This window comes from Oreochromis niloticus, linkage group LG7, assembly GCF_001858045.2.
Source record: "Oreochromis niloticus isolate F11D_XX linkage group LG7, O_niloticus_UMD_NMBU, whole genome shotgun sequence".
In the NCBI taxonomy this organism is placed as follows: domain Eukaryota; kingdom Metazoa; phylum Chordata; class Actinopteri; order Cichliformes; family Cichlidae; genus Oreochromis; species Oreochromis niloticus.
In genome coordinates, this window is record NC_031972.2 from 41,386,045 (window position 1) to 41,530,223 (window position 144,179).

The 144,179-nt window shown below is 39.1% G+C and overlaps 5 protein-coding genes and 2 long non-coding RNA genes across 12 annotated transcripts; 5 read left to right on the top strand and 2 right to left on the bottom strand.

Moving 5' to 3' along the window:
• The first annotated feature begins 18,160 nt into the window (after positions 1-18,160).
• LOC112847480 (uncharacterized) lies at positions 18,161-34,606 on the top strand. Its single transcript, XR_003221037.1, has 2 exons — positions 18,161-18,293; positions 33,570-34,606. It is a non-coding gene; the product is annotated as an uncharacterized LOC112847480 (long non-coding RNA).
• On the bottom strand, positions 34,329-48,217 carry tes (testis derived transcript (3 LIM domains)). Its single transcript, XM_005454184.4, has 7 exons — positions 47,991-48,217; positions 43,463-43,548; positions 40,460-41,063; positions 37,969-38,745; positions 36,570-36,785; positions 36,265-36,423; positions 34,329-35,133 (listed from the first exon to the last, which is right to left on the bottom strand). Exons 1-7 carry the CDS (start codon positions 48,015-48,017, stop codon positions 34,942-34,944), a joined length of 2,061 nt encoding a protein of 686 aa, XP_005454241.2. The 5' UTR covers positions 48,018-48,217; the 3' UTR covers positions 34,329-34,941.
• Positions 48,218-53,571: 5,354 nt separating this feature from the next.
• On the top strand, positions 53,572-58,133 carry cpa5 (carboxypeptidase A5). The gene is made up of 11 exons (XM_003449162.5): positions 53,572-53,730; positions 54,821-54,902; positions 55,074-55,208; positions 55,303-55,404; positions 55,788-55,889; positions 56,054-56,155; positions 56,282-56,392; positions 56,647-56,737; positions 56,948-57,147; positions 57,277-57,361; positions 57,792-58,133. Exons 1-11 carry the CDS (start codon positions 53,663-53,665, stop codon positions 57,977-57,979), a joined length of 1,266 nt encoding a protein of 421 aa, XP_003449210.1. The 5' UTR covers positions 53,572-53,662; the 3' UTR covers positions 57,980-58,133.
• Positions 58,134-59,256: 1,123 nt separating this feature from the next.
• Positions 59,257-66,062, top strand: LOC100708903 (carboxypeptidase A1). The gene is made up of 11 exons (XM_003449163.5): positions 59,257-59,411; positions 59,994-60,075; positions 60,259-60,393; positions 60,500-60,607; positions 62,009-62,110; positions 62,413-62,514; positions 62,634-62,744; positions 63,614-63,704; positions 65,056-65,252; positions 65,411-65,495; positions 65,750-66,062. The coding sequence occupies exons 1-11, from the start codon at positions 59,335-59,337 to the stop codon at positions 65,935-65,937; spliced, it is 1,278 nt and encodes a 425-aa protein (XP_003449211.2). The 5' UTR covers positions 59,257-59,334; the 3' UTR covers positions 65,938-66,062.
• A 3,604-nt stretch (positions 66,063-69,666) lies between these two features.
• On the bottom strand, positions 69,667-77,142 carry cep41 (centrosomal protein 41). Of its 2 annotated transcripts, XM_005454182.4 has the most exons (11): positions 76,946-77,138; positions 76,566-76,629; positions 76,418-76,465; positions 75,097-75,158; positions 74,777-74,846; positions 74,540-74,684; positions 72,765-72,931; positions 72,615-72,682; positions 72,390-72,504; positions 71,167-71,382; positions 69,667-70,807 (listed from the first exon to the last, which is right to left on the bottom strand). In XM_005454182.4, exons 1-11 carry the CDS (start codon positions 76,976-76,978, stop codon positions 70,689-70,691), a joined length of 1,107 nt encoding a protein of 368 aa, XP_005454239.1. In that variant the 5' UTR covers positions 76,979-77,138; the 3' UTR covers positions 69,667-70,688. The 2 variants fall into 2 exon arrangements, with proteins under 2 accessions (XP_005454239.1, XP_005454240.1); XM_005454183.4 differs by lacking the exons at positions 72,390-72,504; positions 72,615-72,682 and having other exon boundaries at positions 76,946-77,142.
• Positions 77,143-77,509: 367 nt separating this feature from the next.
• Positions 77,510-112,002, top strand: poc1b (POC1 centriolar protein B). Of its 5 annotated transcripts, none has more exons than XM_025909150.1 (12): positions 77,510-77,836; positions 78,273-78,441; positions 78,844-79,015; positions 79,169-79,348; positions 80,612-80,719; positions 80,829-80,944; positions 81,113-81,246; positions 81,329-81,397; positions 81,507-81,659; positions 81,826-81,903; positions 109,729-110,037; positions 110,833-112,002. In XM_025909150.1, the coding sequence occupies exons 3-12, from the start codon at positions 78,870-78,872 to the stop codon at positions 110,989-110,991; spliced, it is 1,452 nt and encodes a 483-aa protein (XP_025764935.1). In that variant the 5' UTR covers positions 77,510-77,836; positions 78,273-78,441; positions 78,844-78,869; the 3' UTR covers positions 110,992-112,002. The 5 variants fall into 5 exon arrangements, with proteins under 5 accessions (XP_025764935.1, XP_005454333.2, XP_025764936.1 ...); XM_005454276.4 differs by having other exon boundaries at positions 78,357-78,441; XM_025909151.1 differs by having other exon boundaries at positions 77,510-77,769; positions 78,357-78,441.
• Positions 112,003-139,090: 27,088 nt separating this feature from the next.
• On the top strand, positions 139,091-141,233 carry LOC109201934 (uncharacterized). Its single transcript, XR_003220938.1, has 2 exons — positions 139,091-140,319; positions 141,149-141,233. It is a non-coding gene; the product is annotated as an uncharacterized LOC109201934 (long non-coding RNA).
• Positions 141,234-144,179: the final 2,946 nt, after the last annotated feature.

Consider the following 144,179-nt stretch of genomic DNA (forward strand, 5'->3'; position numbering starts at 1 on the left):
CTGCTCTCTGTGGATTTAGCTAAGTGAATTCAATGAGCTATAAGCAGATGTTACTACAGCTGTCATGGCTAATTTCCAGCACTGGCAGTATAAAGCTGGAATAAAGGTGGAATTTTATCAGACTTACTCATTTACTGAAGAAACCGGAACACCAGCGCTTGTGTCCCAAATTAAAGCCTACTTTAAGATAGAGCATAAAGTTTTTGTCTTTTGATAATGAAAACATGCTGCTCTGCTCCTAGTGGACCTGTCCATGTATTGCTGATGTAAGGTTTATTAAAGCCAGATAAAGACATCCTGGTTATCCTGAACTTGCTCCACAGTCCAGGCTCCCGATCTTGTTTTTGAGAATTAAAGTTAGAGCTGATGAATTGCATTGAAACACTTTCAAAGCTGCACTGTCAAGATTTGTAAGAAATGTGTATCACAGAACATGTGGGTACATTGCACAGACACAAATCCCTGCTAATTGAGGAAAACTTCAGTATAAAGACTAGAATTTCCCACTCTAAGACTGGAGCGTAAACCTCTTGGAGTGATTGCATGCCATTTGTGAAATAATAAAGAAAAATAAATTCTAAGTAGTGCTGTCAGCGTTAATCTTGTTAAAATGACGTTAACGTCATAACCACATTAATGCGGCAAATCTCCCTTAGCTCATTAACGCGGCGTCAGCGCTTTTAGCTCATTAACGCTATAGCGCCGTGCAGCCCACACGCACACGGCGATCCGTGTTAACTCGGAATTCAGAGAAACAAATGCATTACCTAAAAAAATTGGGGGTTTTTTTCAGTGGCCTTCTCTCTCTTCTGTATTAGCTTATCTGTACTAGCTCCCTCCTCTGTACTAGCTTGGCAACTTTGACATCTGCTCCATGAAAGCACATGGAGCAACTTTAATTTTGCTTATTTCCAGTTTGTTGTTTTAAATAGTTAAATTTTTCTCTAAACCGTATGTAGTATAGAGTACGCCTAAGACTTAAACTTGCTCAGCTTACACAAAAATGGCAAATAAATTTTTCACACTTATAGCTTTTTCCACTAGTCCCTACTCGGGTTGGCTCCGCCCCTCGCGTTTTCAGGGTTTTTCCATAAGGTGGTAGTATCTGGTACCAGATACTTTTTTAGCGTCTACTCGGCCGGGATTCCAAGCGACCTGAGGCGATTCGAGGTCAACAGACTGCATAGCACTGAGTGACTCGTCAGTGGGGTCACTCGATGACTCTTGAGAGCATCGCCTTCACAAAAATCAAAACCACCATTTTTGAAACCCGGCAACGAGGGAAATGACGGCACTAAAAACAACAGAAAGCCCCCCAAGTCTGACAAAAAGCCATCAGGTATCTGCTTTTTGAGACAGCCTCAGGTGGACACTCGAAGAGCTGCAGTCTTACTTGTTGAGTTTACGTGCTGACTCAATTTTTCTGCATAGGAATAACACCATGACATTCAGTAGCAATTTACAAATGATCAGTAAAACAGATGGTTTGAATGAAATTGGCAATGTTTCTGAAAACCAACATATATCCAGAATTTGAATATACAGTACAAAAGTACTATCCATGTTATAGTTTGTTTGATATCATGTCATCTACATCTAGGTTTTGTATATTTAAATAGCCTGGGAAGCTGAGCTCACTGCCAGGGTGATGCGAATGATAAGGACAAGTATCTGGTTCCCATTTAATCCCAATGGTACGCTCTGCTGAGGAATCTCCCTGCGGTGAACTGGTTTGAGTGGTTACTATGCTGCAAACAGACGGTTGCTATGTTGGGAAGCAACCACAGGGCCAGTCAAACAAACATCCCTTCTCTGAGTCACAGGCCACCTCCCCCCCATCCTCTCACTAGTGCACGGAGTTCCCTTCCTAAACCTGACTCGTATGTAATTACGCCTGATTTCTCACTCGCTTACATTCAGTTCCCCTGTAATCTCACATTATCCAAGCCCAGACACTGCCCCCTCTGTTACCTTCTCTCTTCCTTACCCTAGCTGCTCTCTCTTCACCACCAGATAGGTTTGACAAAATAGCTTCTGGATGATATTTTTAGGGGGTCACCCCCTCCCATTTTCTTTCCACCTTGCTCCACAAATAAGCAGTCCACTCCCCTTCTGGAGGAGGAAAACTCAATTGACTCACTCATTACGGCCTCATCTGGCATGCATAGTTCAGCCTACTGACCAAGTGCAGCTGTTTGCTTTGCTTTCTTCATCAACAGACGACGAGATGAAGACCAGATCAGAGCAGCGCAGAGCCGTTAGAAATCTGCAACCATTTGGACTGAATTTCAGCCTTATTTCAGAATGCCAGTTGGAGTGCCTGCTGGATAATGTGAGGAAACTAATGCCAGAGACACGTGGAAGCAAAAAGTGATTGTCCATCATAAATTCTACATATTTATTTATCGCAAATTACCACCAAATATATGTCAAACTATATTAAATGCTATTGAAACTTCAAGAATCAGATTTTTGTTTTCTTTTAGGAAAACCTCTTCCATCTTTATATCCTATCCTAGTGGCCATCCTATTCACTTTAATCCTCATCTTATTTTCCTCTGAAGTAACTGAAGGAATGGGATTTTATCTAAAACTGTAAGTAAATGCTAAATCTGCCACAGAAACCTTAACAAGGTACTTTGTGAAAGCTCAGGACCTTTCAGGGTAGGGCTGGAACTGCTCAGTGACATCATTTACATCCATTAAATGTCAGTCACTATGCACAGGTCAGCCAGGCTTTGTATTTGAGGGCTGGACTGTGTCCTTTTGGGTCTCATTGTCACATGTGTGCAGCCAAAGAACATTCTCAGAAAAAAGGAGTGTAAGAAAGAGAGACCACACACCACAACCTGCAGAGTGCAAATGAATGTGTTTGACTCATTTTTAAAGATTACATGTGGTGAGAATAACTCAGAGGAAGAGAAGAGGGAGCCATCAAGCAGCAGCCTTTCAGGGGTGTGAAAGGTGACTAGAGACAGAAGGTGGAGATAAAAAAAGAGGAAGAATGTAAAATGAAAGACTATAAATATCGTGCTTTAAAACTAGGGAAGACAATTTTTGTCAGCAAATATGTACACATTTTATAAAAGCTGTAACAATAAATTTTGTTCATCTGAATTGCTGGGTAGATACTGATGAAAAGAGTGCCTTTAGGAAATATTACATCTTTTTTTTGCTGCAGATGTTGACACACCAGTTTGTTGTCTCTGCATGTTTCATCGGTGTTGAATAAAGGAATGATATAATAGTTGAAGCTTATGTGGGAACGAATAAGAAGGACATGGGAAATTCTGTCATACTTCAAAAGAGAACTCAAGACTTGGTTCAATCTTACAAAGAATCAGTGGATCAGATCAGACTGAAAGGTGAATGATGAGGCAGGAATTAAGATGATGAGCATCATAAAATAAGCAAATAGCCATTAAAAGAAATATTGCACATTATCGGGCAGAAATAACCCACAACACACAAGCAATGTGTGTTTCTTCTGCCTTGAATGTGCTTGTGCATTTACTGAACCATGCAAAGCGAGCTTTTCCCCATGTGAAGGAGTTGGCTTATCCCTTTCTTACCATCCTTCATAGCGGCCCATCCATCGTAGGGTACACGATATGACAACCAGCAACCTCGAGATCTGAAAAATGAAAGTGCCAAAAACTGCAGTTCCCGCAGTGGTCGTTGGTGACAGAAGAATGATGAAGCTGAGTATTTTAGAATAGACTAAAATAGCCCTTTATTGTCGCTGTACATGTACAATGAAATTGTGTGTTAGGGTTAGAGCTTTACCGCTTAGTTTTAAAATAATAGGTCAGCCTTTATAGCTAATTTCCTTCTTGATAACAGCGATGCTGATGGAGGGATGGAGGGGAATGTTTTTATACTGCATATGTTTCAATAGTTTTAAGGCTTAAAGTTAGAGACTAGGTTGCTTCAACTGAAAGGTGTACCCACATGGGGATTTGAAGTTGATCACTGTCTCCTTGGCTGCTTCTCCACTAAAGAACCAAACTAAGTCACTGAACCGGAGCTCTCACATCATCTATGTGGTCTTGGTGTCTTTTGAACAGTGTTGGGACTAACGCGTTATTAAGTAACGCGTTACAGTAACTACGTTATTATTGTGGTAACGAGCACGGTAACTAGTTATTATGCCAAAACCAGGAACGCGTTACTCGTTACTGGGATTTAGATAGGCTCGTTACTCGTTACTTCGTGTGGTGGATATCGCGGAGCTTCCACAGATTCAGTAACATTAGCAAGTGGTGGAGGCCAGCAGGTGGATGAAGGAAAAGGGAGGCAAGAGGAGAGACCCGAAGCGGCCGCCGGTCCGCGTGTCAGGTGAACTAAACTTCAGGTAAGAAGTTATGACCTGCAGTCTATCCGGGTCAGATATAAACCAAGTTTAGGTGGAGTTTATTTTCGGTATGCTGACATTTTCGTACTGCGTGCTAGCTAGCATGACGGAGTTTCTATACAGCTGTGTGGGTGCTATGTTACTGATGCTGAACTTTATTTTGTTCATACAGTTAATTATTAGAGTTGCCAACCGTCCCGTAAAAAACAGAATCGTCTCGTATTCAGAGAAAATATTACGCGTTTCGTACTGAGGTGAAAAGGAACACAGTTTGTCCCGGACTTCAGCTACAATGAAAAAGACACAAAGCTGAAGCTGCACAGCTGCCTCTTCTTCTCTCATTCTCTCCCCTCCCTCTCCTGTTTCTACTTCAATCATGAAACTGATCAATGATCAGCTGATCGGCTTTTCTCTCTTGTTTATTTATCGCCCACTTTGCGCCAGAAAGAGGAAACCAGCGGATGTCGCGTTAAACAACAGCAGCACGTTTAAGCTTGATCAGCTGTTGTTAGAATTTATTTAATATTAATTTCTAGTATCAGCTGATGTTTGCTGGAGCCACAGCTGTAAAGCTGCTGGTCATGATATCGGTTTGGTTATCTGGTGAGAGGGAAACATGCAGATGAAACCAGGAGATGTCCTTACTGAATCATCAGAGCTGAACAGGTGATGGAGAAACAGGTTTACCTTTTAGGTGACATGAATGAGTTGAAGGGAAGTTATGAACTGTTTCTGAGAGACAAATAACACCAGGATCCTTTTCTAAGTAGCTGACAGCTGGTAACTGTGCAGGGGCGGGTCTAGCAAAGTGTTGCCAGGGGGCCAGGTAGGGCATTAATAGGGAAAGGGGGGCACAAGGAAATACTTTTCTTTCTTATTCTCATTTAAAATGTCTCACTTTAAAAAAAATAATTATCTGAGTCTTACAACAAACGATTGATAGATTGATACATATATACCATCAGAACAGTGTACATCACTGTCACAACAGCGTTTATTTTCATTCAAAGGCTTTATGATTTTTCCTATAATGGCGGGCCGGTCTCTAGTCAAAATGCCCGGGACGATTGTTTTGTCCCAGTCCAGCTCTGTATGCAGCTCATCTGCAGTCTGGTGTTACCTACATCTTCCTATTCAGAAGGCAGAATTTCCAAGTTCTGAGTACAATCAAAAGCACCACGACTGCAGTTTTTGTGTTGGATGTAAAAAGCAGGCTAGAATCATGGCGGCGGTCAACGACGGTCCAGGCGTGGGATTTCTCTCGTGGAAATGTGCACATTATTTTTTCCTTTCTATTGGTAGGTGGTAGAGCTGGGCGATAAAACGATAACGATATGTATTGCGAAATAACTTTTTCTCGATAGAAAAATTAAACTATTGCGATAGGCCTCATCTCTCTTGTCCTCTAAAAAAAAAAAAAAAAGAACAGCCAATCCAAATTAAGTAGCGCAGAGCCGAACCAATCACAGCCGCAGCGTCACGTCACGTGACTTGTTACGTACAGCACAAGCACCAAGGCGCACATGTGTATTTGTTTTTGCAGCCGTGCAGCCCAGGGGCCCGTTCTTCGTACCTCGCTAAGTAAGTTAGCCGGATTTGATTGTTGACGATTTCGCGTGATCTTGGATCGTTCAGTTCTCCGAAGCCCATCCGGGACTTGCTGTCATAGCAACAGATCCGTAAGCGTAAACCTGCTCGGGAGCAGGCTTACTTTATGTAAACAGGATTAGATCGCGGCCACTCAGGTATGTCCACTTCATTTATACGAAAGCAACAGCGATATTTCGCCACTGTTTTTCCATAAATAAATATTATCAATGTAACTAAAGATAATGCAGTATTTGATTCTTTTATTGATTGCATACAGATACATACAAGTCATTTCCTAAAAAAAGGGAAATGTACTAGTACTCATTCTATTACATGTAGTAGATCATGTCAGATGTAATTCATATTTTAGAGTAGTAATAGTAAATTACTTCGTGCAATCAAGATGACAGACCACGGCTATAAAAGCGAAGGTGGATTTGGGAAGTCTGTCGCAGCCATGTCCTGTCTGTTTGTACGCGAGCAAGGAAGGTGCAAGATTGATAAGGAGAGTTTACAGAATTCAGCGTATATTGCGGGATAGACAGGATCCTTCCTCCTCATATATATATATATATATATGTATATATATGTATATATATATATATATATGTATGTATATATATATATGTATATATATGTGTGTATATATATATATATATATATATATATATATATATATATATATGTATATATATGTACACACATACACACACACACACACACGAGGGGGTGCAGGACCACCACCTGTCTTATTGCAGGGTCTCTTTTCAGGAGACTAAAAGCAATATAAGTGATAAATATTACCATTCTGTAGAATATTCTCATATTTCACTTTTACTTGTTCCCATGTTCTAGTGGGTCCTGTTGTGGCTCTAATGTGAAAGAGGATATAATGTAATATAATATAATAAATTATTTACGAGTGTAATTTGTCAGCAACTTTCTGCCAGCCCTCTCTCCTTGCTTTTGCAGCCTTTGCAGTGTTCCCCTGCGTTTTAATTAAACTCTGAAACTCCTGATATCCCTCAATCAAGAGTTCTTGCTCTGCTGCCGTAAAATACTGAGCGCGCTCCTTCGACATCTTCGCCGACCAATCACAGGGTTGCCGATCAATGTTTCTACTATCGATGCGTAGCCCCTTTTAAGCCACCCAGTGATCTCAGATTACTTCATCCAGCTATACTAATCGTCAACAACAGGTGTGTTCGGAGAACCGGATTAGCGAGCTCAAAGTTAGCGCGATGATTTGATCTTGGATGTAGTAAGCGAGGTACGAAGAACGGACCCCTGGTAATGAAGGAAAGGAGTTTGCCGACTAGAGAAAAATCAACCGAGAGCGTGAGCGAAGGTTACCGAAGAAAAAACAGATGATGGTTCCAATACCGGAGAGCTTATCGAACGGAAGGGCCACAGAAGTTCCGTAGTGTGAAGGTATTTCGGCTATTTCAAGTCTGACAAAAAACAGAGTAGCGCGCACTGTAAATTGTGCCGAAAGCAAGTCTGGAAATACAATAAAGCGGTGCATGCTCAATCTCTGACTGAAAGCGCTGATTCGTCATTCGGCTTTTGTCAGACTAAAGTCACTGTTAAAACTGTTTGAAAAGCTAAGCTATACAACAAGGAGAGATTGAGAATTTCCTTTTAGTTCTCAGTTTATTTGATATTGACAAAAGTTAGTCAATTTTGTCTGTTCTTCTGTAAAACGACCTAAGATTTATTTTTAGAATTAATATTTTGTTTCTAAGTGGAATTGACAATTTAGTCTGTTTGTTTTTTCTGTTTTGAAACTTAAACGCTTTAGCGGCTGCCTTTTGTGTAGTTTGCAATATTTGCCTTTATTTATCTGAAACTGAAGTCTCATGTTCCTTAAGTACATCTACCCTGTTGAACTTATTATGGGAAATAAATATTTTAATTAAAACAAGCTGCTAATTATTTCACATTTTACTTGTGAGCAACGGCACATTTAAATCTTACAAATATAGTTATTTGGCTTATATCGTGATATATATCGTTATCGCCTGAAATGAAAGAAACATATCGTGATATGAAAAAATCTTACATCGCCCAGCTCTAGTAGGTGGCACAGTGCACTTGTGGCAAGTAAGCAAGCTAGAAGACTGGTAGTCTGGCTGGGTATCCAGTTACGGAAGCAACACATTAACAAGAGAATTCTGAGTAAAACCAAAGTTACTTTCCCTAGTAACTAGTTACTTTGAAAGTAACGAGTAACTTGAAGTAACTGAGTTACTTTTTTAGATAAGTAACTAGTAATGTAACTAAGTTACTAATTTAAAGTAACTTACCCAACACTGCTTTTGAACCTTTATAATTTTAATAAACTAACATATAATAAAGTTTTCCCACTCTGCATCATTGCAATAATACCTAATTTTACAACCATTATTTATCTCCCAGTATGATTTCTGATAGTGTTAGTGCTTTTTTAAAAAATGCAACAGCACTGAAGAAGAATTCATGATTGGTAATTGCTAATCAAAATTTTACTGATAATAATAATCCAAATTAACCTTAATTAGCTCTAGTGAGTAGATCTCATTGCCGAGACCTTATCACATATGAACTTCTTCAATTCTTGTCTGTCTGCTGGAGCAGAAACAGTGACACTGAGTTTTTGTTAATTCATCTAAACCCTCGTGTTATCCTGGGGGACATTTCTGACCCCAGGGTATTTTATTTTCACTCAAAAACAGGGTTTACTTTTATGTAAACAAGGTCTGGTGGCCATAAATTGCAAAATGAAGGGGAACATTTTGTGGTAATGTGTTGGTCTTAAGTAAAACTAAGGTGTAACACAGAATTGACTGACAATTTATACTATGTACTTTAAAAAAAAAAACACTCAAATGAGGTGGGGTCGTTTTTGACCCCAGAGAACAAAAGGAGTATGGCAACACAACTGCTCTGGCAAAAAAGTAAAGTTTCCCAAAAAAATCAAAGAACATATTTTTAGTGTGTTGTGTTATTTAAAATTTGTTGCACATCTACATCATCCCCAAACACCAATCATAGAATTAACATCTGGCTTCTAATTCGCTCCAGTGAATGTTTAGTTTAACTGGTTAGTGAGTCATTGTTCAAAGGGATTATTGCACTTGCAAGCAGATGTAAAATGGCAGCAAACTGGAACATTCAGCTCCTTTTATAGAAGACATTCTTTATGACTTTGTCATAAGAAAATTACTCCAGCAGACGCTCTGCACATGGACTCTGACATTGTGCATCAAATTGTGCCTGATCGCATGTTTATTTTCAGTTTCTGTTATTTTTAGAGCAAATGTCTGAGCTTTGCATCTCAAATCACTCAATTCACTTTTGGCCAGAAAGGTCAGAAATCTGCTGCTCACGGGATCAGAACGAGCCATTTTCCCAACAGGCAAAACAGACTGATTCACATCCAGAGACTTAATTAAATTTACAAATCTGTCTGTCCTGAATTTTAATGTAAACAGATGATTTTACTGCACAATTCATGAATTTCAGCTCAGTTAATTTGTTTACTATATTTTGACCTTCTTGTGTATTACTGGGTAATGAGCATTCAGTAATGTTCTAACAATGTCAAACATTTCCAAGCTTATACTATTGCATGTGATAACTTCTGAAATCACAGCCAAAATTCTTTGTGATCAAAAAAGAAGCGTAACTTTCGACTCCCCAGTGGACCTCTTGAGCTGAATCATTCGTCATGGACCATGTGCGATGTGGATGTTTCTGTTGATTTTATTACTTTTTATCAGCACACCTTGTGGTGTGTTATTTCTGCAAGACTGCTAAATCAAGTCAGACAGTGCTGAATTAAATTTATAATTTATTTAACTCATTTAAAGTCCATTTTGGTAAGGGCTCCTCTGGAGGAACACAGAGGACTGATATTTATTGAAGATTTGTCATGCAAAAACTTTTCTTTTCCAATTTTAGTCTATTCTGCAGGTGCAGAGCAGTTTATGAAACCCTATTATATACAGACACTCAGTGTAAGTCAGACCACTGATTTATTGTTCCCACCCTCATTCCCGGTGATCTAACTCCCAGGTCTGCAGGGAAAAGAGAAGGAAATTTATGATTAGAACTACATAGAACAGTACCAGATGGGGAAAAGAGTACAGTAGCTTCAGTGACTGAAAGCATTTTGCATCCTTGCTGTGTTCACAGGCCATGTTTTTTTAAGTACACTTTGCTAACACTGGGTTGGATCCCCGTTTGCCTTCAGAACTTGCATTGAGATCTGGGATTAAATGTACTGTCATGCTAAAGAAACTAGTTTGACATGATCCTAAACCTGTGACATGGTGTGCTATCCTGGTGAAAGCAGGAAATGGGTACCCTGTGGTGCAGGGTGCAAGTGAAGTTAAATTTACAGCGGGTTACACACCGACCACTGACAGATGAAGTGAATAACAATGATTTTCTCTTCTTAATGTCACCTGTTAGTGAGTGAGTGGGATATATTAGCAAACAAGTGAACATTCTTTCTTCGAAGTTGACATTTTAGAAGCAGAAAAAAAAAGCATAAGGATTCTGGACCTTGGGTCTATCTATGTGGATGTTACTTTGACCATGTTCACCCTGATGGCTGTGGCCTCTTTCAGCAGCGCCCTGCCACAAAGCAAAAAAGGTTCAGGAGTACTTTGAGAAGCACAACAATGATTCTGAGGTGCTGACTTGGTCTGCAAATTTTCCAGATTTCAATTCAATCCAACATCTGTGGTATGAGCTGATCAAACAAGTCTGATCCATGGAGGCCCCACCTCGCAACTTACAAGACTTAAAGGATCTGTTGCTAACATCTTGGTGCCAGATAACACAGCACCTTCAGAGGTCTAGTGGAGTCCATGCCTCAATGGGTCAGGGTTGTTTTGGCAGCAAACAGGGGACCAACACAATATCAGGCAGGCAGCCATGCCTGAATGGTGTATGAATGTGTGTGACACACAAACAGATTATAACACTTTAAGTTACTTTAAAACTATTCTTAATACTACATTTAAAATGCACTTCCAACTATCAAGGACCTTACATATACCAATAGTTCCAGTAGCTCCCTCATAGTGCTCTGATATATCCTCCGAACTGTCATATAGTCGATCTGTGTCTCAGAAAAATCAGTATTTGCTACATATTAGGCACTTCCATTTAAAAAGCTCTGACAACCTCACTCCTCAGGAATCTCAAGTCTTCTTCTTTAGCCTGTCCTGCTCTCAAACAGAAAGTTACCACTCAAACACAGTATCTTGTTCTGCCAGAGATGTCAACACTGTGCCGGACTGAGACAAGCTCTCGTCAACATTCCACTCAGGAAGTGGTGTAGGGCAGATAAGGAGGGAACGGGAAGAGGGAGCATCGTGCAGATCAAATGTTCACGTATTTGTATCTGTACACAAATTAGCCATGAACTTAATACAAGCGGTTTAGCTCAGGCTAATTAATAACAACCAGGAAGTGCAAGATTTGTTTTCTTTGTGCGGCTGAACATGAAGTTACAGGCGTTATCTTGGCCTCTCAGCTCCCCGGTCTCCATGTCTGCCAAGATTTGATGGGATTTTCTAATTGAGCTGTATAAAAAAGGTCAGAGGTCAGGCAACTGTAGAGCTGTAAAGGTCTTCTGAAGGTCACGTCACTAATACTGGCTTGCAATAACGAAAGGAAGAGAAAACAGTATTATAATGATGTCCTAATTTTGTCAAGGAATTAAAACATCCTCATTTCAGCTGTATGCAGCTTTGGTAAAAGAGAAGGAGCATTATCACCCTTCTTAGCTAAGTAACAACACTGCCACAATTAACCAGCTATACAAAGGCAACTTAAAATGATTTTAATTAATATAATTAATTTGACCTTGCATATCTCTGATAATTTGTGTGTCTAGAAACAATATAAAAGCCTTTTTTTTTTTGCTTACACAGCAGGAGAAAAAACATTAGCTCTTCAGTGATGGAGGTGGTTAAATCAAGCGCTCCTCATCAGTAATGGTTAGAGTGTTAGTTGTGGGGTCAGGCGGTCTCGTTCAGCCACGGTAGCTGATGGACACTAATAGCTCTCCGTGTTTTTCTTTGGGTAGCCTGTCACCTTTTGCTTCATTAGTTGCCAATCTGTCTCTGCTGATGTTTTGTTCTTTTGCAATTTTTAACACCCGTTGCTCTATTCATCAACCTTTCACTTCTTTATTTCCTCACTCTTTTAGAGCACTTCTAGCCCACTTGCTTCTCATCATGCGCCGTCTTACTTACTGTTTATTTCTCTATCATCCTTTGCCTTTCTCCCCTTTTCCCTCTTTCTCCAGGGCTTAGCCATTAACATCAGCAAAGAAGTGTCTATATAAAGCCTCCCTCGCCCATCCTTTGCCCTTCCCACAATCCTCTGTGCCTCTCAACCCAACTGACCGACGCAGAGTTTCCTGGCTTTGGTTCAGGAAATTGCCGCTCCAAAGAAGGAGGAGGAGAAGGAGGAGGAGGAAGAGGAGGATGGAAACTTAGAGACGGCTTCTTTGCCTTGGATACAATAATAAAACACACGCAAACACACAGTCACACAACCACACGCATACATTCAGAGATTGAAGGAGAGGAAATACACACACGCCTTTGTAAGCTGCCTCGACGTCTCTGTTATCAGGACATAATGTGAGAACACGGAGATACTTGAATGATCAAGAGAAGGAAAGGCAACATTCTGGAGGTGTTCCTCACTTCTCTCTTCTTCACTCTGTCTTGCACTACACTTGCTCTCTACTCCAGTCCTAGTGTTTCTCAATTCCATCACTTTTCTTTCCCAACTTTTCAGATTTGTATTCTCTAACTGAATATTTGATGGGAGTTGGGAGTTCTCACACAGAGATCAAGTTCATACTCAACCCAAGCAACTAATACAAATTTTGATCAGCAGGGATGCTTTCCCTTCTCTCGCTTCATCAATCTCCCTATTACTTAACTGCAACAGTTTTCTGTTGCCACTTAACCTAAAGTCTCACCATTCTTGAACTAAAAGCATTAAGATTTGGTGATCGTCATTTAACTTTTTGATAATATGTTGTTGACCTGACAGTTAATATGAGGAAAAGTAAAACTGCCTTTACACTAACAAATTTACTTTGATATAACAATATACATGTCTTAAATTGTTAATAACAGAAACAGAGCGAGATAGTGTCAGTATTCCCCCTTCATTTTCCTCTAAACACATCTTGGTGTTGCCATTTTTGGCGGTAAAAGAAAAATGCTCATTCTTGCCTTTGAGTAACAAAGTTCCCTTCTTTCTCTCCGTATGACTGACCAGTGTTTTGTGTGCTTGTCGTAACATAAAAAAAACCCTGTTTATCTTAACAACATGTATGTAATTTGGTGAAATAACTATCCATAGAATCATTACAATCTAAATAAAAAGCTTGGAGGTGACAGTGCTAGTTAATGGACGGACCATTCAACAAGGCATGCAGCAGCAGTGGCCATGTTTAGCTCCTCCCCCTCAACCCTCACCAATTTGTGCCAACTGGGAATCCTCATCCCCACACCATGGAGTCTTGGGTGGTAAGTACGTGTGTACAAGCATGCCTACACACATTCTCTACAACGAAAACCAGGAAAAAATGTGCGCTAACACACGTTGCCAATCCCTTTAGAAATAAACAGAATTACTCGATGAGTAACCCAGATACACATGTATGCACTCACTAGCTCATGTACACACATGCTCACAGTCAGTGAAACCACAATGCAGCCAGTCAGAATACTCTGCAGCTGACGTACGTCCTGCCCTGCTATGCCTCCTGCCTTTCTCCTTTTTCTGTCATCATCGGTGGTTCCTATGACAACAGGTTGCTTTGGTAAGGACATTACATTTTGGATGGGGGGGCAGGACAAGTTTGGATACCGTACTGGGCTCTAGGACAACATGGGCAACAAATAAGAAAGCATGAATGAAAAGCTTTTTTTTTTTCTTTTTTAATAGGTGACCGTGATTCAAATCGGCTCAAATGGTATTTTAACCAGAGCAGGATTCAAAATATGCTTTTAGGAAAAATACTGCAACAGTTTTACTGTAGCAGCAGTTTACAAACGTTGGTGGGTTTTTAGTCGATTTTGAAGAGTTTCTTTACTTTGATCATTTCAATTTCAAATGAATAGAAATATTGCCATGCAGGGAAAGCCCAAATCTTAGTTCTGACATGCTGAAAATGAGCTACAAAACTAAACAAAGATGGATTGTCATAAAGGAAGATTTTTGTCAGATGTCAAATTAATTAATGCTGCAATGGCTACAATAATAACTTGAAAAGTGCGACTTTATAAATGAGCCATCAAAAAAACCCACAGAATAAATTGGCAGCCTCTGACAGTTTATGCATTTTTTTAAAAATTGCGAGTGTATCTTTAAAATTTGGCAATAAAAATTATTTTTTTTATGATGCAAACTGTAGGATATCACAGGGTAGTGTGGATGCTGGAACTACAAGTATTAGCTCCATAAATAGCGAAGTCTAATTCAGTATGAGAATGATCGCAGTGTCTTTATAGCTCAGAGCCATGGTGATGGGCTGCGGTATCATAGCGTTGTCACAACTAACTCACAATCAGAAAAAAAACCCAAGTGCACAGAAAGACTACAAATGTTGTCTGCCACATCTAAAGGAACTCCGTGGGATGTAGTACATTTGGTCAAAAGCCTGAGAGGGAAACCCTCTCATCTCACGAAATTCCTTCCACAGCCTCTTACCACACCCTCACTCAGTCAGACACACACACACAGACAAACACAATGTTCTAACATATGCATTCCTCTGACCTCACATGCGTTCTCACACTGGAATCCAACACAGCCTCATGCTCAATCGTGGACCTAAAGGGGAAAGCCCAGGAAAGAAAACAAACAAAAAAACCCAAACAGAGCCTAGATTGGGAACTTCACAGTCCCTGCATTTCTGAGGACAACCCTTCAACCAGATGGCTGCACAAACTACGTGATGGAATACAATTTGTGTGCATGACCACGTTTTGGCCAGGAGCAGGGATTTCCTCAGTCTGTTAGTGGAACACTTCTTTGCTAATGGGGCTTTTACTTGATGTGTGTAAATCTGTCCATAAGCCCGGCCGTGCAGGCATACACCCTTATCCTCTGGCTCACTTTGTCCCATGTCAGAGTATTGTCTGCTGCCTCGTAGCAATGAGGATATGACGGAATGTTTTGGAGCGCTGGATGTGAAAATGATACCCCAGAGAATGTTCTTGTGTTACCTAAGTAGGCCTCGGCTGACTGCTTCCATGTATTGTCACCACGGGGGGGAGAACGAGGGGAGGTGGCTGCAGTGGAGGGACTTGGCAGAGACTCCTCTAATGGATTCTTTCTAACAACTTAATCAGGAGGGAAAATATGAAAACACAATAGAGGAAATGATCCCAGAGGGTGTAAACTGTACTGTATACTTTTTCCTTTGAGCTGACATGGGAAGCCATGTCACAGATTACCAAGAAAAGCTTTGATGTGATAGGACAAGCTTTTCTTGTGCCTGAAAACAGGGAATCCTCTGAAGGGCTCTGTAGAAGTACAACCAACCAGAAAACAGACCAGCCTGTTTACTTGCTCCCCACACCTGTGCCTCTGTTTTAGTGCAGTCATTCAGTAAGCAATGCTGCATTTAGCTAAAAGCATGTTTTTTAGCTAAACAAGCATACTTGTGTGGAAGAAACTTTTTTAAAAGTTATTTGCAACATTAGCATAGCTACTTTTAACAATCAAAAAATGTTTAAGGATAAATAGCAGACATAAGAAGCTTTACACCAGTGTGTTTTACACCAAGCTACCGATTATACCGCACACAGTCACATATTAACAAATACTTGAGTTTGTGTCAGTAGGGCGTCTCTGTAAATTACTTGTACAGTGAGCAGTTGCAGTTGTAAATGAGGAAGTTTGTGATACTGGCAGCGGTGGACCAGGGTATGCCCACATCTGCTCTGGGTCTTCTCTCTTGTAACTGGGGGAGCTGGCCTCAGGCCCAGATCAGCCTAGGTTTCTAATTAATTTAAGGGGTTAATCTTGTTCTGCTCATGATCAAAGTTCAGCCTGCTGTCCCTAGCTGACCTTCCTTTTTGCCAAATACTGTTTAATAGCTAGCGATGAAGCATCTGGAGTTAATTTGGAGGTTTCCACTGCTGGGTAACGTCTGCTTTTTCTTTTGTGTAAGTTCAGGCTAAAGGAAAAGACAGCGAGAGGAAGAGACAGAGGGATAAAGAAAGAGAGAGAGAGAAAGAGAGAGAACCGTAAACTTCTGTAGCCAGATGTTAAACCATAAACGGCATTATCTAGTCCAGGGCAGCATCTGTGGACCAACAGGAAATCATACACGTCAAACTTTCCTTTTGTGTAGAAAAGGACATGTTGTCATTTTAAATAGCTCGATACTATATTATTATCACTTTGACCTTGAGATTAATTTGCTGACCTTGAAGTTTCTAAGGCTTTTTTTCTTTTGACAATCTTTGACCAATAAATCATTAAGTGGACCTTGAAGACCTTGGTGGATATCAGGCAAATTGTAATGGATTGTTAACATGACCCCACTCTACCACTCTACAAAATTTGATCAGAATTCATTCAAAACTTTTTGAGCTTACAGACAGAATGACACACACACACACACACACACACACACACACACACACACACACACATGCACGGAAAGGCTACCAAAAACATTGGCGGCAGTAATAACTACTTTTCTCTTTTCTTCATGCCACTATGATATGTTATGACACTATTATAAACATACAAGTAGACCCCTGTAGGCTAATAGGTGGAACTAGTGGAGGAGCTGTCTCACAGCATAAACTTTCCATGTTGAAAACATTCTTTGACATGTACCCTGTGCGACGGTTTTGGAGAGTAATTTCAACAGACAAAAATAAACAGCTGGAGCAATAGTGCAGATAATATCATGGAATACACATTTGTATTCAGTCTGCTGGGTTCATCTGGAAATGGTGGACAGCTAGCTAGGTTAAAAAAAACACAATCTGTGTGAAGGTTGTACACACACATAGCCTAAGGTTGTTCAAACATTAATGTGCACTTTATATGAGCAGAAACGCAACACTATTTACCACTATTGTGAACAGGTCCACACACAGTAACACATTGTTCACACTCTCCTTGGACTGAGTGCCAAATACAGAGACATGTGTGGCCGCAGTGACCACAGGAAGAGCTAAAGCACTAATTCCTTCCATGGCTCCATGGTACTTCACATTGTTAGTAGATAGGATTTATTACAGTGAGCGGAGCCAAGTGTATTCTCCAACAGCCGCACAGAGAAATATTGAGGCTCCACTCACTGCCTGAAGAGAAATGGTAAGGGCTTTGCAGTTGGGATAATAACTGTCCTGTCTCCCTTTGCAAACCCTCTTCTTGTTCCTCTCACCCTCAGTCTGTCACAGCAGATTGCTTCCCCTCCCTGAGCTCGGTTCTGCAGGAGGTTTCTTCTTGTTAAAGTCGCTAACTAAGAGATCATCCTTCTTATCTAAAGAAGGCTTCAAACTGGGACCTAATCGGTAATGCTATGGTGGCTATGCTCATCTTTTAGATATAGCTCATGGCCTAAATCTCTGCATTGCCAGTGAAAACATTATGGCAAATGGTAAAAGCTGACAGTATGTCGCACAGAAAGAGAAGAGAAAACGAAGGTTATCTATCTTTTGCTCTAATTTATTTTACGGAATCTCCAAGCGACACACAGACTGTAAATAAAAGATGAATACAGCCATTGTGACATCACCCACTGGTTATATACAAACCGTTGTGAAGCTAGAGATGAGACTTTTTGGTGTTACAGTCTTGATGTTGTGAACCGGTAGGAGATGAACCAGACAAAATAATCCACAGATGATTTGAAACTTGCAACTGAAGTTTTACCAGTGACCAAAATAAGCACAAATCTTTTTACAGTCAGAGAAGTTGCCTCCTGCTGGCCATTAGAAAGAAAGCTTTTATTCATCTGGACTTAACGGTTGCATTTTGTCATACAGTTGTTTACTTGCTGATAAAGATATGTTAGTGTCTTACTCATCTGCTCACACAATCCCAGGGCAAAGAATACACAGTACCACCAGGAGACAGAAGAAAGAAGGAGGAACCCAAAGGGAGAGGTATTCTGCATGTGTTTGGATTAGGGTGTGCTGGGTTTTGAAAGGACGAGTAGGGCTGGGGAATACCTTTCTTAAAAAGTTAGCGAGATTGCACAGGATTTTCCAATGACTTATGCATTATACTACACACTTCTTATCCTTTAATCACCAGCTGCAAGACCAATGTGTGTAATGGACAATCACAGAAAGAGGTAAACACGTTTTCCTAGCATTTTTTCTTGGGAACGGTGCCAAAGTACAGCAGTAACTCATCAGGCATACAGCAAAAGCTGGAAATTCAACAATGACTGCCTTGTCTGTGTTTGTGCATTTGTGTAATGCACTACAGATTATGCTACATGTGTGATTCCCATTCTCCTGTGGCTGTGCTTTCATACCTCAGTGACTTTAATTGAGTCCAATCATGGAGACAGAGTCTCGCTTCGACTTGAATTAGTTGTGGAAAATGAGTCGGCTGGCTCAATAGATGCTTGTTTTCAGGGACACCACAGGGCTATAAAGGGCCTCATACTGGTGTCTATCTCGACAACCCATTGGGAAACACATAGCTCAGTCAGCACAGCAGTCTGCCAGGGCTGCCTTGATGCTGATCTGAGCTCCAGATCAACATGTGAAGCAATCTGTCGTGTTGAGTGAGATCTATTTAGAAAGGGGAAATCACTTAAGCAATCAAGGATATAAATACAGCCGAGTGCAAACAAATTATGGTTTTGTTTTTATATCTAACTGGTGTAGTTCTAACTTTTATTTATATTCCATATCTAACTCTAATCATAACACTTCTTCCACTGTCATGACTTGGAGTGTAGCTGAGGTAAGGACCCAAGTGCAGAGAAGCAGAGTGCAGGAATGAAAAACAAGCTGTCTATTTAAGGCTGTTACAAAGTCTCTAAGATGAAGATTTAATAGGGAAATAAAGAAAGTCCACAATTTTACAAAAGCACAAAATTCAGAAAGGTAGACAATAAAAGCTAGAAGTAAAACAAACAAACTAAAACAAATCTTGCTTTTATTAGAAAGTCCAGGTCATCATTTTATAGATTATGTTTTTTAATCTCCAAAAGACTGACAGTGTTTTTAACTTTTACTTTAAAGCCTGACTGCTTGATATGTTTTCCTTGAAGTCATACAGTAAACCCAAGGCCAATAAGCCCAAGTAGTAAAAGACGATGGATTTTCCTACATATAAATTGTGACATGTTCGCAACATCAAATGTACCTAGAAAGTTGGACCATAAAACGTACTGTACTGGAAGTTCTTGTGAGTTTCAGAGAGTTGCACCACACCAAAACTCTGAATTTTCTTAAGGTATGATGTATTTTCCTTCCCTGCAACAGCTTTGTTGCTAAATGAGTACTTAAAGCTGATGTCTGTCTACTCCCAATGCCAAAGACATGCTCAGGTCTGCCCATCAAGCCTGAATGTGTCCTAACCATTACCTAACTTCCAAAGAACGAGAGGAAAAATGACAAATGCTGCCAAAGGAACTCTTTTGATATGTCTCAGTTTTATCAGAAACATAACAATTAATTGTTCGAGAGATCAAGGAACAGCAGAGATTAAGAATTTCACTGTCTTTGCTTGAAGTTCCTCACTCTGACATCTGTGTTTTTTGTAAATATACTTTCCCCGTATGCCTCTCCTCTCTGGAAGGCAACAGGTCCAAGTATGAAACGTGCATTTACGTCAAGGACCTCTAGAGTGCTTTCTTTACCTGCTGAGTGTGAATGTTATGCAAAAAGAAGCACTGACAGATGATGCAGAGCAGGTTGGCCCAGATGCAGACAGCCAGTGTTAAACACATGGATTTATAAAGCACCGGATAAACATGACGAGAATTATAAGAATGTGAGACAACAACTGCAGCCCAGTGAGGTTTACCAGTTTAAAGTTTTATGTTTAGTTCTTTGTCATGCTTGTGTGTGTGTGTTTGTGTGCGTTTATGTTGCACCTATACACAATCTTGTCAGATTTTCAATTACAAAACTTTCTGGCTATGGAGCCTAGCTGATAATTATTTGAATGGAAACAAGAAGTTGTAGAATTGACAGGAGCAGAACAGTTAAGGTAAAAGTTGAAGTGATTAAATTAAAACATAGAATACACTATTATTTGGCTATCTTGTTCAATTTCAGGTGCACATGGTAACTTTAATAAAATAGTTTTGGAGAATAATTGTGCGTTTTACTTGTGTTTCTTTTTAATCATAACTCTGATAATTCAGTTGTTATTCAAAATTAACATCTGCATCTAATAATTTTCTGGGTGAGAGTTGATTTAGTTCAGGAGCTGTCATAAAGCAGGATTGGTATCTGGGAGACTCATGCCGTAAAGCATTCAGCTTCTGTTGTATTTGACAAAACAGCCTAATCTGTGCCAAAACAGATAATACCACAATCTGACAGCAGTTTATAAAACTGAAGAAACATTTAAAAGATGTGAAGTGAAAAAAAAGCACCTCAGGCCCCTCTATTTGTAATACAGACTTGATATCAATTTGTACAGTATAATGGAACACATTCCATAGAGGCTTTTATGCAGGCAACATTAGAATAGCTTTTTTTATTGTCACTGTTACAAGAACAGTGAAAGGCAGTTTGGCATCTCTCCATGTGTGTGGAGTACACAATAGCGTAAGTATTTACACAATGACAAATTTACATTTACACAAGAAAGATATGTACAAGTTATACATACACCTGCAAACATACACGCACATACATACATATATGTATATATACATATCTGCATCCGTACATGCATACACACACATATTTCCACATACACGCTTACATCTATATACATACACATACATGCCATCTAATTAATCTGTTTACATGCTCCTTACGCAAGAGAACTTTGAGCCACAAAACTGTGACAGCAGTCACAGGAGCAAAAATGTCCTTAACCCTTTAAAGCCAAGCGTATCGTATTTGATACATTGTTTTTTGTGTTTTTGAGACTTCTACATCATCGGTGTGACTTTTTTTTACCCTAAAAAAATGATATAAATTGCATGACAAATTTTCAATAATTAAATTGCAAAAATATAGCTTATGTAGCAAATATGATACAAATTAAAATTCATATATACAGATTAAAATTTGATGTATTTTTATATATTTTATCTAAATGTTCAACAAACACTCCATTATCAAAAAATTAAAGATTTCTGGGAGTTATTTCATGTTTCAGGTTTGAGGCCAACAGTATGCCCATAAACAACTAAAGCTTCATGGGAATGTTTTGCAGTTGTAAACATTGTCTCAGTTGAATTTTAGAGTGTGGTATGTAAATTGCTTTAGACTGTGTGGAGTCGCTGCAGCATCTGCAAGCCACTTTGCAACCCACATCCTAGATGCTGTTTTTGACTTAAGCAATGTTATTTATACCTGATATGTTCGCTATGAAGATCCCATGAAAACATTCTTACAATATATTCAGACTGGTACACATGAAACATATAGTATAAGTCAGATCTAGACACTGTTCATTGGAAAGCGTGAATATAAGCAGTGTTGAAACAAGTCGATCATTTTGATAACGTCACCTACATCTGCAAGATGTTCAGCAAGTCCTGTAATTATGAAAAATTAATCTCTTACAGAGATATGACTTTAGACACTACTTGTGCCAGGAAAATGAGCTGGTCCACAGAGATATATGAAGTAATTACATCGCTAAGTGTTCAATCTATGTCTTCTTATCAGCGTCTACATTTCTCTTCACTTGCCAACAAACAGCTGATAAGTGCACACATAATGTCTCGTTTGTTCCCTTTGACTCAGCGTGCATGTGGGTTTTCCTCCAGCTATTCATCAAGAAAGCAGCGCAGGGCTGCCCATGGAAATCTTCACTCACTTTTGGCAGGTCAGTGCAAAACTGTATCAGCCAGAAGGTGGCTGCAGGGGATGCTTTGTTATGATTGGTGGAGAGGGTGGGGTAGGTTGAGGGATTGGGTTAGTGTGGGCTGGGTCAAAGAGCGGAGCTGATTTAATCTAGCAGCAAAGATTTTGGCATTGGCTAGAAGTAAGTAGTATGTGTGTAGTCAAAGGTCAGAAGGCGAGTGCTGGGCCCACTCCCTGTGAAAGCAGGGAGTGGGGAGGGATAAACCATTGCAAACACACTTTACAGTAAAAGTAAAGACAAATGCAGGGATATCCCTTAAACAGATTATTGTACCTGAATATTGCAGAACTGCTCTACAAATCTATATGAATCTGTTTATATGGTCGAGTTACGTGAAAGAAAACAAAGAAAAAAAAACATAGCAATGTAATAGTACACTGGTTTCCACCGTCTTTGCAATACAATTTGATAAGTAGAAGGGAGCCTACACAGGCTTAACAAACTCCCATACGTAGAAGCTGTAGGTCAGTTTTTTTAAACTGCTGCCTTCCTGTTAAAATGCATGGTATCATCTCATTTGTTTTTGTTTTTTTAAAGTTGCCATTCTCAGCTGTATCTTAGTCTGGCAAGTTTGTACCTTTACGGGCAGAAACAACAAAAATCTATTCTTCTCTCTCACAGCCGATCAGGATTAAAGTGTAAGGGATCATGGTGTTACTTTTGTGCCTGTAGCAATAGTTGTACTTGTTGTTATGATTCAGGTGGGGGTTTCCCATGGGTGTAATTAACACAGTTGGCCTGACTAAGCCTGTTGAACCTAATGCATTCTTAAATTTCTGAGGTATTCTGGTAACACATCTGAATCTGGAAACGGATAAACAGAACTAGGCGGAGTAAAATTTCTATGGCTATATCCATTGCACCATTGATTCAGATATAACATGCTCTGTATTCTGTGCAAGAACCATATCAAGAGCTAGTGATCTAGTATATATATCTCACTGTGGTGAGGCTAAATATACTGGCCAGTCACATTAAAATGATTAATTGGTGGGACTGGAAAGTCTCCACAGTGTTAAGTCTTCACTTTAGGGAACAGAACATTTAGTGCATGCGTGGCACTGGGAGGGGACAAAGTAAATAGGGACAGTAGAAGAGAAGTAGGTGTTATGGAGCCATGATCCTGGAGTTATCTGTAAGCATCTCACACTCATTACCATCTGACTTATACATATAAATGACATATTATGTGCTGGGTAAAAGGACTAGCCAGACAATGATGAAGAATAGGACAGAATATTTTGGAGAGAATTAGAGAGAAAGAGGGTATGTTTCTATAAATGCATTCTTATGATTGACAATATTAAACATGTTGCTGTTGTTGTTTTAATCTAAATCAGGCACCAACTGTAACCAATCCCTGTTTGCTACTGTATGTGGAGAATTTGTTTCCTTATCAGGGTTCTGGCACTTAGCAGTTATACTGCTGAGCTTGCCAATTAATAAGAAACATGTAAACAAAAACTGTTAAATGCTTGGTTAGGCTTAGCTAAAAACAGCCGCACTGATTGTTATAAAATGATACTTACCCAGGGAGCTTGAATGTGACAAAAAGGGTTTTTTTTAAAGGTGTCAGTAACCTTGTTCAAATCTGTGTTTCCTGCAACATTTATAAAATGATAAAAAATGAACTGGGAATGAGAACGAGTTTTTAGTTTTGATGATGTATGACTGGCTGCACCTACCAAACTCAGTAATCTTTGCATGATGCAGTTTCATTGGTTTGGATATGTTTTGGAAGATTTTAATAGAGATAATTTGAGTGACAATCACCTGCGAATCAAAGTAACTGGCCTACACTTCAGTTTAGGAATCGGGGGAGTGAGTGTTATTTAAAGCCTGTGAGGTGTCTTTTTGTCCAGTCTCTTTTTGCTTCTTCTCTTTCCCCTCAACTACACCTTGCAGCAGGAGTTTTTTTTTTCTTTTCTTGTGGTCATGTGATTGTTGGGGTTTCTTTCCAATACTGCAGGATTTTTACCTTACAATATAAAGTGCCTTAAAACAACAGTTGTTGTGAGTTAGCACTATATAAATAAAGCTTAGTTACATGGGGATAGTATAAGTCCTAGACATTCTTTATGTGGTATCTTGTTATGTTATGGTCTCCTTATTATACAAATCTTTTTTTCAATAGTATGAAAAAGACACCAAAGTACAAAGACGGTCGAAAGGAGTAACACTGTGTCTTTATGGATCTGGACGAAGCATACAATAGGGTGCCAAGACAGGAGCTGCATGAGGAAGTGGTGAGGTGTGTGGTTGGACAAATAAGTGATGGTGAGCTCTGAGCTCCTTCCTGTTTGCAGTGGTGATAGACAGGTAGACATAGGAGTGTCTGTGCACGTTGATGTTTGCAGATGGCAATGTGATTTGTAGTGCAACCATCATAGAGAGCAGTTGAAAGAAAGCCTTCGAGGGTGGTGGTAAAGTCAGCAGAAGCAAGACCGAATACATGTGTGTGAATGAGAGGGAAACAGGTGTAACAGTGAAGCTGTAAGGAGCTGAGGTAGTGAAGGTGGATGAGTATAAACACCTGGGATCAACTATCAACCAAAGCAATGCACAACGCTCAAGAGAGGTGAAGAAGAGGGTGCAGGCTAAGATGGTTTGGACACGTGCAGAGGTGGATAATAGATGTTGAAGAATGCTAAAGGAGAAAAAAATTGAAAAAGTAATAAGAAAATATATCAATCTGTAACACCTATAAGTGTGACTGCAAAAGCTATGGATTTTATAACTGGAATAGCAGGGGAAAAAAATCTTATGGTAGCCTAATTGTTCATTTTTAATATAAATATAATAACCAGAACAAGTGATGGGAATGGTCAGGGGACACCTCTTTGCTTTGCATTCGTTTACCTCCCATGTAAGCCCACTTCTTCATGAAAGTGAAACAGAACTAGCCCATCCTCAGTGAGGAGGGAAAAAAAGACATGAGTATAAAAAAAGAACTAGCAGTCAACTTTTATGACCATACAAGGCAGCCACATTCCTGCCTCGGACATTTACAGGCTCTTAAACTGGGGCCTGGTGCTTGCCAAAACTGAAGAGAGGAATTCTTATCAGTATTTTCATAGTATATGGAGGGAGTTATGGGAGCATGATGAGTAGTGGAAGGAAGAGTAAGTTTATATTAAAGGTGAACAAGAACAAATAATTGTGGAGACAAAATGGGATCAAATAGACAAATGGGAATCTTGGTCTAAAATGAGAAATTTCCTTGCCTGGGGGTTCTTTTACACTTTCATAATATCCAGTACCGTGTGTAGTTGATCATGCTTATAGAAAAAAACAGGGAAATTTTTTTATTAAAGTGTCTTCATTTTCTATATTTAAAAGTTTGATTCATATTTCATACTGAGGAAAACCTGTTTTCAATGCATGCATAAAAGAAACTTGACCACAAATGTCTGTACTCAATATTATTATCATGAATCACTCTGTACGTATCATTAATCATCATCAGTATTTGTGTAATTTTAAATTATGTGCAAGAAGTAATAATTTCACATGCTGTAGCAGGTCATTAGGTTAATCCATGCTAGTTTAGCAAGAGATACCAGAATGTCAACTAACACCCACACACTGGCACACATCAGTGCTGTTCTATGTCATGGGTTCAACATTTCATCTGTGAGTGTGTGTGCGCTTTAAAGTTAAACATCTTTGTTGTAAATATGTATTGACAGACTTTTTTTCATCATTATTTATAATTTGCTTCTTGCAGTTCTCATTGTTGCTGTTTCCCAGAAACCAGCAACAATTTCAAATGTTTTCTACTCAGCACCAGTTAGTACCAGGAAGACAACAGTTGTTGTGGAGACCAAAATCAGTGGAACAAAAGTAAATGTTGCCCTTATACTGTATTTTGGTCAAGTGGGTTGAGTGTCCTGAGTTCGATTCCACCACCAGGCCGGGGCCTTTCTTTGTTGTATTTGCATGTTCTCCCTGTTTGCGTGGCATCTCTCTGGGTACTCTGGCTTTCCCCCACAGTCCAAAGACATGCAGTTAGTTCACCCATTAGTGTGAATGGCAGTCTGTCTCTATGTGTTAGCCCTGTGAGAGACTGGTGACCTGTCCCAGGTGTACCCTGCCTCTTGCGCTATGGTAGCTGGGATAGGCTGCGACCCTGACAAGGATAAGCGGCAGAGGATGAACGGATGGGTCGACCATCCGACTACCTATCCATCCGGCTTCTTTCATTGTGGAGGAGTAACAGCTCTACACTGAGCTGCTCATCCTGTCTTTAAATGAGCCCACTTCTCACTTTTCCTGGCAGAGAACCAATTAGGGATGCTAATTCCTATCCCAGCTGCAAACCACAAACTGTCAGTACACGGTCAGCACTCAATTAAGCAACAAAACCACATCATCTTCAAAATGCAGGGATGAAATCCTGTAAGTCCTTACTACTTTATAATATAATATTTTAGTGTCTTTCATACTGCTGTACAGCTTTTACTAGTCCAAATTGGTCAATAAATAAAACATATTTCTTCCTATTCTTCATATTCTCTCTAATGTGATTACAGTTTTTTGGGGAATCGACAGAGAAATTCCCAACCCCAGCCCACTGGAAGACGTGGCCTTAAAATTGCAAATAAATAATGTAGATGAAACTACTCTTGCAGGTATTATTACGTAAGGGTTGCAGATTGTCAACAGTTCTTTCTCCTTCCTTTAAACTAAATAAAAAGCCAGCGTTAAGGGGGGGGAGGGGCATGTGTATAAGGTTGAAATGAGTCATGCACATAAAGTAATGATGCAGTCAGGACGTGATACTGCTTCCTTTGTTCTCAAAATGCTGCTGTTATCCAACAGTAAATTAAAAATTCCAAAATACCATTTAGCATAGACAGAAAATTGATGCACATGTGAAAGCCAAACCCATAAGGATCTGTTGAGGGAAATTAAAAGGAAATACATAATGCCCCTCAATTTAACATTTTTAAATCATCGTTTTGATCAATGCCCTATAATCCTGAAAGACTATCACCATTATCATGGTGCACTATAACCTTGAGTGGTACACTGATTACCTCTGTAAGAATTTATCTCCAGCTTTTTCAAGCTTGCAGAATGGAAAGGAGGAAGGCTGTGGTTAACAATGGCAGGAAAGGGAAACTTGTTTTGAGAAGTTTGGCAGCAAGCACATTAATGGCAGTGCAGGCTTAAAATAATTGGAGACACTGTAAATGTTAACTTCTTGGTTGTAATGTGGTGTTGGTAGCAAACTTATACTTTGATGTCTCTTTATATTTTTAGCGTTTTGTTCCCTTAATCTCATTCTTGTAGACATCTAAGTCGATGTAAATCAAATTGGTCATAACTTAAAGTTTTAATTATACTTTATCCTGAGGGTGGAAAAAATGCACAGCTTAACTTCGTTTTGAAGTACAAACCCACTCAGTTACAGTGCATCCGGAAAGTATTCACAGCATTTCACTTGTTCCACATTGTGTCATGTTACAACCTTGTTCCAAAATGGATTAGATTCATTTTTCACCTCAAAACTCTCTACGCAGTACCCCATAACCCAGGCAGGCAACTCTAGGAAGAGTCTTGGTGTTTAAACTTCATCCATTTATGGATGATGGAGGCCACTGTGCTCATTGCTTCAATACTGCAGAATTTTTTTCTTTATCAGATCTGTGCCTCAATACGATCCTGTCTCTGAGGTCTACAAACAATTCCTTGGACTGCATGGCTTTGTTTGTGCTCACTGTCAACTATGTGACCTTATATAGACAGGTGTGCGCTCTTCCAAATTATCAGCTGAATTTACCACAGGTGGACTGCAGTCACTTCAATGCCTGTGAATACTTACGTAAGTATTCACAGGCACTATGTCTTTATTTTGCAAGAATTTCAAGCAAACGTTTTCAGTTTGTCATCATGGGGTATTATTCTATGTAGAACTTTGAGGTGAAAAATCTATTTAATACATTTTGAAATGAGAAATATGACACAATGTGGAACAAGTGAAGCGCAATAAATACTTTGAATACTTTCCGGATGCACTGTATACCATACTGCTGTTTGAAGTATTTCCACAGTAACTTGAATGACTGCTTTCTCACTAGTATCATTTTTACTCTCTCTTACAATGTGTTACAGTCCCATGACATTTGACTTAATAAATGATGGAGCTTCTCTAAATATGAGACAGAAGGCGCCAGGGAGCACCAAAATCCAAGAAACATGAATTTTGAAAAACCAACTCACTTGAACACAGACATGCGAGTCCTCGCAGAGCAAATCATATTTCGGATGGCTCTAAACACACCTTATCAGCATGTGTAGCTGAAACAAATATTGCCAGCTGTAAGACACAATCATTAACTGGTGACTTATCATGAAATGCAAACAGTAACCAAGCAACCCAGACTCAATGTGAAGTAGCTGAGAACCAATAATCCTGCAAAACAAGCAGGGCCCTTTCCACTCTGAACACAAAATTCATTTGTCTTGTTAAATTCATTTTTATATGAAAGAATAAATGAATTACTTGTTGTCTTAGAGACAAAAAGCAAAGCTTGTCAGGTAGAGCTGCACTGTAGAAAAAAAAGATGAGCAGGTGAGATAATGGAGATAATGTTACAAGCTGTGGAGAGAAAGCGCTTTCTAAATAGGAGCTCCTACACTGTCAGACATTCTTTGAAGTCTTGAAATCCTTCCCTGTAGGAAGGATTTCCAACACACAAAGTTAGTACAACAGAGAAACTCCAAATTATAAAGCACAAGCCTAGAGGGAAGAGTGACTCCTGCTGGAAACAACAAAAAACTGACTGGCTCTAATGTTAGCCCATAAATGACTCTTAAAATGTCCTTTGGGAGAAAAATACTTAGATGTTAATCTTTGTTTCTTCTCACCTAGGCATCCTTTTCTTCTTTCCCCCCTTTCTTTCTATCTGGGTTCTGGGTTTCTAAAAATGTTCAGTAGCACAACCGAACTCCATACTTAAATTTTAATTGCATTCATAGATAAAATCATGGAAGTCTCAGTGCTTAATAACATGTAACTATAAAACATAGCTAAGCAGCTATACAAAGAAAACACATTGGAGCTAAATGGTTTTTTTTTTTGTTTGCAATCAGTCTCACTGAACCTGTTCATCAGGGTGTCAACATTCTGACACTATATGAAGGCAATGCAAACAAAAGCGTCACAACTGGGATCTCTACTAAGGATGATTTTAGCATGAAGAAGAACCATGTGAGCCATACATACAACTTGTGTATCTGGAAGTATTTGTCCATGTGTAATTCACACCAAAACAACTCTGTGAGGATTCCTTGTTAAAAACAACGAAGATGTTGAAAGTTGATTACAAAGTTTGTTATGGAGAAAAAGGTAATGATCTGTATAATATTCAGATAGACCATAGGAGAGAAGTTAAAAAGAAGGAAGGATATGGAGAGGGCAGATGGAAGGTGACAAAGATACTAAAGAAGATTTGTAGGTTGGATGATCAGATAAGAGAGAAATGAATATAACAGGGGATGAAAAATAAAAATAAGATGGATGTCTTAGTTCGACAATTCCCCAATTATTTGACCTACTTTCTGAAATGGATTGGATGGATTATATGGAAATAATCCCTATTCAGGATCAGTGCTGTTTTGTTAGTTTAATGGAACATAGTTTCTCTTAAATGAGATTGATTTATTACCCATATTAGCAAGGACAATGGCAGATATCTCATAACCTTTGTGGATAAGCAGATGTCCTGTTATCCTTTAATCTTGAGTTCTTGTACTACAATAATGGCAGAGGTGAAATGAATCTCAACTGAAGTCTGAGTTTGTGAGCCACACATGAACATAACTTGTCTGATGCTACCATTAAACATGACTGCTCCTGTTGGCTGCTGTTAGCCTGTAATGCCAGGCCTGCTTTATAATGACATTCCATTAAACTGAGTCACTCCTGCTCACTGGCTCCCTCCTCATAGGAGGAATGTGGGTGGTGAGTTATTGAAGTTTCATGTAGCTGGCATTTATACCATCTGGGTTAAAATGCCTGCCCTTCTCATTTTTAATATCCTCGCAATATTTTTTCCACAAGTTCAGTGAAAGAAAAAGTGTCAAAGTGTATCTCTGCATGTCTGTTCTTTCCACATCTTCTCAAATTCTTTATCATAGTAATAACAAATGTTTTGCATGCAGAAACTGCTCACTTACATTATGATTGTAGAGTTACCTGAATGTCATCAGACTGCTCTGTTCTGCTCCTTCCTTCAAGTACCTCAAACATATCCTTAAGTTTAATGACTGGTTTTTATTTTGCAGTCACGACATGAACTAAAGAATGTGAGATCAGATGATCTTCAGGTGCTCTCATCTCACCGCATTTGGGGCAGTCCCAGTTAGCTCTCAAAGAAAAAACTCACGAGAAGCTTCATCCAGATGGGAATCTGTGAAACTACACAGTTAGTCTGGATCCTCAATTGTGTATAAGGTGCTAATTTTTTCATTTTCTTATTTTCTTGTTGACATTTCATATAGTTCCTCCCTTAATTTTAGTTTATGAGCCAGTGGAACTTGGATTTGACTTCAAGGTTTGTTGCCAGTGCAGCTGAGGTGTGAAATTAGATGTAATCAGGAAGATTTCATCTGAATATATCTCCAAATTTCTCTGGAGGACCAAAACAAACTGAGTATGGGTTATCTAACTGAGCTAAGGAAAACATTTTCAAGAGCTCCATTTGAAGGCTTGTGATAAGCTTTGAAAGTGATTCCATGGAAATACTGTAGATGCTTCCTTACAGTAATTAGAGATGTTAAACTTGAGCAGACTCATTTGCATTTGACACTGGACTCAAGCATTACTCTACAGTATATTCTACAGTATGCCAATTTGTGAAGCTGAAGAAATGTAATCCATGCATATACTCTGTTGCAAACAGTCTCTGGTGCTTTCCACATGTTTCTCCTCACCGCTCTACTATGGTGAAAAACTACACAAACAGAAAACTCCTCATAAAATCTCATCTTGATTCAATCTTGTATCGCTCTTCATATGAATATGACTCACTGTTTGCATATTGAATAGACATAGATGCTGCCCTACATTCATGCATTTAAGAAGGATTTATGATCTGTAAGCAAACAGTCTGAATTATGGAAATCAGACCTGAGTCAAAACTTTTCTTCAACTTCAACAGCTTTTAAACCTATACTCCAACACACAAATGTGTTATTATTGAGAAACACATGTTTTTATTAAAGTATACTGCAGCTGGTTCTATACACAGACTGACTAATACAAATTCTGGTGACATATGGGCAATACAAGTTTCTATGTACAGCACCATGTAATTCAGTTATTTATTTTAAAAAAAAATCACATTCAAGTTCCTTCCTGTACATATTACAGGAAGGTGACTTGTCCCCTTTTTTCTGCCTCTTACAGTTTTTAACTGTTTCCTTACTCAAGATGCCAGGTAAAACAAAACTTGATCAACACTTCAATGAAATGCCAACAATGACCTGACTTCCTATGACAGAAGAAGTGGCCATGGAAGGAATCTCTGAAATGAGAAAATCAGAGCAAGGTCACGGGAAGATGTTGGAAAGAGGTAATGAATATGTGACCCTGGCCAGGCAATTCAGTCACATGAAGACTGGTAGAGTTGTGGCTGAAAGGGGGGAAATAACAGCACAGTTCTGGGCCGACTGCCATTTAAGACAATGGGCCGCCTCAGAAATGGCACTTCCTTGAATTGTGCACACTTTCCATATCGTAAATGAAAATACAAGCCCCTCAGTGGTGTTTTTTCCATCATGGCCAACCTACCACTGACTTCCCAGAGAGTAACAGGTGATTCATCAGAGAGAGCAACATAGGTCCTGTAGGAGTTAAAGTGAGCTGTATTTGGATTGCATACTGTTCCTAAATGTTTGTGTACACTGATCACACTCTGCATACTGTAGCATTTACTGTACAGCGCATGTGTAGTGTGGAATAGTGACAACACCTTTACAGTATCTGCATCCGGAGTAATTCTGCATCCACAGGTACTTGAAACAATGCTGGAAGTTACATGAGGCCAAGACAATAAATCTAAAAGATCCTTTTCACACAGAAAAAGCATCACTGTAGTTGACAATTTATGGTAAGCAGCATTAATGATGCATTTAGTGAGTCACTGTGATGATTCAATATAACGTTTCAAAGATCTACCTGTAATTTTGAGGATGTGGCTGTACGAAGCTATTTTCACACATGAATTTCAGAAAATGTATTATAATGCAGTTGGGATATAGCGTTAGAGCCACTCACACACACAAACTTTGAACACACTGGTCAATGTCTCATCTGACTGACTGCACAGGACATTTGCATGCACCTTTGACAAGTGCTGAGAAACAGGAGTGTGCGAAAGTCTTGAGCCACCCATGTCTACTTTATAGTTTGAAAAGGAACATGTGAAAATGTTGAGGTCCATGCTCAGGGGGAGACCAACCCATCACTGAGAGTGTCCTATTGTGTGTTTTTCTGCCCAGATATGCTTTTACTGCATTTGCAGTGTGTTTGGGATCATTGTCACACTGAAAAATGAACCTATTGTCATTCAGAGGCTTTCCACTGAATGCTGGTGCAAACTCTGTTCTTTTCTGTGTTCATAATTCCATCAATTTTGTCAAGATCCCCAACACCACTCATTAAAATGCAGCACTAGACATTTACAAATACCTGTAAGCACCATCCCCTGACCTCCTCCAATTTGGATCGACCACTCCTAAGACCTGCTGCCACTGATTTTCAGTCCAGGTCAGTCATATAGTCATACATTATCCTTTTCTCCCTGGTTCCCAGTTCAACAATATAAACAGATGTTTAACAAGCTATAAAGCTGATTTCCAACCCCTAGACTTTAAAACTAGTATAAAAGGAAGCATTTGGTGAGTAAATCTATTAACATAACCTTAAAGATATATTTATGTCTGCTACTGGTTAATGTAACATTGAACAACACACCCTGCTCTGCATCAGTCCAACATCACTGTCAGTGTCACCCTAACCAGTTTAGCCTTCACTAAGCTCTACCAAATTGCCTAGTACATTTTCCTGCATTCTTTAAATAACGTACAATTACTGTACTTCACATAGTTTCGCAAGACCTCTCACAAAAACATAATTCAGTAACACATCATAGATCCAACATCTGACATAAAAGCTCTGAAAAAATTGGCCATTGCGTGTAGGCTTTAAAATTCCATTCTGTTAAATTTTACTTGCAGAGCAGCCCTTACCTTTGAACATTGTATCTCATCTTTAACATTAACATTTTTTTCCTCAATGTAGACAAAACAGCAACAGTACATAATCTAGCAGACACATTGTGTGACAAGAAACTGCGACTTTCTATACTACGAATGCATCACAGGGATAACAAATGATGTCATTATATTCTCATTACTGAGCAAGCGTCTCCATGCCACCACTGGAAGAAACACCAGGCTGCAGCACATTAAAATTAACTAATTTGACAGTACCCTGCCTATCTGATTTAATTGCTGGTTAATTGAAAGTGTCACAATGTCATTCCAGATCGTTTCGGCCGCCTTTAATCCGTGGTGCTGAGGTCCCTTCCATGACAAGATAAGTATATGGCAAAAACTTCTGGGTATTGCAGGCTGGATACTTTGGTCAAACTGCTTTTTTTTTCCTATAACAGTAGGAGGTGAACAAACAAAGCCACGTCTGAGATTCAGTGTAAGCTATGAAGAAGTCACTCCAAATGAGAGTTTCTGGAGATATTTTTATCTTCTAAAAGCTTCATACCTCTGACAACCAGTCAAGCTGCAGTTCATTTGTGTAAACACTTTATTAGAAATGAAAATCCCACAAATGTCTCAAAGGATACAGTAATAAACTATTGAGATAACTTCAAATTGCCTCAACCTTCCTTGTATCCAAGGAAGCATTGTATTAAAACAGATGGATAACCTGAAAAGAGCCACATTAAAGTCTGAACTCCCTAACAACAAAGTCTTCAATTTTTGTCATCCAATAGTTTTGTAATCCAAGTTCACCCAAATAGAAGAAACAGCAGAACAATCCAAGGCTAAAGCTGTAATTATATTTGTAGAGATCCTATTAAGACCCTGAAAGGCAGGAATTTAATGATTTCAGCATTTTCTTTTGTCATGAACATATGTGGGAGAAGTAATTTTAGAAAAACCTGTTTATAATACCACAAATAAACTAATAAGGAGCCATTTGGAACACCTTGTTTCCTTAATATAAGCATGCAAATAATACGATATAACCTTGCTGGCTGACAATAAAACAAGACAGTATATGCCATTTGTTGACAGAGATGGAGGAATTTATTTTTAATGTCTCATTGAAAGCACAAATTTAATTCATCAAAACTTTAATTTAGCTACAGACTGCAAGTTTGATATTACATTTGATTATTTACTTTCAACCAGCCTCAAATCTGGCTAACACTGACAGTAACATTGCTGCACGGAAAGGGAATGTCAGTAGTTTTTATATAAAGTAGTAAAAAGGTAGCAAAAAACAACAACAAAAAAACAAAAAAACAAAAAACAGCAATAGGTTAGTGGTCATAGGTTTAACAAGAAGAAAAAAAAATCTCATCTGTAAATAATAACAGTGCAAGAAAAGCAAACAAGAAATTTAAGGCTGGAAAAAAAGTGGAAACCCCCTTTTTTTAAACTATCTGAGACTACAAGATACATCAGTGCTGCGATCTTCCTGGACTTACAATAAGTACCCGAATTCAAACGGTTTCACTGTTACAGTAGATCTTCATACTACAGAGATCAGGCACTATTTCTGTTAAATGAACCATAACAGACTATTGCTCGTCGTAGCTGTACCAGTGTTCTCTCTGCACGATTCCTGGTTTCGCAAGTGATCATGAAGAAGATGAGGGACTTGTCTTGGCCCTTTAAGCCATGATTTTCTTCTTGCACTCCACAGAGCAGCACAGGAAGTTCTTCACTGCCATGAAGCGCTGGCCAATCAGGCATTTGGAGCAGCCGGAGCACTTGAAGCACTGTGGCTCGGCATGCCAGTGATAATCACCATAGGAAACCCTCTGGGCCTCAGGCTCCACTGCATTCTGGCAGGATGAGCATTTCTGGCAAGAGGTAGGAAATAATGATGTCAATTTTCAGATATCTAGGTTTTCCACAATTCATTTTTGAATTATTATTCAAACTCTTCAAGTTTATATATTATTTCTATGTAGTTTCTTCCCCTAACAGCTTTAGCCTCCACTGCAGCCAAACTATGTATGTATGTGGTTTAAACTATAAAGTGTCCTCATGATGCCTAATTAATACCTGACACATTGAAATATGTTTCATTTAGAAACTTTTAAAAAATGCTTGGTAGCACAGTGTAATTACTATCTCAAACAAAAAAGAGATTCCTCAACTCTTACAAGCAAAGGCAAGTATTTGGTTATACGAAAACATAAGCTTTGCTGTGGATTATGTTGGAAAAAAACACAGTAAACACACACCGAGCGCTTCACATTCTTGGCTTAGGGTGGCCAGCATATATTCCCCTATGCATTTTTCACAAAGTTTGACTTGGGTGAGACGATTTTACACCAAGCCCTAAGAATCCCTAAGTAATTTGCTTTGGTAACAAGTAAAATGCTATAATCATTGCTGGTATGTTATAATGGCCTCCAAAAGAAAGTGATCAGAGTGAAATGTGACAATCTTCTATTTTTAACATTGGCTTTTTAGATCAAACCATAAAATTCCACAGTGGAGTCCAGTATAAGATGTTGTTGTTCTTGATAGAGCTCATTAGGGTGTTTAAGGTCAAAAATATGCACTCAAGAATCAGAATTTTGGTAAGGCTACAGCTTCCTGCTAACAAATTCTTCAAGTTCAATTGCACTAATAAGCCAAAACAATATGACCTTCTACCTGCTGTGCTCATTTGTGTGCAACAAAACAGCTCACTGCTCTAGAACTTCAAAGGTACCCCATGGCACCAAGACATCAGCAGCATAATTATTCTTATAGTATTGTATATAATGAGCTGTAGCCTCTGCATATCAGACTTGCTGACTAGTGGCCATATTCAATATGCTATATGCAATATGCTCATATCCAAACAGACTTCCCACTTATGTTGTACTGTATCCCAGACCATCACATGCATCTCTGACAGGTCATAATGTTATGGATCATTGGTGTATTTAAACCAATGAGCCAATTAAAGAAAGAAACCTACAGCAACAAAGACTTACCACAGCATAGTTCTTCATGTAGCAGGGCTTGCAGACAGGCTTGTCATTCTCCATAACATACGTCTCTCCAGCCAGAATGCAGTCACATTCAAAACAGCAGAAATGCTTCAGATGCCAGTTCTGGCCCTCAGCCTGAGTGTACTCATTACTGAAGATCAGCTGTAAACAGACATGCATCACAATGTAGCATCAGCGGAGCTAACAAACTCTTAACTATGAATGGTCACACAGATGTGTATGTAATATACAAATTTTTTTTAACCAGAATCAAAAAAGAAGCAAATGATCATATCACATGATCTCACCTCATCACAGCCTCCACATCGTGGCTTCTCGCTGTCTCCATAGTGCCGTCCACAGTACATCTTGCCTTTCTTCCAGAAGTAGATCATGTCCACCAGCAGTTCGTTACAGGTGCAGCAGACAAAGCATGCTGGGTGCCACATCTTGTCATAACCGGCCCGCTCAGCATAGACAGCTGGCTCACCCTTACGCATGGGCTGCTGGCACTGATGGCATGACTTTAAAAGAAAGTACAGTACATTGGTACGGCTGTATAGTTCATTATGAAAATATATTCTATTGACATTTTATTATATAGAAGAAAAATTTAGAATAGTTTGTTACATCCTGTCCTGAATAGCTTTTATTACAACCCATTTGATTTGAACAAACTATCACTGCACAGTATTTCATAACAAGTTTCCATGAATGGTAACTTTGCTCTTTGAATGTTGTTGGGTTTGTTTTTATTTTACATGAATTGTAGTAAAATTGAAATCAGGATGAAATAAAAATCCACAAAAAGAATTAACTGCACATGGTAATGATGAGAAAAACTTGAGCCGTGACTCATGCACTACTGCATTAAATAAGAACCCAGCATCCTGAAATGGGATGATTGGTCTATGGCTCCACCTAGTGTTAAGTTTGAAAATGACTGAAAACTGATAAATCTAAATAAACCATGTCATACAAAAGTTAGAGTTAATAGATTTGAACTTAGTCAAATGTATTAACTTGAACTATGGCAATTTACATATTATATTAAAACTCTATTTTCATATATTACCAGCAATTCATCACACCTCTAAAGAAACATTTTGTGCATGATTTCTAAGCTGAAGACATCAAAAGGTTTCCAGATGAATGGGATGAGCAGAAAGGGAAGAAAATGTGGAAGTACAGAAACATATATTATAAAGGTGTGTATATAGGTGATTTGTATTGCAGTGTGGGGTGGGTGCAACTGTTATGAGATGTGAAGGTCACAAGTAGGTGCTATGTAATTTCAAAGGTTTATATAGTTGTTGACCGGGCTTCCTGATGAGCCTTAGAGCAACTGTAAGAGGAGTGTGGCTGACCAAAGGAAAAATATATTATGAAACTAAGTTTGACTTACACACAGGAAATAAACAGGAAAACCACTAAATGAAACTGCAACATGTGTAATTCCCCCATTTGAGGGTACGCTAGAAGATAGGAAGGGAACAGGTATTCTGACCATGTTCTATTTTATTCATGATATTATAATAATAATAATTATTATTATTATTAAAATAAAGTTCATTCTTAAAATCATTGTTTCCATCTATTAACTAGATTTCAAACATATTATTGTGTTCTTGGAATTTGAATATTGGTAAAGACTTTTAGTGCAGATGGTCAGTGAACTGAGGGGGAAAAAAACCCACAAAAACTTACAAAGTTCTGTTGTGGTAGTCCAGCTTGCTGAACTCCAGGGACGCTCATGGCTCCAGCGGTGGCAGTAGTACCCATGGCTCCTCCAGCTGGCCCAAAGCCTGCAGATGGTCCAACGCCAGGCCCTGAAAGTGGTCCACCACCAGCTCTAACTCCACCAGCTGCAGGTCCAAAACCACCACCAGCTCCAACTCCACCAGCTGCAGGTCCCAAACCACCACCAGCTCCAACTCCACCAGCTGCAGGTCCCAAGCCACTACCAGCTCCAACTCCACCAGCTGCAGGTCCAAAACCACCACCAGCTCCAACTCCACCAGCTGCAGGTCCAAAACCACCACCACCTCCAGCCCCAACACCAGGTCCTGCAGCTCCAGGCCCTGAACCAAATCCAACTCCAGCAACCCCAGCCTCTGGTTTATAGCCAGCACCTCCACCTCCACCAATACTCCCAGCAGCAGCACCACCTCTAGGTCCAAACTCAGCCCCTCCTGCACTAGGTGCCCCTCCAACCCCAATACCAGATCCACCCAGCCCTCCTGCCTGAACCAGAGCCATCTCTTCAGGCAGCATGACATCTCCAACCCCCAGGGCTTCATCCTTGTACTTGCGAACGAATTGCTGCATCTGCTTGACCTCAGCAGGGCTCAGCTCATGACACCTGGACGGGTCCTGGTCGTGTTCAGGCAGCTGTCGGGCCATCTGCTGCCGACGGTAAGCAGCTCCCTCTGTACCAGCCACTGGGCGTTTTTCTGGTGGGAGCAACTCAATATAACGCACAGCCTACAGAGAGACAGACAATAAAAGAGTCACCTCAGAGGGAATGAAGAAAAATGTGAAGGACAACCAGAAGAAGACCAGAGAGACAGATTAGATAGACTAACCAGAAAGAAAATGAAGGAATACATGGGACAGATACAGAAACAGACTAAACAAAAGATGAGACGGTTGAGTTAATGTCAAACATAAGATTAATGTGGTGGTGAGAGATGCTGGTATTAAAAAATGACATCCTCTTTACTGTAATCACCAGTGCTTCAAAAGTCCCTGCCACACATTTAAGACAACTTAATAAAACAACATCTTGTAAAATATTTCTGGAAAAAAAAGTTGCTACTGAGAAGAAACAGACCTTTTAAATAGAAAAAGACATAAACAAAAACAAACAAACAAAAAACTGTTGATTCTGAGACATCAAAAGTGTAGACTTTCTGTTCTGTAGTAGCTAGCCTAGGGTTTTCTAATGCCTTGAACCTTAGGAGGTATAAACAAGCAAAAATGATTCGGCTCATCTCCCCTTCAAAGTCGTCTCTCACTGTGCACCTGAACAATGCCAGGAAGTCTAATTCTAACATCTACACTCCTCCAGTGTGTTAAAATAATAATAATAATAATAATGATAATAATAATAATAATAATAATACTAATAATGATAATAATAATAATGGATTGGATTTATATAGCGCTTTTCAAGGCACCCAAAGCGCTTTACAATGCCATTATTCATTCACGCTCACATTCATACACTGGTGGAGGCAAGCTACGGTTGTAGCCATTGCTGCCCTGGGGCAGACTGACAAAGGCGAGGCTGCCATATCGCGCCATCGGCCCCTCTGACCAACACCAGTAGGCGGTAGGGTAAAGTGTCTTGCCCAAGGACACAATGACCAGGACAGAAAGGCCAGGACAGAAAGGCCGGGGATCGAACCGGCGACCTTCCGGTTACAGGTGCGCTTCCCAACCCCCTGAGGCACGGTCAAATGGTAACATCTTGCCTTAAATTTCACTTTGGAGACAAGCACAAGGTTACAGGAAGAATCATAAAGGAAGAGGCAAGTTATTTTTTAGTTGACACCTACATCGATCTATGGTTCATGCGTTTTTGCCTATTACCAAATCCAAAATGATGCAATTCCACCAATACTTCCTGATCAAGGCAGGAATATTATCTATTAATATGTTTGTTTGTTTTTTATACCAATGAATCCTTTAGCATATGATAATGCTTAAATGCTTTTTGAGGTTTTTATGAGGGTGGGGGATGAAAACCCCCCCCAACTCAATTTAGACTTCCATCCATCCATTCGCTTCCGCTTATCCTTTTCAGGGTCGCGGGGGCGCTGGAGCCTATCCCAGCTGTCATAGGGCGAGAGGCGGGGTACACCCTGGACAGGTCGCCAGTCTGTCGCAGGGCCAACACACAGGGACAGACAACCATTCACACTCACATTCACTCGCACATTCACACCTAGTGACAATTTCGATTATCCAATTAACCTATCCCCACAAGCTGCATGTCTTTGGACGGTGGGAGGAAGCCGGAGTACCTGGAGGGAACCCACGCAAACACGGGGAGAACATGCAAACTCCACACAGAAAGACCCCGGCCTGATGGTGGAATTGAACTCAGGACCTTCTTGCTGTGCGGCAACAGTGCTAACCACTGTGCCTCAATTTAGACTTGAAAAGTTATTTTATAACAAATATGAAATCTTACCAGGTACTTGTTAGCCACTGGTGGTGCCCACTCATAGGTGACAGTCTTCATTGGTACATCTTTAGGAACTGGCACTACGTTGGCTGATGTGGCACTGACAGTGACTGGCACTTTGCTAGCCCTGACTGGTGTGGCACTGGCTGGTACAGGCTGAACCCGAGCCTGACCCTGAACCCCAGTGGCTGCCGAACCTGCAGAGGCTCCAGCTGAGGGTACAGAACCAGCTGTGGCAGACGGGGACAGAGAACCAGCTGTGGCAGACGGGGACAGAGAACCAGCTGTGGCAGACGGGGACACAGAACCAGCTGCGGCAGACGGGGACACAGAACCAGCTGCGGCAGACGGGGACACAGAGCCGGCTCTGGCAGAAGGGGGAACAACAGTAGAGGTCGCACTGGGTGATACCGTGTAAGCAGTGGCAGGGCTGGGCAAAGTGATGGTCACCATGTTGCCCTGGTAGCTGGGGATCCCATCCGTCTTCAGCTTGGCGATGAGCCCGGTGTACTTGGTGTCCTCAAACAGCTTGCCCACCTTCTTGTTCTCCTCTGAGTTCATCGCCACATCATGCTCTGTGATGCCACATTTGCAGTTTCGGCATATCTTTCTGCAAAGAAGAATTTAACAAAATGTTCAGGACTTAGACTTTTTAAACATTGATACTAATAAATTACCATTGCTTTATTCAAACTAAACAAGCAATGTCTCAGTTTTTCTAACTACATATTCTTCTGTATAGCCGGTATATTTGATAAATTTGAATAAATCCTCACTTCATTCACCTCCCTATATTTTTAGAATATTAAATAAAACTCCTACGCCATTATACCAACACAATAAGTTCTGTGTTAAAACTGAACTACCAGCATTTTTATCATGCCTCAACACATCTTTCGATATAACTATGACATAATTTGTAACTAGAAGGCATGCTCCAGCCCAAACAGGCCTTCAGAATTTTAGTGGAATAGGCAATACTTTCAGTTGAATAACGCCAGTTTAATGTGTAATATGAGAGTATTTATATTAAGATGTCATTGGGCCACTTTTAAATGGCAGATGCAGATGTCTTTCTAAGCCCTTATTTTGTTCATAGGTAACCAGATGAGAGCTCTGTAACACAGAAATAGAAAAATATCTTCTCTTTTCTTTATGTTTTTTAACTTCATTTTAAAACTGATGTAGAAAAATAACTTCTCAACTTTGGGATAAATAACATATATTAAAGAAAATGAAAGGCATTTTCATCAGTGTTGCAAAAAAAAAAAAAAAAAAGTGTGTCAGAGGACTGCGGTAATACTACAAGCAGTGAAATGACTTACAATAGAGTTTTGTTTTGTTTTAGATTATGTTTACCTAGCTTGATTGTTTAAGGCCCATTAACTTTATATTTACAAAAACACTGTATAACTATAATAAATGATTATGACAGGCTCTACAATCAAAACTAACTTGTGGCTTTAGAGGGCAGGTGACAACCTTTAATTATAGCGTCTTCATAGAATTATGATCAAAACTTTCCCTGAAAATTCAGCCCCGGCCTCATTAGACTAAATTCACTGGCCTATGTTTCCACCACTGCTATCAAATTTATTCACAATGAGCGAATGGGACGTGGAACTCTGTACCCAAACACAAACATGAGAAGTGTCTATTCTCAAGAACAGCATGTTCCCATTAGGCCGATGGCTCCTGCTGCTATAGGAATCCTTTTAATTAAGCAAGCTGGGAAGTTGGCAGACTGGGTCAATGAGTGAAATGTTGTTGTCATGCAGAATAAGCATGCTTTTCTAAATGACTGTTCTGATTCATAATCGTATTCAACATTACTGAGTTGAGTTTTAAAATATATAGTGATATATTTTTACATAAGCTACAGGAGGAAAGTAAATATTTTATATAAATATAGCTTAATATTGCATCATATTTTTTTGCAAAGAGTCTGCATTTCTCCTCTTACTACAATTACCATCTCATGCAGCTCCATCTCTATTTACTGCCCTCCTGCACCGCAAGCTCAGCAATAAACTAAGGTTCAAAGTTAAGCTCTGAGTAAATATTATAATTATAAGTATGGCAACAGTTGACAAAGAGTATGTCATTTCTACTGTATAAGTCAAACAAAGAAAGAAACTGCTCATTTCAAAGCCACCAATCTCCTTTGACTAAAACAGTAGATTCCACATTGCAAAGAATAGTTTCTGGAGTTTTTGGTGTGCCGATGTGTTTTAACATGTTAGTTTGGATCTGAGAGAATTTAATAAATGCCAAAGTAAACCAACAACAAAAATAATCAGCAAGTTCTTTGATGTTGTGAGGTAAAAATGTTTTGTCAAAGAACTTTGGCAGCTTTTACAAGAGCAATGCTGCTTTCTTTGGTTTCCAACAGCAGATAAAGCACCGAAAATGTTGTAAACATGGGATACAGCTAAAGCAGTAATTATTTCTTGTACATGACAAAAATTTGCTGACCATGTCCACACCAGTGCTTATCTTCACCACAGGCTCTTACTCCTGTCTGTTAGCAGGCGTGTCACCTACCATCCACTATAAATAATATGTTGCCTGCAGTTCAGAATGTTGAACAACTCCATTTCAAAGGAAATATATTATCCTTCAATGCAAGAAAAGCGTTGCAGAAGTCAAACACTAATTATCAGAATTATTATTATCAGAAAGAGATATACAAGAGATATACTCCTGCTAAGTTTCCTGAAAATGGCAGCCTACTGCCTAAGACATCTTACCCATTGCATGAAAATAAGGAGGTATATTTGGTTTATTTTCATTCAGTCCAAAAACCACTAGAATATGGTGTTTATTGACCGAATCTTACTAAATACTATTTTTTGTTTGTTTATTTTTGTTAAACTAAAGTTGTATTGAAGAGTTCACAGCTTTGCTCAAGACAACAGTGACTCACTCTTTAATCAGCAGTGTGGACACAGGAAGCATAGAAAAGGAAACTTGTGAAACTGTGATGATGTGCAGAGAAACTGTTCAAACCTCCAGAAATGCAGCTCAAAGCCCTCACACTTGTCCTTGCATTTCAAACAGGCGGCTCCAGCACCAAACTCATGGCCAAGCGTCACCTGTAAATAAAGCACACAAAGGAAATGACACATACTGTCAGAGTTTTGTTTTCTGTTGAGCAGAACACAGTATTTAAATAAGGAAAAAGGTTTATGATGATACTCATGGGAGAAGAATCAGAATAAGCTTCACTGGTTAAGTATATGTATACATACAAGGAATTGGGCCCTGTTTATTTATTTATTTATTTATTTATTTATTATGTAATTAACAGGATAGACAAACAGACAATAGCAACATGACACAGACAATAACATGTTTAACATATTTATATTTGCATTGTTGCAAAGAGAGAGTGCAAAGATGTTAGAACAACTTGTGAAATGAGTAAGAAACAAATAAGTGCCTACTTATATGGAAATGTGACAGTATATTATATGTACATTGATAGATAAAGTACATAGATAGAACAAAACAGCAAATACAGCATGATTTGTTCAGTAGCAGGTATGGTGATTTAGTAGAGGTACTATGGCCTGGTTGTTTTGGTGTACAGTGCTCTTTAATGCCTATCAGAGGGGAGGAGTTGGAACCCGTTGTGTCCAGGGTATGATGTTTGTCTGATTCTGGATTTGTCCTGAAATCCTGAATGGAGAGAAAATCTGAGCCAATTTTTTTTCTGCAGTCCCAATTGTCCGTTGTAGTCTGTTTATATCCTGTTTGCAATACTTCAGTCTGTTCTTTGCACATCCATCACTGTATAGTTTCGATCCGCCACCAGAGTAGATTTTGATCAACAGTGCCTGAGGCAGACTGAACTTCCTGAGCTAACACAGGAAGGACATCCTCTGTTGGGCCTTTTTGATCATTTTGTCTATGTTGGACGCCCACTTCAGGTCTTGGTAGACTGTACATCCCAATACAGAGGGATTCCTACTAAAGACAGAGCATGAGAGTACATGTGCAGCTTAAACGAGATTTACTGATGTTTTGCTACTTTGTAGTACCACCATAAATCATGTTGGAACAACTTAATTTGGGCTTTTTAACATCTCCCAGGGGAAGCAAGTCTCACTCTGGAAATTGTTGCAAGTTTAACTTTTAAACAGCAGTAACTGTCTGCCTGCATTCCTCAGCAGAGAATGTCTTTTTGGGTCAAAAACATCTCTTGACAGCAGGGTGCCTGATGGGATCCCACCAGCCTCTTAGTGTTATTGAATAGTTGCCTATATATGGTCACAAACCATCCTAATGGCTTAAGGTGGACATGAGTGAGAAATGCAGACAGACAGTGGCTCCTGTTTAAGAGTGAAGCTTTGATGCCAGACTTTTAACATTCACCACGATTTCCAGAGTGAGACGTTTGTCCTCTGGGAGATGTTAAGAAACCCAATTATAAGTTGTTCCAGCGTGGTTTGTGGTGATCCTAGAAAGTACCAAACACATCAGTAAATCTTAGTTAAACTGTAAGACGTACTCGCCTGCTGTGTCTTTTGCAATGTGCAGCTTAAACAGAACTTTAGGAGTAGCTTGGATTAGCCTGTCACAGGGAAGTAAAGATGAGAGTTTCTGTGTAATTAAGAATGATTCTTTTTGGGTAGGACTGTGTATGATTTTACTTGCATTTTAATACTGATGCAGAAATGATACTATATTAGTGGAAGGCAGTGTTGTCTAAATAAAAAGTTTGACCTGAATTATGAAAAAGTAAACAAGATTACAAAGTTGTGCAGGCATCTATTGCCAACTTCCAGTCCTTGATTCTCAGGGGGTTTCAGATGGTACTACAAAGTTGTGCAGGCTCTTGCAGATGTTCTGTCATGTCACACCTTAACAACAAAGTACTTGAACTTTGAGACAAAACGACAAATTATTTAAAGTGTCATTTTACAGCACCAACTAAAACATCATTTTCAACTTCGCAAGTGCAAACGTTTATTGGTATGCTTTAAGGGCGGACAGGCTAAGTGGTCGAAAGCCTAAATATTTATCTCAAGCATGGGGAAGACGACTGTTTTTGGCAGAGCTCATTCAGCATGTATGTATGTTTCCCTGGAAGGCAGCTGCACCATCTGGATTCACACTTCAAGTTAATCAATGACTTTGTTTCATGACTAAGCCTGTGGGGTGATTCATTTTGGTGACAACACTTTTGCTACAAGCCAGTTTAGACACAAAGTCTATTCAGGTCCAGTGATTCAGTTCATGAGTCACTTTACTTGAGAAGGGCAGAGCTGCAGGCCAGTGGCTAGGAAAGTAGTCGCTTTAGCTGGAGCTGACCAGCTCCTTTCAGAGGCTGGACACAGTTTCTGTAACATCATGAAGATGATGTAAAACATGTAAAACACATATTTTTTAAAAGAATGTTCAGTTACTTACATGTATGCATCTTGTGTCAAAGAAGTATCAGTCAAACCACCCTTAAAATTTATGAACAACTTCTTCTATTTTTAAGGCAAACTTTCCTCTGTAAAGGTGGAATACGGTCATAAAACATATTACTATTGTTCAGTTCACTTACTGTTGTTTTAGACAAAGATTTAATTGGTCTCATGACTCACTGGCTTGAACTGAAATTCAGTTCATAACACTGTAATCATTGCAGGATTTAAACAAATAGAGAAATCCTTTGGTCTGGTTCTATTTCGACCACAAAGTCATATGAAAGCTTTAATGATGGTTTAGGTGTTTAGGTAAGAAATAAACCTAGCCAGACCTCCACAGACTTCTAAGAGTCAGCAGAATGGCAGTGCTGTACACCGCAACCCTATAGTCACAGCCTATTACCTCAGACGTTCTGTTAAGTAGAATGCAGCACCTTAATTGAGTATAATATCACCTAAACACAATGGTAATGTTTCCTGAACAAGCGCAACACAGATCACAGCAGCATCTCTGTGAACTTGCAGCCACTAGCAGACAGAAACCCTGCAGCTGTGGCAGGCTGATCTCCCCCAGGGATTACAGGCAGATGTCAGACTGTCTGTCTGGGTTATCCAGCTGCTCAGACCTATTTAAGCAGAGGATTCCTTCATCTTCACTGAAACAGTTCGTCCCTGTAAAATTCTCTCTTAGTCAATTTTTCAGACTGAAGCTGAAAGCTCTGAAATTTGTATACAAAAGATTATTAATGCAGGAAAAATGTAAACCATATTTTTACAAGTGGCTGAAGACATTAATATTGCAGCTTAATAACTCATACAAAACGAACCACCAGTCTGTGTAACCACCTTTACTGCTGCCAAATCTCTTCAGGTCTGTGCAAGGACCCCCAAAGCTCAAGTTAACTTAGTAGCATAAGTTAACAGTACAGTACCAATGTTTTTGCACCATGCCACCAAAACACAATCCCTGTTTGTGTACAAACTTGTCAATAACCATAATAAATAACAACAACAACAATAATAATCCATATAGTTTGATTCTGGTAACTACAAAAGCTTTAACGAATGTTAAAATGCATTTTTCTTTTTCTAAACTACTTAAGAGGTTATAATAGCTTCTGTGGAAAATGCTGACTGGCTGATATTCATGTGTATTCACTACATAAACCTGGATTTCTCGAACAGAATTATTTATACAGATTATCTATGGACCATAAGTAAACTAAGCAGAAGGGGTGCATAAGAGGAATCTAATGAATGCGAACAGCGAGTATCTACAGTGGCCCCTGATGAGGAATGAATGACTATTCACTAGACAAAGCGTGTACTGTAAAAGGGTTTCCTGCCTGTCCTGACTCTTAACTTTTGTCTTCTCCCTTGGATGGCCAAACTCCATTTAAAAAACATTAGATTTTGAAGCATCTGGCTTAGAGTCTCAAGTGTATTATGAGTGACATGAGCCTTAATATTCCTGAAACCCTGCTGACAGTTCAATACTCAATTCGGCAGCTGTAACGGCAACATTTACTTATGGACAAATTAACTATCACACCTGGTTTGCATTTTACTGTCACGGTGATTTGTTCCACTTAATAGAGAGCTGAGGACGCTGAGCAACGCGGATTAATACAGTAACAAAACCCTGAACAAGGGGGACGACTTTGTACGTAAAATGGGTCCGTTAATGGGTCAAGCTGTTCCGCTATTAAGTTACAGAGGTTGGGGGTTTGGTTGATACGCAGAGTGAGACTTTGTCCCATTTCAAACGCAGTTTCTTACATAGGAACTTATTCTGAAAGGGAAGTAACTAAAAAGGGCGCGACCCACGTTTCCCAAGTTTGTAAACCGATCGACTAGAGTTTGTTCCAGCAATATCAACTACTCAAGGATGTAAAAAAAAAAAAAAGCTTATTTAAGCGAAGTAAGTAGATTTTTAATTGAAAAAATAAATAAATAAATAAAGACAATTAATATCTCGAAATTAAAACCGAAACTTAAACTCTAAAATAACCTACAGTACTGTAACTTTTCTGCCACCTGTCCCTTGCTCTGCACACCTTAAGGGCGTTCCCCGGACTGTGCGAGATATCCACGAAGAACACGGGGGCAAAGCTTACCTTCTTTAGCTCCTTCTCTATTTCCATTTTTGTGTTCAACGTTTTCGCTTTCCAGACGTGCTTCTCGTAAAAAAAAACCTGTCAAATCCAAACACAGGCAACAGGAAGAATGCGCCGGAAAAATGTAAAACAAATCCTGCTGTCCTCACTGAATTCTCTTTGGGGGTCCTGCTTCTACTCCGCACAGGTGGTAATTTCGCCGGAATCAAGTCGATAGTTTCCGTTTGGGCATTTCAAAATAAAACATGCACATTGCCCACTAATGAGTCGGGTCTTATTTGTGTCGGTATGATGAAATATTCAAATACTTGTGCATGTATTTTCAAAATCTATGTGTGCATTTGTAGGTGAGAATTTACAAATTGACTTTTTTGTTTTAAACTACAGGGGCGCCTCCAGGATTTTTTCATAGGGGTGGCCACTAAAAATACTGGGTCGGCACCAGTGTTGGTCAAGTTACTTGAAAAAAGTAATCAGTTACTAATTACTGATTACTTCCCCCAAAAAGTAATCCCGTTACTTTACTGATTACTTATTTTCAAAAGTAATTAATTACTTAGTTACTTAGTTACTTAGTTACTTTTTAAAAACACGATTTACAACCTGAATAGGTGATAAAGCGATAGATCTTTCAGCCCAATTCTACTTTTGCTGCATAATTCATCATACAAAATGTAATCAAATGGAAAAGTCTCTTTTTAAAACTTGTTTTATTAGTTTTAATCTTTTAACTTTATGCATCAAGCAAAAATTAAATTATATGCAACATTCTCTGACTGGAAGAAATTTGTTTAACATTTAAACCTATTTTCTGCACATTTCAGCACATAAAATAAAATATTTTTTTGTGTTTACACTCACTCTTTCAAATAGATGCAAGTAAAACACAGCAGAAAATAAATAAAATCAAAGACTAGCGGTCCTGTTGCTCTATTTTCACCTGTAAAGCAGGACTGGGGTAGGTGGAGGTTTACCCTGGTGCAGGTGTGCTGCAGCGGTCAGTGGAAGAATCCGCGAGTTTCTCTGTGAATTTCACATTACGTTGTAGTACACTCGGTGCTTGCTTGGAAGTTTAGGGGTTTTTCCGCTGTAAAAAGAAGTTTTCTTCCCACGCACAACGGACGCTAATGTTTTTGTCACTTTTTATGGACTCAAACTCAAAATAAGGTCAGTACTTCCACGCTTTAAACGCTGCATGCTACACTCTGTCCCGCACTCGATATATTATGATCTGCAGACAGCTGTTGTCACGAACGTCGCACTCGCTTACGTCACTGTCATGAGACGTTCTCGCAAAAAATCACGGTTTTAGTAACGCAGTAACGCAGCGTTCCTACGTGAAAGTAACGGTAATCTAATTACCGTTTTTGCAATAGTAATCCCTTACATTACTCGTTACTTGAAAAAGGTAATCAGATTACAGTAACGCGTTACAAGTAACGCGTTACTGCCCATCTCTGGTCGGCACATGCCAGAGTGAAGGGGGTGATGACGGGAAATCGTGAGGGACATACAGAATGACACAATATGAGTAATAAAAATTGTATATGCAGGAATTAATAAGAAGTGAATGTTTCAGCTCATTGTAGAGTGTCTTCCTCTCTCTTGCGCTCATGTTTATTAAAATTATTATCTAATTTTGGGGGGTTGCCAGTGCTGGTGTGAAGTAAGCAGCGTCATCCATTCGCTAGTTTTCCATGTGAAAATATTAAGCTGTGATCTGAAGTTTTAAAATTAGCCTGGGGATCTGTGTTTTTAGACAAACAAATCAAACTGTCACTGCGCTCAACTGCTGAAGTGACAGTTACATCCTAATGAATTAATGACACATTCAGATAATTATTTAACAATATATTTATTTTATATATTTATTTCATTCTGGCACTCCTGGCACTCCAGAGCAACAACGAAGTAAAACCAAATAAAGCGGTCTCAGAAAAGACTTTAAAAGGAAAACGCAACAAAAATATTTACTTTTACAGACTTATGAGGCTGCTTCATCACAGAACCCAAGATAGTGAAAATGAGGTATTGGACAAATAATAATTGGTTCTGTTCACTACGGCTATTTTGGCATGAAATAATAAACATGGGCACAGCAATCACATTAATTAAGCAAAACAGAGTTTTTATTGTAAACACCTGTAAACACTTGGGTATGCTTATTATTGGTCAAAATCAGTATGACTATCAATTTATAATCCTCAAAGACATATGAAAGGTACACTGTGATGGAAAGACCTGCTTTAACTATCTTACTTGGAGCCTGGTGTTAACTAGTTACGACACTGCAGTTTCTTAATCTTTTTCAACAATTTGGGCTCTTTTACTATGAAAAAAACACTTTCATTACTTCCGGACTTGCCTCATCTCTTCTTTCTTTCCTTTCTAGCTTGACTTTACTTTCACTCAGGAGGTCCCGTACACTTTTCATTGATGTTTGAACAGGGCGGGACTTCCGGTTTGACAGATTTTTCGTCTTAACCAATAAGAGTACAAAAACGAGGCACTGGAGGACAGGGTAGCCAACCAGGAAACAACAGGGGCGTGTCTTTACCTAACAAAGGATGTGAGTGTATTTGACACATTCAACCTGCTGCAGTTGCGGTTTTTCCCCCGAACCTTTTTTCCCCTCCTTCGATCCTCATTATTATGTGTAAATACATTCTAAATGATTAAATTATCTAATTATACACTAATAACGGTGTGAGAATTTGTGACGAGAGAAGATAAGACAAGAAAAATCATTTTTCATCACATATAACAACTGAAATAATCTTAGGACACGTTGTCCACAGACTTACAGCTGGTCCGTGTTGTGAACTGATGTTTGTGGTTTGAACCAAAACAGCTTCATTTTTGACTCAGTGACAGGAAACAATAGTCGTTATCAACTTCCTGTGTGTATGTTTAGTGGAAGCAGCACTGTCACACCCGGCCAGTTGATCTGTCATGTTAGCTGTTAAAGAACCGCGTTTTAATCCAGCTTTTTCGCCGATGCGCTCATTCACTGTGATGTCTGATCTATGCTTTCTGGTATGCCTGTAAACTCTCAGGCAACTGTTTTAGTGGATTTCGTCATTCAATCTGCTGTATCCAAACCCTAATAAAATCGCATCATGTCCGAAGAACCTGCACAATGCGGTTAAATATGTGACTCCAAGATGGGAAGTGGGTCACTTAAAAGTGACCCTGAACCAGAATACACCAACTATAATACTTTTTAAAAATCACACACACAAAATGAGAGAGTAACTAAAGTTAAAAAGTTCAAACGAGTGTGCCCCACCGTTCACCCTACGGATAACTGTGTGGATGCATGGAAGGAGTACATGATGCATGGAAGGGGTGGGGGGTAATACATACTCCCCACCCCAACATACAAGAATAAGGAAGCTGTACACTCTAAAAGTGCTGCATCACTGTGGCCTCAACAGAATTTACACTCTTTTGTATAGTTCACATTTCATGTACTTATTATCTCTCTAAACTAGGGGATAAGTTCAGCTCAAGGAAACTTTAACAGAGACATGGATCAAAGATACTGCCTGCTTTGTTTTTGTAAGTCTCTGTGAATTCTGCAGATGCTTTTTACTGTTTATTTTTCCTCTGTGCTGAGCTTATCAGCTTGGTTGCATAAGAAAAACTTCTAGATAGCAGACAGAAGACAGCCAATGGAGAGAGATGGCATTAGTGAGTAACGTTATTTTGTTACCTTGTAAATTTCCTTTCAATTCTTAAATTCCCAAGTATGTGCTAGATATCTTTTAAATCAGGCAATAAGAAGCAATCCAAGATGCTAGAATGCTGGAATTTTAAAGGCATTTCAAATTACTAAATGTCTTAGCTGTTCAATACTTACTCCTCAATAGGTCAACATTCCCAAGAACTACATCCACTAAAGGTGACCATTGTAAGAGAAGAAAACAAGACAAAAGCTGGGTATTGATGCCCAGCATATTAAAAAGTGATTTTGATGCCTGCCGTCTTCACAGGGAAAATTCATCTAACATTTGGTAGGTGTCTTTTTTTAAAAGCCTCGCACCTGCTAAAATGCCAGATGTAAAGTTTTTGTAGCATTACAAAACAAGTTATCTCATGTCTGGAAATATTTTTACTGACATGCAGGGTTCACAGTGCATGTGTCCAGGCAGCTGGTTTGAATTTAGCTCATTGATGCAGTCCATCTGTAGAGCTGCTCCACCAGTAAGAGAGAGGAAGCTCAGGACACTGCTATAGCGCCTAATACATATACAGTACAGTATATACAGTATTTAAGCCAGCCAGTTAATAACAGCTAATAGTGGATTATGATTTATTAATGTTTCATTGTTTTTTTCCTCCAGATAATCTGTCTATTTCACATAAAGTACCGTTTTTGTTTTTCAAACAATAAAATGGGGAAAAGCAATGAGGACGCAGTGACTAAATACGGTTGAATAAATATATTATTCAACAATAAAGTCATAAATAAATACATTCTCATAGCAAAAATAAAGCCATATATACTGATGATGATATCTTAGTGATTGATGAAATCAATTTTTGCCAGTTTATATCATAAACACCCACAGGTTAAATAAATCTGTGGAAACAGCTATAATTGCTCCATCAAAAGTTAGGAAAATGTGCTGAGCATCACCTCTTGGGTTCATTTATAAACATACTTTATATCTTATTTGCATATTATGAACAAAACCAGAGCATAAATAGGCCATGCAGGAAACTGAACAGGAAGTTAAATAAGCACACTGACCGTATGCAGTGTGTGCACATAGTTCCCAGCTATTGCATGACAACAATACATCTTATCTTATTTCCCAAATATCCTTTTAAAATCTCTTCATGGAAAGTGTGACAGTTTTTTTTAATCTTTAAGCAACTTATACATCGACTGAGCCATCAAACAAAATTGCTGACTATTTGCTATTTGCTTTTCTTATAATGACTTGCTTTTTAAACTGTAGAGGCTGGTGAGAAACAGTATTTCGTTTCAGGCTGGGTAACACCATACTAAATGACAATAAACTTCTTGAGTTCTTAAGTTATATATATATATATGTGTGTGTGTGTGTGTGTGTGTGTGTGTGTGTGTATTGCTAGCATTTGTGAGAACATAAACAGTTTAAAGATGTCAGAGCCTTTTTTAAATGAGTACTTTTTATATTAGTAATAATAATAACAACAACAACAACAGCAACAACAACAACAACAATAATAATAATAATAATAAAAAGAAAGTTTACAGAGTGACAAATTTAGGCATGGAATGATTAAGTTGCGGATTTCTTTCTGGTGTTTTTTTTTTAAATCATGGGGACAATTGTGTAACAAAGTATTAAATACTTCGCTGAGCAGAATGAAGGAGGAAGTGCAGAACAGCCTAAATGTAATGTTCCCATATGAGAACCCATGTTAAAAAAAATTCAGTCAGACTGACATCAAATTTAGCACCAGTGCTTTTATTTTGTAAACTAAACATAAATTCAGTTTGTTCTAAATATATGTGTATGATGCAACTTCTGGTTCTGGTGTCTCTAGGCTGGTGTGGGAAAAGGACCAGCCGGTGACAGAGCTCTCTGAACTGTGGCAAGGTCAACCATTGGGCATATATCAGGCGGCACAGGCAGCCAGAAAAGTCTGTTTCTGGTGCAACATTCACACTGTTGGTCATGATGAGGGGGCTGCTCGTGTTCGCTGCGCTGCTTGTGGCAGTTTTTGGCAAAGTGACGTTTGAGGGGTAAGTGGACCTGTCGACTAAATCTAAGACTGTCTACTAAGTAAAGACTAAAATAAATCAGTGTTTTTGAGCAAACGTTGGCACTCTCATCAGTTTCCTTAAGAAGAGTTATGAATTAGTCAGACTTAAAGAGATCTTCCAGATGCCACAGCCAAATGTTTTACCAGGCATGGATTCTAACATTTTTATTTATTTTTTTCCTATTTTTCCTTAATGTTCTTTGTACCAGTCAGGCACAGAGCTCTGAATTAGCTGGTAGAAACGGCAAACTGTTATCCTTTGCATCTTGCCTGGTGAACTTCTTGTTTCTATCCACTGAATTGATTGAGTTGAAAAGTGAATGCTTCTACTGCTTTGGTTTGGATTTTGACCCAGGTGTCATCTATGTATCTGTAGCAGTGGCTAGCTGCTGTCTGTGTGAAAGACCAAGAGCTTTACTTTCAACTTCCTCCATGTCCTGTTTGAGCCAAAAAAAAGCATTTTTTAACTTTAAGACACTCCGGATTGGGAAGAAAAAAATAAATTCTTTGATCAGGACACACAGTTATGCATGTGTAGAGATCTGAAAACCAATTTTTCAGCCTGCAAACTAATCTCTGTGTGGATCAGAGAACAGAATTTCGGGTTTATGCTATCAGTCCCAGCAATGTGTGGAATGTCAAACAGTTCTTTTCTCAAACTGAAAAATTGTTTACAAAGGAAACACTGGCAAGCAGTCTTTTACAACTTCCAACGTTATGAAGCTAAAGGCCTCTCACTTCCTGTTATTTAAAATAGTGCTGTATGTATGTAATTTATCCCACACCTCACTGTTGCTACAGCATGAATAAAACCCTAAAATCTGAAGTCGCTTGCAGTTTTACATAGTATATACACATACATGTGAAATAGCTATGATGCAGTGCCTAGAAAACCTGGACTGTTCCTGTATCCAGTTGATGCCTGCCAATGAGAACTGATTGAGATACCTGAACTGATAACTCTGGTTTCACAATAAAGACAATGACTTTTTTCTGTCGGACCTCAGAGATAGCACAAGCAAGATAAGCTGAGTAGAAGTCTGTAAAACTTGGCTGTTTGCTGTTTACAGGCATAAAGTGCTTCGAATTGTTCCCAAGGATGAAGTCCAGCTGTCTCTTATCAAGGATCTGGAGGAAATGATGGAGTTCGAGGTAATTTATCAGCCACTAAATGGCATCACCAGCCACCACTGTTTAAAATAAACTTTAAAAAGAAGAAAGAAGAAAACAAACAAAACCACAAATTTAAAATATGCCTCAGTTTTCTAAACTGAGTAGAAACTTCTTTTTTATGCATTGGTTAATATATTTTTGTTCTTTCAGCTGGATTTTTGGAAGGGGTTGACTACTGTGTCTAACCCCGTGGATGTCAGAGTTCCCTCCCACGTTTTGAATTCAGTCAAAGATTACCTTGAGACACAGAACATTGAGTACTCCACCATGATTGAAGACCTCCAGGTAGCTTATAAGATCAGAATACACCCTGGAGTTCTTTCTGTTAATAGTTTTGCTCAGTAACTCTAATATTATAAATTCTATCATTGTGCTGCAGATGCTTCTGGATATGGAGCAGAAGGTGATGGCTGGTGCTCGTGTACCTCAGCCCCAAAACACTGATAGCTTTGACTTCGCTAACTACCACACCCTTGAAGAGGTAAGTACACAAAACTCCTCTGGCTACTGTTATCCAGTGAATAGATTGTAACTAACAGTGTATTTTCTTTCACTAGCCATGCAAAGCAGTAAGAAAAAGTAAATAAACCCTTTGAAAGTTTTTGCGAATATGCTAAATTTGTGAAGAACAACAAAGGACGTTTATTTCTAAAAGTACAGGGGCCATGCACAGTGTGTAATGTGCCTGTCAGCGCTGGAAATTAGGCGCTCAATATTTCAGTGACATTTAAACTGAATGTTAAAAGCAAGCATTTAGCATTTGCTACATCATGTCGCAATCCCCATGACATTTGAGACTAGACAGTGGTACAGAATCATGCCGCACTCAACTGATGCTTATGCATTATTGTGACTTTCATTCAGATCTACAGCTTCCAGGACTTGCTGGTGGCTGAGAACCCCAACTTTGTCAGCAAGATAGTGATTGGGCAGAGCTACGAAGGCCGTCCTCTTAATGTGCTCAAGGTAAAAAAACAAGCAAAAATACAACTGCACAACAGAGCTGAACAAACATTAAAATTGAAAAAAGCAAAACCTCCTATACTCTTCTGGCAAGAGTTTTCACTCTCATGCTGCTCTTCCTTTTTTATTTGTAATGAAGTTTGCTACTTTCCTTTCCTGTCTTGTAGTTCAGCACTGGTGGAACCAACCGTCCTGCCGTCTGGATCGACACTGGAATCCACTCCAGAGAGTGGGTCACTCAGGCCAGCGGGCTATGGTTTGCTAAGAAGGTGGGAGTTTTTTTTCATTTTCTTTAATAATATTATTAACAGTTTTTGCTTTTCTCTGTGTCTTTGCCGCTTCTCACAACTTACAGGTTGCACTGAATATTGTGTCCTCTGCTTTTCTGTCATTAGATTGTGACTGATTATGGAACGGATCCCACTCTCACCGCAATCCTCAGTCAATTGGACATCTTCCTGGAGATTGCCACCAACCCTGATGGATACGCCTTCACCCACAGCGGTGTGAGTTTTTCATATGGTCTACTGTCTGATTTGTTTTAGAGTAATTTGCTGTACAACCAAATGTCTGTTTATACACTTCATTTTACTTTTTAAATGTTTTTTTCAGGGCTTATCCCAATTAGCTTAAGCTGACAAGATGATACAGATGAACTAGTAATGGTGTATTTAGTCGGTCTTGCACAATGAATAAAATATCAAGAGTCATATAGATTAAAATATCTTTCTTTAAGCTAAGACTAACATTACTGTTTCAGAATCGTATGTGGCGTAAGACCAGGAAGCCCAATCCTGGTTCTTCTTGTGTGGGAGTTGATCCCAATAGGAACTGGGATGCTGGTTTTGGAGGTAATATTTTCCCATGCCTTTCACTTGTTTTTAAAACCTCGAACAGCCACTGTAAGAGGTAATAATGATTAGTTATATGTATATATACATATATATACATATATATATATATGTGTGTGTGTGTGTATTGCTTATAAGTCTTTCATATTTTTAGGTTCTAATGCTTAACACAGTGTCTGTTTGTCTGGTTTTCTTTATATTAATAAATAGAACCTGGTGCCAGCAGCAGCCCCTGCTCAGAAACCTATCGTGGACCCAGTGCAAACTCTGAGTCTGAGGTCAAGTCTATTGTGGACTTTGTGAAGTCTCATGCCAACATCAAGGCCTTCATCTCCATCCATTCCTACTCTCAGATGCTCATGTATCCCTATGGCTACAAAACCACTCCTGCCAATGACGCGGCAGAACTGGTATAAAAAAAAAGATCTTTCTGATTTAACTTCTTTCTTTAGAATTCTTATTTTTACGATAGTTCTTAGATCTTCTTTGGGCTCTGTCAAAAGTCATTATTAAAAAGTATGATAATATTCTTTCTACAGCACAAGGTGGCTCAAAAGGCCGTCAGTGATCTAACCTCCCTGTATGGTACCAAATACGCATACGGCAGCATCATCGATACTATCTGTAAGTTTAAGCAACACTGCATACCAATACAGACTTCTTTTACATTATTTTACTTAATAATCATCAGATATATGAATACTTCTCTTCTTTTCCTATAACTTTAATTTCTGCAAATGCAAATATAGTGGTATTAAATAGTGGTCTCAAACTCGCTTTAAATTGTAGCCATTTTTATAAAAGTAAAACGACTCAGGTACTTCAGACAGTTTTTTGGTGTTTATGAATCAACCAACCAACCACCACTCACGCACAAGTCTAAACTGTGCTAAAATTAAATGTGCAACTGGTGCAAGGTTTTTTTTTTTTTTTATTTAACCATTATTGGCTTGAAATTGAAAGCTTTTTCAGCATCTTCTTTTTTTTTCTTTTTCTTTTCTTTTTTTTTTACAGTACAGTTTCATTGTTTTAACAATGTCTGTTTTAATTTTAGACCAAGCCAGTGGTAACACCATTGACTGGACCTATGAACAGGGCATCAAGTACTCCTACACCTTTGAGCTGAGGGATGAGGGTCGCTATGGCTTCCTCCTTCCTGCATCTGAGATCATCCCCACCGCTCAGGAGACGTGGCTGGCTCTGATTTCCATCATGGATCACACCTACAAGAACCCATACTAATCTGTGTGCGTGTATAAAAGTGGAAATCCTACATTTGGGAAATGTGCCCCCATTTTTCCATCCCAAGAGTAATTCAAACCCATCACAATCAAGGGCTGTTCAAACTTTCACAAAACCAAAAGACAAATAAACACAATCCAAAATCAAAGCTGAATTTCTTTGTGATCTTTGTGATTATTCTTTGTTGATCTTGCTTGCACTGTAGCGCATTCAGGCCTCAGGAGTGTCCCAACACTGTGTGCTGGGCTGCGTGTTTCTTTTATCATTTTTCTCAGTATACAATGTGACTTTTCAGATGTTGCAAAGCGTAGCTTCAGCATCATTGCCAGCGGCTCAGCATACTGTATCGCCTTGGTCCCAGGGCACTACTGCGTAAATAGGAGAGGCAGAATTAGAAAACATACCCCACCTGTGCCAGCCAGGCTCTCCACTGCCCCCTGAACCTTCCACTCCATCTCACCCTCTGCAGCTGAGACACCACCACACACCACCATCCATCACATACAGAAGAGTATTTCATGCACTTTATGTCACTCACACAAAACTGCAGTGCCACCGTGATCATCGCAAAAAGGAAGATGAAACATTACATATATAGAGGAACTTCTGTGGTCAGCAGTTTAATTACATTTTGAGCTTTAGACAGGATATTTTCAAATTCTGAACTACGGAAACTGTTGCTTTTTTATGGCAGGCCCATGAATGCCGTCTGTTAATATATTCTGACACATGAAAGAAAGCATTTAAATACATTTATTCCCTTGATAAATTCTATTAAAGCAACAACAACAATTATTAAACATGTAACAAAAATCTATTGATTGATTTGCACATTGTTCCACATGTCAATGCACTGTAGAGGCCTTTAAAAAAGAATGCAGATCTTTCTGTTAATGTCAGAATGATTATTTAGTTAATCACTAAGTGATCGTATAGCTAGATAGCTTTTTACTGAAGAAGCTTATCTTGGGGTCTAGCTTGTCAGATATGACAAGATATGTTAGATATATTTTTTCCAGATGTTCATATGAGCAGTTTCAGGATGCTGATTATTTATTGATTAATCCACAGATTAATCAATAATAAAAAGGTAGCCCTAGAACTTCCACATAATCTATGTAGGACGTCACAAGCTGTCTGTAACAAAATAAAATGAAAAAAGCCACAGCGTTGAGTCATCTTCCTTTTTTTTCAAACTGGTCAGAATTTCACTGTGTCAAAATCCATGGTGCAATCTTTCTTGTGAGTCAGCCAAAGATAAACATATCTAACCATGGACTTGAAGAAGGCTGTGGCTTGATCACATGACCCCGCACACTTAAAAAGATGGTGTTAAACCCTGAACTGGTTGCACAATGCTGGCCACGATGAGGGAGCTCGTCGCTTTCGCTGTGCTCTTTGTGGCTGGTCTTGGAAAGGAAACATTTAATGGGTAAGTGGGCCAGCCCGAACCTCTCGCTGCTGTTGGAGTAGGGTGAAATACATGGCAATGTGTAAAAGCTGTGAGCATTAAAAGTAAAGTAAGGATGCATTCAAAAATAATGACAGCAACATTTTTTGATTTAAAGCACCCTGACTAGTCACTGCATTTACAACAGCAGCATAGTTCCTGGGTACACTTGTGCAATTTTTGTGTTTGAAAACTTTAATAGAGTACTGTAGCTATATTACATGTATATTTTTACATTTTAATGATTTAAAGTGTAATGCATGTGTAGTTTCTCTTTGATAACCTAATGCAATCAGCTGAACACTGGGAAGTCAAGAGTTCCCATTCAAAGCAGTATAGTTTTATTTAAAAAGCACCTTTCACACAAAATGTCAGCTTGAAAGAGCCTAGGACATTGGAAAACACTAACAACAACAACAAACGACAATTTTCCATAGTTCAACTTTTGAAGAAGCAAAACCCACCAAGCTTGAGAAACCATTATTCACCCTCTCTGTCCCAATTTCTTAGCAAATGCTTGAGTTGAGTAAAAAACGGTAAAACAGTGCGGTTCTCTTTTTGCAGGCATCAGGTGCTTCGACTCGTTCCAAAGACTGATGGCCATCTGTCTCTCATCAGGGACCTGCACAACATGATAGAGCTGGAGGTTATTTATCACCCATGATATCACTCTCAAGACAAATCTAAAAAAAAAAAAAAAAAATTAAAATGGAACGAACAGATTCAGTTATGTCACATGACACGCCATTTTTTATGCCGAGCCTTTTTTTCTAATAAACTGAATGCCATTCAACTCAGTTTTCGGAATAATAACTGTTTGTTTTTTTAGCTTGACATCTGGAGGGAAGTGAGAGATGTAGGTTCTCCTGTGGATATCAGAGTTCCAGGACATAAATTAAAGATTGTCAAACGTTACCTGAAGATCTACGATATACAGTTCTCCACCATGATTAAAGACTTGCAGGTAGCGTATGACACCTGGAATCAACCTGGACTAATTCATGCACCTGGATTTGAGACTGAGAGCACCTCTCTGATAGCGTTCATATAAGTATGCTACTGTCCTGCAGGTGTTGCTGGACGAGGAGCAAAAAGCAATGGAGTCTGCTTCAGCCCGTGTCCCTGAGCCCAGAAACACTGATAACTTTGACTTTTTTAGGTACCACAACCTCAGTGAGGTCAGCAAACACTTTTCCTTTTCATAAGTAAAAAGTAAAAGGATAATTACAAATATTTTGAGACAGCAACTTTTTAAAAATAATTTTTGACCTTAGTCTTGGCACTAAAGGTGATGAGTATTTATGAGTTTTTTCTTGGTTATATACAACAACATATCCAATATATTCTTAATTTAGAACTATGTCTGAGAATAACAGGTAATGGAGCCCATGTGAATTTTGAAAGGGTGATGTTGAGTGCTTATTATTCAGACTTGCAAATAACTTTGTTACTCACTTATGTTTACCACGTTTTTCTCAACATATACACTATATGGACAAAAATATTTGGTCATTTCTCTTAATGGTTGACTTCAGGCGTTTTCATTCCAACTGTGTATAAAATCAAGTGCCTAGCTATACAGTCTGCCTTTGAAACATTTGTGAGTTTGTAAAATGTCTTTCGTTCTAGATATACTCTGTTGTGATAAGTGATAATACTGTAAAGAGGAAGCATTCAGGAAGCATAACAACTCAGCCACAAAGTGGAGTCTCTGAGTGCTGAGTTACATGTACAATCTTCCCTCGCTATGACGCGGTTTACCTTTCGCGGCCTCGCTGTTTCGCAGATTTGTTTTCACTGTGCATTGTGTTCTGCGTCCTGATCGGCTGTAGACCATTGTCAATCAATCTCTTCTGTGCCGTGTCTCCTGTACAGTACAGAATGCGTTCAGCTTGTAAAATTTACAAAAATCTTCGATTGCTAGCAGTGCGACTCTGAAGTGCTGTACTGTATGTTTGTAAATTTTCTCCCCAACAAACACAATAATGTCGACGAAATGTTTTGCATGGTCAAAGGCACCGACGGTAGCACCCAGAAGGCAGAGGAAGATGCTAAATATCACACAAAAAGTTGGACTGCTGGACATGCTAAAGGAAGGTAGAAGTTACCGTATTTTTCGGATTATAAGGCGCATTAAGCGAAACAAAACAGTTAGATAAGTCAAACTTTGCTCAACTCATTTTTCTTGCTTCCTCTACTTCTGTACCATTAATTTATTAATGTTGAATTCTCTCGCAGCTGCTCTATTCCCATGTTCTGGACCTGGAAACAGGGTTTGATCTTTGGTTTCATTCTAAAATACTGGACTTATTTTTATACTAAGGTTTGAACTTTGAGAGTGTTTAAACAAGAGATAAAAGTGTGAAAATGTTCGTGCTGGTCAGAGAAAAGTGTATAAAGTGTCTAGTGAGGGGTTTTACAGCCTTAAAATATCTAATAATTGGAAAAAATAAAGTTGGCTACTTCGCGGATTTCACCTATCGCGGGTCATTTTTAGAATGTAACTCCCGCGATAAACGAGGGACCACTGTATAACAATTACCTGATGCATATGTTTTAAGACTTCACTTGTCTTTCAGATCTACTCTTTTCAGGACATGCTGGTGGCTGAGAAGCCAAACTTGGTGAGCAAGATAGTGATTGGTCAGAGCTATGAGGACCGTCCCCTTAATGTGCTCAAGGTAAACCTGCTATCGAAAAAGAACTGAATGAACATCATGGCAGTGAATGCATGCTCTTTAAAAAGAACAAGCACCCTGTAATTTCAGCAAGTACCTTTAAATTTATTAGCCTTTAGAAATGGATAGATTATTATTGTAGGGCATTTACCTTATAATATAAAACGCCTTGAGGTTGCTGTTGATGTTATTTGGCAGTATATAAATATAAATGGAATTGAATTGAATTGAATTGAATGGCTAGCTGGGTGCATGGATGGATGGATGGATGGATGGACCTCATGCTTTCCTTTCCCATGTTTTAGTTCAGCACTGGTGGAACCAACCGCCCTGCCATCTGGATTGATACTGGAATCCACTCAAGAGAATGGGTCACCCAGGCTAGCGGACTATGGTTTGCCAAGAAGGTGTTTTGGCAGTCTGGCTATTAGCATCTATAATTTTTTTGTTGTGGTTCTCTTCCAGTTCCAACAACTAACTGTAATACACTCAAAATTGTGTCCTTTTGTTGTTTTTTTATTGTTAGATTGTGACTGATTTTGGACGTGACCCTAAACTCACCGCCATCCTCAATCAGATGGACATCTTTCTGGAGATTGTGACCAACCCTGATGGCTACTTCTTCACCCACACCAATGTGAGTCTGTCATAGTTAGACTTTTCACATCACAGTTTCATTTTCAGGGAGTGACATGAATTTGCTATATTTTACAATATTATCTTCTATAAAAAATAATAATTAGAAGAAACAAACAAACAAAAACTATCTGTTTAAACCTTGTAAAGTCTAGGACATCACAATGATTCTAACCCTAACTCTAACTCTGTACTATCAGAATATGTAATATCCTATATATTTGTACAATCGCAGTGAGAGCTTGGTCTGTATTGACAGTAATACAGCAATAATTAAAAAAAAAAAAAAACAATTCCTGGCAGATATTGGACTCCAGCACTGCTGTCCTCTGTCACAGTTTTTGTTCACAATTTTTATGGACAGTTTAACTATCTTGGGATCTTATGATGTGGGGTGAAGCGGGAGGTTTATATATGAACTGGTGCAGTCTGTTGTGGTGAAGAAAGAGCTGAGCTTAAAAATGAGGCTGCCACTCTATGTTTCTACCATGGGCAGGTTTATCTTAGTGATAGGCTGAGAAGCTCAGTCATTCATGAGGTGCTCAGCTACTGTATTACCTGTCTAACACACTCCACATATATACAGGATTTTAGAATTTGCAGTTAAACAAATGAACATGTCTTTGGGTGTAAACTGGAGCAGAAATCAGCAAAAGTCAAAAGTTGAGATCATATAAATTCCACACAGGAATGTCCTTGGTGTGAGGCAACAGTCTTAACCACTGCACCATATTAGTAGATGACTGAATGGATAAAATGTATTGAAGAATTTAATATGTGTTTATTTAAAGTTAAATCAAAGCTTAACGAAAATATACCTAACAATTAAACCAATAACCCACACATATTGGGATGCTTTGATGTTTCCAGTCCCGTATGTGGCGTAAGACCAGAAAACCTAATCCCGGGTCCCGTTGTGTTGGTGTTGATCCCAACAGGAACTGGAAAGCTGGTTTTGGAGGTATATCTTTTATCTAAATATGCATCTATTCATGTTTTCATGTTACAGGTTATTGCAATTTTACTTTTACTGTGAATACATTTTAGAGAGAGGCATTCCTGATTTTCTTAGTTTTGTCTTCCTTGTCTTTTTGTACAAATTATCAGCAAATATACACGATACAAATAATGAAGTATCATAAATGATAGAGTACCAGTAAATGTTTGGACAATGCATATAATTTTTTTCTTTATTTTGATTAACAACAATGTGTTTGCAGCAAATTACAACATATAGTTCAGTATGTACTACAGTACTGTGCAACTCATTTCTTCATATTTTTGTAGGAAAGTGGGAAATAGATGCAGTGATTTATTGAACACACAATATGCTGACATACAGTGTATATGGTAAAAACAGTTTGAAGATCAATATTTGGTATGACCGCCATTACTGTTTAACACAGTATGACATTTCTTAGCCAAAGTTTCTTGTAATTTCTTTAAGTAGTCTTGAGGAATAGTTCCCCAGGGTTCCTGGTTCTATTTCTCAATGGGTTTTCAATATACCTTTCCAATTTGACCATTTCTGCTGAGGTTTTAATGAACTATGAACTGAAAGGCCAAGTGCATCTCGCATGTCCTACGTCAGGTCTTTGCTTGATTTCTTCCTGTTTCTTAAGGACATGATTTTCAGATATTGTTTATCAGAGTTTTTTTTTTAATCTTTTTTTTTTTAAAAGCCCTACCACTGATTTGAATGCTATGATGAAATTGACTTAAAAGAGGGGCTCCCTGGAAAAGGCAAAAGAATAAGGCTGACCTCTGTTGCAGAGGATAAGTTCATTAGCAATATCAGCCAGAATCGTACAATTAAAAGCACAGACCAGCTAAGATTAGAGCACACATAAGGAGTTTCCAGTTTCTTTTGTGAATCATGCCATGCAAACAAATCCCAGCTGAGGGAACCAAGTGCTGCTTAAGCTAAAAATACAAGAAAGAACATTAGGCCAATGGAAATTTGACCAAATTCTATGACCAAAGTACCAGCAGGAAACAGCACTGTGCCATGTGACCTCGCCCTTACAAAACACCTAACGTGAATCCATATGAAACTTTTTGGGATGAGATGGACCAGAGAGTAAAGGGAAAGGAGTCAAGAAGTGCATGTATTTGAACTCCTTCAAGACTGTGGGAAAAATATGTGAGATGACATTGTCATTGTTTTTTTGTTTGTTTGTTTTTTTTGGTGGGGGGGGTAGTTATTCATTTGTTTATTTAGTTAGTTAAATGGTTTTGATGTATTCAGCTTTGACCCAAACTTAGAAGTTTGTAAAGATAGTTTCTTTTTTCTGTTTTATCATCATGTGTAGGACCTGGTTCCAGTGGCAACCCCTGTTCACAGACGTATCGTGGACCCAGAGCTGAGTCTGAGTCTGAGGTCAATTCCATTGTGGAGTTTGTGAAGTCTCACAACATTAAGGCCTTCATCTCCATCCACTCCTATTCCCAATTGCTCATGTTTCCCTATGGCTACATCAGGAGTCGGATCAAGGACTATACTGAGCTGGTATAAAATAAAAAAAAATTAAAAAATCCTTAAAAACGTTTTAATGATCAAACTGGGTCTAGTACCAGTCATTTAACCTCTTAGACCTTGTGTTTGCCTGTAATGTAAAAATGTATAACATTAATTTGAAAAAGTTTGATGGTACTCTCTTGATATAGAATAACCTAGCACAAAAGGCTGTCACTGATCTGGCGTCCCTGTATGGTACTTCCTACAAGTTTGGCAGCATCATCAACGCCATCTGTAAGTGTCTGCAAAACATCTTAAAAGGGAGACGTGTTTGACCACACTGAGTATTTATGTTTTTTTCTTGCTCACTTTTCTTCTTACATGACTGGTGAAAGTTGGAAAACACTTACCAATCAAAACTACTGCTATCAAAATCAAAAAGACATTAATTGTAAATTAATTAGTTAGATATTGAAAACTAGCGACTTATTAATGGTGCTATCAAAAAATCCCTGTTTTGTACTTATGGTATAACTGCTTGTTTATAGACCAAGCCAGTGGTGGGAGCATTGACTGGACCTACAGCCAGGGAATCAAGTACTCGTACACCTTTGAGCTGAGAGACACCGGCCATTATGGCTTCCTCCTCCCTGCAACTCAGATCATCCCCACTGCTCAGGAGACTTGGCTGGCTCTGATGACTATCATGGATCACACCCTCAAGAACCCATACTGATCTGTGTACAAATATTACCACTTAAGCATCATCTTCAAAACTAAAATCACTGTTGTTATATTCAGTGGATTATTAGACATTGTGAAAGTTACAAAGAAATAAATGATCATGCATTGAAATTGGTACTTCCATGTATTATGATTTAATTCACAGTCTATTGCACAAATATTTATGCAAGATTTATCTTTTTTCATTTTTTTTTACAATTACTAAAGGCACTATTGAAACTTTTTTAAACTGCATTTTACATTTACAGTGGTATGAAAAAGTGTTTTTCTTATTTTTTGTATGTTTGTCACACTTTATTGTTTCAGATCATCAAACAAATTTAAAAATTAGACAAAGTTAACACATGTAAAGACAAAATGCAATTTCTAAATGAAGGTGTTTATTATTAAGGGGGAAAAAAATGAAAATCCACATGGTCATATCCTTTGAACTCGAGTATATCACTAAGGCTGATTACTCGGTCATTCTCAACAACGCTAGGGGTATATCCTATTTTAAACTTGGGATTTCCAGGCCATACTTGGCACAGATGTTCGTGCATATTATGCACGCAACTTGGTTATGGAGGTCCATGTATGTCCTTCCTGCTAGCATGTTGCACCCTGCTGTTATGTGCTGAATTGTCTCCGGGCCATTGTTGCACAACCTGCACCCGGGGTCTTGGCCGATGTGGTAGAGCACAGACTCTATTCATCTTGTGCTATAGACTTTGTTCCTGTGCTGCCATGATTAGTGCCTCTGTGTTGTCTTTCAGTCCAGCTTTGTCCAGCCACTGGTAGGAATTCTGGATGTCAGCCATTCCTCCTATCGTACGGTGGGACATACTGTGCAGGGACCTGTCTTCCATGATGGCTCCTCCCCTTGCTCCTCTTTTTTCTCAGGTTTATGCTGCCTGTGATATTCACTAAGCACACAGTCAGTTGTGGCAAACTTCCTGATGTACTTGTGGATGTTTTTTGTCTGATTCTGGACAGTGGTTCTGACATTCACTGGTTCTTAGTGAGTGTCATCTCATGATGCTGGATTTGGGGTGAAACCCTCCATACATGATAAGGACTTTCTCGTCTTGATGGAAGTGGCTTTTATCACCTCCTTTGGCCAGCTTATTATCCCAGCAGGGTACCTGATGACAAGCAGGGTGTGGGTGTTAATTTTGTTCTTTACATGCAACTGACTCCTCAGGATTTCCCTTATTCTCTGGAGGCATTTGGTGGATGAAGCTTTCCCAATGGCCTATTTAGTGTTCCTATTTGCCTGTGGGATTCCCAGATACTTGTAGCTCCCCTCAGTGTCTGCAATGTTGCCTTCTAGTTGTATAATCCCCCCCCCCCCATTCTGACTACCTTCCCTCACTTTGTTATCATCTAACTACACTTCTTTATTTTGATGTCGATGCCTTAGATCCTAGTGGTATGGATCAGTAAGTTGATGTCTCGTTCACTCTTGTCATACAGCTTGATATCATACATGTAGAGGAGGTGGCTGACAATTGCTACATTCCAATAATCTTAAATAGTTCCAACCATTCCAGGATCCATGTGTGAGGCATTAAATCTTAGGCTGTGTTGTAGTCAACCTTACAATCTTAAGTGGCCGCTCTATTGAGCAGTGGCTGGCGTTTGACCTCTCTTTCTTTTATTCTTTCTTTATTTAAAAGGGACAATGGAATTTAACATTGTTCCAATATGAAGCAAGGAACTGATGTTCTGCACAGAGAATTTATAGCTGTTGCAAATGTTCAACTCTTGTCCCTTGTTGGGCTTTAACATTCACAATGTAGCTGGCAGGCAAGTCATTAATAAACAAGCTAAACAGCAGTGGACGCAGGAGTGATCCTTGAAGAAGACCCATTGACATTTCTTGGTCAACCTTCAAACACTGTTATCCTGTGTGATGATATTACACAATCCAATAAAGTGCTTGTTTTGATAAATCAAATTAAAAACAATTAAGAGAAAAGCATGTCATAGCTGACAGTGTCAGATGCCTTTTTAGGCCAAGAAATGCTACCCCCACAACACTGTCATCATCTAAAAATTATTTAATATTTTCAAGAAAGTAGGAATTTGTAGAAATTTCCTGTAGAACATTTTAGTCTAAAACCAAACTACATTGGATGAAGATGTTGATTAGTCTCAGACTGATCAATTGTGTGTAGCGACACTTTTCTGAAGTACCATTGACGGAACAGGAAGTATGGAAATTGGATCATAGTTGCATATCAAATCATTGTCCCCTCCTTTAAAAACTGGAGTAATTAATACCCTTTTCCATTCATTTTCATCTTCTATTTCTAATTGACCAATTTGTAAATGTTAGTAAATTCCTGTATTTTTTAATGAAACAACCCTAATCTGTAACAATTGTACCATTTAAATTTATTTCCTTAATTTCCTTCCGACTCGATGATCTATTAATTAACTTATTTAAGTGATTCCAAAGTGAAATTTATGATCTTAGCTTTTTCTAAAAGACGAGTGCAATATAAAGCTTTAGCTTTACATAATTTCAGGACTACTTTAATTTCTTAGGCTTTTATGTGATCAGTGTTGATTTTGGTAGTCAAAGCTGTTTTTAAAGCAAAATCTTATTTGTGTTTAACTTTATGTACTTCACTATTTAACCACGGTAAAGCTGTCTCCCTTTGCTTGCATTTGATGTTTTTTGTTTTTATATATTTTTCTGTTATTTCACTCAAAATGTCATTGTGGAATAACAACACAGATCCAAATTATCTATTGATGTAATATGATCCCAATTAATATTTGCAAAGTAACATTTTTCTTCACAAAATGTTCACATTTTGCAATTTCAAACAGAAATAATTATCTTTACTTGGTCAGAGCTTTTGGCACAAAAATACTTCAGACATTTTTTAGTCTACCGTCAGGTAGGAGTACATACCCTGCACAGTATGCATCAGTGTAAGATAGGAGGAGTGGTTGACATCCACAATTCCTACTAGTGGCTGGACTGAAAGACAACACAGAGGCACTAATCATGGCAGCACAGCAATAAACTCTAAGCACAAGATGAATAGAGTCTGTGCTCTACCACATCGGCCAAGACCCCAGGTGCAGGGTGTGCAACAATGGCCTGGACACATTTTAGCACATAACAGCAGGAGGCAAGATGCTAGCAGGCAGGACATACATGGGGCACCTTAGCCAAGTGGTTAGCATAGTATACAGAAACATGGGTGAGGAGTATGGCCCGGAAATCCCAAGGTTAAAATAGGATACATCCCATAGGCTAGTTGCGTGAGGTGATGTTCCATGTGCCACATGCCAATTTTGGAAACCGGGGATCAGAGGCCCAGGACTCCCACCTCACAGCAGGACTGACCCAAGTAGTATCTTCAGGCTGAGCTTGGCCAGTCCCCATGGGCCAAGGCCCAGGCACCTAATGCTTGATATGTGCCTGAAATGGTCATATCAAACACTGAAATCACTGGCATCATGAAGATTCACAAGAAGAACACATTGCATTAAGCTGAAGTGAAGAATGTGTTATTGTCTGTGTGGAATAAGACTCGCTTGAACCATGATCGTCATTGCCATTTCGCCATATTTCGTATAAACATTTACCACTGCAGAAGTATATATAATTTATGTGACATTTTAAATACAAAAGGTAATTCTATGCATCTCAGATGAAACCACAGGAGTACCTGTGTGAAAGTAGGTGGTGGGTCAAATAAAACAAAAAAGATACAGGAAAACCATTTTACCCTTTATTTGATATTCATTACAAATAAAATCATGTAACCAATTTAAGACAGATGGTGAAAAGATGGGTTAGATAAAAATGCACTTGACAGGGAAAGCTGACCAGGGACATGTAAAGTCACTAACAGGCAAACAACAGGCCACAAAAAGCAATACTGCTCTTAAGATGTAGGCAATGCTTGTAATAAATATGCTCTGGCCACGACAAACACGTTCATATATTTTCTTTAGTGACTGATCTGTATCATGCATGTCAGTGTGAAGGTTTCCATTAGTCACACAATGTGAACATTTCACAGTATTTTTTACAAACTCACAAAAAGATTAAAAAAAATACACTAAAATGTTGAAACTGCAGTTAAAGACTGTTGGTGAACTGTCATAATAGAATGACAAAAGTTACAAAAATACAGCACAACTTTTCAAAACCTAACAAACTGGATTAAACTCTATAACATCACTTGTGCAATACATTACACTTCATTTCATAAAGAGATTTCCAGCATATGCTTCATGTCATATTAACATTCATTTTTCTCCTGGCTCCAGCAGAAATATGACCAGACCATCCACAGATTTATTTGTGCAGATTTATTAGCTGGTGTAAACTGATTAATAGTGTTATAAGTGTGAGAAAAGTGCTTTGATCTCAGGTTCACTTTGAAGCACTGTGTAAGAAATCAACTGGAAACCATTCAGAGTCTCAAATAAAACATCTGTGTTGTTCCTAACATATTTTTCATATGCAGTGTCACACTACTATCCGGATGTGAATGTCTTGCTAGTGTGCTGGTTGTAAACTGATTAGCATGACATTTCCAACATACAGAAATATATTCGAGGAGAATGTTAGCATTCAGAGAAAATCCTGGAACAAAGCTGAATTTTTATTTACTTATTTTGTTTTTTCCACAAATGATACTGGATCCAGCTGAATGCTAGATTTAACTGAAAGACATGGACTCCTATTTAGAGGTATATTTGTTAACAACTGTGGTTAAGAAAGGAGTGGGGTTATTTCCAGGATCTACTGCTCTGAACTCGCGCACTGCCTCTACCACTTGTACAGGAACTGTGACGACTTGATGCAGTAGATCGGGCACTGCTGGTTGACATTCGGCTGGACATTCGACCTGCAGTAAACATGGGCCACAGCATTACTTTATGGAAGCAATATGGTAATACTATTATTTTTATTGTTAGTAATAATAACAATAATAATAATGATAATAATAATAATAATGATGATGATAACAACAACAACAACAGGAACAATCAAATAAGTATTTAGCTTCAACCTCAGTAGTCTATGAAATAGAAAATACTGCATATGGGACATAAGGTTTTAAATACCGTAATACAGGAACAAAGACCGTTGTTTTAATAGTTTAAAAGGAGAAAATTCTGGAAATGCAGCAAGCGGCTGCCAACTGCTGTGTTGTACAAATTGGATTTCCAGTTGGATTTTAAATCTTTAACAGTGTCTTCTTACTGTTAGAGTTACTGGGGATGAGTATTTCCTCCAGCTGCTCCTGGATCTTGGCCAGCTCATCTGATGTGAACCGCCACCTCTTCTCTGCTGCCCGTGCCAGCTGCTGTGAAGCGTTGCATTTTTTCCCTTTTGATGACGTAGGAGAGGACAGGCATGAGGTGGGGATGGAGCCTGTTGTCATACCGCTTGGAAATTTTTGAGCAATTACTCTGAGACCTGGCAAGGCAGGACACATGAAGACAAAGGCTTGGTCAAACTAACAGGACAAGCTTAAACTGGCTGATTTTGATTATAATTTTGAATTAAAATGAACTTAAATCCAACGCCCTTTTTCTGCAGCAGATGAATTGAACCTGTTGTAGTGTGATCCTCCTCCAGATTTTTACAAAACTTCTTTTTAATAAAACAAAATTGTAGAAGTTAGTGTTCACATGCCAGAGCTGCTGCAGAAAGGGGCGATGGTGCATTTTGGCCACAGTCTCTGATAGGGCTGTGTGATATGACCAAAATCTCATATCCCGATATAAGACATCTATCGTCCGATAACGATATAAATGACAAAAATTTAACATTTTCTGTAAATTCTGTGAATCTCAGGCAGCTCGACTTGTGTGAAGTGTTTCCAACTGGGGGTCGTGTACCTGGAGTCGTGCTGCGGGGAAAAGCCTGTTCTAACGTTTGAGTCTAAGGTTTATTTTTTAGCACCTGACGGCTCTTTTTTGCTTCTCATCCATAAATACTCTGCATCTTTCACGTGATTCAGTTTATTTTGAAAAAACTCAACAGGATTTTGAGCTTTATTGTGAAAGGTTTATGTGGAACAAGCGGACACGCGATGGTTTTACCGTTGTTGTTGCTAACGACAACACATAAAATTAGGCGTTTGTCCGTCCGTAGTGTGGTTATATTAAATATAAGAGAAAGAGAGAACTTTAAGAAATTAATATAGCCACTACAGTGACCATCAAAACGATGAAAAAATATTGCCGTAAACGTTTATTCTGCGACACTACGAAACAAATGATAGCGTAAAATGAGACGATAGATGTTTTTATATCGTCATCTGATATATATCGTTATATCAAACAGCCCTAATCTCTGAGTTCATAGGAAAACATATAAGGTTGGCAGGTTCACACCTGGACACATATCACATGTTCACTATGAAACAGATTACTTCGAGAGAAAGTACTTTAAAAGGCTCCAGTGATATTAGAGCTTACCTCCACTGAGCATAAACAGATTCTCAAACCCTCGTTCACACATGGTGGTAGCTGCCTGGCTAGCTATTCTCTCATCCTCATCATATACAATGATGATCTTCCCTGGGGCATTTTTCTACACCATTGGTGGGTTAAGGTGCAGTCAGTAGTCAACTGTTACTATTCACATTTGTGATATGAAACATTAACAACTGGCGAATTTGTGATGTGACTATAAAAGGATACGTATTCCAGCACGTCTTTGGTGTAGGGGTTCATTGTCCGAGATAGCAGGGCAATGGGAAAACTGTGTGCTGCACGAAAGACATACAATTGAAATTTAATTTTAAATTTTTTGTACAAGGAGTTCAGTGATCCAGCTTCATGTTTACCTACCGCTAATGATGTGGCAGCAGTCATACTCGTCACGATCTCTCACATCCAGCAGCAGGTAGGGGCAATCGGTGTAGGGCCTGTCTGTTGGCTCTGGGCTGGACACCAACTCACTTGTCATCTTTTGACTGCTCCTGTCTATATTCAGCTCTCCCACACCACTAATAACACTGAAAGGTCAAAGGTTGGAGAGCCTCAGACTGTCTGCAGCTACTGGCATTTTATATTGTAGTTTTTCTGAGTCTGGCATCTGTCACATGTATAACTCAGGGATGCTAAATAACTAAGTATCCAACATATGAAAATAACGGATATTTTAATTCTAAGATTGAAGGTATATATTGTGTGGACAGAGCACATTATTATGTGTACACTGAGGCAACGACTAAAACCTGATACTGACACTTTATATTTTTTGCCTGATGTGATTCACCCAGTTCACCCAGCCGACACCCTCTACAGTTAATCTTAGTCTAACATGGGCTACAAATCATTTCCACTCATTTTAGAACTTGTAACTTCTCCTGACATATAACTATAAAAGCCTGGTGACAGCAGTGTTGAGTCAATATAGTAGAGTAGTCACTTTGTCTCATAAAGGACAGAAGGCCTAATGAGAGTTTGTCAAACAACGGATCACAAGTTTAACCCAGTGCTGCCCTTATTTCTGTCTCCATCTGTCCCCAAGCACAGGGTGACGCATGCTCCAAAGGGCTCCCATTACAATGGCAGTCTGTCCCTTCAGAGAGGCCACCGATAGAATTACACCTGTGGGATTCCTATTTAAAGTGCACGATGATGATAATGATGATAATTGGAGAGTATGGGATGCAAAGAACAGAGTGAGAGAGGTCATTAAGTGTAAAATAAACAGGGAAGTGAGGGTTTTTGGACAAACGGATGCCCTTAGGTGCAAAAAGTATGTTGTATGCAAACAGATAATGAACAGTTGGTGTAGGTTTCAGGTGTGCTTGGGGTTAATGTAGCGATTTTTATGTGCTGGGTGTGACGGAGGCTGATAATGTAACGCAGGTTGGCTTTCAACAAACTCTCTGTGTATCATTCTACAAAACACTTCCAAGAAGAAAAAGTTGGGATGCTGTGCAAAATGTAAACAACGACATAGGTCAATATTTAAATCACTTAGAAAAAAAATGGAAGTATCCAAGGACAACAAACCTATCACTTAAAAAAAAAACAAAAAAAAAACTTATTGTGTCCCCAGAAACACATCAGTTTTATTTTGGAATTTTTTAGCTTTCGAAGCGTTTTTCTTTTTATTTCTGTTGTTTCATTCAACTTTTGTTTTTGTTTTTTTCTACTTCCGTTGTGTTTTATTCAACTTCTGTTGTGTTTTGTGTGCTTTTTCAATGTTTTGTTGCAGTCCATTTGACCTCTCAAGGCCACCATAGAAAGTTAAATTCTCAAGACTTTATAAGCCATCTATTAATGTGGGTAGATATCAAAAGACATCTTGAAATGGGTGAAATCACAATGTAATACCCATCCAGATCTGATCTATCTGCTAGTGCAGTTGCACATACGAATTAGACTCCTGGAAAAAGAAAATTAACCTTATATAGAAGTCAGATACTGCATCGAGAAATTTTCAAAATCTTTAAAAAGGAAACACGATGTAATGATACTTGCTGTTGCCTTAGGATACATTTAATATAAACAGTAATAATAATAGTAAATGTTGTCATAATAGAGTTTGTCTGTCCAAATACAAATAGTATGGAAAACTCTGTAAAGGTTTACGGAGTGCTGTAAATGACCTTAGAAGTGTTGACCTAGCAGTGTAGCAGACTTCACTGGCGTCTCCTGTCTCCTGACGGTCTGACAGGACTGATGTCAGCAAAGCGCCATTGGTGTGTTCAGACGCAAACTCTGAGTCTCCTCCAGACTCCAACCGCAGGCCATCTACAAATAAATAACCATACATTACAATACACTGTCAGCTACTGTCAGTAAGTCATGCTAAGTGAACAAGTAATTCTGACTGCAACTATTACCATCTGGACTGTGAGATTCACTATCTTTCTCATTTTCATTCAGGTCGGAAACAGAGGCCACCTGCAGTATCTGGTGTGGAAAAGAACATTTTGAAGATAAAGGAGAAGAAAAATTTTTAAACAGAATTATAAATGAAAATGTAACAAAAGATATACACATCCTGAAGCTTGCGGAAAATAAAAGAAAAAATATCAATAAACAGAGAGCCATTTGTTTAATCACCATTTATGGATCAAGTTGGCAGGTAGACTTTCCACTGATTGCAACAACAAACTTACAGAATGTTACAGTCCTGGAAAAAGACAATTTTCATGCTTACCAGTTGTGCAAATGTTGTCACTTTTAATCGTTTGAAGATTTCATCTTTTCGATACCTGTAATCTTAAATGGAAAGAAAACAAATGCATGAATCTAATATATATGCAATGCTGAAAACCATCGCAGTCTTGATGATAGCTGCTTCTTTTGAATAACCCTTGAAGACGAACATAAATGCTTTCTGTGAAGTCTAATGTAATTGATAAGCATGAACAAAAGAGTATAAAAGCACTTTTAGCCACCGCGTGCAGCCTTAGTAGATCAAATTCACCTGGGTCTATCAGGTCCTGTATTTCTTTATCCCCTTCCATTGCTTCACAGAGCCACAACTCTAACGTGTCTGTTCCCATTCTACCTTACCACTAAAGCTCCCACCCCAGCGCTCAAATCAAACTGCTCAGCCTGTTTTTATCAGTGTTGCTCATGCTGGTATTATCACCATTCAGACCTCAGTAATTCACACTCTGACAAAAGACCCTTGCTGGCACCTTGCCAGTATGTCCCTTAAAACTGGGTTCAGTCCCACAGAGGAAAAAATGTGAACAGTGGTACAATTTGCTTTAGAGAATGGAGGAATCAGTGTGTCTTATCCCTAAGAAATCAGAAGGGGGAAAAAAAAAAAAAATCACTCTCCACAAATTTGATTTATTAAACTGGGAAATATCAGTAGGTTAGCAGCTCACTCATTTACCTTTTGACAGTACAGGGGGAGCAAAAAGACATCCATTGATCATTGATCACTGGCGAGAAAGATGAAGTATAGATCTTGGTTATAGAAATTAAAGGAGTGAGGACCAAGAATAGTTGGTTATCTCCTAAGAGAGCTGTTATTTTTGATGCAACTGTGTGGCAGGTGGCACAAGGGGGTGGTACATTAATCAGGGATTTTGTATTATTACAACCAGCTGCCTGGAGAAACAGATGTTTTGTGTTTCGCTTAGACCCAGTGGAGCAAGCACGTGCACACCTCAGTCCATGAGGGCATTGGCTTGCAGAGTACTTGTATGCAGGAACACTGACATGTGAGTTTTAGGACTAAAAGTGACTGGTAGTCATTAAGAAGGCAGATAAATGTTTCAGAGCATTAATGATCCACATTTAATACCTTTTTGTTGTTCTTTTATTGGGTGTTTGTTTGTCTGGACAGGCTTTTGCATGGATGCTTGTTTTCATGGTTTGCAGTCGAAAGGATCACATATGGAATCATTCAGAGTGCTTTTAATATTGATGCACACTGCCACGCAGTGAAATTGGGTTCCTGTTTTATGAGAACGCTTATAAGGATACTGCAAGCACAAATTTCTTAAAGACAGGTTACTCACTTTTTTTAATCTCCTCCAGTCTTTCCATATACTTCGTGAGACTACATCCTGGGAAATAAACATTAACATGTGACATTAACATGTATAAGGAAGTTAAAGAGCATATAGCAAAATAAGCTACACAGTCACGTAAATCTCGCACATGTACCTGTGTCAAGCCTCGTTTTCACATGCTCATACTTTGCGTTTTTCGGTATCTTTTTCTTCATGTACTGCAGGGAGAAAAGAAAGACACTAGTTTGCGTTAGCTGTGATAGCTTAAACGCAAATCGTACAGTCTAGAATAAAGAGGACCTTTTCAATACTAGTGAGTAATCTAGCTAATGCTGTCATTTTAACAGGTGCACTACCGTTGATATGGTAACAGTGACACCAATATAGCCGACTAGCTACCTCTTTGGATTGCTACATTAGTTTTTGTTGCTCATGCTGTAGCCGCATTAAGTTACGTGGATTTTTCAACAGTGCAGTAATGCCACTTAGCGGGTAAATAAAATAACCAGTGCTGTTTTTGTTCCCCAACGTTACCTCTGCGCTGCCGATGCTCCGATTCAGCGACATCTTTTTAAACCGCAATATCAAAAGTCCAGTTTCAAGGTTAATAATCTCAGTTTTGATTCGTCAATGTTTTTTCACCGACCAATCAGGTATGGTTATACTCTCCCGCTCTGTCGACATAGTGGTTTGGCAAGTCGCTTAGCAGCCGAAGACGCTCCACCCTCATGACATGCTGCGTTCAGGTCTAGTTAGGTTAAAACAGCGCAACACAATTACAGTTTGTAGAATATATCCGTGGTTTGTGAATTTGGTATGTTCTACCCGATATTTTACGCAGTCTTTTCTCTTTGTTATGACATGCTCATTTTTAGATTTGTCCGACACATATTTACAGTGAGCCCCTCAATCCTTAACATGACACCAGTTTTTCATATAGTTTGAATAGAATAATTCAATAATAATACTAATACTATTTTGTTCATTTTGAGTGATTTTTCTGTATTTACGAATGGTTTCTGTGCTCAAGTATTATCTTGTAAAGATGATTTCCAGTCAAGATTTTTATGTTTACCATTTTAACATGTGTCATGAATGCAACACCAGTCTTTGCTACAGAACACGGGTTGTTTTTTGTTTTCGTTTTAGCTTCACGCTGCAGATGAAAGGTGCAATTCTGTTATGCGTTTAACGAAACTCATTGTGTATTTTTGATCTCGGAAACCATAAAGTACGACGAGAATTCAGCTTACTGAAAAAAGTGTTGAGCTATTATATCTGAGTTCGATAAGCCAGGTCTGAACGAGTTGCTGGACGCGCAGTGGTGTGTTGACAGTCATGGAGGTGCAGACGAGCGGGTTAGTTCAAATTTCCTTCAGACAACTTTAGCAATTTTACTCAACACACACAATGGCGTCTGTTATGGTAAGTATATTTGTTTTAATACTTGCGTTAAAAGAAATGAGCAAAACTTTGTGTACATAACGTCATATGACGCTAATATTAGCCGAGTCGGCAAGTTTCTTTTAGCTACGTCTGCTAAGAGGATTTACTGATTGGGCTGTCACACGGGGTCTACTATATTAACTTATTAAAGCATCGCTTACACGTGCCTTTCTTCAGCTTCGCCAAGCGTAATGTTTGTAATGTCGGAAGACCACGCAGCAGAGCAGGGAACTAAAGACTACCACGGTTATCCAACAGTAGACTTGAGTCTGAGCAAGTTGGCCCTAACGAGTGAAAGTGTTCATGAAGCAGAGCAACGCCAGAGTGTCTTTCGAAAATCAAAGTCAAATGTTTTACTATAATCGCTGAGTTTTCCTAGTTCGAAGAAGTCAGAATTGATTTATTCTTCACACAGCCTACTTTCCTGTCAAGATGACTTTTTTGAAACACCGCCAATGCGCGCAGATTTTTCTACACTAATTGAGCATTGTAATTGAAGGAGGATCCTACGTTGGAGAGGCACTTTAAGGGACACAAAGATGCTGTCACTTGTGCAGACTTCAATCCCAACCGCAAACAACTGGGTAATCCTTACTTTTCAAATGCAGACATGCTTTTAACATCATGCATATATTTGCTGTTGTCTTGTGTCATTCTTTTGACCTTGAAATAACGTTATAGTAAAAGACTTTTTTTTTTTTAACCAGAAATGCTGACATTGCTAGGTGTTTCAAATTTTTATTGATAATATTTGAACTAAAATGATGGAACAGATTTAAGCTATTTTAGAACTAGGCAAGCAATATTGAAACCACCTATCCCGTGTTCCAAAATGGGGTGTTTTAATTGGTGGACATTTAACCTGCAAGTGTCCAATGTATTTGCATTATTTCTCTAACAAAGGCCATCTGTACTGATGGGAGTTTTATGATCTATTTTGTGTTTGATATTTTTCCATGTGTCTTTGTTATCTTTTGTCCCTCCAGCCTCAGGGTCATTAGATAAAAACTTGATGATATGGAATTTTGCTCCCAAGGCGAGGGCCTTTCAATTTGTTGGGCACCAGGATGTCATCACTGGGGTGCAATTCTCTCCATCTGGCAATCTGGTGGCTTCTTCCTCCAAGGACAGAACAGTCAGACTGTGGACACCTTCAATGTAAGCATCAGTCACTTTATCCAAGACATGTTTAACCTCTGAATTAAAACTTGGTCCAATAACTTGCAGTTTGGTGTATAAATTAATGTCTTGCAGTGACTTGGCAACAAAAATAAAATGGCTGTATTTTGTTATTTCATGTGCATCTCATAGGAAAGGCGAGTCAACAGTGTTCAAAGCCCACACAGCTGCTGTACGCAGTGTTGCCTTCTCCCATGATGGCCAGAGACTGGTGACAGCATCAGATGACAAGTCTGTTAAAGTGTGGAGTGTTCACCGGCAGTGCTTCATCTACTCCCTCAATCAGCACACTAATTGGGTGCGCTGTGCTAGGTACCAAAGAGCACATAAATCCCTATAGTCTATTTTCATGTAGTTGTGTTATAACTCACTTGATATTTGGTTTATATGTTTGTGCTCATTTGAAGTTCCCATATAGTGAAAGAAGTTAATATGTTATATAGAGTTGTGATCAAAAGTTTACATACACACCATTGGCATAAATCTCATCATACTTTTTGGGCTTTTAGTGATTTCTTTGAACTGTTCTTTTTCCAGGGTAGATTTATTGTGCAGCATATGTCTTTAATTGCTTCTTTTCTTCTTTTTTTTCTTTTCTTTTTTTAACAGAAGTGGGTGCAGAAATGTGAATTTGAGATTTTCTCTAATCTGCTCAGGGTTAGAGAAGACCAATATTTATTTAAATGTCTTTTAGAAAGTTGCACATCAACCAGACATTCTTGGTACTCATCAACAAAGATATTTCACCACTCTCCTTGAGTTCATTTCAATTGCTTGGTTTTCTGGCACAGACCTGGCTTTTAAGCGTAGCTGACAACTTTTCAATAGGACTGAGGTCGTGACTTAACCAGCTTTGATGTGTGTTTGCGATCATTTTCCTGTTAGAATATCTAATTGTGGAGTTGCAGAATTTGGAGGAAGCCCTCCTCCTTCATGTTTTCATCTACTTTTTGCAATCTAAGAGCACCACCGGCAGCAAAACAGCCCCAGAGTGGGATGCTACCACTACCATGCTCGTGCACAATTGTTTGAACTGAAAACTTTAGAATCTGCAGTTGTGTAGAAATGGATCTGTGACATTCTCATTGGATCTTAACTTGCACTTTTCCCATTGTTCTTAATATTGATCAGTTCAATAACTACTGTCAAGAAAGTCCAGTTGTAGGTAACAGGCAAGTTAATAGGTTTTGGTCTTTTTCAGTTAGAAGACATTGTTGAACCTTCAGCATCCACTTATTAAAATATTTAAGTGAGTGCGTGTATATATTTGAGCCCGTATGTGTACTTCTGTACACTTAAAAAAGAATCCAAAAATAAATGTATACACAATTCTTGTTATTTGCCTTAATTAATCTGCCTGCTGTAAAATCATTCATAGAACATTTCAAAGAAGTCATTAAAAACCCAAAATTGAGAGTACTGAGTAAAAAATTGAGGAAACGTCTGATCATAACTGTATAAACAACTCACTGATCAACGGAGCGTTTGTAACTATATGAGTGTGAAACAGCACAGCACTGAAAAAAGTGTATTTAGACTTCTTCTGTACTATTGTTGTGTGTTTATTTCCTGTAGATTTTCTCCAGATGGCAGAATCATAGCTTCCTGTGGGGATGACCGGACTGTCCGGCTTTGGGACACATCTACCAAACACTGCATCAACTGTTTGACTGACTGTGGAGGGTAAAATCTCTCCAAAAACTGATCTAGTGTTCTCTTTTCTCAGTATGTTTCATATATGATGATGGCCAATGACTGACTTTATTTTGTTGTTGTTTTTTTTAAACCCCAGATCAGCAACATTTGTTGATTTCAACTCCAGTGGTACCTGTATTGCGTCATCAGGAGCTGACAGTACATTGAAAATCTGGGATCTACGAACCAACAAGCTTATTCAGCATTATCGTGGTATGTTAATGTTTTTGTTTTTTTTCATCCTACAGTTAAGACTTTAATTGCATCCCTAGATTACTAGGTATGCAATTAATTCATCTAATTGAAGTTTTAATGTAAAATTCAATTTTATATGTGTATTTTTGTGGTTGTGGCTTATTTTTTTTGTACAATTTGGATCAGTTCATAGTGCAGGAATCAATAGTTTTTCCTTCCACCCATCCAACAACTATGTGATAAGTGGTTCGAATGATGGCACTATTAAGATACTGGACCTGTTGGAAGGCCGTCTGATCTACACTCTTCATGGGCACAAGGTGATGCATAAAGAAATGTCCACTTTATTAGTCCTTCATGGTGTTTACTTATAGTCTTTGACATTCTTTAATATTTTATTAGGGTGCTGTGATCACTGTGGCCTTTTCCAGGGCTGGAGATCTCTTTGTCTCTGGAGGAGCTGACAGTCAGGTTCTGCACGATGACTAAACAAAGGATTACCAAAATCATTCGAGGTCATATCTTTACTGTTGGAAAATGTGCTGAATTTGGGTCATGTGGTTGCATCTTGGTTGCTTAGGTGCTGCTGTGGAAGACTAACTTTGACAGCAGGTCATATCAGGATGTCTTACTTCAACACAGCCGGAGGTCGACACCAGATCCCCCACCCCACCTGTCCGACATTCATCCCAGGGGACCCCACCTTCATCACCCACAGCCTACAGCCATTCAGGTCAGTCTTGTTTCACTTCATTAATACTAACAGACCATGAAAACTCCGTGCTACATTTTTTTAGGCATTTGCCATTTCGATATAAAGAGCAGATGTAAACATTTAACTATCTTACTTTGTTTGGAAGGCGCAGTGCTTGCTGCTTAATTACGTGTTTTGTTGCCAGGTCAGTCCAGCGGTTAAAGACACCCGATCAGCTGAGCCACATGTCATACAGCTGGGACAGTCTGTCCATGGCAACACGGTAAGATGCAGAGCAGTAAATATACAGTAAAGTATGTAAGAAAGTGAATGGGCTTGGAATATATGGCGTGCAAATAGAGAAAATGGCATTTTGGCAATTATGGCATTGTTTTTATTTTACTGTAAAGCATAGGTTTATATATGGTTAAAGTTAAAAGGTAATTGCAAAATTGCAAGTTTTGATTCACCACTATAGATGTTAATGTTTGTAATCAATAAGTTCAACACATCTAAACCGTAGGATATTCAATCAGGTGTTTATGTAGATTATTGTTTAGTGTGTGCATAAAAAAATGACTTGAAACACAGAAATATTGAAATACAGAAACAGCAATATTTAGCTACTACTCAAGATATTGATGAAAAATGTTCTTATAGTGTCTATAAGAACATTTTATAGACGACTTAAACTAATTCATACTCGTATCATTTGGAGGGGATGCTCGTATCACCACCAGGTGGCAGTGCAGACCAGCATTTAGTTTTGAAATCCTGAAGCTTTTCTAAAACTTGCTTCAGTGGATGTTAAGGATGCTGTGATGTATATCATTGTTTTATTTATTTTTGATTTTGTCATTAATAACATACAGCCACTAGCTGTGTTTGCCATTCAGTGGTTCTGTCAGATACGTGGATACATTTTTGTTCACTGCAGGACGCGTTTTTGCCACCATATATGTATTGCTCCACCTTTTTCAGCTGCTCTGTGTGCGTTTGTTTTTTTTTCTCTCTTGTTAATCCCACTTTGTATTTTCATGTTTTCAGTCCTGTGATATATTGTTGTTTCGAGGCTCATGAGCATCATTGACCAACCCTTGAACTAGAGTAGAAAGTCATGTATCAAGGTATCCCCCAACTTCATAAACGCACATCCGGCATAAATGGGAAGAAATGTTAATGAAGATGAGTAGTAATGCACACTGACTGATTTTGATTTGATTGCAAAATAACTCATCCACTGTTACGTCAAAGACTGCAGAGTACTTGATTTTAAATCGAGGCTTTAGGTTACTGTGAGAATTAGATGTGCATTTCAAACAGAATAGTTCAGAGGCAGGAAGTTTAATATCCAGACTGGAATCCAAGAATAAGTCTCTTCCTCAATCCTCTGAATCCATTGCCATCCATTATTATGCACAAGTTTTAATCACCTCACCATGATGTCACCCAAAATTTATACATGTACATCAGTTAATCGTTGCCAAAAATGGCAAGATGAATGAATGTCCCTTACTTGATTTCTCAGTGTGTTCCTCAGCTAAACACACACACACACACACACACACACACACACACACACACACACACACACACACACACACACAGAGCTTCTGACTTATTATTATAATATGTCATCACTTTTCAGTGCCTTCTTCAGGTTGTCTTTGCATGAATGCATATGCATAAATATGAGCATTGCATGAGCATTTACAGTGTTTGAATGTGCTAGTGATTTCCCAGTTGTGTGTGTGTGTGTGTGTGTGTGTGTGTGTGTGTGTGTGTTTGTGGTCGTGCTTCAGGGGTTTGTACATGACATGAGTCACTAGTACTGTGTGTGTGTGTAATGTGTGTGAGGGTCATTCCTGTTTAAATTGGTTCAGAGCAGGGAGCCCTCAGTGCTACTCCTGTCAGCTCTCATCTCCTGATATCCATCTCTTAGAAACCTCATCTTTCCTCCCCCTCTGCCTTGTCCTCTTTTCCTCTCGTCTTCCCTTCTGGTTAATTTCTTTGGTCTCTCACTGTTGTAGATGTCCTCAGAGAGAATTCCCTTCCGTTCTGTGTCCATGTTTCCCCTTCATCGCCCTAATGGGCCCAAGTAAAAACGAAAATAGAGAGAACGAGAGAGAGTGAGAGAAAACGACTGGGACATGCAAGTTGCCTGAGGTGGCTACATGGGTGGCCCCATGGGAAGGTTGCTATACTCTGGCCTTCCTGCTGCCATTGGTAACCTCCCTGTCTATAATTTAGGGCCATCTCCTCTTATCACTTATGTTTTATTAGCTTTTTTGACTAATGGCCTTTAAACCTGCTAGTATTCACTTTGGTTTCCTTTTATTCTGAGTGTGTATGATTTCCCTGGAGAGAAATCTGACTGAGCATTACATAGATCTGCAAGCATTCAAGTGTGAATAACACTGTTGTTTTTTTCTCTCTTTCTAAATATTGTTTAACTGGTGAAGATGTTTGTAGTTTTGCAAAAGTGTTTACAAAGCTATGCAATTCTGCATGATTACCTTCAGGATGTTTGTATGGAAGTGCAGGTGTCAGTAATGACATGATGACTCTCCTGGGGCATCAGCTGTTTTGTCTTCCGCTTTTACATTACTAAGTCTGAGCACTGAGCTAGCAGCACTAGCAGGATAGGGTTTTTCAGTGAGAATCTGGGCCTTTCTCTGTTTTGTAGCATTAAACATTAAACTTTGACAGACACACCAGTTTCACAAAATGATGTATCTAATCATCATCGGCTGCCATCTGCTGGTTGTCTTTGAATGATTGAGGAGGCTATAAGTATGAACATCTCGTTTCAAAGTTCTGTTTCTAACATGTTAACTTTATCCATTACGTTTCCGACAAAACATGGAATTTATCCAGGAACTGGGTTAAATATTTGTCTGGAAACCACAGAGGTCACTGAGAGGCCTTCGGATTTGTGCTTGTTTGTTAATGTGACAACATCTCCATGGGGAGTTAGAAAGTCTAATGAAACTGGATGATGCAGCTGAATAAAACAACTCATTTGTGCTATCCATTCTTGTCAGTTTATTTGAACTTCTCTTGCAACTACCTTGCATTGTGCAACTGTATATTTTTGCATTCCTTGAAATGTAGCACAGTCCCTGCTTGCGTTTCTTATAGTTAAGTGGAAATGCATCACAAGATATTACATGGAGAGTTTTACCATCCCATTGAACAGATTCCAGTCAGCAGTAAAAGAAATACAATGAATGGCAAGTGTTTGTGCATGTGTATGTTTTAAGAGTTAATAGAAAGCAGAAGGTTAGATTTGGTTACTTGTGCCAACTCTAGTGTCCCTGCAGACATTAGCAATACCGGTTTAAACAGACAAGGTGTCCTCTACTAACAGACATCCTACCATTGATCTGTGTAGGTATGTGCCTCTTTTTTAGCCATATATGGTACAGTTCTATGTGAATGAGTGTGCAGTATTGATAGTATGTTCATTTATTAGGAACATCTGTCAATTCTGAACATGTTGGGCCATGTAGATTTGTGTGATTGCATAGAACACAGAAGACCCCGCCTCTCTACAGTCCACTCTGGCTTTCTGTGTAGGGGAAGTACAGGATATTGGATGGCCCGGAGGTTTAGATACCAGATTTAAGTGCTGTAGAGGAGAACACGAGTGACAAGACACGACGGAAATGAGCTAAAGATAGTAATGGGTGGAGGAGGGGTTCACTTTCCACCAGGACACAGACTCCCAGAGGCTGCATAACAGCCTCACATTCACACATACCCACACACAAATACACACTGCTGCACTTGGGCAAACGTGCTCTTGTATACTTGGTCCAAGCACTTTCATTCATACTATATCCTCTCATAGTCTGTTTGGTTCACACTGTCTTTTACTCACATGGTTATGAAGGGATATACTGATAAAATGCAGGAATATAGAACATTTATGCACCTAATATAAATTTACTTTAATGATTATTTGATTTGTGTAATTTCATGTAATTTAAGAACTTTACAGGTGTGCAATTTTTTTGCCCCTTAGGTTGCAGTTTTCACATTTTTACAAAGCACTATTCATATGTAAACTAGCACTGTGTTTAAAATGAATTAGATGGCCTTCTGTTATTATCTGTTTTGGTTGAGTAAAGCTGTCAAATATATTGCCAAGTGTTTTTAAATACATAATGTATACAGGAGCATTCCTCTTAAGAGATGAGCTAAAAAGATTTAAAATTGTATACTGACCTGTTTTATGTATTTATTAATTTTTATGTTTTGTTTTTAAATGCTGTTCTGTCTTCTAGTCAGTAAACCACTATTAATAGTCATAAAATTAAGGAGCCACATATTTGGCCTTGACTTTCTGGTGGGCAGCAGTTTTCCTAATGCAGCTCACAGAGTGGAGCACAGTCTGTGCAAGTGAAATATTACTTAAGGCTTCCTGAGCATATGACGACTCCATGCAGTCACAGCGGAACCCCTTCTTCAGACACTGTACACGTCACATAATGCTGCGAGACTCCCCATGGCGCTTCCAGTCTATCCGATGCTTGCATGTAAGTGTCCAAAAACCTGATCCTCCTCATCAAAAATACAAGAGAAGGGCAAGCCTTATTACTAATTCACGAGATTCTCTCTTCAGGTTCACATCTGTCCTTTCCCCCTCCTCTCCTCTTTCCCTCCTCCCTCTTTCCTTTTTCTGCTTGCCTTTAATCTCAACCTTGCGCAACACCGACTTACAGGAAGCACTTTGTGGTGTCCTCCAAACAAAGAAATATTTTTGTTATAGCTCTTGATTGCTGTGTATAAAAATGGTGTTGCTTCTCTGTTTCTTAGATTAAATATGTTGCATAACCACAATTATGGATAGCATTTACATGCTTTTGTCAAAAAGGCCACTGTGTGTACGGTCTGCTCACGCTTTAACTTGACATCCTCTAAAACATATTTACTTATGTAATGATCAATTTACTGCTGTTTGTCAAACAGTTGTTTTCCAACATGAACAGTTTGACAGATAGTGTGGCACTTTGTGAATCACTGTCTATCTTGGCTGAGCATGTACAGCTCCCAAGAAGAGGAGGACACTTTACTCTTACAATGTGGACTTTTTTTTGACACTTTGCCTCCTATAAGTTTCAATGAAGAAATCAACATTCTTTTTTTTCCCTTCTTTTTTAAAAATATATATCTTTGTACTCTTACATCAGATACTTTTCGGCTCTGTGTGCTTTTCGTGGATTGGATGGGTCATTTAGTTGTGGTATGCGTCATTGGTGTTTAGTGAGTAAGTTTGATATCTGCCTTACCAATTGCATAAGGTATTTAATTGTTAGATATTGCTTGGGACATTATTGATTTCTTGGTATTTAGACTTACTTTAGGTTTATTTTATTGACAGTTTCTCTTTGTTTTTCGAGGCACTGACTTTTCAGATTCTTTCAAGGGGCAAAATGTTTTTCTTGTAGATCATTTATTTATCATCTGACTTAAGTAAGGTGTCCTTCTGTTTGGATTTTGTCACTTTTGTGTCAGATCTACGTTGTAACTTGCACTTGTACCCTACGCCGTTGTCTTCTACGTAACCTGAGGTTCACCTCCAAAGAAATGCAACCGCTGGGTTGACGCATACGGCAGTGACTTGAATGGCGAGGAAGGTTGCCTGTATGGATAAAAGGAGTTTCTGGTTGCTATGTAAGTTGGAACGTAAATTTCCCACAGAAGTCTTAATCAAGATTTAGATGCAAGGTTGCACTTCCAAGTTAAATTGGATGATAGTGTGAGAGCTATTAATCCCTCTAAGTCAACACTTAGATAATATAATGATGCAGGTTAATATTAAACTTGTGTTATTGTCACAACAAGTTGTGGATTATTCATTTATGCTTGTCCTAACACTGTTTGGATCAGCTGGTTGATTTGTTTGTGGCTTTCTTAACCTTTTGCCAACACGAACATTGCAGAGTGCCCTCTGGTGGACCAGCTATGAATCAACTCATAATGGTCAACAACTCATGCGGTGTTTCTCCAAAAGTTTTCCTCTATTGATTTTTTTCATTTATAGGCTAATTTTGTTCAAGATTAATTTGTACAATGAAGGTATGATACCAATACAGCACAACTACATCCTGGATATAGATCTATTTTTAAAAAGATGACTCCCTGCACAAACCTGTTACTTCCGATGCTGAAAATGCTAGTTTATATCTGCTCTCAGTAGAATCATTTTCAAGGGTGATTTTGTGTAGAATCCATGTAGTACAGTTTGCTATTATTAAATTAACTGTAATTCTATAATTGTCGTTTTTCCACAAGGACAATACAACTATTTCTGAACTTTCATTTTTGTCATTTGAAATGTCTTCTTTTCTGCCACCTACCTCAACCAGTTCTTCACGTTTGACTAACTCCCTGCTCTCTGAATACTCTCTGAAGGTTACAGCGGTATCCTCAGGTGCCACTGGTAGGAACGTGCTGACAGTCGGTCCTTGCACTAAGCTAAGAATAGACTGTGAGGTCTATTACAAGTATTACCAGGACACCTGAAAGGCAAAGATGTGTTGCATTTTATTTTCCTGCTTGTTGTGAGAATTAAATGGAGGCTAAGGTGAGAGATAAAAATAGAACTTGGATGAGACAAAGAAGGACAAATTTGATAATGATGTCATCTTACCAATGAGAATCTGGCCAGAAGGGCGAAAGGAAACACAACAAGAAACACTGTCTATGGCAGCAGCAAGACATTGTAAAACAGCTTTAGGGAAATTACCAAAAATGTAAGGCCATGAACTGGAATCTATACTGGAGTCACTTGATCCAGTCAGGTGTCCCTGGAATGTGAGGGACAAGCAATCCACTACCAATGTGCTGATGCACAGACTAGTGAAAAATGTTTTTGTTGCACAAGTTAGATGTATCAAGCGGGTAGTTTTAATGTTGTAGGTGATTACTGTATCTGTATTTTGATTTAAGGTTTCATAATGTCTGATTTTTAGAATGAAGGAAATATACTTTGACTTGAATCTAATGTGCACTCACACATTTGCTTTAACTGAAAATACAGGCTACAAATGTATCTAATATATTTAAGTTCATCTAACAGTGGTGGACTTAACTGCAGCTAACCAATTTAAGAGAACCCAGTGCATATGTCTGTGGAAATAACAGGCTACCTTAATGTTTGGCTGTGTTGCACGTTGATGCTATTTTCTCCCTGAGTGGAGGCAGAGAGGATGTGGCCTGGTGAACTGTGTAGGCAGATCAGACGCCTCATGGCTCTGCTGCTGGCCGAGTTTATTTCTGTATAACTCATCTAGGCTTGCAGAAAAAGTGGACATTGATTTATTTTTTTTTTTTTTTTTTCTTCTGAACAGTTTTTTATATTCTTTTTTTTCTTCCCATTGAGAGGTATCTAGCTGCCAACCTTGACTGACTAGGGGCAAGGTTAGCTAAAACAGGACTGTGCTTTGAATGGACTCTAAGAAATTGAGTTTTAAATGTGTTAGGCCCTGGGTGCTTAGATAAAACCCAATATAATGCTCAAACTGAATCAGTATGGTGTGTTTTTGTGAAACCTGATTTTGTTTACAACAGTCTCAAAGCAAATGTACCATCTAGGGTGGTTTATAAAATATACCAGTAGAACATTTTCTTATTTACCTTTCTGTTTTCATTAATGCCTCTTAGATCACTTAGTTGCTCACTCTACCACTATGACTTTCTCTCTGTCTCTCTTACACACATACATTGGTATGAGATCCCAAGTTTGAATCCCGTGTTTTCAAAAAGTAACTGACAATTATGCAGTATACCTCAGAGTAAGTAAACTGGTTTTCATCAGCTATTGCAGAAATAACTAAAATGTTGTAAGCTGGCTACTTCACGACTCAGAATCAGCCCCACACGTAAGGACTTTCAGTTCAGGACTTTTCGGTGGAAAAAAAAATTCACCTGGAACTTGAGTCCTGCAGTGGAAATGTAGTGATTCCTAACAAACGTCACTAGTTCTTGGGAAAAGTTCTTAAACTTGGAATGACATGTTTGTAAAAGTGGCTGTGCGCCAGTCTTTTATTCACACATGGGTGTGTATGCGCATTACTCTGTATGCGTGAACCCTTGTACAATTGTTTGCACACCCATGCATATGTCTGCAAGGGAGGATTAATGGAAAGGGCTCAGAAAACAAATCCATTTCCTGTGAGATGAGAAAGCCACTGGTCACGGTTTCTCTCCGGAGGTGCGGCTGTAACCCAATACCTCCTCACTCCCAGGTTAAACCCCACCATCTCTCACTGCTACCCCCCTCCTGTTAAGCTCATAGTCCACCTGTGAGGAAGTCATTCATCTCTCTGCTCCCAGGAGAGGGATAAGTGGATCCCCCTACTCTGACCACAGTTGCCCTGATGCCAATAATGGACTTTTATTGTTTGATGTAACCCTTCTCTTCCTCTTTCTTTTCCAGACCTAATCTCAGATCTTTATACTGCTGTTACACATTATTCCTCGTACTACTGTTCTGCATATGTTGGGGTTTTTTTCTCAGTCTTCCATGGACATTTCATGTATTGAGCATTCACATTTGTTGCATAAGTCCAGTTTCCTCTTAAGTCATTTTCACGCACATTATACGTTTACATTTATTTTCCCCACTTCTGTCTAATCAAATAATGTGAGGTAGAACGTCTTTAACCAAGCACACTACAGTGCAAAATAGTGGGTGTTTTTAGGAAAACAAGCACTGACTCCAGAATTCACTTGGAAAGCATGTTAAAAAAATGGAAATGGATTAGACTTGCGTAAAAACCTCAGAGAGACAAATGGTTCAGGGATTTGTCCAGTAAACGGGATGATTCTAACTCAACTTTTGCTGCCATTCTTTCCGGTCACATTTTGCTGCAACGTTTTTCACTCACAGCAGTCACGTTGCACATGATTGTTTGGCTCTTTGTATCCAGACTTTGGGGGGGATACCTGTTTGATCTTTTGAGAAAGTCATGTCTTAATCAAATTTAAACCCAAACAGCAAGGAAACGTAATGAAGCTTTTGTGCTAAAAGCTGTGACTGTGGTTTCTTTAGAGTGATTATTAGTGATATTGTTGAATTGTGTGTTTTACTGTATTATTTATCTTATTATTTTTCTTTAATTGTTTGCCACAGTTTAGATGCAGGGATTTTGGTTAAAGACGCTTAAGTATTTTGTGGAGGCTTAGTGCACAGTATGTGTGGGAACATAGGAAAGGTTAGGTCTCCACTATAGTCTGAGAGGTTGCATTGTTTTACAACGAGACTATGAGCAATTAGCTGTGAGGTTGTTCTGAATGGCGAATGCCTTTCCCACAGGTGCTTTGCAGTCCTTTTGGTATTAGCTTAAGAGCTAAAGCTGATTAGCAGGCATTTATGTGGCAAGGCAGTTCAGTCAAATCTTTCTTGTGGACATCCATCTGCTTTGGCTGTTTCTGTGAGAGTTGTAGCTTTTGAAACTGCAGTTGTATAGTTGTGTGAATTGTGTGTAGCAGTATTTTAGCATTCAGTGCTCCAGGGTTTCTAACTTTCAACTGCATAGTTGACTTTCTAAGATGTAAAAGGATATATAGTGGGATATGTGTCATGATTACATGCAAGCAATATGTAACTGTTGAAGTTTAAGTGATGCTATGAAGCATCTTAGAAAATGTTTCTTAGTTTTCTCATATTTTGTTACTTGGCTTTTTATCCATTTTGGTGTTTTCAGATTCCAGTGTTTGATGTTCTCAAGCATAACACAGATGTTAAATTAACTGCTTGTTGAAATTATAGTCTCTTGTATAATTATGGGACACAGTACCAATGTTTTTGGGTTTTCTCTGTGCTCCAGCAGATTCCAAATTAAACAATCAATATGAGATTAAAGTGCAGATTTTGGGGCATCATTTCAAGGGGTTTTACAAAAAGTTTGCATATACTGTTTGTCCAAACATTGTTATAATTCTTAAAGTGCCCCCCTTTTTCAGAAGTTCAAATTTAATGGGACAACTTAGTTGTCTTCTGTGATATTTCAAGGATTTTGTTGTTGCTGAGATTCAGTAATGCAAGGGAGAGAAGAAATGAAAATCTCTTGGGATGGTAAGTTGGTGAGGTAGTCTTATAGTTGAAATCAGGTTCTGTGACATAACAGCAGGCACATCCAAACTATAATTTATTTTTAGTGTGTGTTATTCAACAAAATTTGGATCTAAAATTACTCATGGCATCATGGTTTCCACATTTTTACAGCAGTAATTTAAAACTGCTTTTCACAGTGCATTTATAACATCCTCAAATTTATTCTTTCAGCGTCATAGAATTCATAATCTATGAATAAATGGTAAAAATAAGCCGTATTAAAAAGAGCCTATAAAACTTTTTAATTTGAACAAAAGCATAGATGTCCTCACTTTGTCCACATGTTACCTTTTTGGCTGCAAGTCCCCTTGTGACCAGTTATATATGGAATCATAAGTGAGCCTAATGAAGGGAAGTTGCCCATTTATTTCCTCTCCACAGTTAGTTATTCTTAGAAAGTCCCAATGCTGCACCACTTCAAAGGCCCCAGTCTAAACTGACATCCATGACCCTTGTCAAGAACATCTTGTGACACACATCAGGAGCTATGTTTGGAAAAGCTCATGTGAAGCCAATTGACAAGAAGTCTCCTCAAAAACAAAATGCTTTACAAATTCTCTTGAATTCGTGTAACGTTGTGTGTTTTATGTTCTAAGGCTTGTTAACTACCATCAGCACCAGGTAGACTTTTGCGGTATAGACACATCTGGTGACTTGTGCGCTCCATCTTTGAGCAGCACCACAGTTGCAATGATAGTAATTATGGTGTCAGTACTGCTGCCTGGTACAGTGACAGCAGCATGGGTAGTTGGATTGATGGGGTTGTGAACAAAGTCTGTTCTGTTAATCTACAGTTAGAAGAATAACCGTTTTTGGACAATTTTTCTGTAGTTTTGCTTCAGTCAAAACTACAAAATTAAACTATCTGGTATAGCTGTGTTGAGTTATTTGTGAAAAGGTATCCAGGCTCCTTACTGTAGTAACTGCTTTAAGTAGTTAGACTGAACAAACTGTACAGATGGAGAAATTGTGGCACATTTGTGTTCACTCTCAGCAGTGCAGAAATGCAAAATAATTATGCTTGTGAAGCCTTGGGACTCTACAGCCAAAGAGGAAATTCTACAAAATTGAAGCAAAATTAACATTTTGTCTGTTTATTGTCACTTTTTGATATTTTTTTGGGGGGGAGGGGAGTTGAATATCAATGGTGCTATTGGGGCTATTTTTTGGGGCATTTAAAGTTGGACCTTTATCTAAAATAGACATCCAGAAAGAAGTCAGTAGCTCTTTGCTCCCATCACTGTTCAGTTCATTCGTTGCTCCTGTCCTTTTCTTCTCTGAAAATTTCTCTCCTGCTTTTCGTTGCCTGATGCAGTTTGATTTTTTTTTTTTTTTTTAACTTGGCAATACACCATGTTTCCTTTGTTCCTACCACTCACTGCAGAACACAATAGCTTTGGTGTTTGGGATTGCACAGGAGGAAACACTTGATGGTCTCCACAACCACCTTTCGCAGGAGAGAGTGGGCTGAAAGGTTTGGCCAGTTTGACATTAACATTTGACCCATGTGGAGGTGGTACAATAAAATCACAAGAAAGGATCAACTGTCTACAATTTTTCCTTGTCCCTACCGTTCCTACCTCTGGAGTCGTTTAACTCCTCTGCAATGGATGAAGCTGTACATTTGCTTACCTTCTGGCAGAATAACTCAAATTCACACTTTCAATGGTCAAATAATTAATTTCTCATCAAATAGTGATTTAGAAATTGCCAAGGCTTAAATCTGCAGAGAACCAGGCTAACCCTGAGAACCTTTTGTTCTGGCCTTGAAGGCAGAAGTGGACGAGACATTTTAGCAACACACACAGAATCTGATGTAACCATCCGCTCTGGTATTTAGACTGGACGCCTACATAAAAACCTGGCTTTGATGTTAAGAGGAGTTGGGTGAACCCAGGAATGTCATTGGGGTTACTAAATAAGCATGTCTGCTGCCAACAAATCCTGTCACATCTTCAGAAATTCAAGAAGCACATTCATATTGCTCACCCACCTCCTCCACCCACATTCAGGTCTGTTCGACTCGGAGCACACCTATACATTTGTCTACACAATTGTGATACTGCTCCTGCTTTTGAGAAATGAATACATAGCTCGCTTCTTAGGAAGTTTTGAGTTGTATGTCATTCAGTTTGCCTGGAGTAGCTGGAGGAATCGGAAGCAATGTTCTACTTAGAAAAATAGGCAAAATGTTTGCTGTTGAATTTAATCAGCCTTGGGCACACTACCAAGTTACTAATCTGTGCTTTGGCAACCTTTTAAAACACATAGAATGCAGGCTTACCAGCTGGCAGACAGAGCTTCATTAAAAAACTACAGACAAATTAATCAGATTAAATATTGTTAAAGAGGAGGAAGTTTTATTTGAACTGGGATCTGAAGCTTAATAGTTTCCAGGAAGTGAGTATTTATTTATTTTAGGTCACAGCGTGTCTGATTACTTTTTGTTAAACTTGTTTTAAACAATAAAAACCTTGAATGTTTTAGTACTTTAGTGAAAAGTTCTTAAAGCTGAAGAACGTAGAAAATGTTACAAACTAACACAGTTTACTTTCAAATATTGTTGGTTTTAAAACAATCAGAAATGATGTCTCCCTATTAAACGTTGTGTTAGCTGAATGGCTGTGTGAGATTGCTTATTGCAATATGCCATACAAACATTAGCTATGATATTAGCTAAATATTAGCTACATTAACATGTAGCTTTTGTGTGAGCCAAAAAGCAGCCTAAATATGTCTACAAAGGACTTTAGCCTGAAAAGAAAGCTGAAGATGTATGGCAAATTTACACATACACTATTTGCTTACTGTGTTCACCTTAATGTGTCCCTCCTCCACATTTTCAAATCCTGGTTTGTCATCTTAAAGCTGCTGATCTTCTGGTGCACTGTCAAAAAATTGAGCATCTACCTAAAAACTGAAGCTAATTTTAATCTTTAAAGAAAGACTGCTGTGAAGATGCACACACTGACTAATACATGGACACATGCGTGGACAGAAAAGGCCTGCTTGTTGTTTGTCTCTTGGATAGAGGGTTGACAGGCAGCTGGGTGCTACAGGGCTCATGAAGACAAACCACAAAGCCCACCTGTGGCTGCCGGTGCCTGGGGAAGTGCTCTGCTCCCTCCTGCCTGTACTGTTAAGGGCAGAGGCACAGCATGGCCTCTAACCCCCCCGCTGCTGCAGCAGTCAGTCAAACAGTCCAGCTCTACCACCTTCTTTGAGTGCTCCCTCTGTTGCTCCACATTGATGGAAGCACTAGCTGCTTCCTCTTTGAGGACCTCTCCAGCACAATCAGCTGGCCTTTCTTGTCATTCATTTAGCCACCTGCTATCAGTGTTTCCCACAGGTTGGCATTTTGGAGGGGGTAGATAGTGTTAGAGCTGTATGTGAATTATTGTTGACATTTCAATAAGCAAGCCCAATGTTTTGAGCTATATTAGATGACGTTAGCTTTTATTTCCACAGCACCATTAAATTTTATATTCTCACCTAACACTGTTGCTTCAGTGAAGTATAGCAGTACTTCAGTGATTGTCAAGTCTTTGCATAGCCTTGTTTGAATACTGTCCTGTGCTTTGTCATCTGTAATTGTAACTGAAGCAACTGTAATCAGTTGCATTACTGGTAATGGACAGGATTTTTTTTTTTCTGTTCAGCAGCTGTTCCATGTAGCATGGATGTACAAATAAAGTCAAAGCTTTATACTTCTTAAAGGGATCCAATTAAACTTTGTTGTATAAATGATATAATGTAACAATCTTGGGTTCTCATTTAAAAATTTGCCAAATTTTTAAAGGTAAACCTCTGATGTAAAAATGAATAAAATAAATAAATAAATCTAAGTCAAAAGGTTACATTTCAGGCTCCGCTGACTGCAGCATTTAGTTTTTTTAGGTCCCCTCCCTCAGCCTTGTATTTGTGTTCAGCTGACGTTAGCTTCTCGCAGATTTTACTTGCCAGCATTCTGTTGCGCATTTGCATTGGCTACGCATTGTTGTGCATTGTTATATTGCACTCATGCATTTACAGTTAAATGTTGAAGTAGACTTTATTGGGGAAATTTACTTATTACAGCAGCATGTGGTAGTTTTGTGTCATTGCATGATTTATTGATGTCTAAAACCCCCAAACATTGCACATTAGATAGAAAATACCAACTTTGATGTTGGTAACTGGTGAAGTAATCTGTCAAGCTAACCTACACTCACCTTCACTCAGATAAAGAGTGAAGGTGATTCACTCAGATTTGTTTCAAAAATTTATTTTTCCCCTTGGTAGTTGAGGGTTTTTAAATAACTGTTTTTCAACATGATGCATTTTTAATGACATTTTTATTGTTTTATTTATTTTTTTGTTGCCAGTACAATACACTTTATTGTCAGTATTATTTGAAGCCACGTTCAGTTTAAGTTTTTGTCCTTTTTACTCTTGTGTGGAATCTGTGTTGTGCCGTCAGCCAGTCATTTGTGACTGTTAATGGATTACTTTGGCCAGTTTTAATCTTGCTCACAACTGTAAGGGAGCAGAAGAGAGCCAAGAACATAAACGTCACATCCTTTGAATTTCTGTGGAAAGGCAATCTGCATGTGGGGAGGGTGTCTATCAATGTAGAAGGTCATTCAGTTTAACCATGGACCTGATTTGCACTCAACTATTTTGGCTTCCATATATCCTCACTTCCTGAATGATTACTCTGGTGTTTACTCTGCATTTGTTATGGGTATGCTTTCTGATTAAAGTAGTTGCAATATTTATACACCTCTCCATTTCGATAATTTCACTGCTCTAATTTCAATTGCACAGTGCTTACACTTGAGCGAGATCAATGAACATTGGTATTTCCTCCTTTGCATTAGACCTCTGCTCTTATTTCATTCCTATGGATTTTTGATTTTAGCCGGCATGTGTATGTGTGGGTGGGAATGGCCATTAAAATGTGAATAATGTGGTTAAATCTTACTAAGGGGCTTTAAAATGGGCTAATCCAGTGCAAAGCCACAATGACGCTCATTCACTTCCTCACTGTGAAAGGACTCGCCTCCTCTTGAGACTTTGGTGGGAAAGAAACCAAAGGCAATCCTCTGGATATGAGTTTCTAAACTTCTCAGTGAAAGGCTAATTTCCTCTCTAACAAGAGTCTTTCTTAGGAACCTTTGCTGTGATGTATACCTATTCAAAGCCATTTAAATGAAAGCTACAGGTGTATGTCATCAGGATGGAGAGTTTTCAGATTGGTTTGCAAAGTGGTTTTCCTAGATTTGTTATTTTATTTTTATCTAATGTTATTTTTGGCATTAAAATAATATAGGTTCAGAGTAAACTCGAAACTTAAGATGGTGATGAATCATAGCATACAAAGATTTTTCAAGATACAATTGACTGCTGCGATGAAACTGTCAAAACAGACGGAGCTCACTATTTCTGTTTGTGGTCCTTTTTGGTGTCTGCACTGTTTAGTCAGATCTTTGTATAGGGTGTACCAATATAATCAGATAGCAGAGACTCTGCCATTTGGCACGTAACAGAGAGAAAAGTGGAAGTATAAAGAGGAAATCCAGTTTAAAAAAATAAGGTAAGGAACTGGAAGTAAAACAAAAGTAGAAAATTGACTTTTCCTGTTCCCTGGCATCTAGATCAATGACGTAAATAGTTTTTTTTTTTTGTTTTTTTTAAAATTTGATTTAGTTAAATGAGTGTGCCTCGGGTTATGTTGGTACCTCCTGTTCAGCCCAGTGATGCATTGTTAGCTCAGGTTTTGGCAAAAAGATCTCTGTTTAATGCTATCCGTATGTGCAGCATTGATTAAATCTGTCGACAAGTGAACCTAGAGAGCCATGTTTCATGTTCAGGCTCTCATGACAGTAAACATCCTCCAGAAGTGTCATTAAGCCAAGTGGTGATCCTCCCCCCCCATGGGTACTGCTGTTGACTCTTACTTCAAATCTCCTGAGGGGAAGCAGTTTCAAAAAAGGATTTCACTTTTCAAATTGACATAAATGAGAACAGTATGCAAAGGCTAGGAAAAACCAAAAAAATGACTTATTGCTAATTGATCTTTGGTGAATTAATAGAGATGAATATTGAGGTCTCTGAAAGGCCACTGACTGAGCGTCAGTTGTAATCTAAAAGCTTCAGTTGTGAATCCCTTGGGATTCATAGAAAACTCATACAACTAATATATTAAAACTCTCAGTGACTCTATTTCTTAAAATTGTTGTCTTGTCTTGTCAATTTTGGAGTTTTTTTTTTTTTTTTTTTGTATTATAGCTATCACTCTGTCTCTTCATTTGGTATCTAGTCTCTGACTAATTTGTTCATCATACAACCTGGAGCCAGATAAGTGGCAATGCATGGACTGACAAAAATTCTCTCAACCATGCTTACAGGTGTCATGTAGTGGGTGAGCTTATTCAGCCATTACAAAAAAAAACAGACTTATTAAGTGAACAGGTTAAACAGTGCTTTCATATCCGACAGCAAACACAATTGCTGGCATGAAGACAAGGACTGAAATGGTGTGTGGGCATATTTGCATGGGTGTGATCATTTATGATTCTGTCCATTGATGCCTCAATTTTGAAAGGATCACAAGTGGTGCGCGAGTCCTGCTCATTTCAGATTTGTGTTTACTATGCGGGCGTTTGAGAGTGAATTACAGCCATGTCAAGAAAACATGTCCCTGCCTGCCTTTATCATAGCATAAATTGGAGGTCGTCTCCACAAGAGCAAAACCAAAACAGACCCAGTGTTTTTATGTTGTTATGACCTTGACTCAGTAGATTAAAATCAACACTGTTTGGTGTAAAACCTTTAGTGCCCTTCTGTTGTTGTCGTCATAATTCAGTTGAGTGGAGGTCATGTTTACTTTGTCGTCTTATCTTGGTGTGAAGAAAGTTGTGGCAGGAACCAAATGGTGCTCTGCATTAATGATTAACAAGATTCATTTTAAACATTATTTACTCAGTAGGAAGGGTTTTCACCAGGGAAACTATTAGGCCCAGTCAACCAGCAGTTTTTTAGGGCAGTGTGGTGCGATTTAATGTTACACTTATTTTTTTTTCCCTTTTTACACATTTCTTTTTAAACCTTTATTTAACTAGAAAGTGAAATTATATACACTGTAACACCTGTAACACTAACACTATCTGCTTGCTAACTGTTCAGTGTGTGGAAACCTGCAGAAATCTTTTAAGATAAGATAAGATAAGATGACCTGTATTAGTCCCACAGGTTGGAAATTTGTTTTGTTACAGCAAAGTACAAAGTTATGTAGCAGAAATTAGAAAACACACAAGGCAGTCCATAAACAGAGCGAGAGCTGCGTTTTATACTCAAAACTTGAGGATGAATAGGTATTTTATTAAAAAAATGTAGGAAACTTCGAATGTTCAAAAGAATGCATAAAAATGCACAAAAGTAGAAGAGCTGTGGATAGAAAACTAACTAATAATCAGTTATCCACAGTAAGGGAGGGCTTGGACATAACCTTCTCAGAGGCAGCAAAATTTAATTTCCTGCCCCTTGGTTGTCTTGTAATGCCATGTTAATAGCTTCCTGCTCGCACGCATTATAGCCATGCTGCCACTCGTGCTTGTCTATTTCCACCACAGCATGCCTCCCTTATATTACTGGTACATGGGTGAAAAGAATATGGACACGGACAAACACAGACGTACACCACTTACATGATAAGAATTCAGACCATATAGTGCTTGGAGAAATTGCAGGAAAATCCAGGTGCTACTGCTACTTTCCAAATAGAACAGCATGGCTTAGCATTTCAAAGTTTCTTCCGAACATATCACAAAACTTCTACAATAGTGTACTTTGATTAGATGAGACCAATAAAAGTTTAAAACAAAAAAAAACAACCAAATTTTGTCCTGTAATTGATATGTAGCTGTTAATATCTAGATACAAAATACAAACAGATCGACACACGAGGTGTAAAACCTGTGAGACATTTCTACCTGATGCACCTCCAACAGTGCTGTTTAGCTCAGATGCTCTTCGAAGGGACTACCCTGGGGGAGCCATGGTAAACACTTATAGGGCCTTGATTGGGTCATCAGCTGAGGATCACCAGTCAATTATGATTTGGTTTAACCTCAGTACATCTCCTGGTGGTAGAATGATGACCATCATCTTTCCCTGGCATCCATTGCTGCTACCTTAGGGGTTTTTTGGCCCCCCGATCTCTTTAAACACAACCAGAAACTAGCTTTTCCTGCTTCCCCTGCCAGTTCCTTGGTGACTCTTCTTTGTCCTGCTCCTGTGAAGTGGAGTAGATGTGAGGTTGAAAAGCTGACAAAGCCCTGACACTCCAGTTCCACTGGGAATACTACATTCCAGCATTCCAGCTGGCCTACCTGCACTCGCTGCCAGGTCAGAGTACTTGGATTGCTTCCGCTCATTGGCAGCCTCCGATTAACCAGTTTCTTTCAGCATGATTCTATGGCGCCACTAATGGTTTAAAGTTCCACAGCTAATAATGACCAAAACTGTCTAGATCCTTCCATCCGTCCATCCATCCTTCCGCTTATCTGTGGCTCAGTCACAGGTGTAGTAGCCTAACCAAAGACCCAGACCTCCCTCTCCCCAGCCACCTTGTCCAGCTTATCCACAGAAACACCAAGGCATTATCAGGCCAGCCAGAGATGTCATCTCTACAGTGTGTCATGGGTCTTCCCCAGGGCCTTCTCCAGTGGGACATGCCTGATAAAACGCCTGAACCACTTTAACCAGCTCCTTTTGATGTAGAGGAGTAGTGACTCTACTCTGAGCCCTTCTCAGATGCTGAGCTCCTCACCTCATCTTTAAGGGAGATGCCAGCTACTCTTCTGAGAAAGCTCATTTGTTTGTAAATGTGATTTCATTCTTTCAGTCACTACCCAGAGCTCATGACCACAGGTGCGATATAGATTGACTGAGCTTTGCAGCGCACCCTAACAATACATTTTGGTGTGCCAGGGCTGACTGGCATCCTACATCATGCCACTTGATCAAACTCCCCACCATGTGGTGATCAGTTAACAGCATAGCTCCTCTCTTCACCCAGTTGTCCGGAACATATGGCCACAGATCCAAAGATACAATTACAAAACTGATCATCATCCTACAGCCTAGGGTGTCCTTGTGCCACCTGCATTTATGGAGATCCTTATATTTGAACATGGTGTTTGTTATGGACAAAGTGTTTGCATAGAAATCCAGTAACAACATACCGGTCAGATTCAGCTGCAAACGCATCATTGTACAGTAAGCAAACCGAGATGATACTATAATACTCACCCCTGCTCACAGCCTCTTACTGAGGGCAACTTCAGACTGGAACAGACTCTAGCCCTTGTTCTGGACACTGGTCCCATTACCCAACCTGTGCATTGAGGTAAGATTGATTATATCTAGCTGGTATCTCTCAAACACCAGCGCAAGCTCCTTCCCCACCAGAGAGGTGATGTTCCATGTCCAGACAGTCGGGGATCAGTCCAAGAGATGTTGTAATTGATTTAAGTTCATTCATCCTCCAGGAACTGCCTGCCTTGAGTCTCACAATGGGTTGCACAATGGATCCAAAGATTTCATCCTGAACCCTAATGGCAGGCAGGATGCCATTACCTATCCTGTAGAGGTCTTAGCATCCCTGTATGGATATGCTTTCCCAGAGCATCACTGACCCACTATCAAAATCTACTACTGGCTCACTTTGCTTTTTACTGATGAAAGCAGGTTCACCCTGGGCAGATGTATCAGATGTGAAAGGGTCTGGAGAAGCCAAGGAGAACATTGTGGTGTAAAATCATACAGCAAACACACAGGAAGCAGCTAGCAGTGACGTGGCCATGGCTTCTTCAGACCATTTCACATCTGTCACACGTCAGATTAAATTCTCATCTGTAAAAAGCACAGTGCGCAAATGGTAGACATGTCAACTCTAGTAATCAATGGCAAATGCCAGTCAGCCTTAATGGTGAGCACAGAGCCCACTAGAGGATGTTGGGTCCTCAGGCCACCCTCATGTTCTTACTGCTTGTTCAGAGACATTGATACCAGTGGGCTGCTGGAGGTCATTTTTATGGGATCTGGCTGTCCTTCTATGACCCTGTCAGACTCTCCAACACTAACTGTCTGTCTCTTTCAATCTTCATGGTCTGAAGACTTTCCTGGGAGACATGACAAACCTTTTGGCAATGGCATGTATTGATGTGCCATCCTGGATGAGTTAGACTGGTTTTTACACTTCTATAGGTTCCAAGTATTGCCTTACGCTGCCAGTAGTGATACCGATCCTAGCCAAATGTAAAACTAGTGGGGGAAAAAAGCAACCAGAAAAGATAAGGAGAGGAAAAAATCTCAGTGGCCTCTTCCCGTAAAACCATTCCTTGTGTCATTGTTGCCCCTCTAGTGTTCTTGTTAATTTAATTAACACTAAAGCAGCTGAAACTGATTTACAATCCCATGTGCTATTCTCTATATATGTTTTTGAGCACTATATTTTAAAAACATGGCAGACAAAGGATTACATGTAACCACTGCCACTGAAACACAAAATTGCAGGTCGTCTCTGAGTTGCTGCTGTGACACATCTTTAATAAAGCCAGTCAAGGGTTTTTAGTCCATTCATCAAGTAATTAGTTATTTATATTTGAACCACACAACTAATGATAATGATAATGAGGGCTTTACTCTGACTCATTACCCTTAAAAATGAAGACATCAGGTGATAAAGCTGCTGTTGTGCTGTGGTTTAAAAAAAAATCTGCTTCATGGTGCGCAAAGCCTGTTTCCACACCTACGCTGCAAGTGCTTGACCATATTTAATGAACACTGAACAACCTTTTTTGGTAGAGGCTTTCATGAAAAGTCCTCTGATACCACTGTATCCACTTTTAGCATGAGTGGTAACCTATAAACACTATTCATGTGAGTGCTGTGCTTTACCCATTAAGCAACTCCTACATATTTCACATTTAACAAAGCTAAAACTTCTCAAACCCTATCCACAACTTATGAGTGACAGAAGGTTTGGATTACATAATTTTCATGAGATTTTCATGAGCTGGTGAGGTTATTTTTTTTTTGTTTGTTTGTTTTTTTTAATTTTCTCAACTCTGTTTTTTCTTTTTTCCTTGTCCGCTGTTGGTATTGCAATACATTTTGGTTGCAATGTTTTTGTAATATTGCCTTATTAACTGTTTTGTGAGTGTGTAAACTGAAGTGAAGCAATCGTGTTTCTGAGATCTTTTCATCCTCCTTTACTTTTTTCATCCTCCTTTTTTGTTCAGTTTTGATCTCTATCAAGCTTTGAGAGAAATCTGACCCCAGAACTTCTTGCTCCATGTCAGTTCTATCTGTGCAGCTTCAAAGATCCTGATAGCTCTATTAAGGACTCTGCTATTCCATAAATAATACATCATAAAATACTGCCTGTCTAGCATTTTATTTATACTGGTTACTCTTAAACTGTTTATTCTTTATCAGGAGCATTCAGCCAGAACTGTTCACCTTTTTTGTGTGGGGTTCACTTTATTTCCTTTCCTCTTACTGATGATTTTTTTCTTTCCTTTTTTTTTCTCACTTCTGCATTTGAAGGGACTGCACACCTTATTTAAAAGCAGCACACATTCATTTCAGCACCAGTTTCAATAACACCGTGTGTGTTAGAGTGTGTGTGTGTGTGTGAGAGTGTGAGAGAGAGAGAGATTATATCAAATTTGTTTGAGCTATGACATGGAACATTTCTTGTAAGAATCGCTTCCGTGTGTATGTCACACATTTCTATTTAAGATATGTGTTGGTGTGTGAGGCAGTTTTCAAGCTGCTGTTTAGTGCGTTATGTGTGGTGTTATGGGTCTAACCACGCTATTCTGTGTGTGTGGTCTTCTGAGAATGAGTATGCTTTCATTTGTAACAGCATCACTATTACTTTTTTTTTTTTTTTTCCTTTCTTCGCATTACCAAGTGCTTTTAGCCTCTGTGTGTCTGGGTCATCTGCCACTGAAACATGGCAGGAAGCTACTGTTTTTCTATTAGCTGTGGTTGAGGTGTTTACAGTTCCCATTTATGCGTGTGTGATGTGGACAGAAAACACTGTATCTAATGGCAAGCAGGATATTTTCGTTTGTGTGTGGGTGGCTTTAGTGCGGATGTTCGAGGCAGACAGAGGAGCGAGGGAGAGGGGAGGGTGAGAAATCAAGTGGATATATGCACTTCCTCAAAGCCACATGAACGTCCTCTTGCTTCCTGCTCATCTGTCAGCTCTGTGCTTTAAAAACATCAGTGTCGCCACACCTTTGACAAACATCTGTGCTAATTCATGTGACTGTGTGGTGTGCCTATTTTCTCTGTGTGTTTTTTGACCCGTCACTGTGTTCATAGGTGGATGTGAACGTACTTAACTGTTGTGGGTTTTTGTTTTTTGTTTTTTTTCGTTAATTTTGTTTGTGCGACTCTATACCACACCCACAGTTCCGTTTTGTGGGTGTGGTATAGAGCACCTTGTCAGATGACAGTTAGGGGTGACAGAGTTGAAAGGAGAATGAGTCGTCTGCTGTGGTGTCTTGGCAGGACCAACATGAAATGGAGGCTTCAGATGTCCTGCCAGGTTAAATGTTAGGGGCAGATGGGAAGAGGACTGGCTGTTTTTTCTCATCACTAAAAAAGTGTTTTTCATTTTTGTGAGGAGGGAAAAAAAATCAATAATTGCATATCACTTTCAGCACTCAATGCTAAATCTGATACTATAACTGTTGTTAGTCTGACTTTAAAGGCTTGTCAGAAACCAAATCATTGGAAAGAGGTTTCACAGTTGTCTTGGAGTCATATAGCCTTCACATTACAGAACAACCAAAATTGTAGTAATTCCACATATTTGATTAGCTAGTTCAGCGCCCTTTCACTGAGTTATGTGTGTATTTTCATGTCATTGTTGAAAAAGCTAAGAATCCTTAGCATTCACTGTGTCAATGTGCTGGCCTCATTCGAATGAAGGAGATGAGATTTTCACACAGGGCTAAGGCCACATTCAGGCCAGCAGCAATCTGACACGAAAAAGTAAAAGTCGGTCCATTGAATCATGGATTTGTACCACAATTAACATTTATCATTCTACAATAAAAGATGTGCATTTGTTTTGGCTTTGGCTTTCTCAATATATAGTGTTGTTTTTAGCTGTCTTGAGTAATGCATCTTGAATGCATCTTCGTGAGTTGGTAACAATTGCTGGCCTACATGTGCGTACGTGCCACCTTTAATGCATCCAGAGGCAAACCATTTGCTTGTGTGTGTGAAAGTGAAAAAAGTGAAACCAGGGTGGAGGACGGTAAGAGGGGGGTTAAGGATTTCCTCCTGCCATGGAGTCTGCTTTATTAACTGCATTACATGGCATCCTGTGACTAGAGAACGCTCCCTTCCCATTACAGGAAAAATATCGATGGTGCATAAACTGTGTGATACAGGAAAGGAGTGCCAATGTTACATGATGGTTACTGATGTACTCTGTGGAATGTCACGTAGTAAGACTTTGTATTTTTTTTTCTTTCTTTTTTTTTTTTAAAGGCTGACAAAAAGCTTTACGTATAGTTTAACTTTTCCCATTGTCTGCAATTTTCCTAAAATTTATCAGCTTGTTGATAAAAAGCTTTAATAGCTATTAAATATACAATCAGTTTAAAACCCAACTTCACATATATGTTATGCTCTATATAGTACGAGAGTATGTACATGCAAAACAGCAGTCATAAACTAATGAGCAAGAGATGCAGATGATGTTGAAACTCTTCTAAAACTTGATACATGTGCAACAAATTCAGCGTTGATGTTAGGCGTACTAATGCCCAGAATGTGTCAAGCTTGGCAAATTTGAAGAATGGAGCCTGAACCAAAACAGGATCCTAACATTGTTTTTATGCTTGTCCCTGGCTGGTCTGCCTGACAATTTTCATGTCACATCCATGTGTTGTGCGACACAATCTTTGTGGCACATCAGCCGGTTGTGCGCCTCTTTTTTTTTTTTCTTTTTTTTTTTTTGTTATTGGGCGACCGCTGTCATACCTGGATTGAAGACACAGGTGTAAGATTATGCCAGTTTTTAACCACAATTTTAGAGACAGACACAGAGGGAGATGTTGCAACTGTTTGTCAAGTATTTTTTTTGTTTTGTTTTTCCAAAGTTCTTTCCAAAAAACTCAGGTTTTCAAAGTCTTGGCTTCCGGTTTTGACTTCTCCTCTTTATCAGCGCGTTTGCTGCGATATTATCTGAGTGGCGGCACTTAACGTTTAGGAGAATACTGCTGCAGCTTCTTGCGCCTTAACAGCAGGTGTAAATGCCTGCATCTGTGTGATGACAGTGCAGCGGTGAGCCTTAATGAGGAAGAGGTTAGCCAGTGCTTTTCCAGCTGTTATGAAACTGCCTGGTGGATTGAATATTGGTAAAACAATTACAGTGCTGCTTTGGAGAACCCTTTGCCTACTTCATAGGGAGGATTTTCCATGTTAATTAATAAACATCAGGCAGGTTTTGAAGATGCGCTTGTGGCTTCACAAGTGGTAAGGGAAGGAACATCAGAGAGGCCCTTCAATTAAGATCAAATGGCTTGTTATACAAGGGTCACAATGCCTGAGGTTTCCTGCCAACAATAGAGAGTGCAGCTAATTCTGGTGCTCATGGAAATAATGTTTTTGATCAGACATCTGTGATTTGATTTAGAAGCGGAGGTGAGGCTATTTGCGATCTGTTTTCTCCTGGGGATCCTTTTGATCGTAAACATCACAGCTGCCATCAGCATTTGAATCTGGATTGTGGTTCTAATGAACTTCCCTTTTTAAGTAAATCTGCTGCAGTCAAGTTATCAACAATATCTTTGAATAATCAGTGATTAGCATTTAATAGTGCTGGTTTGCCATTAGACACTCACATTTGTGTCTTTCATATTGCATCTCATTACCTGTGGAGTAAACTGGCCAAATTAGGAAGCACTTCATAGATTGGGCAAGCACATGTACTTTGAGTACAGGCTGTGTTGATATTCTTGCCTTCCTATTGACACTTGAGCACACTCAGCTCACACAGTCTGCCACCTCATTATCATAGTGTCTAGTTTTTCCTCTGCGCTGCTTGGCTCGACCAACCAAACCCAACCAGCTACTCCTATCAAACAGAAAACACTGCCAGCAGAACTTTTGCAACATTCCTGCCATGACCAACATTCCTGCCATGACCACACAGCGTAGCAGACATGATTTAATCTCTGAAATTATCCTTATTGTAAATTGTGAGTTTTTAGCTCCACTTACCCATTTACATTAAACAATCCATGTTTCCTTGATTTTGTATATCTTTTAGATACTTGATAATGCCGTGCACCACCTTTTAACATGCTTCTAACAAATTATAGTTAGAAGCAATCTCCTGTGTGTGTGTGTGTGTGTGTGTGTGTGTGTGTGTGTGTGTGTGTGTGTGTGTGTGTTGACACACAGGCGAACTACAGTTAAACGTTGCCTGCTATACGTTAATTGTATCCAAACTGCCTGGTGGGTGAGGGGGTGGAGGGATGTTAACTGTAAATGAGCTGAGCATATGTTGACAAGATGTCTCAACGAGGAGTGAAAAGGTGTTCAAGATTCCACGAGACTTACCATCCACACACTGACAGCTATGTTCACCTCCTCCCAGCGGTCGATCGCAACCCACCCTCTCTTTTCTTTACTCCTCCTCTCTTCCCTCCACCCTCTCCTGCCTGCCCACTACTCTCTTTGAAGTGAGGACAGTATGCAGGAAGTAAGCCGGAATCGATTGCTCCATGCATTAGGCTAGGAATGTGTGACATCCTCCTCCTCTTAACCCTCCTCTTCCTGCCAACCAGCAACCAGCAACAAGTCAGTTCATATATTTATTTAGCCAAAACTGTTGGTTGTCAAGACTAAACAGTTTTAAGATGCCACTGCTGTAGATTAAGTCGTTGAATAAACGTTTGGTTTTTTTCTGGGGGTTTTTTAAAGCCCTGTCAACTTGTTGATGGTGTATCATCAGCCTCTTCTTTATGACTTGTAGGATAGGCTTCATTCCCCTTGTGACCTTGAACTAGATAAGTGATTCAGAATATGGATTGAGATATGGACATTTTATTTAAAATTAGTTGATTTATTGAAAAATAATGGAATCATGATCCAAACTGGAAACAGTTTGTTTGCCCCCGATAGCTCATTGTTTCGGGGCAACTTAACAATATTCTTCGCTCTCATTGGTAGTTGCTTCCGTTGTTTGCGTCTGAATTTTGTAACTTGGGACCTGCCCACTTCATGTCACCAGGAGCTATTTTGCCTATCATCACTTGATGTTACTAAATGTCACTGCTAGCCCCTTAAGGCATGTGATCTGCAGAATGACAGTAATGTTTGGAAAGAGGTTACGGAGCTAAGGTGGTTTTTAAGCAAAAGTTTATTAAATCTAAAAAATGTTAGTTTGAACCCATACCTCCTAAAAGTTGGGATAGTTGTCCTTGAGCAGTGATTGGTTCTTTAGAATAGATAATTCTCTGCTGTATAGCTACTGTGTTAAATGCCTCTGCTGTAATGAATGCAGTCTCTGACTCTGATTACACTGAATATAATGAGCCGCCCCTTCTTTTTCTCTCTCATTGTTCATTTTCCCTTGTTATGTTCTTCTTGTGAAAGGGAAAAAATTACATTACATACAAAAACAAAGGTCACATTAAAAACAAAATAGTAGGTTTTTTTTTTCTGCTTTGCTCTTTGTCTGTAGCTCTTCAGTGCAAACAGCCTATGGACTTGTCTTTAGCTAGCAAGGTAGTCAGGCGGTCACAAAATCTGCCTTTCACTCAGTAATCCAGTAGTGTGAGTCATCCACCTACTTCAGTCTGCCAAGTTGCAACAGGCTCAAGGCCTACTTCACTGACAGAACAGTGAGATAGGAAGCATGTTGGCCGTCTCTGCATAGTGTTGTGTATTATGATTGCATATCATCCAGGATCATGAAAACCTCTGATGTATTCTTTCTGTCACTGTTTGATACATGTATATTTCAAACAGGGTAATGTACTGGCATAGCTGTTTTATAATCAACTTTAAGTTCAAAAAGTAGTTACAATTAAACTCCAGTTGATACTTTGGTAACATCCAATACTTCGATTCATATTCCAGTCGATTTTTGCCATGAGTGCAGCGTCATTAAGGAGATGCCAGGTACTAACAGTGTTTGGAAAAGACAAAAATAAAGGGGGAAAAAGCTGCTCCATGGGTTGCCAAGACTAACAAAGACCAAATGTTAATTTGCTTTAAAGAGCACTCCTTTTGGCACGTTGTGTATGATGTCAAATGATGGGAGAGAATGTAATTCTGACATGATTTATAGTATTCTTTGAGTGCACTGATGCATCCCAGATACGGCCCACTATAATTAATGTTAAACCGTCCCCTGTACCACAAACGTTGGTCTCGTTGAGCTTTATTCTTACTATGAGGATTGAGTGATACAAAGGTATCTTAATAACTCTCAACTTAAAAATAAATTTCCCACATGAAATTAGTTCCAGGAGGCCCAACCTGTATTTTTCAAGACTTTCATTTCAGCCTGAACTTTTTTTTTTATCAAGTAGATTTCATCTTGCATGTCAGACTTAAAAATAAAAGGGACTTAATCAGTCATTTCACTGCAAACTGAAACTTTAATTCCTTTAACAGTTTGACATTTAACGTCATTCAGATGTTTCTCCAACTGTTTTCTAGTTCTTTCTGACTCCTTTGCATTTCCACCACGATGCTGAAGCAAGCACTTGGAAACACCTTGTATTTTTTAAGAGTTCTTTGTTTTCAGTGGCCTGTTCTCAATTAAATGTCTGAGAGTCACAATGAGTGATTTGATTTAATATGGGTTTCTCATGTGATACAGTGCATTTGGAACACAAATGGAGCAAAAATAATATCCACACAGTTTGCGTTTTCTCCTGCTTTCATCTCCAGCTCTTAAACAGTTGGCCCCGCTTGACACCCATGCAGTCTGCTGCTGCTAACAGTCACCACTATAACGGTTTGCCAGCGTGTCATGTTGCCAATTCAAGACTGGACGGATGGATCGAGGGTGGGAGTGCAAGTAGGGCAGAATCGACTGCTGAGAATGAAACGAGGGCTGACAGAAAAGAAGGAAAAGGAAGACGAGAGGAAGAAGCAGAGATGGTGCAGACACACCCACTGGAAGTTCTCTCTGGTCATCCATCAAGTGTGAGCTCTACCCTGCGGCACATTGTTCAACAGCTGGATATTCTCACACAGGTCAGTTATCAGGTAAAGCTTATATGTGTCAACTCACAATATCGACAGCAGTGAAAAACATTGAAGGAGGACAATTTTTCCCTCTGAAGTGTTTAAGCCCAGCATCAGGTTGTTTACTATTCAACATTGCTATGTTCTGTTCTTACTGAAGAAGCAAAAAGACATTGAGAGCTTCCACGTGTGCACAAGTCTCATAAAAGGTAAAGAAAAGCAAACGGTGGAGCGAGAAGATTTGATTTGCCTGCCCACTTCTTCGTCTGTTTGAGAAGTGTCACCATTAGATGAACAGAGACATTATCTCATTTTATGTTTTATGACATTTGCGGACAGAGAAGAAAAAAATTGAACACATTTTCACTTCTGCAGTTTTATGAGAAAATTGGCTCCAGAAATAAAAAATGTGCTGCTGTATGTACTTTGTTTCACAGACATTATCATCTATAAGAAATATTTGGTGCATTTTCTGATTCCCAGAAACTGACACCTAATGAACTATCAAATAATCTTTGTAATATAAATATTTAATTTTAAATCACTTCTGCCTTCTCTACTATCTCGACTATCTCATGCATCAAGGCCAAAATGAATAATAATAATGATAATAATGATAATTTGAAAGCCATGACTATTTGTCATTTACTTTTGTGGGGTTTTTTTATTTTATTTTTTTTCTACATTGGGAAAGGATTGATTTCAGACTGAACTTTGCTCTGCTTAGTTTCTACATGTATAATTATTCTATGACTTCTCTGTAATTATCATGCTTTCCCACCCCCACCGCTTCACCTCATGCAGACTGTTTCAGTGCTGGAAGAGCGTCTCACCCTGACTGAGGACAAGTTGAAGGAGTGTCTAAGCCATCAGTCTCAGATTCTGAAAGACCTGCGAGCATCTAGAACGAGGCGGAGGACAGAGAGCGAAGGGACAGATGAATCTCCTGTTCATTCCACTTGAGGACAACTTTGCCTCAGACGGCAACACAAAGACATGAAGTGTGTTGTTCTGCTAAGCCCCCAGACTGCCAGATGTGTATGTGTGTGTCAATTTAAATGCCCTCCATGGTGGTCTTTCTCATAGGTCGATGGGTCAGTCAGGATTGGTCAGTGGTTGCAGTGAATTTGTGTGTCTGCGTGCTTGTGCGTGTGTAGTACCAACATAGTTTTTCCATGCCTTTCGGTACTTCTTAAAGACATCCAGCTGCACAGCTAAGCGTTCCATTTATGTATGTACGTGTGTGTGTTTGTTTATGTGGATTGCACATTCAAAGAGCTGCAGCTATATTTAAAAAAACAAAGAGTCCTTGTCTGCTATATGACCTCTGCCTGTGTGTGTTTACTTGTTCATTTGCAGGTGTTTTTAGCAGTTCACTGCTTCAAGAATAACATCTCTTTTGATTGTAAATGCTATGCTTTGCCATTTTAAATCCCAAGCTGTGTGCATTTTTCCTAAAATACATGTAATATAAATGTAATTTTTATGAATAAATAGCTAATTGGTTATTACTTACTGTATCCAGACAAAAGGAGACAGCCTTGTACTGAGAGAACCTCAAAATGGTCAAAAATGAAAACTCAGATGACCAAAATATGACATGTGCTCAATTTTGAGTTAAACCTCCACTCAAATATCCAGCAGTTGGGATTTGTGTTAAACCGTTTTCCGTAGGCAAATAAGTCTATAAATGTTTAGATGCGCATTTTAAATGTGTCAAAGAAACTGATTGTTTCACTTTCACGTTTTCATCATGAAATGAAGGTGCACTTGATATGTATCTATGGATGATACATTTGTGCTGATTCTTTACTGTCTTAGCGCAGCAAGTCCTCAAATGCATGGTGCATTCAATTGTTAGTGGAAAGCTGGGATATTTGGCCTATTGGTGGATTAATGTATAATTTCACAGGACATCTTTAACAGCTTGACTAAAATATATATTTACCAGCTATAGACTATACAGTCATACTATTCAAAAGGTATGCCACTTAAGAACTTTCCGGCTCGTCAACTATATGCATTCACATTACTGCCAAATATTAAGGAGCACTTATGTGTCCCCAGGTTATGTGTAGCCAGTAAGATTTTATATTAGTATTTTCTTACTATTGACAGTTTTGAATTAATATACTCATAATTAATCAAGTTCAACCTTGTATCTGAAAAATCATTTACTTTCAGTTCAGCTACTGTGCATAAATGTGGTAAAGCCCTTCCTGTAATTTGTTTCCATGTGGCTCTGTGCCTGAAATGTTCTGGCTTGCTCTCGCCCAGTCTATGGTCTCTAGCTGTTTATGTTGTTCCAGCGGAGGCCATGCGGTGAGCGATGCGGCTGGGACGGGAGGAAGCAGTAAAAAAAAAAAAGCCACACAAAGAGGGAGCTATCAGAGGCTGCCATTTGCTCCCTCCACCACATCCTTGGCTTCCTCTCTGGCTTCATTGGTGTTCATCCTCCTGCTCCCTGTTCTCCTTCCCAGTTACATAACGCGGTTCAGGCTGCTGAGAAACCCAGGTCCACTTTACCTGAAGCACAGTGAAGTGTTGCAGTGGTCGAAATCCTGTTGTTTTCTATTATAATATTAAAAATGATAAACAGCATAAACGGGTGAGGTACAAATATAGAAAGTTGAAGTAAACGCTCAAACCACTGAAAACCGTAGAAGACTGAACACGCTCACATTCAATATTTGTTCCTGTACTTCCTATCTACCATCCTAATGCTGAAAGGATCTTTTTAACTGTTGCTAACGTTTATAAAGAAGAAAAAAAAATTATGAAGAAACCACTTACTACCCAAAACTCATGACCATAGGTGCTGATGAAATCTGATGTAAAATGACTTCTACATGAAAAATCTTCCAGTTTTGCTCAGTACTTAGCCACCTGTAAATTTCTCAAATGTCCTTTTGCACTCACCAGTAAAAATCACTATTTATACACTCACTGATCTCCTTCACTGACACATTTGTGAAAAGTGTGTGATTTATCAAGAAGATGAATGTTTAAGTCCCTTAAAATAATGTCAGTTCCATGACAGCTAAAAATGGAAAATGAAGATGGTGAAATATGATCAAGAGCTCCTGAACTGCAAGAAAGTGGTTCTTGAGTGGTGATTCCTTTGAAATGCATTAGGTCTTAAACAGATGCCTAACACTGAATGTAACTCTAAACTGTGAACCAGAGGGCTGATGAAAATGACTTCACTTTGCTGAAATTTGCCCTCACAGCCTGCAACTCTCATTACTTTGTATAAGTGAAAACACAAACCAACAAATGCAGTCACAAAATCTTTTGTGCACTGAAGCAGGAGACTCGCATGCAAACATTTAATGACCAGTTTCCCCCTTCACTTCCACTTAGATCTCGTTAAGTGCACATAGAACTTGCTTTACAGTGAGCACAAGTGCTGTGTGTGTTGTTAGTGCATTGTGAACATGATCCCATAACATGTTAATAGCTTCCTAGAGGAGGGGCTTCCTGTTTATATTGAGGAAGGAGCTCTAACAACCGGACTTGCCACCAGGCAATTGCACGGTCACAGTTTACTACTGAATGATGATTGTGTGTGTGTGTACGCGTATGTCCTTTGGTTAATTAACCATGGAATTATTTGCGGAAGCAATGCTCTGATGCCTATTTGAAGGACTTGTCAAACCAGTATTGACTATTTTATTAAATGAGCCTTATCTGCTGGTCTTTGTCTGCTGTAAATACGGTGGCCGGTCAAGAAACAAAGGATGTAAAGCTAATTTAAAATGGGGATGTAAATCTTTATCCTTCAGATTTTATCTTTTTAAGGTTCTGCCAACCCAAATCCCCAAAAGAAGACTAGAAAAAAGTTCTCTTTTACCTTGAGGATATCTTGTAACGCTGGTGTCTTTATTTGTGCGGGATTTAAGAGATAAACTGTCAACCCCAGCACGATAGAGGCGTTAGGTTTACAGCACTGAAAGCTGACATTAAGAAACATTTAACATACAGTTTTCACTGCACTTGTTTTCTTTAACATTAAAAAACATCAATAAAACTCAAAGTTGAACAAAGTTCTTAAAATTCTCCTGCAGTTTAACAGATCGAATGTGTGAAAACCTGTGTTTCACAGGTTTTTCAAGTCTGCCAAGAAGATAATTCTGTTTTTGGACTGCTTTTCTAATATGCCCTGCTGTTATAATAACTCTTCTGTTTTCAGATGCTAATCTTGGCCACCAACCTTTTTTCATGTACCATCATTTTACCCGGTAAACCTGCTTGTTGCCTCAAACCCAGCACAAGCTGGAAACCAAACACCTTTAGCTCCCAACTGAGCAACTTCTCTTATTATTTTACTGCTTCTACACCATTTCTAAAAAAAAAACCATGGGATTGTCTTTTCAGACATTCCATGGTAACCCACGCTAGGTGGATGAGGTGATAAATGGAGGCCAGAAAAAAAAAAGAGAAAGGAGGGGAAAGAGAGAAAAGAAGAAAGACTGCAGGGGAGAAGGGGGCCCTCCACCCACACCTATTAAGTTGCAGTATAGTATCGGCTCTCACTGGTCTCGGCATATGGCTTTAACAGTTACTGATTGTACTTTATTTAAGATGCACATGTACAGAAAGATATTCTTGCTACTTCATTTACTGTATAATGTGACACTTATACAGCCCTTAATCACTGCCTTTGGTTCAGCATCTAAAAATGAGGACACATGTTGCTGGTAGGAAGATGAAAAAAATGTTTTTAAAAACAGTGTTGAAAACATTCTCTGAACTGACCTTGACTGATTGTTTATTTTCATTATTTTATTTATAAGGAATCACAAATATTTGGGAATATGTCTTGGCAATACAGATATGCAAAGAAGTGATCTTAAGTGGTTGCTTACGCTGGAGGTCACAACAGAGACATTGGATTGATGGAAATAAAGCCACAAGTAAAATTTGATTATAATAGTAATTCAACCTTTGGGGCCATCATCTTTTAAAACAAGGCTATATGTATTTGCAGTCTATATCTGCCATACAACTAGGAATCTCCCCCCTGTGCCACACACTTCAGCAGCGTGATGCAGCATCACAAATTAGGATACCTTTGCAGAATGGTCTCAGCTTAAACACTTAGGCCTGTTTTTACAGGGCTTAGCATGTTAAAGCTTATCTCCGGTGGAAAGGGGGACAAAAAGGGAAAAAAAAGAAACGTAATGAAAAAAAGAGAGCTCAGGGAAAAAAAAAAAGTTTACTTCCGCACTGAGAAGGTTCAAAGGGACCTGTAGCCCTGTTAGATCTGTTTGTTGTCATTTGATCCCTAAGCTAAGTTTCTCTCTGTCTGTCTTTCAGCCTTCCTGTTCCTCTTTTTCACTTACGAGAAGCGCAGATGCATGTACACAAGGCCTCTACCTCGGACAGCAGGTTCAGCCTTTTCCATTCCTTTGTCTGCCAATAAAATGGAATTTGTTTCTCCTCAGACTTCCTGTATCCTGGGCACAGTGTGTATTGAACCCTAAATAGTTGTGCTTACATGACATATTTTTATCCCATATTTAATACAGGTGACTATTTCAACAGTGCTTTTATAATGCAATTATAATGAAAGCTCTTATGGCTGTTTTTGAGAGAAAAACATAATAATGAAGTCTTAAGCACTTCCTAAGTCTTCCTATTTGCACAGATTGGGTTAAGACTTTAAATTTAACTGCTAAACAGGAGTTGTCTTCTTTTTTCTGTCTGTAAACACATTGTGCAGCTAAAAAGACGAACAGCTCTCTTAAATAGCTGATAATGCAAAATTAAAAGAAGTAAACTTTAAAGGAATATTTCAGCTTAGAACGTTTGTTTTCATCTATTAAAAAAAACACTATGACTTCCAAATGCAACCTTAATCTCAATATTGTGTGTGCACAACTGTAAAAACACGGGACTAACATCATTTTGTTATATCTACTTTCTGGCAGTGTGAAGGAAGATTTTTTTCAACAGTTGTAAAGTACAGGAATCATAATTTGAGACGAAGACTCTGAATACCTCACAGTTGCCTTATCAGACTGATCTCAAACTCAGCTTTTTTCTTTTTGACTTCCCAGAAAACTAAAAGGAAAAAAAACCATAAAACAAAACAGAATATAAATCTCTCGTACTCCCTTCCCACAAATCCTGCTGGACTTCCGATGTGGCTCCGTTTCAGCGTGTTTTTTTTTTTCCCTGTTCCTTTTTTCTTTGGAATAAGGGACACAATGTGGGAACAGGTCGTCTCAGTTCCTCAGATAAGGAAGTGGTGGACTTCCTGACATCGTGGGGTGTTATTGCTCCTGGGCCATGTCGGTTGAAGGTCATTCTAGTGGGACACGCATCCTTCCTGCTTTGCCTCAACCGACTTGGTGAGCCTCCAGAGTGCATTTAATCTGTCTCAAGAGAAACCACTTTGTCTTTTGACTTACTATTTGTCGTTCTGGAGTTCCAGTAGAGGATCTGCAAGTGAGCACACTTAAGCAGCGACTTGCTCCAAACTCTTTGTGTGTGTGTGTGTGTGTGTGTGTGTGTGTGTGTGTGTGTGTGTGTGTGTGTGTGTGTGTGTGTGTGTGTGCGCACGCGCAGAGGAACACAGATTTATGGGAAGTGCCATCTGGGCTGTGGGTAGCAGCTCTGACTGCCATATCCTATTAACCCTTCTCTCTCTCTCTCGCTCTCTCTCACACACACACACCTACTAAATAAAATAATTTTTTGGCTGTGTTATTCACTTTGTGAGGAATGGTCCATACAACATATTAGGAGTTTAGTGTTTAGTCTTTTACAGGTTGTTTTAGATACACCGCAATGTAAGGGACAAACACAGACTGGGCCAAAACTCAATTTACACAGTCTTACCATAAATGGACAATATTGCTTCTCTGCATGAATCATTAGCCCGAAATGTCTATAATACCTGCCAATATCTACCAGTGCCGCTGTAGCCAAGTGTAACAGTTTATTTCCACCATGATGTATTCTGCTGATGTCAGTTCGATCTCAGTGAAACAACACTTAGCGTCAGCTGTAGTAGATTATTCTTCCTGCCTTTCTCGTCTCATATGTCTAAACTAATAAAAATGATTTAAAAATACAACATTTATTGACTGTTTCAGCCTCCTATTCAATATTTCAACCTCTGTGTTGATGTTTTTGATGAGGAAAAACACCTATTGAAAAGCACTGCACTTTGTCAGTGTTTCAGAAGAATACTCAAAGATCTTATACTTAAAGCCAGATTTGCAGTTTTCTTGAAAGGAATACAACAAAGATCCATACCCATCACAAACTGTAGTGCTCAAGCAACCAAAAGATTATTAATATATAGATTTAGATATATAAGTCTATATATATATAACTTTAGTTCAGGTTTTTCTGACTTTTGCTTCACTTTAAAAAAAAAGAAGTTATGTATTAATAGTTAAAAGAATCCCCACATGCAGCCCTAAACTAGTCATTTACAGCACTCCAGGAACACTTTCTTTTAGCTGACAGATGTCATAAGAAGCTTAACGGGCCAGGTAGACATGCTTACCAGCTTGCCATTGATAATCTCAAACAGAGTACATGCTGGTACTTGTAACACTGCCAAATACAGAAAGTTGTCACGGTTACCCAGTTGTAGTCGTCTAGGTAGGCTGAGCTACATTTAAATATAAGAAACCAAATGTTGCTTTTGAATCTGAAGCTCCATCCAAATGAATACTTGTCGAAGGTTTACTCTTGATTTACTTGGTCTCTCCTCCTTCATCTTTTCCCTATTGTTTTACCACACAGTATTTCTACAATTATTTTGGTAGTTTCACCCTTTGCCATTCCAGCTAACTCCTAACCGCCAGAGAAAACACAGTCTATGATACTCCTGATTTGGTAGTGTGATATCTTTTTTTATTTATATGGCAGACATAACTGAATAGTAGAAGCAATGCTTATGCAGTTAATTACTTTGTTAATTACAAGTTAAAGGGAAAGAGTTTTAACACTGCCAGTGTAATTAAAAGCTTTTTGTTTTAAGTTTTTAAGCAAACAGCTCACATGTTGTCTTTATCTTTGAGACTGACAGACAGCTTAGCAGATCCTGAAAGTGTGATGCTCTCTCTTCATGTGGTAACTGTGTCACTACTCCTTTCCCATCAGGTCTCCATGTGTCTCTTTAGTCATGTGTTTGGCTCACGACTCAAGAATCCTTTCCTGGTTAATAGTGTTTTCTCTAAGCCTGTTGTCACAGCCGGGGCCTGAAGATGCCAGGACATCCCACGTTCCCTGTCACACTGGGTCAAGTTCTCTCAAGCTTCACATTTGATTCAGTGGGTGAAAGTTAACATGAAGCATGACAAAACAGTGCAAGCAAGTACATGAAAAGCACAACTTAAACCTTTCAACTGAAGTGGCTGGATGACTTAAATTAGAATTTCATCAGTTACAACAGGGTTCTTATCAAAGCTAATGGAATACGTTTTGTGGGGGAAATTCACTATAGTAACAACCTGTAATTATTTTAAGGCCAAATGTTTCCTGTATAATAGCAATCATTTTTGGTTTAAACATACAGTGGTAGTGTGATTATACATAAACACATATCGCCTAAAAGGTTACAGTACAAAATGTAAATCCTCAGTAGAAAACATGTTCAAAAATACCCCCAAAATTACACTAAAACTTTTAAGAAAAATACATTTTTTTAGCAATCTTGACAAGCAGCTAAGAGTTTAGCAGCAATGATTAACAAAATAATCGTAATGTATGTACTTTTATTTAAAATTCCACTTACTTAGTGGCAGCAAAATCAGTCAATAAGATTTAAGAGTACAAAATTAAAGCATTTTATAGGACAGAGTAAAAGTTTTTTTTATTATTGTGAATGGATGCTTCTGGCCTGTTTTTACACTCTAGTGCTTTCAACACAGCACCAAGCCAAAGCTCTTTATTCAGCATTTTCGAGCCTCTGTGTCAACTCCCACAATGCACCACTGTGTTGCCCACTTCCCAGTACGTGACAATAGTGTCTCCTGACTCCATTCCTCCTCTGATCCCTTTCACCCTATCTTATCCTTCCATCCTCGTTATATTTACTCACTGGATTTAAAGAGCATCTCCCTGCCTTTCAATCTGCTGTTGATGCACCACTTTTGCTACTGTTCATTGTTACACTTACACTATACTCTTACATACAGTATAAATGTGGGTTAACACAAAAATAAGGGTGAAAAACAAACCAAGAAAACAGACATCCTTGCTCAGTCAGAGCTTTTCTCTTAAGAGGTCTGGATGTGATTCATGTGGTTAATACTGCAAACAGAAATCCACAAAGTTGGGGAACCTTACATAATGTAAAGCTCGGGCTGACAATTCATAATGACTAAAAATACAACAACAACAACAACAACAACAATAATAATGATGAATAATAAGGCAGTTTAATCCTAACTGTCATACTAGCTGTCAGCCCTGCATTAGGGCCTTTCCCCTATTGCACAAAACAGTGTTTTATCAAAAAACAGCTGCACATGTATAATAAACCATCTGCATAAAAGCAGAAATGCAACTGTTGGACACAATTTTATAGCTCACCATACATGTTTTTTTTTTCACCCTTTGATTTAGCTTGCCAGAGTTAAATACTCAAGGGAAAGATCTCAATAAGCAAGCCCTAGTGTCACGTCACTGTTTTCTTTTTACCTTTTCACTCGATGTCAAAAAGCAAAGTTGCTCCTAATTTTCTACTTGAAAGGTTTTCTCTTCTAAATAACTTAAACCCCATAAAACTCAAGTTAAAGTCCCACATATAGATATAGGTGTGAGTGTGTTTGTTCATTTGGGTTTTACTAAGTTAAGAAAGTCTTTAGGATTTAAGAAATAGAACCTTCAAAGCAAGTGTTTTGGAAAAACCCTTCTTCCTCACAAACACTAATCTGCAACCTGCCAAAACAATAGAGTCTTTCCTTTAGTCCCACCCATAATCCTTCATCTAATCCCTACCAGGTGTTGGTGAAGGCCCACACACTGCAGACTACTCTACTGCCTGCAAGAAGAAACACTATTTTTTTTCTAGTTGCTAATGTGGCTTGGTGGTGCTCTAACTGCGCTACAATATTGAAAGTGTTTCCTGATGCGGTAGGAAACACTTCTGTAGTGAAATTTGTGTAGCTTGGTAAACAAATTGCTAACTTTTACATAGTGCTCACTTTATTTTAAGTCCCCAGCAAATTATATACATACTCACTCATTTTGTCTTTAGGGATTCACTTGCTTAGCATAGCTATTAGCTTAGATCCTAATCGAAACACCCGCAGCATTGCAGCAGCAACTGTCTCGCCGGCATGTTCCTGCTCAGATTGTCAAATGTTTAGTTACTCCTCTGTCTCCTTTAATATTAATGGTACTTGTAATAAATGTAGCCAGGTTATAGATTTAGAGGCCAGGCTAAGTTAATTGGAGACACAGCTCCACACCTTTCAAAATAACCCTCTAGGTAGCTAGTTAGCTAGGTAGCTAGGCCCTTGTAGTTGGTACAGGCAAAAGTAGCTAGGCCCTCGTAGTTGGTACAGATGTTCAAAAGCAGCTGGGAAGCCAGTCCTGGCTGGGTGAAAGGAAGCATTGACTGAAACCGAAGTGCCCAATACACCACTGATATGTTCACATTTGGGACATTACTTACAAGGACAAAAATCTGGTCATTGGTGACTCAAGAAAACCAGTGCGTGTCTCTAGGGTATCTGTCTAGTTAATTATATTGCTGGGACCAGAGCAGGTGACACTGGTCTGAAACTGGTGGCTAGGGACAAATGTTTTATTCTAATATTACCATGGACTTTACCATACAATATACAATTTAAACAGCCTTGAAGTGATGGTTGTTTAGTTACAATTTTGTGTTATATAAATTGAATTGAAATTGTCTCTTTTGTGGCTTCCTTCTCTCTGGGTCCACCCTTCTCTCTCCACTCTGCACTCCTGTTTCCCTCCCTCTTCTACGTCCAGTTGTTCTCCATCCATTTGTCAGTCTCTTCTCTGTTGTCTGTGACCCAGAAGAAAGTGGTCACAGATAACAGAAAGTGAGGAGCAAATTGTGTTGTCAGAAATATTACTGTATGCTTCCTGTACTGATTAATGACTGAAGTTGTAAATGTCAGGTGCCCTAAATATGCAGGAAAAACCTTCATTCTTGCTTAGCCAACAACAGAGGAACCTAAACCTTGGACTCTGTGTTGAAGTTCAGTTTTTATCTGATTATTTTCTATTATTTGTAGACAAAAAAGGATGTCAAAATTCCATAGAAATTTTGTACACAGATATGTATTGGAGAAACATCAATCTTCCCGAGGGATAATAAGTGTCTTCTCCTGGTTTACCGCTTTGAGGCCTTGATTTCACGCATCATTAATCTTGACCTGTGTAACCCAATAGGAAGCCTTTGTTCTTTAGTTCAAAGAGCTGGTCCACAGATCAATCAGAGATTAATAGCACAAAACAGATTCCCCCCATTTGGAAAGCCATCAGTGTAGTGACTAAAAGAGGGGAACCCCTCTTTGGTAAACTGATTGATTTCATTAAGTCTGCTCTCCATTCCATCAACAGCTGTGCCTCGCCCATTACCTTTCACCGGTCAACCACATGAACTCTTTTTTAACATTATTATTATTTTCTTGTTTTGTGAACTCAGTGGTGGTTCAACATTGTTCTGCTTTCTTGGAATCTTGTTTTATGTCCATATAAGAGTTTTCATTTTCCTCAGCTCATTGTTGTAATGCACAACAGTTTCAAACCTCACTGACGCTGTGAAAACAGAAGCATAAAATAGAAATGAAAGATTATTATTATATACCCAGGTAAAATGTAAATATGGATTGGTTTGTGGAAGTTTGAGCACAGCTTGCAGTATTGGATCTAAACTTGTGAATAATTCGTCATGCTCTATCAGAAGTGCTCAGTTAAGTCTCTGTGGACTGTCCCTCTGCTAAACACACTGTAACCCTATGACCTCACAGACGGTCTTCCTGAGCGGGGGGGGGGGGGCTGCTATGTTGTGGCTAAGTCAGGAGCAGGCGCCAGAAAGGCAGGAAGTGGGTTTTTTTTACATAAACACTAAAGATTCCGTACTTTTGAAGCAAGTTGTAGTTGTACAACTGCTTGCTCACATAAACAACATACAGAGGCAAATTCATAAAGACAAGCATGTAACAATAATTGCACAACAGTTTTGATGAGCTCTAGTCACTGTGAATATCCATCCAAGCCCCAAAATTTATCTTGAAAGTTACATCATGCAGCCTGTAGTGCAGCTAAATGAATGGAAATGGAGAACATTGTCCCAAAGTGTCACAGTACCTCCGCTGGCTTGTTTTCTTTCCATAGTGCTTCCTGGTGCCATGTATTCCTCAAGTAAGCAATGAACGCACCCAACGACGGCCAACGTCGTGGTACAAAACATGATTCATCAGACCACGCCTTCTGTTGCTCTGTGGTCCCGTTTTGATGCTCACATGTCCATTGTAGGCACTTCCGGCAGTTGACAGAGGTCAGCACGGAGGCCTTGACTGGTCTCCAGCTATGCAGCCCCATACACAACAAACTGTGATGCACTGTGTAATATGACACCTTGCTACCAGAACCAGTATGAACCTTTTCAGCAATTTCAGCTACAGTAGCCAATCTGTTGGACTGGACCACAAGATCCAGCCTTCACTGCCCGCGTACATTAGTGACCTTTGGCCACCCAGGACCCTGTTGTTGGTTCACCACTGTTTCTTCCTTGGACCACTTTTATTAGATACTGACCACTGCAGACTGGGTACACTCCACAAGAGCTGCAATTTTGGTGGCACTCTAAACATGTCATCTAGCCATCACAATTTGAACCTTGTCAAACTTGCTGAAAACCTTGCACTTGTCCATTGTCCTGCTTTTAACACGTCAACGTTGAGGGCAAAATGTTCACTTCCTCCATATTATTATATTCCACCCACTAACAGGTGCCATGTTGAAGAGATAATCATTGTTTTTCACTTCACACGTCGGTACTCATAATGTTATGTGTAATATATATGTAAATAAACATTTTTATGTTTGCTCCTAATGTTTGATGTTAATGGAATTGCTGCTACTATAACACAGATTAGAAAACTGATCAGCTGCTCTTTTTTTGCTGTGTATCATTAAAATTTCTTATTCAGTCAATGAAGTTAATTTCACTTTTACTGGATGACAAACTGAAGTGATTTCCATATGTCCTTTATCATGCTGTGAGAGAGTGTCAGACCGGAAAACACAGAGGAACACTGAGTAACCTTTGAAATTTGTCAAAACAATTGGAATTTGAAGGTGCAGCTGTCACGTTGGGGGAAAAAAAGCAGCATTAAAAATCAGCAGAAGCAAGCCAGAATGCATGCATGTGAATGAGAAAAAGGTGTAACGGTGAAGCTGCAGGAGGAGAGGTAGCGGATGGCTCCTAATGCTATAACATTAGGTTTTGATTTATTGAGCTCTTCACGATTTGGAATTTTTATTGGTGTGCTAGCGTACAAGATTTCACATGTTGTAATCACTAATTTCATTTGAACACAGCATTTTTAATTGTTTGAAGGAGGGCGCTAAATATCATGTCACCAGTTTATGAACCAAATTTAACAAAATGTAATGACTGAAAATCAGTACACAGATATACCTCTGAGATGCAGTTCCTGTTGCTATGGTGACTTGCAGGCGCTCCTGTGTGACTGGCACTGTCATTTGCAACCACACAGTTGCTTTGCTGTTCCAGACAGTCCACTTCTCCCACCTCAGCCAGTTGTTCCTCCTGTTGAATTAGAGCAGCAATGGCACAAACATTGGAAAGCTGTTAGTTTTAAAACAGTGCACATGTATGACATGTTCACAGTATGTCAGTTAGATAGCTGTCATACAGTAATATTTAACACCTAACTCTGAGGTATCATCCAGTCCGCGGATATCTGGCTCAATCTGCCGTAATATTACAGTGTATTTATAATATTGTTCAAATTTGTTTTAAGTTGATATTCTGTGTAACATGTCCAGTTACTTGGGCTGCATTAGCTGACATTGTGTAGAAATGAATGGAATCTGGTGAATCTTTGTCATCCAAAGTAGATTGATTTTTGAGTTCCTAGATCTCTTTCCTGTAAGCTACTTTTTCTTCTTTTAACTTTATGTTTTCATTTACTCCCATGTCGAGACCAGCAGGTCCTGGGACCGAGCAATAGTCATGATCCACAGTAGGATTGCATTCCATTACTTTCCTTTCCTGTCAGATGTTTTTGGCTCTGGAGTGAAGTACAAACCTCAGAATTTGCTGTGAGCAAAAAGTAACGCTGTCACAACGAACTACCTAGCCACCATATTCTTAAATCAGCATCCAGCGTGATTTCCAGAAATGTCTAAAGGTGCATATACATCAGTCAAAAGAAGCAGGTGGACCTCTGTGTGATCTCTGTGTGGTCACATCAAATCCCATTAACTTTCAGTCTTTCCCTTGTTTTTTCTGCTGCTGGCAAACTCCCACAGCCCTTACAGTCATTTCAGGCTGTGGTACAGTAACCCCCACCCTTCCTGTCCCAGCAGCTTGCCGTAGCATGCTGAGCCGGAAAAGGGCCAGCCAGCACACAGCCGGCTGTGGGATGGTGATGTTTGATCTACAGGGAGGCACTGTCGGCACTGAGCCTTCCACAGCTGAAGTGCTTTGTGCTTAAGTGGCATTAACGGTAGGGAGATCCTTTAAGACGGCACAGCCATGCACGAGACCTGTGGGCAGCCGGCCCTACGCAGGGATGATGGGATTGAGGGAGCCAGGGAGTGCTGGCTATGGTGGGGGTTAGTTTGTATTGGGGTTTGCAAAGTGGAGAGTAAAGTTAGCAACTGGATGTGTGGGTGCTGACTTGGTCTGTCAGCGTTACCAACACTGACTTGCTCCATGTTTATATCATTCATACAGGGAAGAATGGTTGGGTCAGACGGCACCACAGATGAGGACAGGAGTTGGAGATATGTGTTTATCAAAAGAAATCAAGTACATGGCTGTCCTTGGATGAAAGAATATGTTACATGTTCTCCATCCATATGGTACAATATATGAAAAATGCTCTGTTTGGGTTTAATGTAAAGAATGTAATGAGGGGCTATTGTAGGTCTTTGAAGATTGACATGTGTAACTAGGCACGTGCCGCCTTGCCTTGTGTGTGATGTAGCTCAATAATAGTGACAGTTGGTGGCCCAGGTTGTGGAGCAGTGACGGCTGTAATCGCTGTATCCCAGGCTGTTGGCTAACAGCTATCTGCTCTTTGCGTAAAGCGTCCGTCTGCTCACTGTCACTCTGTGTCACTGTCACAGCTGGTGAAGCACTGAAAGAAAATCTGTCAGCTGATTTAAACTGACCATACTGCAGGTCTCAGCTGATAAAATGACGCAAAATCAAACTGGTGAATCTTTAAGCCAGAGCACTTGAGCACATAAGGTGTTTTTTTTAAATAAATACATTTTGCCAGTAAAATGGTTTATCCACCATTGATAAACTAGTTCCATATTCCATATTATTACCTTTTTTTTTTTTTTTAAATGTCCACACTATCAAGCTGTGATAGAAAGTGCAACTTAAGGTGAACCCAACCTAAATTTTTAAATAGGTTTCAAATGTGAAGCTTAAAACTTTCACAATTTACGTTATTTCATTCAAACATTATTTAACTGAGAGCGTGTAGTTAAAAACATAAACATACCAGCAGACTAATACCACCACAAAGTGACAGCGAAGAACACTTTATGATAACCCTCATAAATAAAGGCGTCGACACTGCTGCTGTCTTTTGAACAAAGATGTCCTGAAGCAAGTTGTTCAAAGTTCAGCTTCTCACTAAAAATATTCCAATAGCTTCTTTGATATAGTTAAATGGAGATCAGTCATTCACTTTGCAGAAGCTAATTAACCACTTTCTTTAAAACCCAAGTTATTGTTTATCTTCAGAGAGGCATGTACAATTCAGGACATTGTACCCCTGTGTGTTCCTCAAAGGTCAGTTCTTCCCTATTGCTCAGTGGGTCAAAGGCCATTCCTTGTGCTAATTATTCCAAAGGAGGTGGAGTGGAGCGAGGCCTGCTTTCCTGGATCGACTCCAGACATCTGAACAATAGTGAGCCAGTGTATGCGTATGTCTGTGTGTGTGACAGTCTGGGTGGTCCACAGCCGCACTACACTGGAAGGGTGGTGGTGGTGGTGGTGTGTGTGTGTATGTGTGTGTGTGTGTTCTTGTTTTGGTGTGCAGAGCAGTCCCCTACTTTTTTTGCTAATATTTGCAGAGCACCCAATACCATCCTGAGACTCTTGTCAAGGGTCACAGGAGTGTTGAGTGCACGCTGGAGTTTGGTGTGGTGAGCAAAACAAACATGTATCAATTGTGCACACAGACTGCAGCTTTCGGGCCAATTCACAAAGGACCTGCTAGCTGAACAGATTCTGTAAGAAGATGGAGAAAACCTACAGAGAATCAAACATTGTGTCATATTTTGGAATCAAGCTTCTAGTTAGACAAGGAAAAAATTCAAATAAAATATAAGCAATTTTCTTTCAAATATGACTTTTTTTGTTTACTGTTATTTATTAAATAACATAAGACTCAAATGATTAGTTTTTCTTTTACTTACACATTTTTTTAAAAGCAGTTTTTAAGAGAACTAGCATATGTCAGATTTTTCACATACTAGTTGTGAAAAATTTGCTAGTATAGAATATATGCCCTTGGTTTAATCTACCAAGGCCATATATTTGAGTGTCTGGGATTTGGGGTCGCCCTTGACTAACTGATCTCTTCTTGTTTTACTGTATGCAGCTTTTAACAATGATCTTCTTTTCTCACTCACCTTCATGTCACCTGCTCTCTCTGCCTTAAGACATTCTCGGGCTTGCACTCTCTCTCTCTCTTTCTGTCTTTCCTTCTTTAGGAATTTATTAATAAATAGTTTGATCTATGTTACAGTTCAATTCTATTCTTCTAATCTTATTTATATACCCGAATTCACAACAACAGTAATATTAGAAACAAACTCCAACAGTCATGTATTTTGAATCAAGGCTTTTCAGGGAGCGTATAGAGCAACTTGATAAGAATGAAATTTAATAGTCCAGCCTAGAAATAAATAACACAATATTTAGAGATGAGCACACTGAACTCTGTGATTAACTTTTACATTTGAGGAAGGCTTACAATTTAAATACACAAATCGGAGTCTATCAGATAGATATGACTCAATCCACTGCAGTGCAGTTACTTTAATACCAAAGTGTGTTCTAATGTCTGTAGTAAAATGGTCACTGGTATCAAATGGTGCCCTGAGGTGTATCAGGACAAGCACAGAGATCAGTTCACAGTCAGAGGCCATAAGAAGATCACTTGCAACCTTTACTGGTGTTGTTTCTGTGCAATGATGCACTCTTAATCCTGACTGAAAGTTTTTAATTAAATAAATTGATTTATATTTAGAAAGACAGCCTGACCATGTAAGGGCTTTTTAAGTAATGGTTAATCATGAGCACCTTAAAAGCCTGTGGTATGTCGTTTGTCAATAAAGAGAGATTCATCATATTTAAATGTGATGCATTAATTAATGTTTTAACTTCTTTAAGCAATCCTTGTTGAGTGGGTTTAAAAGGCACATTGATAATTTAGAGGAAAACATTACTGAAACGAACTCAAAGATAAATAGGAAAAAGTAAATATCAGCAGTTATTAAAGTTGCTGTATTTAATGGCACATCTGAGGTTGTGAATATCTGATTCTCTAATGGTTACAGTTTTTGTGAACAAGTTGAAGAGCAACATGGAGACTAGAGGCCAAGATCAAAGTAGCACGGAGGGAGGTTAGCCAACTATTGGAGCTGCAGAAAGTTGCGGCAAAGAAGGTGCCTAACAAGTATAGCAAGCTATCCATATCTGAGGCCTTCGGAAACTGATCACTGCCTTGGCCAGCCGCTTGAAGAGGTACACCAGAGAGATAGAAGGCAGGAGAGTAAACCAGCTGTTCTCCATGGAACCAGCCAAGGTGTACTCTCAGTACCACTGAGTACCAAGGCTGGAGACGGAACAATACTGGAAGAGCATATGAGAGAAGGACGCAACCCATAACAGCAATGCTCAGTGGCTAGTGGATCTGAGAGCAGACCACAGCAACCTCCCTGAACGGGTTCAGTAGCCACAGTGTAAGACATCCAAGAAAGGGTCTACAGTCCGAAGATTTGGACAGCACCAGGCCCTGACATGGGTCACGCCTACTGGCTGAAGAAGCTGACTGCACTCTGCACACGTCTGGCAGCACAAATGAACCAGCTGCTAGTTGACGAGAGACATCTGGAATGGCTAACAGAAGGCCGGACAGTCCTGATCCTCAAGGACCCCCAGAAGGGGCCGGTCCCACCCAACTACCGACCAATAACCTGCCTCAGTACCACAGCTCCTGTCATGCTCCTGTCATGTATCATAGTGGCTAAGATGAACAAGCACATGGCTCAATAAATGAGCGGGGCAGAGAAAGGGATTGGCAGGAATACCAGAGGAGCGAAACACTGGCTACTGGTAGACCAAGCAGTCAGCCGAATGTGCAAGACTAGGCTACCCAACCTGTGCACTGCCCAGACTGATTAGATGAAGGCCTATGACTCAATGCCCCACACCTCGATCCTGAAATGCCTAGAACTGTACAAGGTCAAGCTCCCAGGCCTCTGGTAGAGGACCTGAGCTTGAAGGATAGACCACCCGCAGGGGCGAGGGGAACATATCTCTATACCTAATTATAGAGGTATGTTGAAGTAATTAACTGAATAACAAACTCAGCTGTGCAAAGTCACAAAACAAGATTAAAAAACTAAATATTCAACATTAATTCTTATTGTAATAAAATTAAATAGACCAAAAGTAAAAACAAGTGTAATAACTAAGGTTACACCTGGTTTATGATAATTATAGGATTTGAAAAATCCCAAGCTGACTGAAATATCAAAAGTTTTGATCTTAGGAGGATGTGAGACAGAATTTATTTATGCTGTGCGTGGAGGCTTACAGGTGTGGCCAAACCCTAACAGTCTTCAGAGTGCTGCTTGGGGAAACCCTATATCATAAGCAAAAAAGAGAAACTAAAATGAAAGTAAAATTTGAACGTGCATATTTCATACTAGCATAACATGTGCTTTCAAATTCCAACTCTAACTTCTCTTCAAATCCATATGAGCTTAATTCCAAATGCACACAGTCCTCATGTAGGTTTCCCTGACTCTGATAGTAATAACTGTAATGGGAGCCCAATTACAGGGGCCTCCTCACTTAAGGTCACACAGCAACCAGCAAATTACCAACAAACAACCACATAATTACTCTTATCCTGCTCGCCATCCCGTCATCCTCTGCTCTGTAGGGTCATTACTGACGGTGCTTCAGGGCCTCTTCCTTTCTCAGTGTTTACCACATTCCTCCCATACTTTAGCCTTACTTGCATGGGAAGCTCCAGACCAACGCGACAGTATCTGTCTGTTTGTGTATAAGACTGAAACAGCTGTTACAGACTGAAAGGTCCTGTCTGAACTTGTGTGTCTCAACTCATTTCCTGACGTGCGGTTGCTTTTCTTTGTGGGGAGAGATTTCTGGGATGCTGCGGAGGGTGAGAGGAGGCCATGTGATGCTGATTCCAAGAAGCTCAGATCTCCTCATCTGCTGTCATGTGGAGTTTAACTGTTGCTCTAATGTAACGAGTTTCAGCTAGAGATATGTATAGTCCTATAGCAATGCCTCCCATGATAGTTGCTGGCTTTTTGGATTTTTTTTGCACTTAATATTTTAACATATAAAATTGTCATTTTGTATTTATGTTTTGCAATTAAAAAAAAAGGCAAGTTAACCCGTGTGTTTCTATAGCATATAGTATAATTTAATACAATTATTTTATTATTTGATTTCAGATCATCTAAAAGTGAATTTGACCAACATTTTTTAAAATAACGCGTTCCCCCTAAAAATGGGGATTGAAAAAAAAAAAAAAAAAAGAACCCCAGATTTTATTACAGAATATCTTTGCAACACTTGCACAGATATGCACAGACGAGAACACAGCAATGTGAAGGAAGACTGAAACAAGAATAGGGGTGATTACCTCATTTTTATCTTAAATGCTCTTTGTAGAACAGTGCATTCTGTTTTATTTGTGCTCCCTATGTGCAGCAACCAAATGATCACAGCAGACTTGGAGATATGTGGTTCCAGAGCTCCCCCAACATAATGAACATGACAATCAGTTGTGTTAACACTGATTATAACATTTTAAAGTAAATTATTTATTTATTAGTTTGCTTTTTTAAAAAGTAAATACGTAGTTATAGGTGGTTTTCATGAATCTGTTTTATGAATGAGATCCCAGGTGTTTAGGAATGGTTGGAATCAGGAGCGGAGTTGTTTCAGAAAGGAATTTACCCACATCCTTGTACATAGTACATATAAGGACACTTTTTCAGAAGAGAAAATTCATAACAACTGTGAAGCACTGTGGTGCAAATGATATGGATTGCTAGTTAATGCTTTCCTACCCAGGGGACCAGGTGACTGTAGAAGAAGTTTTAGAGCTTTTACTTGCCCATAGGCTGACCTCATAAAGGTGCTTTGATGGTAGACTGTTTGCAGCTATACTTTAAATGCCTATCCAACTGCTCAGAAAGTAAAACAGACCCTCTTCCTCCAAGTGGGCCAAAAAAAGAATGCCTTTTTTAAAAAAAATTATTCGAGTGCGTAGTTTTTCTCCCATATGGTTTCATTTATTCTGTCAGAATCGTTTCTTCTTCCTTTGTCTTTGCTTTTTCTCTGTTTTCCAGATTCTTGTCTTTCGTTTTCTTTAACAGAATCCCAAAATATATGGAATTATATGGAAATGCAACCAAAACAAAGCACACACTTTCACAGCTCAGCATTGAGTCTCCATGCCCTCCCCATGCGTGTTTCCTGTTTTCCTCATGACTGTCTGTTTCCAGCAAGTCTGTTTGTTTGCACACATGCTCTCGAAGGACTCCCTTTAGTGTGACTCTTCCTGTTTTCACTAGAACACAGAATTAAAGAATGCACAGCAGAAAGGACGTTAGTACGCTGGCACCTGTGCTCATGGTAAACATTGTGTAATTTCACTCCTCAAAGGTTACATACTATACTACACTATTGATATTATATAACTCGGGAGGATCGTTGTTGACACTGTAAACATTCTTTTAGTGTTTTACATTACCTCTCTCTGACGGCAACAGTTGATATGCTTATGTTACCAAAATATACTAGAGCTTGGTGCCGGTGCAGCAGTAAACACGTCATGTTTACTGCTGGACAGCTGTCAGTGTTGTGAGATGAAATTGACATTACTGTTGTGTTTATGTGAAATTGTGCCACAACAGTGTCAGCTGCAAAAATATCACAGCGCAGATTTAATGTTAAACTTAAATACAAAAAAAATTCATGCTGAACATAAAAAAAAGACTCAGTCAATAATCACCCATAAATATAGAGTAAAATTTAAAAAAATCCAGCTTTGTGGATAAAAGGCTTTGAATTTGATCATCAAATATTACAAAGTGAGTAATGTTGCCATTAAAATGTTTAAAAATGCACATCTTTACATTTTTTCCCCCATAATCTTTCTGAGTTTTGGAGGGTCACTTGTTGGTTTCGATCTTGTATGGGCCATATAGGAGACAGTGAATCATTGTGTCCCTTGTCAAAATGTCAGTATTTGTATTATGCAAATAAAAAAATTGCATTAATAAAATTAATTAATATTTGAATCAGTCCCCCCCCCCCTGTCTGTCATAAGCTCTCCTTCTTCTTTTTGAGATTGTTTTCTCCTTTAACAGATTAAAAAATATATATTTTCTACTTTCACTACTCACCATTATGAAACTGTAAAACACTACACCTGCACTCTACTGAATCATCCTGAACATCTTTTGCAGATTAAACAATGTTTCACTCTGCCTTTGTAGAAATCCTTTGATTCTTTCTGAGGCTTTTCTTGGTCTTTCAGACATTACCTTAACCTCTGTCATCACTACCATTTCTTAAACTCCTTTACAAATTTTAGGACACGACTTCATAATGACATTTTGCTCTCTTGTCATAACCTTTTCAGAATTAAGAGCGGTAGCCTGACAAGCCCATGTCTACCAAGTGATAGGATAAGGTTTGAGAGACCGGAGTATTTATAAACCTTGGGAAAAACCTTTGGAATCAGGTCTTTCCAGGGCAAATTAAGGTATAACAAGGTTATCTTAGAGATCAAATCTAATATTGAATGCTGAAAATATTCATCAGAATTTTTGCCTAATGTATATCAGATGATCTTTAGCTCATTTAACCATTTACAGTTATAACATTTTGAATGAAGGAACTCACGTGTGTCTCAGTGATAACTTATAGCTCATTTCCAGATAAAGATACAGCTCCTTGCAATGTTATTAGTTATTTTCATTTCTCTCAAAGTTTTCAACATAATTATTCAATAATAATAATAATAATAATAATAATAAACACACAATATCTCTAAAAAACATCAGACTGCTGACAGACACAGTTGGGGATTACCTGATAAGAGCTGATATTTCCCTTAAAGTGGCATCTGCACAGGGAAAGATGCTACAGCCTGACACTGTACAGTAGTACCAGGCTGTAAATGCAATGTATGTACCACAGTGCCATATGTTAGTCAGCAATATCCTGCACTCTTATTGGTCATTGCTTCAATTGCTCATCTCAAAGTTGAGAAAATTTTAAGTTTGCATTACATGTGATATTTCCCCTGTAGCTGCTTGAAGTCACTGACTGTCATTGACTTTCTGTGGTGTCTTCATTGCTACATCACTACAAATTACTTCCTGTGCCCCCCCCCCCCCTTAAGAGTTGGTAGAAAAGAGAGACGAAGTACTATGCTATCAAGTGATCAAAGTGTAACCTTTGTTAAAGAAAATAAACCCCCAAAACCCCAAAACATGTCCACTGATCATGTGTCCATCAGTAAGAAAAACAAACAAATACACAAACAAACAAACTCTAGTAGCCTAGAGTAGCCTTTCTGTACCAGATAGGGTACAGAAAGGCTACTGTACCCCATCTACTGTGCCAATTTCCACACTGTAGAAATTGGCTGTAGCTCAGGAGGTAGAGCAGGTCACCTACTGATCGGAAGGTCGGTGGTTCGATCCCTGGCTCCTCCAGTCTGCATGTCAAGTATCCTTGGGCAAGATACTAACCCCAACTTGCTCCCCGATGCATCCATCGGAGTATGAATGTGTATGAATGTTGTTAGAAAGCACTAAGTGTAGATAAAGTGCTTGTGAGAATGGGTGTGATTGGGTGAATGAGGCATGTTGTATAGAGCGCTTTGAGTACTCCGTGAGAGTAGAAAAGCGCTATATAAGAATCAGTCCATTTACCATTTACTATTCTATCTTAGTTCTACACTGGCTCTGCTCAGTATAATGACAATAAATTGGACTGAATAGAATTTTTAGCAGGGTTAAATCAATATGTAGAGGATGTGGTAAAATCCTTTCTGCCATTCTGAATTTCAGAAATCCTGATTGTGCCACAGAAAGCAGCGAGCACACCACTGATGCTGGTTCAATGCAGTCTAGGTGTGGCCCGTATGAATCAGATAAATATACAGCATAATCCCCTTCTGAACAAACAATAATGAATGTAATGAGGCAGCTCCCGTTTCCTCACGGAGCAACCTTCGCCGTCGAGCTTAAGGTGATATATAAATCACTTTCTAAATGTACTTCCGAAAGCTGCGGAATGAAAGGAAATAAACCTGTTTTGAATCCAAGTGACTGAATGCAGAGTGACAGACATAACTGGACCAAACACAGAGGGAAGTGGACACACAGTGAAGGGGAAATCCTCTCTGTGGGTCTCTCACACAACTAGCATGTGAATGTGACACTTCGCCGAAGGTGACCGAGCACATTGCGCAATCCCTAGCCCATCCTGCCTGTTTTAACACACACATACGCACATGCACGCACACACACAGATGCAGAAACAGGACAGCAGTGACAAGGTGCAGAGCAGAGACAAAGCGATGGAGCTGTTGATAACACTGGAGCCAGCATTGTCTTTTACAGAGCTCAGACTAGGGTGTGTGTCTGTGTGTGTGTCTGGAGTTGTCACGAAACAGCTTGAGGGAACCTCCCTGGATATCAAAGTGTGAGCGTGTACTGTATCTGAGAATGCACTTTTCACCTTTTTTTCCTCCTACAAATCATTCAAAGGACAGATTTTAGAACTGGGTTATGGGTAGGAAAAACATAGGACCCTAAACCAACACATCCTTTCACAACAACAGCTAATAAAGCATAAAGCTTTCTCATTTGGATTTTAGAGAAGCTCATTTAAATTAAAGGAGGGCTCTTTTATTATTGCATTTTGCTCTTACAGACAAAACCATCATTCCATTCTTCATGGAGTCAATCGTCATAGCCAACATAAAAAAACCTAACAAGCTGCTATCATACAGTTTTTTGACAAATGCGTCTGCCTTCAAAAGGTAAAAAAATAGAAAGAACAAGAGAACAGGATGTATTGGTATTGCGTGCCGTTCACCTATGAGTTTGCGTGCTTGTGTGTTGAGTGTTACTTTGGTGCCCCTGTACAGATAGAGTGGATAAGGGAGGAAACCATGCACTTGTTATCTGTTAGCAGAAACCTGGCAGCACCTCCTGGATTTTTTTTTTTGTTTGTTTGTTTTTTCGTTGCTAATCTGAACCTCCACCACAGCTCAAAGCCTTCAAAAGAATCCTCATCATGTCTTCATGATGCATGACATTTCTGTTGTTCAATGCCGTACTCTTCAGCTTTCGCAGAGGGTTGGCCCGCCTTTGGATTGTGCTGCATTTTGTCCATTTTGAACCATTGTACTTTGTCGTGTTCATGTGAGTGTGCTTAGAGTCTATTAAACACATCATATAAATATGGTATATATTTTTCTGAACATACCACTATAATTGACCACCCACTCATATTTTTTTTAAACATAAGTATGCTTCAGCATGTGAACACAGGCATACACACAGCACCCATACTCAGCATAATGACAATAAATTGAACTGAATAGAGGTCCTCATTACATTTATCCATTAACTTTCGCATTTTTGTGTTTGTTGTTTGTTTGCTTAATTTTGTGGATCACATGACTTTTGGTTTCACCACACATTTATTTCTGGAAGCCTGTAGGTTCACCCGCACCCACAGTCCATTTCTCCCATAACTGTCATGTTTCTCTTTCTTTGCTTTTATTCACCAAATAAGAATAGAAGTTCTTTAAAAGCAATTACCCCAAATTAGTCTTCTATTGACTTCTAATTCTTGAATTCTTGAAATGTTGTCTTTGCATTTTTTTTTCCAAGTAAGTATCAGTTTTAATGCTCAACAAAGGTTCCTTGTTCAAGTTCAAATGCAGACTTCCTATGTGTCATATGCTAACTTTAGTTTTTTGGCAGTGCAATAATATCTGCAGACACTTTCTCACTGTCTGTCTCAGTTTTTCTCCATGTCATTCTCAGGCACCAATAAGACATTGTTACTTCCTGAGTATGTGTCATATGCATACATCTCACACACACACAAACACACACACACAGACTCCAGACCTGATTAGTGCATGGTCTTTGTTTGTGGACAAAGGATTTCCTCGTCTGAGACGAGCAGCCGGTGGCAAAGAAACAAGGAGGGAAAGATTAGTTGCTGAATGAGAAAAGAGGTTTGAGGTTAAAGGAGTGGCTGCTGTTGTTGTTGTTGGTGGTGTGGTGTGTATGTGGAGGGGGTTGGGATTGACGTGGGGGAGCTTGATGGTGGAAAACACCCAGAGAAACAGAAGCTACAACACTGCAGGTGTTTCATTTGGCACCATTCAAAAAGAAAGCAAAGAAAGTACACAGTGCAAATCTTCATTTTAAGTTGCACATTAGCGTCAATAAAGTAGGAGATATTAAATCAAGGAAGTCACTGACCTTTAAACTCCCTGGCTCCAGTATAGTGATTTAAACACATCTTACCACTGCCTTCACAGTCTCTAAGACAATCAGTAAGACATCCATTAAGTCACTCAGTGTGGAAATGTAAACCAACTGACTGTAAATAGTAAAGATAAGATCATGACACCACAAAGTGGACGTGTAATAAGTCTGTGTAGGTCTGTAGGAAATGAGTGGAGTGAAACAAGCTGACAAGGCGAGTCAGGGGATTTTCCAGCAGTACAAAACAAAGAAATTAGTAATAAACAAGGCAAGACTAAGCATGTAAACAGTTAATGAATGACTTCAGTTGAGAAACGAACAAGTTATTTAGTGGTTAGCTTGGACAGCTATTACACATATCTGAGACAATATTTGTTAATAAGTGGCAAAATTAGACTGCAGAATTGGTCACAGAGATATCATCAGAAGGCTTGGTGTGGTGGTCATGTGACCATAGTGTAGTTCAAAGGTAACACTGCATTTCTGGCCATTGTGTTTATGTTTGAAAAAAATTATGTGACATCAGTTTATGAAGATTATCTTGTTAAACAAAACACAAGTATCACAAACCTTCAGCCCCCCCTGGGAATGATTATATTGGCTTTTTATCAGAGTAAACCGAGCAGTGATAACTTACAGATTGGCCTGAAAATGAAGTCATCCCTATGTTTATGTGCTGGTAATGCAATTTGCAACCACAGCCTACACTGTAACAATGATCAAGGCATGGAGACGATGGCCCGTGTCGTGCTCTCTGTACAAAACACACAAGTGAGGACACACAATTTGAACTTCAAGTATCTGCCACAATTTGTCTTCATAGCTTATTTTCTCTGTATTTATGGTTTATCACTTTTGTTTTCATGCCAGTCAGCAACACTGGAACTACTTTCATCTTCATGGGTTGTGTGTGCCCATAGCTTAGTATCAAAGGCCAGAAAAGTATAGTCGGCACCTGGATACTATGTGTACATACTCAATCACCACTGCAAAGCACAGCCCCCATTGCATATTTTTCCCTCATTTCAGTGATGCTAACTCCATCCTTTATACACTGTTTATATGTTGATGTGATCAGGACGGACAGGGTAAAAAATTTGAAAGCTCTCATATTAAGTTTCAGCATGTAAACAGTGTTTTCATGTCAGTTAAAATGGTGTAGAGGCCCAATTTTGTGCTGAGACTGTGCCTAAGTGAGGCAAATGAGTTTATTTTAAAAATGCTTCTTTTTCTTGTCATTTTGAATTTGCATTGTGAAATCGACTGAGCTAGCAAAACTGAGCTTTTTGAAAATAATCTGGCCAGCCAGAAACAACTCGCACATTAAATCATTAAGGTTTTTAAAAACGCTTCATTCAAGCTGATCAGAGCAAGTCTGAAAATGACCTCACAAAGTCTTGACACACCGCGTTTATATATGTCTGGCCCAAATTAGTGATTTCTGGCATGTTTGATGTGCTTTATGTGCATGTATGCAGACAAATGAAATGGAAAGGGTGAAAGAAGAAGGGAGAGGGGGGCAATAGCAAAAAAGAGGGCCAAGGGCAAAAAAAGGGGGGGCAGAGGGAGAAGAATGGGGCGAGCAGCAGGGAAGAGGTAGAGGTACTGAAGAGGGTGAAACGCAGAGAGGAGGAGGAGGGAGAGCTGAAAGAGAATAGAATTCATTTGAAGGTGAATAGTAACAGCTTGGCTTCTTTCATAGGGGCTTCTGTCATGCCTAGGGGGCTGCAGGAGGTGGAGGGGCGTGCAGAAGTCTTTGGGCCAAAATTAACACTGGAGCCATTACACACTTCATATGCAGAGACACTGCTGGGGAGCCACAACACAGGCACACCCATGAGCCATATCTGACATAACAGGAAGTGTTATGTATGACTGAAACTCACTAAAGACTAAACACATACATGCTCCATTTTACTTTAAGCCAAATCTTTTGCTTACCACTCATAGAGCGTATTTTAGAGAGGCCCCTTCTTGATCACAATACATAAAAACACAATTTCCAGACAACAAATGAATCATTATTGTAAGAGGGTTTTTAAAACTCGAGTATATTATTGTATATTTTACTAAACTGAAAACAATCATGGTTTTCACTCACAAGGTCTTTAGCGCAATGCAGCAAGTTTTACAGATTTCATGCTGTTTGATATAAACAAACATGTACTGTATAGCAGAATACAGTGGAGGACTGTGAACATGCTGGCATGAATTCTTTCACTACAGAGAACAAAAAAAAGAAAAGACAAAAACAATGCATACAACAACTTTAGTAGCCAAGAGTAGCCAAGACTGGAATGGAATGGAAAAATACTGAGTCATCTGCCATCCAGTCTCTCAGCTTGTGTCTCTTGTTGATTGAGAAACTCCTCCTTTACAGTGATTCTATCTTATTACTCTCTGAGGTGTGAAGAAGACAGGAAGCAACAGAGATAAACACACTATCAAAACACCACCATATTTAAACAGGAACTACCTCTGAAGGAAATCACACTGTCTTTTTTTAAGTGCACTGAGCTCTTTACGGGATTACCATATCTAATTAAATGTTCGGTAAATAGTTTTTCATGAGCCATAGTGTCATGCATATAAAGTGATAACACTTTCAGCCTTAATGATCAAAGATCCACTTGAGTTATTGCTGGGATACTCACCCATGTTAATTACGTTTCCACTGACCTGTCCAGAGCCTCACTAATTCATACATTCATGCCACCAATAAGAAATTAAATATTTGTGTTGGATCGTTTTCGCCACATAAGTGTATCCAGATTTTTTCCCAAGTCAGTCTTCAAATGAATCCATCAAATCGGCCTTATAAGATGTAATAGTGCAGGTTTGTGCATGTTTGTGTTTTCCTGCTGGGTCATTTTAATAACATCGCTGTAGCATGACTTCCGCTCGAGGCTTCAGCTCCTCTTATATGATAAAAGTGTCGTTGCTGTTACAGTGTGATGTTAATTGGACCCCACTGAGCCTGGACAGGTCATGCAAATTAACAGGTACTATTTAAAAGCCTTTGTGTGTGCGATCCGCGACCCTCGTGGCTCCACACTGTTAACCTTTGCTGTATTTTTCACAGTAAAATACCACAAAATGCCCAGTAACTTACCTGAAAACATTTCTACAGTTAATTACTGTAATTTGCTATGCATTATGGGTATATTAAGGTTATTTACAGTAACTTACTGTATTTTTTAAAATTGCGGTAGTAGTTATACCTACCGTTAACACATTAGCAGTAGTGCTACTGTATTATGTGATTTGAATGGTTCATCATACTGTTTGTGTATTTTTACTCTTTCAGTGGTTGGTTGCAATAGTGCATTACATTTTAACTCTTTCACTGCTAACCATTTCCAGATTTTCCTCCAACCTATGCCATTTGTCAGTATGATACCAGTGAAAGTATTATGGTTTTGACTTTTTAGGGGACTTGCCTGTGTGTAAGGTTCAAGAATTCTGATCATCTAATCTGCTGCATGCAGTTGTATGCACATGCACAGCTGCTGCAAATGTGTGCTTGCCACTGCGTTGCCATAGAGATCAATTCAAGTGACAGCTGCTCCTGGGGAGAGGGAAAAGAATGCAGAAAGGCCTCCTTGTAGGGAAATTTTATAAAGCAAGGTTCTCCAAATCTCTCCCAAAATTCTGTGTTTTCTTAATTGACTTCCATTCATATGTAAAGACTATAGGGTTAACTACAAATAAAAAAAGCAGAATTCACATTGTTGCATCTCCATCACTTATCTCTGATTAACCCTGAACAAGATTCACACTTCCTTTTGTTAATTTTTTAACTTGCCACTATTCTGTTGTTGGATTTCACTTAGGTTGTTGCTGCTGTCTGTTTTTGTGTAATTTTGTACTTGTGACAAGTAGTGAATAAAGTTATTTAAAAAAGACGCAGAAAGGCGAACTTTAGTCAGTGGAGAATATTGTAATAATTTGGCGGAGGCTTCTCAGTCGAGCAGTAACTGAATTGCTCATTTACTGAACGTGCAACATGTACAGAACTCTTCTGGGAACTAGTCAACCCAACTTAGTGAAACACACACTGAATGCATGCTGACCCCGCCCACCCACCTACCTCTACCAACCACCACTCCATATCCTGACTGACATGACCTGTGATCCAGTGATTGACAGGAGAGGAAAGACTGGCCAACTTTGTTAGCTCTTCGTTAGGATATGCTCGAGAGGACAAAAGATTTTGCACCTCGTTATTGTTGGACCTCTGTGTGGAAACAGCGAACGGGACGTCATAAGGTAATGCAAAGGACTCTCCTACCTAACATACTCGTTTATTAACTTTTAAGAGCATATATATTTTTTGTGTGTGTCGGGGGGAGGGGGGGCTTAAACTCGGTGTTAGCTTGGTCGAAATAGCACATTAGCTGAATTATTCTGGAAAAAATAGGTTGTGTGTGTGTTTTTTTCTTTTCTTATTTAAATATATATTTAGATATATATTTTCCACGGGGAGGGGCGAGGAACAGAGGCGCAACACAGTCTTTGTCTTTTTCCCGCCGAGTGTGGTGCATTGTCCTCCTGCGCTTCTGTTCTATGACTATTGAGAAGCTAGCCACGCTAACAGTGGCACATTTAGCTTCAGCTCTTTGAAAGACAAGACAAAGCAGCAGGTAAAAATACACATTTAATGAGAATAAAGAAAGACAACTTTTTTTTGGAAGTTTAGAGACTGCTAAAACAATCTTATCCAGTTTTGAGCTTGCTCATGTAGGTTAGCCTGCTTTATTTAATTTTGTGTGAGCTGCAGTACACAACATTAAAAGTTAATATAACATTAGGTTGGTGGCGCGAGGAACTCCAACCTAAGTTTAATATTTATTATTTTTTTTAAGTGGGAAGGGGAGCATGTTTTTTTTCCTTTAATACAACGTCTTCCAGGGTCTTTTTCATAGGAAAACCATGTAACGTCTGTGTTAGGTTGGTCAAAAGAGCAATTAGTTGAATTATTCTGGAAAAGATGGGTTGTGTGTTTTTTTCTTTTATTTACTTATGTAAATATATTTTTCAAGGGTTAAATAAATGCAACATTAAATTAACAATTGTCTCTCTGTCTTTTCCCGCCCAGTGTGGTGCATTGCTGTCCTCCTGCCCTTGCTGGCCGCGCTGACAGTGTGATGTAGCCTCAGTTCTTTGAGAGACAAGACAAAACAGCAGGTAAAAAGACATATAAAGTTAGACAACATTTTTTTTGAAATTTAAAGACTGCTAAAACAATCTAACCCAGTTTTGAAGTTTCTCATGCAGGTTAGCCTGCTCTAATCTCAACTGTGGTTTATTGTTTCATAGGTTCCATTTAAAAAGCAAGACAGTGTAGTGGTCTGTAAATTAGTCGCAGTTAGTGGCAGTGCCATTGTTAAGGGGTTTAACGTCAGCTTGACAGACCCTCCAAAATTTTTCCTCCAGTGTTTCAGGGTCTGCATGGTTTAAGTTAATAACATTGATCTATATATAGTTTTTCTTTTAACTTTTTCCCATTTTTTGATACAACCCAAGCAATGTAGATCCCTTCTTTAATAATAGAACAAACAGATAATAGATTGAGATGTTTTTCAGTCACTGTTGTGTTGTTGCCATGCTCTTTGCAAATTAAAAGTTAAGTCAAATTCACACACATGCAGCCATGTACAGGTGTAGATTTTGTGGTGTTTGTAGTTCAGAATTAAGACAATTTTGTTATCATATGAAGAAACATCAGCACACAGCTAATTAACAGGGGTTTGTCTGTTTTATATTGTATAAAAATATAATACACACAGTTTGCTGCTGTTTCTCTTATTATTTATTATACACAGTGACCAACAGGAAAAAACAGCCTAACATTTCAGCACAGGCCAAAATGCCAAAACATTAGGCAGTTTTTTCCTGTAATTGATCATAATTTTCATTACATAATAAATAATAAGAGAAATAGCAGCAAACCGTGTGGATTCTATTTTTGTACAGTGTGAGGCCTGCTGTTCAGCATTCTTGTGGAAACCTTATTTGTAAGGGTGAGCACATTGTCTTATTGGACTCTTCTCTGTTTTTAGGGAATAATTTCATGTCTGCAAGCCGCTGGATGATCAGTTTGGAGGGCAAGGTATTTTATGAGCCTGAGCAGATGCATGACTTTGGCAGCACCCTTGCTGGCTTCTTTGCGTCATACTACGTTTTCAACCTTGAGTATCAGGAGTCAGCGTCCATCACACTGGAGATGATACAGAGGTAAATACTTTACACCATTAAAGCTTACACCATTTAGGAATGAAATATATGTGATAGCTTGACTACAGTTGCAGAAACATATAGGTGATTGCTGTAATGTATGTTTTAATTTTGAAATTAAAGCAGCCTTTTTTCCGTTAAAAGGTTCTTTGTGAGGATCAATCCAGACATGGGAACAAAATGCCCTGCAAAACTTGGTACAAGCCGCAAGACAGGTCATGTCGTAAAGAGGAAGGTTACAAGCATCAGCCCTCGGATCACCACCTTCCTCCAGCGGCTCTCTGGAGGACTTCCAACTAGGTAAGAATACAGAGATGATAATATCTTTTACATAGCTGATAATTATATACAGTTAAGCCCATAATTATTCATACCCCTGCTAAATTTTGACTTAAAGTTACTTTTGTTCAACAAGCAAGTTCTTTTTTGAGCAGAAATGACACAGGTGTCTCCCCAAAGATAATAAGACGATGTACAAGAGGCATCATTGTGGAAAAAAATATTTCTCAGGTTTTATTTATATTTTAGCAAAAAGTATCATGTCCAGAATTATTCATACCCTTCTCAATAATCAATAGAAAAAAGCCTTTATTGGCTATTACGGCAATCAAACGCTTCCTATAATTGCAGACCAGCTTTTTGCATGTCTCCACAGGCATTTTTGCCCATTCATCTTTAGCAATGAGCTCCAAATCTTTCAGGTTGGAGGGTCTTCTTGCCATCACCCTGATCTTTAGCTCCCTCCACAGATTCTCAATTGGATTCAAGTCAGGACTCTGGCTAGGCCACTGCAAAACGTTAATGTTGTTGTCTGCTAACCATTTCTTCACCACGTTTGCTATATGCTTTGGGTCATTGTCGTGCTGAAATGTCCACTGGTTCCCAAGGCCAAGTTTTTCTGCAGACTGCCTGATGTTGTTGTTGAGAATCTTCATGTATTGCTCTTTTTTCATGGTGCTGTTTACTGTGATTAGGTTCCCTGGTCCATTGGCTGAAAAACACCCCCAAAGCATTAGGTTCCCACCACCATGTTTGACAGTGGGGATGGTGTTCTTTGGGTTGAAGGCTTCTCCATTTTTATGCCAAATGAAGGCAACATCATTGTGACCAAATAATTCAATTTTTGTTTCATCTGACCATAACACTGAAGACCAGAAATCTTCTTCTTTGTCCAGATGAGCATTTGCAAAGGCCAAATGAGCTTTGGCATGCCTTAGAAGTGCCTGGAGAAGTGGCGTTTTCCTTGGTCTGCATCCGTGGAACCCAACAGTGTCCGTTGGACTGTCTGCCTTGAGACATTGCTACCAGCAGAGCCCAGATTCACCAGAATGGCCTTGGTGGTGATCCTTGGATTCTTTTTCACCTCTCTCACTATTCTCCTGGCCAGCACAGGTTTCACTTTTGGCTTCCGACAACGTCCTCTGAGATTTTCCACAGTGCGGAACATCTTGTATTTTTTAATAATACTTTGCACTGTAGCCACTGGAACTTGAAAACATTTGGATATGGCCTTGTAGCCCATTCCTCACTTGTGAGCAGCCACAATGCACAGCTGCAGGTCCTCACTGAGTTCCTTTGTCTTAGCCATGAATGTCCACAGACCACCTGCAGAGAGCTGCTGTTTTTCACCTGTTGAGTTGATCAAAACAGCTATTTCCAATTAATCAGGGTAATTAGGATGCTTTAGAACAGCTTTGACTATTTGGAATGGATGGAACTTTGGATTTTCCCAGAGACTGTGACAGTTTGTAAAGGGTATGAATAATTCTGGACATGATACTTTTTGCTCAAATGTAAATAAAAGCTGAGAAATATTTTTTTCCACAATGATGCGTGCTGTACATCATCTTATTATCTTTTGTGAGACGCCTGTGTCATTTCCAGTCAAAAAC

Bases quoted from the DNA above. Each gene is read 5' to 3' on its own strand.
- cpa5 (XM_003449162.5), top strand. From the start codon at position 53,663: ATGATGAGGGGGCTGCTCGTGTTCGCTGCGCTGCTTGTGGCAGTTTTT. The intron at 55,209-55,302 runs GTAGCTTATAAG...ATTGTGCTGCAG, and splicing joins CCATGATTGAAGACCTCCAG to ATGCTTCTGGATATGGAGCA. The intron at 56,156-56,281 runs GTGGGAGTTTTT...TTCTGTCATTAG, and splicing joins GGCTATGGTTTGCTAAGAAG to ATTGTGACTGATTATGGAAC.
- cep41 (XM_005454182.4), bottom strand. From the start codon at position 76,978: ATGTCGCTGAATCGGAGCATCGGCAGCGCAGAG. The intron at 75,159-76,417 runs GTGAGTAACCTG...TTTCCATTTAAG, and splicing joins ACTGGAGGAGATTAAAAAAA to ATTACAGGTATCGAAAAGAT. The intron at 72,683-72,764 runs GTAGGTAAACAT...TCTTTCGTGCAG, and splicing joins CTGCTGCCACATCATTAGCG to CACACAGTTTTCCCATTGCC.
- tes (XM_005454184.4), bottom strand. From the start codon at position 48,017: ATGGAAATAGAGAAGGAGCTAAAGAAG. The intron at 36,786-37,968 runs GTAAGTTTTTGT...TTTCTTTTAAAG, and splicing joins GACTACCACAACAGAACTTT to TCATGCCATCAGTGCCAGCA. The intron at 35,134-36,264 runs GTAAGTCTTTGT...ACCTCTTGCCAG, and splicing joins ACATGAAGAACTATGCTGTG to AAATGCTCATCCTGCCAGAA.
- LOC100708903 (XM_003449163.5), top strand. From the start codon at position 59,335: ATGCTGGCCACGATGAGGGAGCTCGTCGCTTTCGCTGTGCTCTTTGTG. The intron at 59,412-59,993 runs GTAAGTGGGCCA...CTCTTTTTGCAG, and splicing joins GGAAAGGAAACATTTAATGG to GCATCAGGTGCTTCGACTCG. The intron at 60,076-60,258 runs GTTATTTATCAC...TTGTTTTTTTAG, and splicing joins ACAACATGATAGAGCTGGAG to CTTGACATCTGGAGGGAAGT.
- poc1b (XM_005454276.4), top strand. The intron at 79,349-80,611 runs GTACCAAAGAGC...TATTTCCTGTAG, and splicing joins AATTGGGTGCGCTGTGCTAG to ATTTTCTCCAGATGGCAGAA. The intron at 80,945-81,112 runs GTATGTTAATGT...AATTTGGATCAG, and splicing joins GCTTATTCAGCATTATCGTG to TTCATAGTGCAGGAATCAAT.